The 144,179-nt window shown below is 44.0% G+C and overlaps 1 protein-coding gene and 1 long non-coding RNA gene across 2 annotated transcripts; both read right to left on the bottom strand.

Moving 5' to 3' along the window:
• Window positions 1–2,879: 2,879 nt before the first annotated feature.
• LOC116373597 (uncharacterized) lies at window positions 2,880–4,511 on the bottom strand. The gene is made up of 2 exons (XR_004209589.1): window positions 4,227–4,511; window positions 2,880–3,086 (listed from the first exon to the last, which is right to left on the bottom strand). It is a non-coding gene; the product is annotated as an uncharacterized LOC116373597 (long non-coding RNA).
• A 22,712-nt stretch (window positions 4,512–27,223) lies between these two features.
• Window positions 27,224–139,420, bottom strand: LOC109888892 (neural-cadherin-like). The gene is made up of 33 exons (XM_031821516.1): window positions 138,076–139,420; window positions 108,659–108,856; window positions 106,516–106,741; window positions 105,786–105,990; window positions 103,539–103,650; window positions 102,881–103,130; window positions 92,189–92,331; window positions 89,636–89,808; window positions 86,996–87,164; window positions 86,282–86,452; window positions 85,731–85,903; window positions 84,077–84,244; window positions 83,519–83,768; window positions 83,004–83,131; window positions 82,400–82,586; window positions 79,781–79,924; window positions 78,015–78,298; window positions 76,103–77,711; window positions 70,140–70,233; window positions 65,860–66,044; window positions 63,877–64,103; window positions 58,328–58,605; window positions 54,514–54,728; window positions 53,806–53,933; window positions 53,550–53,677; window positions 53,093–53,216; window positions 52,082–52,262; window positions 51,505–51,674; window positions 43,103–43,367; window positions 42,090–42,279; window positions 38,224–38,474; window positions 29,952–30,106; window positions 27,224–29,233 (listed from the first exon to the last, which is right to left on the bottom strand). The coding sequence occupies exons 1-33, from the start codon at window positions 139,124–139,126 to the stop codon at window positions 28,580–28,582; spliced, it is 8,886 nt and encodes a 2,961-aa protein (XP_031677376.1). The 5' UTR covers window positions 139,127–139,420; the 3' UTR covers window positions 27,224–28,579.
• Between the last annotated feature and the right edge of the window lie 4,759 nt (window positions 139,421–144,179).

Genomic DNA, 144,179 nt, shown 5'->3' with positions numbered 1-144,179 from the left:
ATGCCCCGTAAATAAGGTGACAAATAAAAGCCAGGGAATGCAGAAAATCACACATAAATAAGGGGAAGACAATGGGGGAGAAAAGCAAGAGAAAGAAAAGGATGAGGTTCAGAGACAGAAAGAGAAGGGGGTAGGAGGGCTGAGCAATGACTGGCTACTTTAGCAATTAAAATGTGGGGCAAAGACACAGCAGCTTGGTTTGACCGAGAGACTGCACCATTCATCATAGCAGCTGCCATAAAGCAGCACTAGATGGAATCTTTGATTTGAGCTTCACAGGAACATAAATCAAAATCCAAACCATGGCCTGTCAGGGGCATCGCCAGAATTACCCATTTGAGGGAGAGGGATGAGGGAGGGAGAGAGAGGGTTGGAGAGAGATATAGGGGGCGAGGTTGGAGAGTAAGTACATTCTCTCATTGTTTCACACTCTCTTATCCTCCCTCCTGCACACACACACACACCTTCGGTGTCCCTCTATACTTCCTATTTAAAGTTCAGATGCAACTGGGCTGTGGGGGTGCGCTCACACACACACACACACACACACACACACAACGACACAACCAAATCCTGGGATCATTGATCAAGAGGCTGGGTTCTGTCACTGGCCAGTGGTGTTCCTGACCTGCCTCGCCCTGCCACGTCTCCCCCCCCCCCAACCCACCCACCCCTCCCTCACACCATTGCCTGCATGCAAGGCAGAGTACAAGGAAGTGAGGTCACACCGTGTGTACAGCCATCCATCTAAATAGCATGACAACGACAGCTAATAAATCATTCATTCATTGTTTAATCTATTGTCTGGCTGGGCTAAAGTCGGGGGCCTGATATGAAGACAGATTTACCGCATGCAGGTGGGGGACAGCGAGGAAGAGGTTATAATGTTTCTACCCTGCCCGGGTTTCATTATTAATTAGTTATGTCTTCATTATACCTGGGTGCAATTAAAGTTGTTCATGATTTAAATAACATGGGAAGTCCTCGAATCAAGTCAGTGCCGTGCCTCTCGCAAAGTAATTTAAGACAATTGGTCGTAGCTTCTCAGAGAAGGCTCCAGTGTTTGAATCACAGAAACACACAAAGCAGACTAATCTGTGGCCTTGTAGTTTTAGTCTGACCACCACAGAGCAGTTTTTAAATTCACAACTGGTTCAACTAATTTAATTTATGCGTCTGGAATGGAAATACCCCATGTCATGCACCAGAGGTCATGTTGCAGCAAAGGTTTGGTTTTTAAAACGCAGTGAACATTAACAAAACCATGAATATTCAGCTTCTGAGCTTCATCCCTCAACGAACGTTACATTAGCTACCAGGCCTGATTTCCATGAATTACAGCAGGTCTAGCTCTAAAGGTAAAGTGTAATGGTAAAAGGTAACAACCCTGACATAACCCTATTACAGGGACAGTGTTCTCCCCCAGTGTCAAATCAATGAAAAGCCAGTGACCTGAAATATCTAAGGACAGGTTAATGGGGGCACAGTGGGATGTGCATATCATTAACACAGCCAGCCAGGGGGAGGTCAGGAAAGGGAAATACTGACGTGCATGGAACAACAACCGCAGCCTTGAACAGAGGCCAAAATGAACCACAACATGAAAAAGGAAATGAAATCACCTGAACATCTCATGTAATGTTCAGCCTTTGAAAAGAGGCCAAAATTATGCACATTTTGACAAAGGAAAATAAAACAACTAATTTTACCACCTTTGTGTTTTTTACATTTAGGCTACAGTATATGCAGTAGAAAACCACGAGGTTGGTACACAACATTATCTATAGTCTAGAGATCAGAAAACTCTCAGGTCAATAGAATGAGTCTGAGCACCAACAAGACAGATTATACTGTAGGGCAACCCAACCCGTTGTTTGTGTGGTAAGGCAGTGTGTGGCACTCCTGTCTGTGCCTGCGTGCAGAGCTGGTATTAGTCAGTGGGTGTAGGGCCTTGACAGCGAGATGGGGTGAGGGAGATGAATGGGAGGCAGGTTCACTTTATTACTGTCACTCTGCTCTCTCTCTCTCTCTCTCTCCCAGTCTGCCTCCACATCTCCAATACCACCCCAGGATTAATCAGCTGCTACAACTGCCCCCCTTCCCCTCTCTTTCCTGTTGTCAATCTGTTTTTCTCTCTCTATCTCTTCCTCTCATCCTAACATTGGTGTAGAGGAGGGCATGCGCAGGTACACGCCTTATACCCACTTATTTTTCAGTGGGCATAGCATATACTCACTTCTTAATCTTCACTGATGCATATCAAAGTAGTGTAGTGGATATATATGCAATTAATAAGGTTGATGAAACAGATCAGAATGTTTAGCTTAAATTGTTGATAAACAATTTCTTAACATTTTAGCCGCAGCATTTTAGCCGCAGTAGGCCTACCCGTGAATGTACCAAAATGCAATTAGCAGGAAAATCCAGCGCCGGGTCACTATAGAACATACCCAGCACTGGGTTATTTTGTCCCAGCACTGTTGGGTTAAGTGAATGAGCCAACACGTTGAGTTGCATGATCTACCCCAAAATGTGCTTATTTTGACCTAGCAGTGGGTTGCTTTTTACTATTTTGCTGGGTTATCTTTTCTACCTCCTCTCTATTACAGAATCTGTTAATTTTCTAAAGGTAAAAATATTTCAACCAATAACAATCAATGTTACAATGTTACTACACAGTATTTGAAATTCTTAAAATGACATATCATAACAAATTGTAGATAAAATACAAAATGTTTATTTTCAGATATTAATTACAGCTACAAAATAAAGTCATGCATATATAAACAACAAATAAAAAACACACAAATAAACAAACATTTTAAAATCACAGCAGCCCTACCAATTCAAGCTGAGGAACAGGGCTGAAGAAAACTCCCCAACCACTACCAGGTATACATTTTCAATATGAATTCATATAAAACAACAACAACAACAACGAAACAAAATGTTTTCTGCTCCAAAGCCTGACCATTCACGATGGTGAATGGCAGGGAGTAGAGGCAATTGTCCCAGAGAGTCAGAACGTTGGGGTCTATTGTTCTTTTGGTCGTCTGGTTGAGATATTCAGCCATATTGGTTCCAGCCTGGGAATTAAGAGAATATGATTATAAAATGTTGAACAATAATCAAGACACTCATCACACTCTTTCACACACACACAAATTGTGGCCTTTCCTATTGCTCAGAACATGCTATACTCCTATACAGTCTATTGCTGTGTGCAGGACGTTAACCTCCATTGAGTTAAGTCCAGCCACTTTGGGCGTGGTTTACAGCAGGGGTGGGAAGAGTACTGAAATTGCCAACTCAAGTAGCAGTCATGTTACTTCATTTACATTTTTATTCAGGTAGAAGTAAAATTACTGACTTTGAAAAATACTAAAAAAAGTACAAGTACTTTCTAACAAGTAATCTAATAGATTCACAACAACTACCTTATACACACAAGTGTAAAGGAATTAAGAAGAATATGTACATTTAAATATATGGATGAGCGATGGCCAAACGGCATAGGCAAGCTGCAGTAGATGGTATAGAGTACAGTATATACAGTGGGGCAAAAAAGTATTTAGTCAGCCACCAATTGTGCAAGTTCTCCCACTTAAAAACATGAGAGAGGCACTGACATAGTTAGCCAAACTTCATCAAACACCTAAAATGTTTTCTACCACACACAGCACAGGAAAATAGCTTGCTAGTTAGCTAGCCAGCTAAATTAGCAAATGTTAGCTCAGTAGCTAGATAGCTAGCTAATGGTCGAGCTAGCATGTATGGGGTTATTTGCTTAAGATTATCTAAAATTGTCAATGACTGACATAATATGTCATTATGATAGGTAGGTCATTTACTCCAAAATGAATCATTAGTAATGTTAGCTAGCTAGCCTTTTAATCATAATTTTTGGTCAGCCACAAACACCTTGCCCATTTGTCCATCTAAAAGTAGTTCCACTCAGTGCCAGCTGCACTGTCGGGTAGACTTGCTACACATCTGCAACAATCCTCATTCATGAGTTTGCAGATTACTTTGATCTTTTGGATTTGGCTGAGAATTAACCCACACACTGGGTTATATCTCAACAGTATGAGTCATAATACCAATAAAACCTAGCATTCAAACAAGAACTAATGTTAGCTACATTTAATCATGAATAAATTGTCAACATTTCTTTAAATTGATAATTCTGTGAACTGTCTTGTGCAAGTTTTAAATTGACACAATACCTGTTAGCAAATGTGTCAGCTAGAGATGATGTGCAGGAGTTTGCAAGGATTTGTAGTCTTGCATGATGACTACTTGATGCTAATTAGCATTTTCGAATCTGAGATTAAATAGAGCTGAATATATTGATTAAAGACACCTTGTCCGAGAGAGATTTACATGGTTATCAAAAATGCATGCCAGGGTAAGCCTACACGAAACACAGCCCTTATTTTACGTGTTTCGAAAATACCCCTTGGGAAAAATTAATAGTCGAAAAATGTTTGGAAACATTTCCGTTTCACCGCTAGGTTTTATGGGTATTATTGGAGCTCTATAACCCAACATCAATAACACAGCTTTCTACAACGGGTTGGTCAAAACAAGTATTGTTATTGGTTGAGATGGGTTTTAAGTCTTACTAAAAAACCTGTTTAGCACAGGTAAGCCTATGATGCAAAAATGTGAATCTTGTTTTCTGTTTCCAACAGTCTTGAAGGACTGCCGTTTAAGGTTGGCTATTTCATGAATCTCAAATATAAAATATATTTTGATTTGTTTAACACTTTTTTGGTTACTACATGATTTCATGTGTGTTGTTTCATAGTTTTGATGTCTTCACTATTATTTAACAATGTAGAAAATAGTAAAAAATAAAGAAAAACCCTTGAATGATCAGGTGTTCTAAAACTTTTGACCGGTATTGTATACAATAAAATGTAAATAGAAAAACAAGTAAAAGGACATGAAATGCAGCCAGTTTGCTGTCTTTCCAGCTTCAGTTTGAAGTTATTGTGTTAGCTAGTCTCGTCTAGTTGTCTAGCTCCTCTGAACAGTGTCCTGGCGAGAGAGCACATTTTCTATGCCAGGTGAAATCGTGCATTATTAGCTCATTGTTATGGATATATCCAAAACATATTAAACAAACACACGCGGCTACTTTGCTGTTATTCTAGCTGCACTGTTTGTAGCCGTAGTTGGCTAGCTAGCAAGCACGTTTCTTTGGTGAGATTTTGGCTATAGGCTACCTTGAATCAAGGTAAGACATGCCTCAGAATATGAAGTAAATGTCCATTGTTCAAACAATTAGGCTAAAGAACAGGCAAAATACAGTATAGCGATGCTAATGATAGGCCTAACCTTCTTCTGGTAGATGGAAAAGCATTCCCAAAAACAATGTTAACTAGCTACAAAGTACCCTATGCCTACCTGGCAGGATGATATCATCATTATTTGCATACATCCTGTGGCGATTTCTTTAGCAAACTCTATCTCATGTGCTACAGAAACACACTAATCAAACAACAGTGCTAGGTGCCTGCACACTTGAACTAAATGGCAACTACACAAAAAAATATCAACATTTCTCAGATCTCAAAAGTGGTTTCCTGATGTGGTTTAAACATTTATATGGACATAGAACATACAATTTTGTTGATTTATTTTACATTTTTTAAAGGAATAATTTAAAAAAACTATCTGAAACCTGTGAATTTCTGACTCAGTTGACACTCATTTATCTGTTTCAATAGTAGGCCTACTATTAGTCTACTTGCGCAGTACAACTTGGGTTGGCCTGACTTTGAATGCCCAATATGGGATTTATCATTTCAGGTCATTCAAAGTGTATGTCACTGTTTCTCATGGAATTTCTTACACAGGGTGACATTCACCGCTGACTCGTCTTTAGGGTAGGTGGGTGAGCAACAATAGGTAAAAAAGCTAACAAAACTGCAGTAATGCAGAATGCTTTTAAACACAACACCAACAGACCTGAACATTTTGGTAACACCATGCATTCTTAAAGCCTTTATAACAGCTATATAAGACATTATAACACCACGTTTTCAAGGCAGGTCTAAAGTAATCCCCTCATTTTGTACAAATTCAGGTGCTAGTTAGAGTGGACCAGACTCTAGAGTCTTGTCTAACAGCATAACAGCTTCTCTCCCCCGGCAGTGATAGCATCGGCTTGCTCTCCCCCTATAGCTATCAGCTAACCCGAAGCTCCCTTCTCCCATGGGTCCCTGTCAGACAGTTGTGCTTTTGTTATATGTTATATATAGAGTTAGCTAGCTCTCTGGGGTACCTGATTGAGCCTAGCTAGCGGGACGTGGCTAACGCTACCAAGACCCTGAGGCAGGCTGAGCCCGACTCCCATAGGCTGGAGGCGCTGCCTCTCCCTGGATCCTCGCGCCTAATGGGTCGGCTGGGACTTGGGGAAGGGGGCGGGGGATGGACAGAGACGGATTGCTGCTGACAAACAGCCACTGACAGCCAGTGAATACAGGGCAGCCTAGCAGAAAGGTCAGAGCAGGGAGGGATGAAGGACCGCTTGACTTTCAAAGTTTCACCCTTTATGGAGGGAGAAATGCTTGCACAGGAAAGAGACTGGTTATTCTTGTGGTTTAGTGAACACATGCAAATATCTTGTTAGGAAGTGCATTTTTCATCAACCTTCTACTCCTCAGTTAAATTGGTGAATTTAGAAATGTAAGCATCAACAATTTTTTTTAAATACGTTTATCATGTAAAATGAAAGCATCATAGTGTGTAAATGTGTTTATGTTGTCACAAAATATGTAAGATAATTCATTCAAGAACATGACACATTTTTATGGATTGTGTTTCGATCATCAAAACTTTACAAATGACAATAATGGCATTGATGGAATGGAACAGACAATCTAAATGTCTCATTACATTCTATACCTTTACAAAGAGAAACCAGCTTAGTAAACGTCTCCTCCCCCTTGGGGGCCCGTTACACAGTGTAGGTGATGTGTTATTGACTTCAGTGAAGAGTGGATAAGAGGAGAGCAGCAGTCTGGAGCAGCGCTGATCAAGTCAGATGTCACCAGCTAACACCAAAGCCACACTAATGGGTCCCAAGAGACAGTGTCTTTGGCCTCTCACTAGGAGGATGATCTCCCACTAGCATACTGCTGCTCCATGTGGAAGCTAGGGGGAGATACACATGCACACACACACACACACACACACACACACAAACAGACACAACCACTGTGCCATAAAACGCAAAGCTGCATCTTCACTCACTCTGCCATCCCAACACTTGGCATTGTCTGTCTCATGCCTATTTCCTTAGGCTATTCCTATACATTTCTGATCAGTGATGGTGGCTTATCTCTATGTTGTACTTGATTTTTAGCATCATCTTTAAGCAATAACTGCTGGTTTCAGACCTTTTCTTAGTCATTGTAAAAAGTCACTCTCTTGTTTGATATACTTATTTCATGGGGACTTACATCTTCAAGCAACTGTTTTGATTTCAGATGTCTTCTTAGTAGACTCTCTTCTTTGCATGTGATGACTTAGCGTGATCCTCATCGTCTCAGTCCAGCTCGGAGGTCGGCTCATCACCCTGGTTGTGAAACCAGAAGGGACACCTCCCAGCAGGTCTCCCGTCCTACCCACCGCTCCCAGAAGGCCATGCTCCAGCCATGTGTCCATCCCGTCCTCCGCTCCGCTCGCTGTCCTTCCTCCGCTCCGCTCGCTGACGAGCCGCGTGACCTTTTCCCCACGTCAGGTGTCGGGATCCATTAAGTCAGGGCAGCGGATGCTGTGTCACAATAGGAGCTCCCTCAGCCTCTACTGACTCGGTGAACCAGTGTTCATTTTGGAAGCTATTTCAGATATATTTTTTAGATTTAGTCTTAAAATATATTTGAGTCTTAGTCACATTTTAGTTGTCTTAAACTTAGTCATTATCAGTCTATGAATACTCTGGACAATTTTAGTTTAGTTTTAGTCAGTAAATGTTTTTAAACAATTCATATTACCTCTTACTTGTATCATGTGCACATTCAGATAGCCTTGTCCTACTATCTCCTTGTTTAAATCTTAGCTGGCAACATTGTAACCAATGCCAGCCATAATTAAGCATAGGCTATAGGATATAAAGCTACAGGTTAAACAATTTAGCTCTAATTTTCTCCCTATCATAACCTTTGGAGGGAATTTTCGTCTCTTTACTTGTATCATGTGCACATTCAGATAGCCTTGTCCTACTATCTCCTTGTTTAAATCTTAGCTGGCAACATTGTAACCAATGCCAGCCATAATTAAGCATAGGCTATAGGATATAAAGCTACAGGTTAAACAATTTAGCTCTAATTTTCTCCCTATCATAACCTTTGGAGGGAATTTTCGTCTCCTTACATTTTCATCAAGAAACAATAAAAGTAATTGGTAATAGTTAGAACTTTTTCAGGGTATCTCGTCTTGTTATCGTCATTAGTTTTCGTCAGGATAAATAGGTTGTTGATGAGTATTTTTTGTCATAGTTATTGTTGACAAAATTAACACTGCGGTGAACGTTCCCCAGCGTATGTTGTTAGTTCCCAACGAGTGTCCACTTTGGAGTGAAACAGGATCCGACGCAAGGTGACAGCTGTGACACAGCGGTGACAATGACTTGGAGGTCTGTCGGAGGTCGCAGCGAAGAGGGCGAGGAGGGCAGGGAAGGCATGGTGGTGTGGGCGCAGTTGGAGGTGTCCCAGGAAGATGGGCCACACACTGGTCATTACCCAGGCGGTGGTGGACAGCTGCCAAGAAGAATGCCGAGACGATGGCCGTGTGGTGACACCGTCAGACTGCAGGGAGGACAGTGTGGAGGTAGGGCCAGTCAACTCAGGTTAGAGACATTAATCCACACATCTTCACCGGACTGAGAGGAGAGGGGGAGAGGGAGGAGAGAGAGTGGGGAGAGAGACGGGGAGGGAGAGGAGAAAGGGGGGGATAGATAGATAAATGGGGGAAGCGGGAGAAGGTGAGAGAGAGAGAGAGAATAGAGGTGGGGAGAGAGCGAGAGAAAGAGAGAGAGGGGGGAGCGAGAGAGAGGTAGAAGAGGAGGAGGCTTGCCCATATAACCATATCCCATCACAGTGTCACAGACTCCCAGCACATACTGCAGTAGAGCTGTGCCAATGAGACCAGACACTGAGCCCAGACACTAAGCCCAGACACCTCCATGCTGCTGGGGGGGATGCATTATAATGATGATCTGAAAAAGACCAGGCTAATCGGCATTTACTGCAGTAAGGGAAGTAAGGGAGCCTTCTGGGTATACTGCAGTAAGGGAGCCTTCTGGGTATACTGCAGTAAGGGAGCCTTCTGGGTATACTGCAGTAAGAGGGTAAGGGAGCCTTCTGGGTATACTGCAGTAAGGGAGCCTTCTGGGTATACTGCAGTAAGGGAGTAAGGGAGCCTTCTGGGTATACTGCAGTAAGGTGGTAAGGGAGCGTTCTGGGTATACTGCAGTAAGGGAGTAAGGGAGCCTTCTGGGTATACTGCAGTAAGGGAGGCTTCTGGGTATACTACAGTAAGGGAGTAAGGGAGCCTTCTGGGTATACTGCAGTGGGAATATGTGAACGATATAATAAAACCACAGTGTGAAACTGACATGATTGAAATGAACCTCCCTGCTGTGGATCACAAAGATATTTGTATGCGAACGTTTGTGTGTGTGTACGTGTGTGTGCACGTCCATGTGTGTGAACGCGCATCTGTGTGGGCGTCCATTCATGTGTGTGTGTGTGTGTGTCTGTGTTTGTGTGAGTGTGTGCGTGTGCGTGTGAGAGTGTGGGCGTGTGTGTGTAACGCCTGGGCAGAGAGTGTAGCCTATCTCCGTCCACTGTGTCATAACCCCTTTCCTTCTCCCTCATTACTTCTCTCATGTTGGGTTGAGCATACAGCAAACAGCAACACACTGCGCTCACACATGGTTGCCTCATTTTGTTAGGGCTGAATGGGACACCATAGCAGGCTTCCAGTGGTCTACCCTGGGGCTACTCGTCCCCCACTGTCACTTCACTGTATGTACCAGCAGTGCAGGGGTCAGTCCACCCCACCCACTGACTCCCTTTGCCCACCGCCATGACGTTACAGTAGAAACACAGTAGAGATTTTTCATGAACTACCTTCTGTAGCAGTCCTTTCAGAGCGTACTACACTACAGTGTAGTGTGTGGTTGGGTAACAGCCATCTTGATGGCATGATGGCGTTAAAGATGACAAGGCTTCTTTTCAGTGTGCCATCATTTCTTTGTGGGCGTACACAGTACTATTTGTTTAGGGTTATGGCTTGACTAATACTTTTGTTAATGATTTATATCAATTTCAATTACCAACAAGCCAATGGTAATAGCATGTCATGCAGGGAAGGTCAGAGGGGGTATTTGTGATTGTGAACCAGCCCATCTACAGTATGACATCTACACACAGCCAAACAGTCAAACGATGACTACCAGCCCGGCAAACAACCACCACACCCTCAATCCATTTTTATTGGATTTGAGCTGCCGTGTTCTTTTTTTCCTGGCTTCCCCCTAGCACCACACACACAGGGCACTCCAAACAAAAAATCCATACTATCGACCGGCCAATGTCACCACAATTACTCTTCCCAAACAGCCATTGAGGACAAATTACATCTGCACTGCCTTTTCACCCGGTCACTCCGGCTTAGCAGAGCTCTCCCCCTCCACTCCTCTCTCCTATCTCCCTTGTCCCCAAGAGCAGACGAAGGATATCGAGCATCTGGAAAGATTCTGTATGGCGGAATGGTCTAAGATCCCTTCTGACGTGTTCTTCCATCTCATAAAACATTTGGGGAAAATGATCAGTGTCATTATCCTCACAAGGGGAGGGTGCTAAAGTATTGAAAACAATCATTTTGACTCCTATCTTTTTGAGTTTGTTTTACTTGTTCAACAAAATATCTTTCTCAGAGTAATTGTATTAGTATAAAATAATATCATTTCCAAATTGCTTTGAGCATACAGTATAGTTCAGTACTTGTATGATTTATTTCATACAGTCCGTTTTTTGCTCATCTTTATCAAGGATGCCAATAATTATGGACCTGACTGTACATGTAAACCTACTCACTTCCTTTCAACCAAATGAGAATGAAGCAGAAGGTGGAGGATTGGTCCACGGCTAGGCCTATGCTGGTAAGAGGTATAGGCTAATGAAGCTCAGAGGTGTGAGCGGAACCACTTCCCATGTTGACACAAACACAGCAGCACAACTAACACCAGAAGCCCTCTGGTACTCTGCATTGATTTTGCTGTCTGGATGCAGAGGCCCAATCATTTATTCACTATTGGCAGCCGGGCCTGCAGGAACCTGCTTTAATGCTCTTAGCTATAAAGTTTCTACTTAGTAATCTTGAGAGAAAGTTGTCCCCCTGCAGTAGCAGACAAGGTGATTGAATTTCTCGCTGTAACTGTGACCCAAGAGGACATTTTAAATGACTTCTAGTGCAGGTGGCATGTACCAGTAAATGTCTGAGTCTGAGTTTCAGACTGTCTGGGTCCCAATCTGATCCAGGATCATCAGTCACCGCCTACACTCTGCCCAGAACCCCTGTCTAAACCAATGAGAGACAGTGTTATACAATTTCTACCCAATAATCCCTTCACACACTGGCACATTTTCAGCTCTCAGTTGATTAATATGATAAACGTTTCACGTTGACTTCTCTCTCAGGCTCAGAAGCAGCCTGCCTATCCATAATACTCCTAAAGAAACCTAAAGTTAGCTCTCCAAATGTGCACAGCCAAAGCTAGTTTTGATCTATCATAAATAAACTCACCCTAAACACAGCACAGATTGATTCACCCATCTCCAGCTAGCTCTCTTTCTTGTTTTGACTATTCAGAGTGCTGATCTAGGACCAGATCCCCCTTGTCAATATCATCATATTCATTTCTGATGTGAAAGGAACAACTCATCCTAGATCAGCTCTCCTACTCTGAGACCCTTTATGAATACGGACCCAGATAATAAACCCATCAGAATTAGACTATAAAGTCCCCCCACATCAGCAGTGTGAGGCTGTGCCATGTGGTCATCAGTCACAGCGTTCGGTTTTACAGCATCATTATTCCCCCACTGACACTAATGAGCCACAGTTACAGTCAGAACCTACTGCAGGCCAATTACGCCCCATAAAATAATCACTGGGTTTTATGTTGTGTGTTTCAGGACTTGGAGGCTTGGACCCAGGTGGGAAGTGAGATATTGTCTATTGTGAGATACGGGATTGGAGATGTTGATTTAATGATTTAGGCTACTATACTGTACCACAGGAGCATAGATCTACAATAGTTTTAGTGTGCCAATATATACCATCTGCCTGTGTCAGATTTCTACTCTGCTCGCTGTGAGGGATTTGGTACTGGAGGGGAAGGGTGGAAAGGAGGGAGCACTAGGAGGAAAAAGAGTGATGGGGGATATAGAGGGGGCTAAAAAAACTCTGCATCCTTAGAGCAGACAGCTATGTCAGCACATTCCATTAAGACTTTGAGAAACCCAGGGAGGGAGGTACAGGGGCGATTTAGATCCTTTGATGTAGTGTGTGTGTGTGTGTGTGTGTTTGTCTGTGTGTGTGTTTGTCTGTGTGTGTGTGTGTGTGTGTGTGTGCATTCGTTCGTGCATCTGTGCTTGCTTGTGTTCATGCTTGTGTGCGTGTGATTGTTTGTGTGTGTGTGAGTGTGTGTGTCATTCACACTAATCACCTTAATTATTGCCTCTAATTACCTGTAAACAGCTAATGAATTCTTCAGGAATCTCATCATGTTGTGTGCACCCACATCATCATTCGTTTTGCATCCCTGCCATTAATTTGCTAATTTGCTCATAAACAAATACAATTAGCATAAAATGTTTGATTACAGGCTCAGGGGGGGGGGGGGGGGGGGTGTAGAAACCTTTTTCTCTCAATTTTTAAAAATGTAGCAATAACACATTAGGTGTGTGTGTATATATATATATATATATATATATATATATATATATATATATATATATATATATATATATATATATATATATATATATGCTTGTGTGTGTGTGTGTGTATATTCATGTAATTGTGTAAAAGCTACATCCAAGATGGTGCTGTTAAGCAGGACAATAGACTTGGTCTAGGGTGGATTCATGATGAATGTGTACGTTCCACCACAACAAAAGCATAATTACCCTATTCCATAATGAATATATTCATCATTAAAATCAGTGCCCTGCAGCAAAGTCTTTTTTTGTTGTTGCATATTCTGTCATCTCCCTTCTCCCCTCTCCCCTGTACCTCACATACATCTTTCTAGTTAGAGCTGAGCAGACAATAGGCCTCCACAGCACCGAACATACATCACTGTGCTTTAACACAGACACTAGCTACCAGGCTGGTGTTCAATCAGTCCTGCCACAGCAGTGTTTATACAGTACCTTTGTTTACTATACCATACTGCCTGGTCTTCTCTGAAACATATGTGTCTCTATGTGAATGTATCTTCAGGTGAGGGACTACTTGTATGTACTATTTCACAGAGCCCATTAGGGTGGAAAGTATGTTTTAGAACCCTTTTCGGGTTCAAGGTGGAGCTTATTTCACCCAACGAAGGACCCACAAAGAACCATTTTGGCGTTAAGATTTTACTTGAGGGTTTAGGCGTCAAATCGGATTCTAAACTTAGCCCTAACCTTAACTGGTAGTACTTTATAATAACTCTGTGTAATAAAGCATTCATGATGTACTAGTAAATAGTTTATCATGTATTAATCATTACTCTATAAGATGTTAACTATAGGTCCTTTTAAACCATGTACTAATCATTAGTTAAGTCTTTTAGCATGACCTTATCTAAAGTGTGGGCTATTTATACTTTAGAAATACTTCTATAAAATGTTTTGAGTGACCAGTGTAATTTCTCACAAAAAAAGATGGACATGTCATTGGTAGACATTCCAGCAGTACCTGATACTCCTTACGGTCTCAAATAGCCTAGGACATATCAATGGTAAAGGAATAAGCACACAACATAGCATGTTAAAGGAAATATATCAAACATTTTTTTCACAAAGACTGTGAGACAACTGTTGCAAGCACTTGAGAAAGAGTTGTAAATGTGAATGTTTTGCTAATGTTGTCAACGTTGCGAACGCAAAACAATCATTAAACAGGGAGATGTAGCCTACACACAGCTGGCCGGACCCGCCAGTTTTTCTCTTGTGGATTTTTTACTCCTTCATTAGTGATATGATTGAGGTAGAAATGTTACATGTATGATTTGCAGGTAGAAATTGTACAGACAATATATAGCCTTCAAATGCTCCCAGTGCTTCAGTCTTTTAACCACAGACTATTTTCACACATGGCTTTGTTTGGTTGCACCTTTACTGGGGCTTTAAAGGTACTAACTCTTTAAACATTTTTGGATAGTTCAGAGAAATAATGTATTCCGATATTTGTTTTCTTTCCTGAGCTGTCTAAGGACTGCTCTTATGCCGCATTCACATACTAGTCGGAACTAGGAATCTTGGAAATGTCCAACTTGCTAACTGGTTGAACACGGCACATGTATAACTACAATCAGCTAGGAAGTCTGAAATGTCAGAGTCCCGACTAGCATCTATCTCTATCTCAGCAATAGTGCCGGTGTTTGGCTTTCCGTCACTGATTATTTGGATTTATCAGGATTTGGTGAAGGTGGTGCTTAGTTAGCAAATGCTAGTTGGTACTCAGAAATGTACGACTTGCTAACTGGTTGTAGTTATACACATGCTACGTTCAACCAGTTAACTGTTTGTAATTATACACATGCTAAGTTCAACCAGTTAACTGGTTGTAGTTATACACATGCTACGTTCAACCAGTTAACTGTTTGTAATTATACACATGCTAAGTTCAACCAGTTAACTGGTTGTAGTTATACACATGCTACGTTCAACCAGTTAACTGTTTGTAATTATACACATGCTAAGTTCAACCAGTTAACTGGTTGTAGTTATACATATGCTACATTCAACCAGTTAACTGGTTGTAGTTATACACATGCTACATTCAACCAGTTAGCAAGTCAAACATTTCAGAGTTTTCAAGTTCCGACTAGCACATGAACATGGCATGAACTTCACAACCAGGAACTCACAATTTATAAAACATATGGACCTAGAACTTCATTTTGCAGCTGACCAAATTATGCAAGATTTTTGTTCTGGGTTTAACCGAGATTAGACTGGTCTAAGGAGTGACTGGAATCCACACTTTGGTTTTGGTAGAAAAGTAACGCTTATCTTTGCATTTTCAGACTAAAATTTTTATTTTAATCAGCATAGAGTGTGTCTTAACTTACAGATTACACTATTACAATAGTGTGACTGTTTTGGAATAAAAGGCTGAATATATTTTAACACCCTCTGTATTGTGTGCTTATTGTTTAACCACTGATATGTTCTAGGGGCCATTTTGAGACCCTCCACCCAAAAACAATCGTTTGATATTTGTTTAATTTGTCCATTGTTGTCAGCAATCCATTTTTCAAGATATGTAACTTTCAAAATACATACATCATCTCCATATGATGCATTTTGGACTATGTCAACAATGGACTAATAAAACAAATACCAAACGATTGTTTTTGGGTGGAGTTTTTCTTCAAGGAGAATAAGGTACTGTAGGCTACTGCTGGCATGTCTACCAATGGCAAGTCATATTTTTGTGAGAAATTACACAGGTGACAAAACATTTAGAAAGTATTTCTAGGGTATAAATAGTCCACACGTTAGATGAGGCCACGCAAAAATACTTAACTAATGATTAGTAAATGGTTTCTAGGTCCTATAATAAACATCTTATGAATGATCTTATTAATCATTATTAAATACTTAGAAGGTTGTTTATCAATGTATGAATAAATAGGTTACTGACGTTTACAAATGTGGGAGTAATGATTAATAAATAATGAATAAACTATTTACTAATCCATTATAAATTATTCATTGGGTGGAGTTATTATATAGTGCTATACCCTAACCTTAACCACACTGCTAACCTTAACCACACGGCTAACCTTATGCCTAACCCCAACCTTAACCACACTGCTAACCTTATGCCTAACCCTAACCTTAACCACACTGCTAACCTTAACCACACTGCTAACCTTATGCCTAACCCTAACCTTAACCACACTGCTAACCTCATGCACAACCCTAACCTTAACCACACTGCTAACCTTATGCCTAACCCTAATCTTAACCACACTGCTAACCTTATGCCTAACCCTAACCTTAACCACACTGCTAACCTTATGCCTAACCCTAACCTTAACCACACTGCTAACCTTATGCCTAACCCTAATCTTAACCACACTGCTAACCTTATGCCTAACCCTAACCTTAACCACACTGCTAAACTTATGCCTAACCATAACCTTAACCACACTGCTAACCTTATGCCTAACCCTAATCTTAACCACACTGCTAACCTTATGCCTAACCCTAACCCTAACCTTAACCACACTGCTAACCTTATGCCGTACCCCTAACCTTAACCACACTGCTAACCTTATGCCTAACCCTAACCTTAACCACACTGCTAACCTCATGCACAACCCTAACCTTAACCACACTGTTAACCTTATGCCTAACCCTAATCTTAACCACACTGCTAACCTTATGCCTAACCCTAACCCTAACCTTAACCACACTGCTAACCTTATGCACAACCCTAACCTTAACCACACTGCTAACCTTATGCCTAACCTTAACCTTAACCACACTGCTAACCTCATGCACAACCCTAACCTTAACCACACTGCCAACCTTATGCCTAATCCTAACCTTAAATTAAGGAAAATTAATTTTTACAATAGACAGTATACCCAAATCTGACTTTGCAGCTGAGCCCATCTAGTGGAAATCGCTTAGCTCTGCCTCCAGGACAAGATTCAGTGGGGTAAGTTGAGCCATTTTGTACGTTCAGCATCATTCGCTCAAGGGAAATATAGTATTCTTTCTAACAAAGTTATCTGCATATATTTCTGGATTTTGTTTACCCCTAGTAATAATCTGAATTCATGTAAACATTACAGTTTAGAAAATATTGCTTGTCCAAAAAGGAAGCCAACACAGCTACAAGGATGCACTTTCATGCTATGTTTAGGTAATCATATTGAAGCTCATAGACCCAAACTATAGATCAATCATGAAACATCTAACAAAATATGTTTTTTTGGGGCCTAACTTACCACTTTTTCCATGCGGTTTCTTCCTTCACAGACTCCATGACATGATGACCTATTGCTAAATATTTTGTCAAAATATTATTTTTGTGTATGGTTTCCTAGAAACAAGGGGTGGCTCAACTAACCCTTTGGCTCAACTTACCATTTGTGCTCAATTTACCCCACTTTCCCCTAGCCCCTTTTTTGATGATGAGTACACATTGTAGGTTTGATTGAACTGAGTCACTTTCATGAAAATTGTGTTTACAAACCTCCAGCCTCAGCCTCTCACTCCTTGTGGGTTTTTTTTATCACATAGACACACTGCAAGGGGCAGGTAATTACCACATGACAAACACAATGGATTGACAGAAGTCAATGACCTATCTCTGTAGATCTTTGTGTCCTGTATTGATTTGATAGGAGATTAGTATCTCTCTGTGTCCCTCCCTCCAACAGGTCATACTGCAGTCTGTGACCCTGCCAGCAATACAAATGGCAGCACACATCTCCTGTGGAACTCAAAATGTCACCTGTCAAACTGGACATGGTGTGTGGGCCGGGGATGGTTTAGGGATAACTAGACACACATATGACCTTAACGGTACAGGGCTATGTTTGAAACAATAGCTGTAACACATACCATGTTGACAGTGAGATCCATTTGATCTTGTGTTGAAAGAAGACCCGAGTAGCCTTTATTTTCAGGAGTAGAGGGTGAAGCGAATCCACAAAGATCAATTGAAGATAATATAATTAATATTTCAAGCTATTTTGGTATAATGCTATGGGGTGCCATTTGTAAAGTTAAACAATCATTTTTAGCATAAATGCAGAGGTGGCCTCTTGTAGACAGCTGAGGTGGGCAGACAGACAGACAGCCAGACTGGGAGATCCCTGTCACATATGTCTGTCTGTCTGTCTCTAAAACTGACGGCTGCTGACCCTCCCTCCACTGCTCTGGTCATGCCATCCCTGTCTGCAGCCGGCTGTCTCTGACAGTCGACAAGACGCCTGGGACATGGCAGGGCCAACCCACAGACACAGGTAGACACCAGGGTTTACTGTTGTCTGCAAGACAGAGAGAGAGGGTGGGGAGCGAGGGGCAGAGAGAGAGAGAGAGAGCTGAGTGTCTCAGCATTGCCAAAAGGAACATACTCAGTGAGAGTTCAGTGAGATGAGGAAGCAGAGACATTGATTAAACATTTACAATGAATCATTTTGAGCAATTTAAAATATTCATGAAACACAATAATACAGTTTGTCACATACATATTGTTGGGACTTCAGCTACGGGTGTGTTATTGTGGTTATTTCACTGTGTAACTCCCTCCTGATGTTGAGACAAAAGAGGCTGCAGGCAAGCTGGGCAGGGCTGCCTCTGCAGTAGTCTGGAGAGAGAATGCTACTGAGACATATGGGCCATGTCATTTATCTAAGTCACCTCTTGAAGGAATGAGACGGTCGCTCTGAGTGAACTGGCATGGATCCCTGTAGGGTCAGAGCCTTTGTTTAGCCCTGCACCTGGTGTAGCACTGGTTTGTTATGCGAGAGAGGAAACAATGTGCAGAGCAGACTCAGAAGGAAAAGGAAACAGGAGAGAGAGAGAGGTCAGGAAGCTTAAGAGAGATTAAGTAGAGGGGGTTTTCTCCCTCTCCTTTTAGGAACACACAGAACATAACTCTCTCCAGCACAAATTAGGATTGTGCTGTTTCCTCCCATTTCATTAGTTATGAATTAATTATGCTCTCTAATGCATGTGCGCCCACACACATGCACGTGCACAAACACGCTCAAAACTTCCCATTTAGAATTGTTAAAAAAATATGACTTTACTTCACAAGCTAGACACTAGAAACTATATGGAACAAAACATATAAATGCAACATGTAAAGTGTTGGTCCCATGTTTCATGAGCTGAAATAAAACATCCCCAAAATGTTTCATACTCACAAAAAAATGTATTTCTTTCAAATGTTCTGTACAAATTTGTTTGCATCCTGTCACGCCCTGGTCTTAGTATTCTGTGTTTTCTTTATTATTTTGGTCAGGCCAGGGTGTGACATGGGTTATTTATGTGGTGTGTTTTGTCTTGGGGTTTTTGTAGGTTATGAGATTGTGGTATAGTAGAGTTGTCTATGTAAGTCTATGGTTGCCTAGAGTGGTTCTCAATCAGAGGCAGGTGTTTATCGTTGTCTCTGATTGGGAACCATATTTAGGCAGCCATATTCTTTGAGTGTTTTGTGGGTGATTGTTCCTGTCTCTGTGTTTGTTTGCAGTAGATAGGACTGTTTTGGTTTTTCATGTTACGTTTTTTGTATTGTTCGTTATTATCTTTATTAAAGATGTATCGAAATAACCACGCTGCAGTTTGGTCCTCCTCTCCTTCATCGGAATAAAACCTTAACACATCCTTGTTAGTGAGCATTTCTCCTTGGCCCAGATAATCCATCCACGTGACAGGTGTGGCATATCAAGAAGCTGATTAATTAAACAGCATGATCATTATACAGGTGCACGTGATGGGGACAATAAAAGGCCACTCTAAAATGTGTAGTTTGTAGTCACACAACGCAATTCCACAGATGTCTCAAGTTTTGAGGGAGGGTGCAATTAGCATGCTGACTGCAGGAATGTCCACCAGAGCTGTTGCAAGATCATTTAATGTTTATTTCTCTACTATAAGCTGCCTCCAAAGTCGTTTTAAGAATTTGGCAGTACGTCCAACCGGCCTCAAAAACGCACACAACGCGGCGGGATCATCTGAGACCAGCCAACTATGAAACTGAGGAGTATTTAAGTCTGTAATAATGCCATTTTGTGGGGGAAAACTCATTCTGATTGGCTGGGCCTGGCTCCCAAGTGGCTGCGACGCTGCCCAGTCATGTGAAATCCATAGATTGCCTAATGAATTGATTTCAATTGACTGATTTCCATGTACTGTATGAACTTTAACTCAGTAAAATAGTCAAAATTGTTACTTTTGGCCTTATATATTTTTGTTCAATATACACGAAGGCAGGGTAAAGTGACCAGGCATCAGGATAGATAATAATTAGAGTAAAAATAAAGAACAGAGTAGCAGCAGCGTGTAGTGTATGTGAATATGTTTGGGTTTTGTGTGAGATTGTCAATGTAGTGTGTGTGTGTGTGTTTGTATATATAGTCTAGTGAGTGTACGTAGAGTCAGTGAAGATAGTTTGGGTACCATTAATTGACTATTTAGCGTCTGGCTATTTAGCAGTCTTATGGCTTGGGGGTAGAAGCTGTCTCGAAGCCTTTTGCTAGACAGTATCAGAGCGAACAGTCTATGGCTTGGGTGGCTGGAGTCTTTGGCAATTTTTCGGGCCTTCCTCTGACACGTCTGATATAGAGGTCTTGGATGGCAGGGAGCTCGACCCCAGTTATGTACTGGTCTGTCCGCATCACCTTGAGTAGCGCTTTGCGGTCAAGGGCGGTGCATTTGCCATACCAAGCGGTGATACAGCCAATCAAGATGCTGTCGATTGTGCAGCTGTAGAACTTTTTGAGGATCTGAGTGCCCATGCCAAATCTTTTCAGCCTTCTTAGGGGGAAGAGGCGCTGCAGTGCCCTCCTCACGACTGTGCCAGTGTGTGTGGACCATGTTAAGTCCTTAGTAAAGGAACTTGACCAATTCTACAACATCCCCATCGATGTGGACGGGGGCGTTCTTTCCCCTCTTTCTCATATAGTTCATGATCAGCTCATTGGTCTTACTGACGTTGAGGTAGAGGTTGTTGTCCTGGCACCACACTGGTAAGTCTCTGACCTCCTACTTGTAGGCTGAGTCATCGCCGTCAGTGATCAGGCCTACCACCGTGTCGTCAGCACACTTGATGATGGTGTAAAAGTCGTACATGGCCACGCAGTCGTGGGTGAACAGGGAGTACAGGAGGGGACTAAGCACACATTTTTGAGGGGCCCTAGTGTTGAGGGTTAGCGTGGCAGAGGTGTTGTCGCCTGACCTCAATCACCTGGGGCCGGCCCGTCAGGAAGTCCAGGGTTAAGTCTCAGGGTCCCTAGCTTGCTGATGATCTTGGAGGGGACTATAGTGTTGAACGCTGAGCTGTAGTCTATGAACAGAATTCTCACATAGTTATCTCCCCTCTTGTCCAGGTGGGTGAGGGCAGTGTAAATATTGAGATTGTGCCATCTGCAGATCTTTTGGGGCGGTATGTGAATTGGAGTGGGTCCAGGGTGTCTGGGATGATGGTGTTGTGTGTCATGACCAGACTTTCAAAGCACTACATAATTACAGATGTGAGTGCTACATAGCGTCATTTAGGCAGGTTACCTTGTTGACAAAATGTTTAAGTGATCATCAATCAAGAGCAATCGGATTAAGTAATAGTAAAATGTGTTTTAACGGAAAATAATATCATCAAAAGTTATTTGAGCATTGTATTGTGAAAGTCTATTACTTTTTATGAATGTGTATTGCAATGTATTTCTCGATGAAACACTTTTTTGTGAAAGTTTGGTGAAAAAGTGACTGTATGATTTTGTGTCAATTGAAAATGTGCTTAGCGTTTTTAAAATGGTCTGTTTTGAGTTTTGTACTGAGAGTTGTGAAAATGTACCACATACTTGTGAAAATTGCACCAAAGCGATAAAGAAAACAGTAAAAGCGTATTTGCTCGGTCAGCATAGTTTTTCTACAGTAATTCATCACGGGGGCTTTGAGCTATTGATGGCCCCAGCATCCGTTGGTAGGAACCTGTCAATGATTCACTCACTAAGCCCATCTGTCAGGCCCAACCGCCTGTCCTCTCCTCCTCTTCCTCCGTGACCGATGGCTGTGCTGCGTAACCACAAAATGGTACGTTACGTGAGACAACAGAATGTTTCACTTTCGACGCCAATGTGTTCTTACTGAACTGGACTACAGAATGTCTCACATTCGACATCGACAGACAGACATGGAGCTTATCGACAACACCACTCTGATAATGAATGAATCCGAAGTAATCAAGAAGCGTCGGAAAAAGATCAAATGCAAAACTCTTCTGAGAAATGAGGGGGATATCCAACGGTGGTTTACTACAGAGGTGAACGCTAACTCTGGATATTCACAGCTAGCCTGAGGAGATACTGTATAATGAATACAAGCTGCTTCTAGAATCAATCAGGTTTGTGGCATTAGACAATCCCAATAACATCGTTGGTACATGTTAGAGCTCAGCCACGCTGGTAAAGTTGGTAATCAGCCACGCTGGTAAAGTTGGTAATCAGCCACGCTGGTAAAGTTGGTAATCAGCCACGCTGGTAAAGTTCCAAGAGTGAAGAAAATTGAGGACATCTAGGGAAGCACAGAGCCGTTGTGTGACACTCAGATGTGGATTAGACTGCCATCTGTAGACGTATTGCCAGATATACACACAGAGATACAGTATGACATGACTGTAAAAATCCTGTATACACAGTAGATATGCAGCTCAGATCTACAGACTGTGAATCACCTTCATTGGTCCTCTTCCATACAAAGCAAATACCCTAAATTCTTATGAAATCTTCTTGATTCTTCTCCTATGAGAACAAAGGGATGTCAGTCAAGTGCAGCTGGGCCAGTGTACAGCACTGTGTCTCCACAACCCTAACTCTGTAAACAAGGGCACCCTCATAGACGTCATCCTGACCAACTGGCCCTCCAAATACACCTCCGCTGTCTTCAACCAGGATCTCAGCGATCACTGCCTCATTGCCTGTATCCGCTACGGAGCCGCAGTCAAACGACCACCCCTCATCACTGTCAAACGCTCCCTAAAACACTTCTGTGAGCAGGCCTTTCTAATCGACCTGGCCCGGGTATCCTGGAAGGACATTGACCTCATCCCGTCAGTTGAGGATGCCTGGTCATTCTTTAAAAGTAACTTCCTCACCATTTTAGATAAGCATGCTCCGTTCAAAAAATGCAGAACTAAGAACAGATACAGCCCTTGGTTCACCCCAGACCTGACTGCCCTCGACCAGCACAAAAACATCCTGTGGCGGACTGCAATAGCATCGAATAGTCCCCGTGATATGCAACTGTTCAGGGAAGTCCGGAACCAATACACGCAGTCAGTCAGGAAAGCTAAGGCCAGCTTCTTCAGGCAGAAGTTTGCTTCCTGTAGCTCCAACTCCAAAAAGTTCTGGGACACTGTGAAGTCCATGGAGAACAAGAGCACCTCCTCCCAGCTGCCCACTGCACTGAGGCTAGGTAACACGGTCACCACTGATAAATCCATGATTATCGAAAACTTCAATAAGCATTTCTCAACGGCTGGCCATGCCTTCCGCCTGGCTACTTCAACCTCGGCCAACAGCTCCGCCCCCCCCGCAGCTCCTCGCCCAAGCCTCTCCAGGTTCTCCTTTACCCAAATCCAGATAGCAGATGTTCTGAAAGAGCTGCAAAACCTGGACCCGTACAAATCAGCTGGGCTTGACAATCTGGACCCTCTATTTCTGAAACTATCTGCCACCATTGTCGCAACCCCTATTACCAGCCTGTTCAACCTCTCTTTCATCTCGTCTGAGATCCCCAAGGATTGCAAAGCTGCCGCAGTCATCCCCCTCTTCAAAGGGGGAGACACCCTGGACCCAAACTGTTACAGACCTATATCCATCCTGCCCTGCCTATCTAAGGTCTTCGAAAGCCAAGTCAACAAACAGGTCACTGACCATCTCGAATCCCACCGTACCTTCTCCGCTGTGCAATCTGGTTTCCGAGCCGGTCATGGGTGCACCTCAGCCACACTCAAGGTACTAAACGATATCATAACCGCCATCGATAAAAGACAGTACTGTGCAGCCGTCTTCATCGACCTTGCCAAGGCTTTCGACTCTGTCAATCACCATATTCTTATCGGCAGACTCAGTAGCCTCGGTTTTTCGGATGACTGCCTTGCCTGGTTCACCAATTACTTTGCAGACAGAGTTCAGTGTGTCAAATCGGAGGGCATGCTGTCCGGTCCTCTGGCAGTCTCTATGGGGGTGCCACAGGGTTCAATTCTCGGGCCGACTCTTTTCTCTGTGTATATCAATGATGTTGCTCTTGCTGCGGGCGATTCCCTGATCCACCTCTACGCAGACGACACCATTCTATATACTTTCGGCCCGTCTTTGGACACTGTGCTATCTAACCTCCAAACAAGCTTCAATGCCATACAACACTCCTTCCGTGGCCTCCAACTGCTCTTAAACGCTAGTAAAACCAAATGCATGCTTTTCAACCGGTCGCTGCCTGCACCTGCATGCCCGACTAGCATCACCACCCTGGATGGTTCCGACCTAGAATATGTGGACGTCTATAAGTACCTAGGTGTCTGGCTAGACTGCAAACTCTCCTTCCAGACTCATATCAAACATCTCCAATCGAAAATCAAATCAAGAGTCGGCTTTCTATTCCGCAACAAAGCCTCCTTCACTCACGCCGCCAAGCTTACCCTAGTAAAACTGACTATCCTACCGATCCTCGACTTCGGCGATGTCATCTACAAAATGGCTTCCAACACTCTACTCAGCAAACTGGATGCAGTCTATCACAGTGCCATCCGTTTTGTCACTAAAGCACCTTATACCACCCACCACTGCGACTTGTATGCTCTAGTCGGCTGGCCCTCGCTACATATTCGTCGCCAGACCCACTGGCTCCAGGTCATCTACAAGTCTATGCTAGGTAAAGCTCCGCCTTATCTCAGCTCACTGGTCACGATGGCAACACCCATCCGTAGCACGCGCTCCAGCAGGTGTATCTCACTGATCATCCCTAAAGCCAACACCTCATTTGGCCGCCTTTCGTTCCAGTACTCTGCTGCCTGTGACTGGAACGAATTGCAAAAATCGCTGAAGTTGGAGACTTTTATCTCCCTCACCAACTTCAAACATCAGCTATCTGAGCAGCTAACCGATCGCTGCAGCTGTACATAGTCTATTGGTAAATAGCCCACCCTTTTCACCTACCTCATCCCCATACTGTTTTTATTTATTTACTTTTCTGCTCTTCTGCACACCAATATCTCTACCTGTACATGACCATCTGATCATTTATCACTCCAGTGTTAATCTGCAAAATTTTTATTATTTGCCTACCTCCTCATGCCTTTTGCACACATTGTATATAGACCCCCCCTTTGTTTTCTACTGTGTTATTGACTTGTTAATTGTTTACTCCATGTGTAACTCTTTGTTGTATGCTCACACTGCTATGCTTTATCTTGGCCAGGTCGCAGTTGCAAAGCCTACCTGGTTAAATAAAGGTGAAATTAAAAAAAAATTTAAAAAAATGTGTTGACATCAGAGTGGCTTTCACTCACCCTCCCAGCATGTCCACCAACCCTTGTGTCTTGTCTGTGAGCCCCTCATATCAAACCTGACTGCTTGTGTTTTGTCTGACTGTCACTGTGTTGTCGTGTAGGCCTTGTCGCTGTGTCGCTCTGTCAGAAGACATGTCCCGCATTTGCAGCCGGCGTTAGCAGGCAGGAGGATGAGTGCATTTGTCAGTAGAGCTGACACACATCCCACGTTTTTGCACGACTGACACAGGGGGCCTTCGTAATGTCACATCCCTGGATCCATAGCCTGGGGATATATGTAAACATTTGCACACACAAACATGCGAACACACACACACACACACACACACACACACACACACACACACACACACACACACACACACACACACACACACACACACACACACACACACACACACACTGTGATGACACAGGAGTGAGTAGGGGGCACACAGTCTGTGGGAGTGTCTATTGACTGACTGGCTGGGGCTCTGGCTAGGTCACCCCTCATTCCCACAATCTCCAGCTGTCACATCAAGCAGCAGCCCTCCTCTCCCCTCCTCCACTTCCTCACTACCCACTTCCCCTCTCACACGTTTCTCTCTTCTCCCTGTCCATTTTTTACTGAGGTCTCATCATCTTGATAGTCTTGCTGTAGCACATCACCTGACCAAGATATTGCCCCTTTCTGATGGATCAGTTAAACTGTTTTAAGAGATATCCTGGCTTGCATCTAGAGGCCTACAGTCGGGAACGCCACGGATGTATGTTGACGTAAACCTTTGGAATGAAACCATTTGGATCTGGTACGATGGCTTTAAATATAAAAATATACTTTTGTCTAGACATGTCTTTCTGTACATACATAACTTCAACATTTGGGGAGACATATTTTGTTACTCTTACAGGCTTGCTCCTGATCCGGCTGTCTAGTTTATGGACTAGCACTGCCGTGTAGTGGTCAATTGGAGAACTGTATGTGTTGAAGAACAAATGATGAGGAAATGTCATTCTAAGAAGTTATCACTAGATGGGGGTATAGTAAGAGGCATATTCAAGACTGAGCTCAAGACAGAGATGCTGCTTTGTTAAAGAAATAGAGGTTACAATGTGTTACAGTAGCAAGGCTTATGTTGTAGCTACATAAGTCTTGGGGATGTTTGAACTTGAAGGCGCTATTTCTGTCTGAATTCTGCTTTTATAATTTGTCTGGCTCCAAGGCTTATGGGTCTATGCATGCTTCAAAGCAAGGCCATTCATTATGTGTGACATCACTGACATGGCTAAGCACTTGTTCCATGTCTAGATGGCAGATGAAAGGCCTCCTCTAAATCTTATGCATCCCTAAACAACCTGTTGTTTTAAGCAGGTTGGTACACTTATCAAGAGCAGCACAAAAGTAACAGAATTAGAGTTACTCCTGAGGGTGCAGTCAAATTGCTGTGGTCTGAGGGGCTTTGGTCCATTTTAGTAATTATATTTCTATGAAAGCAGCACTACTTCCTTCCCCTACGATGAGCCCCACTGCCACCGCCTTTAACTCAAGTCCTGCAGGGCAATTGAGGATTAAAGAGGTCAGTCCACCGGGAGCTGCTTACTTTTTAAGTGCATCTCAGAGGATTCCAAAGGGTCAACAAGGTTTGGGTACAGGACATGAATGATTAATTATGGAGCAGGAATGAACTCATCATTATCATTTTTTTAAATATTTTATTTATTTAACTAGGCAAGCCACTTAAGAACAAATTTGTATTTACAATGATGGCCTCGGAACAGTGGGTTAACTGCCTTGTTCAGGGGCAGAACGACAGATTTTTACTTTGTCAGCTCTGGGATTCGATCTAGCAACCTTTCGGTAACTGGCACAACGCTCTAACCACTAGGCTACCTGCCGCCCTATTATCATAATCATCATCATATTTTAATATACTGTAGCTTGTTGCTAGCCGCTAGAGTCACATGTTGGACATTGGATTCCTTTTCAAACCCTCTGAGTGATGGCACATTAAGTCCCACAACATTGAAGGTGACGTTGTGTGGTGGTTGTGTTTTCTGGGTTCTTACCTTATCCATGTTGTGTTGGATTCTAAGCTTCCTTTTATAGCAATGCTAGCATCTTTTTCAGCTGAATCTCCAACCCGGGTCAACAGCCAATGTTCATGGTTGAACAATTTGAGAGACAATAAGCAGGGGATTGAGGTAGTCAGAGTCAAGATATTGGGAAATACTGGTCCTGGTTCTCAACCCAAACACTTTCCAGTCTAGACAAGTGGGTTTTAATAGCATATAATATTTAGACAGTGTTATGATTCAGTAAATAAGAGGTGGAGCATAAAGAGTCTGTATTGAGGTACTTAACTTGCTGAGGAATACAGGCATGCATTTACCCAGCATAGCTTTTGATAAAGAAAATGGGATGGTGAAAAAAAAAAAATTTGATCAAAAAAAGAACTTCAAAGATAGTAATTGGCTTAGTTTATCACTAACATGAATTCACAAATCTTTTTTGATTTCTTTAAGGAAACAATCTCATAACTAAAATATTATCAAAGATATTTATTAGAATGAAATCAAAACAAACAAATATTTTTTTTTTCACAGAATTTATATTACGATAATGATCAACAAATACTTTTGCCTTCTTTTACATATGTTTTTGTGAGGCTTTCTGTTCAAAATGAATGCAGTTTTGGTGTTACCAAATGGTCAAAAGGTGCTTTCCATATGGAGTATATACAGGGCATTTGCCAAGAAAAAGGTTATACTTTTCCAGATTGGTTGTAAAATATATAATATCAAGTTAAAGCGTCACATCTTTCCCACAATCCACCCGTAGAATACTTTTCAAAGGGGTTACAAATCAGAAATGTACATTTCTTAAATATTTCTTCTCCTTTGGTTTTTCCCCCAACACCATCATTGGATTAATCGATATAAACATTTCACAACTTCCCATTTTTGAGATGCTGCCTTTGAACATCCTCTCCCCAATATCCTTGAACTCAGTATCCAAGTGTGAATTCCAATCTTCTGTATTCTGACTCCAGTCTCATCCGCTCTTCTCACAGTTGGGCTGCGCCCTGCACTCTCTATCCTTCACTTTGTCCTTCTGTCCCTCTGTGCTCTTGGCGGCAGCAGAGTCCACAGCACCGTCCACTCTGAGTTCACTGGCAACAGCTCGCAGGGCTTTGAGCCTGTCCAGCCGTGGGCTCTGGGATCTCTGACCTTTCAGGCTCTCTTGACCCCCATGAACCCGAACCTCCGACCCCTGACCTTCATCGCTGAGGGAGCTGAGCGAGCGCACGGCCAGCCTGCCACGCTGCGCCTTATTGGACAGGGGACGCAGTGAGGTCATGTAGCCGGGGTTGTCCGCCGTGGAGTGGTCTGTGTCCCTGATGACCTCACACAGGTAGCGGGCCAGGTCCTGACTGGAAAAGGACAGGGACTTGTGGGAACGCCGCATTGCAATGGGAGAGGTGAGGGTGGCTGACCCGGACGGAGGGTGGGCCAGGCGCAGGGCGATTGCTGTGCTGCCGTTTTTGGGTCCGTTTGGTCCTTTTGGTTTGGTCCCATTCTTCGTGTCTGGGGGCTTGGTCGTCTGAGGGTAGGATGAGGGTATGATGCATTGTGGGTAGCTGTACCAAAGTGACTGGGATGGACTGGGCCGCAGAGACCTCTGTAACTCCACCATGTTGAAGGCATTCTGGAGAGTGAGATAGGGAAAGAGACAGAGAGGGATAGACAAAGACAGAGAGAGAGAGGGTAAGAGAGATGAAGAAGATTAGAGAGAGTTGATTAGAGATGAGCTGCTTATAAAAACGAAGAGATTAATAGAAAAAGAAAACACTCAACAGCAGGACCTGAATTTATAATCATATTTGACTATGAAAAATGCCAGTCTGCTGTGCTTTTGACGGGAGAGGATTTTTTATTCTACCTAAGAAAAAAGCATGAGGCCTAAGTGGCAATGTTGGCAGCAACAGCCTCATTGATTGGCCTTGTAATTAATTATCTAATTGCAGTGGGGGAAAAAGTGCTATTAAAGCAAATAAAGGCATTATTAAGGAGTATTGGTCTCTGACATAATTTTCCAAATGATTCTACTAGGATGGTTCTTTTGGTGTTCATTTCCAAGCCTCTACCAACACCAGTCCACCAGGTTTGGTAGAGCTGCCAGGCGAACACTCACTATGTGAACTGTGACTGTGAATCTTCCCACGCCTTGCTTGGTTTAGATACCGTTTGCTATCTATGGTTTGTATGGTTTCTCCTGTGTCTGTGAGGTGTGATCCTAATTGCCCTAAGGGAATCGTTCAAGTTGTATTCCACTGTATTCTATATTGTAGTGGTCTTATAGGTTATGGAGAGATAATGGTAGTTGTGTTGAAGGACATACTGGGATTCAGAGTCTGTATCTGTACCTGGTCCTGCTCCCCTCCACCCTCCTCGTCATAGTTGAGCACGTTCTCTCGGATGTCCTCCCATTCTCCGTGGTGTGCGGATACGTGGTAGATGCCCTCCTTCAGGCCCTTGTGTCTCCTCCAGCAGGAGTAGAGGGACAGGCCCAGCATCAGCACTGGGCGGGGACAGAGAGCACGTTGGGAGGTGGGCAGCGGACCGGGGGAGAGGGGTAGAAGGTTTCACCCAATGTTCTATCAGTTAGAAATGTACATAAAAAATTGCAGTGTCCTAGACAGAGTGTGCAATGATATTACATGAAATGGATAGTGAGGCTTGGATTGGAGGGGAGAGAACCAGATAGCCACATTTTGTGCACCATGCAGCGCTATTAGTCAATCTGATTAGTCAAAATACCAATTAGTGGGAAGAGATTTGGGCTGCCTGTGTAAAAAGATCCGTTGTAGTCCACTTATAGGCCTCGAGCAAGGTGGAGAGAGATACATAGATAGATGGACAGACTGGGGGCAGTGGGATTCAATATCACGCCAACATGTATGTTATATGTGCTGCATGTGCCAGGCAGCAGCACAACCCACTAGACCAGCCCCAGGCTCTAGAAAATATTTCTGACACCAAAATGGCCACCATACAGTAAATTGGATACCCAATAGCACTAAACCGGTCTTGTTTTGTAAAAAAAAAAACAGTAAACACGTATGATCCTTGTGGATAGGCAGAGTAAATTACCACCGCATTGTTCTATGCAATAATCCAGTCAGTCTGTCCTTATCAAGACTAATGAGGACCCGGAGCTATAAGACAAAGCAACAGAGACTGAGACGCCACGGTCTCCTGTATTTTCTATCCTATATCAAAGACGACACCCCTTACACTTCTTTTTTTTTTAAACAACACTCTCTGCATGTCCAAGCCAAAGCCACTGTGGCCAGAGCTCCCAGGAATATCGAGGGAGTGTTGTAGGAACGTTGTAATGGCATTGTGTGAACGCTGCTAGAGCACTGACATCAATCACATCTATGTGTTGAATTATACAGTATACTGTGCTGACCTTTAAAATCCATTCATCTCCACCAATATTTCTTCTACTGTCTGCCATCTCCCTCTCGCCTCCTTTCTCCTTTCTTTATCTGTCTCATTCTCTCCATCTTTCGCTCATTCTTGTTAAGTCTCTTTGTGTTTCTTTCCTTCATTCTCCGTGTCTCTTTTGACTCCTGCACGGCTTTTATCTCTCACTCTAAAGGTGATGCATCAGAACTGGTACGTTTTCTATCGCCTTTTGGTTGGAAGCATCGGCTCATCCATTTAATAATTGAGGGGTGCATTGCAGCAGTTACATTGGACTTAAGTAATGGTTTACTGAACACATGTGACACTCGTCAAGGTCACTCAACTGAAAAGGTTTTCAAAATCAGCAAAAATACATTTCATATAATTGTGGTTTGAAAATTACTCACTGTCTGTGGCTGGAATTTGACTTTGAATTATTTGTCTCTACACAAGGCACCCATAAGTAGTTAAATATTTATATTCTATATGATTATATTTCTATCATCCAGGTCCATCATGAGGCACCAGAACGTTATCTGACTCTTCCTAACTTTGATTTAGCCTGGTTCCAGATCGGTTTGTGCTCTCTTGCAAATGGTAATTGTAGCATGACAATGGCCACAGGACCATAGGAGTTGGAAAGAGAGCACAAATAGATCTGTAACCAGCTAACATCGACTGCAACATGTGGAAAAGGTAGACCTCCAGCTATGCCTACTCAGTGTGTGCTGGAGGTAGGTTTATTGTCAGGTTCTATTGATCAGCTAACCTTGCTGCATGCCCTCCACTGTGCCGTACAGACCCAGAGAAACACGATGGAATCCAGATGAGCTGGGATCCCAGCAGTACTCAGAACTCCCCCCTCAGCCACAATATTACCACCTCCACAGTGCTTACCATTTTCTTTTTTATCCACACACACCTCCAATCACCTGAACCTCACATCAAACACACCTCTACGGGCCAATCAGTCAACACGCCCAGCAGTGGTGCTTTATCACACACTCAGAGTCAGATGAACACACACACACGCACGCACTCACACACACACACACACAAACGCACACAGAAGGACAAACACACACACACCACAGGCGGCCAGTGGCACCTTAATTGGGGAGGACGGCTCATAGTAATGGCTGTAACGGCATACATGGAATAGTACACGTGTTCGTTACCATTCACTCTATTCTCGACATTATTATGACCCCTCCTCCCCTCAGCACCATCCTGTGACACACACACGCTTGCGGATTCACAGATACAGACACGGACAGACAAGGAAAGACACATGACAGACAAGTGTCCACACAAACACATGCGTGCGCATGCAGACACACACAGACACACAGCTGACAGTGGCAGTGCTGGTGTTGTTATATCTGTAAACATTCAGACACACAGCTGACAGTGGCAGTGCTGGTATTGTTATATCTGTAAACATTCAGACACACAGCTGACAGTGGCAGTGCTGGTGTTGTTATATCTGTAAACATTCAGACACACAGCTGACAGTGGCAGTGCTGGTGTTGTTATATCTGTAAACATTCAGACACACAGCTGACAGTGGCAGTGCTGGTGTTGTTATATCTGTAAACATTCAGACACACACAGACACACAGCTGACAGTGGCAGTGCTGGTGTTGTTATATCTGTAAACATTCAGACACACAGCTGACAGTGGCAGTGCTAGTGTTGTTATATCTGTAAACATTCAGACACACAGCTGACAGTGGCAGTGCTGGTGTTGTTATATCTGTAAACATTCAGACACACACAGACACACAGCTGACAGTGGCAGTGCTGGTGTTGTTATATCTCTAAACATTCAGACACACACAGACACACAGCTGACAGTGGCAGTGCTGGTGTTGTTATATCTCTAAACATTCAGACACACACAGACACACAGCTGACAGTGCTGGTGTTGTTATATCTCTAAACATTCAGACACAGCTGACAGTGGCAGTGCTGGTGTTGTTATATCTCTAAACATGCAGACACACACAGACACACAGCTCCTATCCATCCTCCATGATGCTGCTTTGAGGTTCGCCACCAACCATGGGGTTCTTGGGATGTCCCTAGGATGGGTGCGTCACTTAAGTGGGTTGAGTCACTGATGTGATCTTCCTGTCTGGGTTGGCGCCCCCCCTTGGGTTGTGCCGTGGCGGAGAACTTTGTGGGCTATACTCGGCCTCGTCTCAGGATGGTAAGTTGGTGGTAGAAGATATCCCTCTAGTGGTGTGGGGGCTGTGCTTTGGCAAAGTGGGTGGGGTTATATCCTTCCTGTTTGGCCCTGTCCGGGGGTGTCCTCGGATGGAGCCACAGTGTCTCCTGACCCCTCCAATCTCCAGTATTTATGCTGCAGTAGTTTATGTGTCGGGGGGCTAGGGTCAGTTTGTTATATCTGGAGTACTTCCCCTGTCCTATCCGGTGTCCTGTGTGAATTTAAGTATGCTCTCTCAAATTCTCTCTTTCTCCCTTTCTTTCTTTCTCTCGGATGACCTGAGCCCTAGGACCATGCCTCAGGACTACCTGACATGATGACTCCTTGCTGTCCCTAGTCCACCTGGCTGTGCTGCTGCTCCAGTTTCAACTGTTCTGCCTGTGATTATTATTATTTGACCATGCTGACCATGCTTGACCATGTCATTTATGAACATTTGAACATCTTGGCCATGTTCTGTTACAATCTCCACCCGGCACAGCCAGAAGAGGACTGGCCACCCCACATAGCCTGGTTCCTCTCTAGGTTTCTTCCTAGGTTTTGGCCTTTCTAGGGAGTTATTCCTAGCCACCGTGCTTCTACATCTGCATTGCTTGCTGTTTGTGGTTTTAGGCTGGGTTTCTGTACAGCACTTTGAGATATCAGCTGATGTACGAAGGGCTATATAAATACATTTGATTTGATTTGAAATCAAATTAAATTGTATTTGACACATGTGCCAAATACAACAGTGAAATGCTTACTTACAAGCCCTTAACCAACAATGCAGTTTTAAGAAAATACCCCCAAAAGAAGTAAGAGATAGAACGACAAATAATTAAAGAGCAGCAGTAAAAAACAATAGTGGGGCTATATACAGGGGGTACCGGTACAGAGTCAATGTGTCATTGTGTGTTAGTTTGTTGGTGATGTGGACGCCAAGGAACTTGAAACTCTCAACCTGCTCCACTACAGCCCCGTCGATGAGAATGGGGGCGTGCTCGGTCCTCTTTTTCCTGTAGTCCACAATCATCTCCTTTGTCTTGCTCACATTGAGGGAGAGGTTGTTGTCCTGGCACCACATGGTCAGGTGTCTGACTTGCTCCCTATAGGCCGTCTCATCGTTGTTGGTGATCAGGCCTACCACTGTTGTGTCATCAGCAAACGTAATGATGGTGTTGGAGTCGTGCCTGGCTGTGCAGTCATGAGTGAACAGGGAGCACAGGAGGGGACTGAGCACGCACCCCTGAGGGGCCCCCGTGTTGGGGATCAGTGTGGCGGATGTGTTGTTACCTACCCTTACCACCTGGGGGCAGCCCATCAGCAAGTCCAGGATCCAGTTGCAGAGGGAGGTGTTTAGTTCCAGGGTCCTTAGTTTATTGATGTGCTTTGAGGGCACTATGGTGTTGAACGCTGAGTTGTAGTCAATGAACAGCATTCTCACATAAGTGTTATTTTTGTCCAGGTGGGAAAGGGCAGTGTGGAGTGCAATTGCATCATCTGTGGCTCTGTTGGTGCGGTATGCAAATTGGAGTGAGTCTAGATTTTCTGTGATAATGGTGTTGATGTGAGCCATGACCAGCCTTTCAAAGCATTTCATGGCTACAGACGTGAGCATTTCAAAATATTTATTGGCTACAGACAAAAGATTTAACTGCCTTTGAACGGGGTATGGTAGTAGCTGCCAGGTGCACTGGTTTGTGTCAAGAACTGCAATGCTGCTGGGTTTTTCACGCTCAATAGTTTCCTGTGTGTATCAAGAATGGTCCACCACCAAAAGGACATCCAGCCAACTTGACACAACTGTGGGAAGCATTGGAGTCAACATGGACCAGCATCCCTGTGGAACACTTCCGACACCTTGTAGAGTCCATGCCCTGCCAAATTAAGGCTGTTCTGAGGGCAAAAGGGGGTGCAACTCAATATTAGGAAGGCATTTTTTATATCTTGTACACTCAGTGTAGATGGAAAAATGTATGATGACATTGTTGATGCATGTCTGAAAGTAAAGGTTATTACACAACATATAACATGGAGGGAAAATATAAAAAGAGAAACAAAGGACAAGACAAAGACAGATGAGAGAAGGGAAATGCTGTGAGGTTTTATTAAGAAAAGTATGTTCTAGTTCAAAAATACAGTCACTTTAACAACTATTTACCTCCATTCTATATGGAAAGGAAATGTCCTCTTCATTGAATATCAAATCCAACGACACACAGTAAAAATGTCAATGTATTTGACAATAAAGCTTTTCAGTGCTGAATTTGAAACCCATTCAACAGACCTAATGAAGCATACTTAGATGGCACATTTTGCCTGTCTCTGGTTCTGTCAGTGGCACATGTTGAACTTGGCAATCAGCCAGTCTGTGAGGGGTTATGTAAATCTGAATTATGGATGATCACTTAAACTTTTATTGGAGTTTGAGGCAGAGGAGAAAAGACGGAGAGTTCCAGTTGAATTAAGCAGCAGGCCATCAGCCCGCCTCAGTGTGTTGTGGGGGATGTGTGTTGTCTGTGACTTTTTGTCCAGGCATTTGTTTGTCACTTGCGCGCACACACAGACAACTCTGTCATCTCCAACAAGCCTTGTCTGATGCTGACTCGCTCCCTCAGTTAGGACTTAAAGTAGGAGAACAACTTAAAACCTGAACAGTTATCAAATGACCTCTAACCACAGTATCCGGTTACAGCCCAGTCTAAGAACTGTAGCCTGAGTCATGCTAGAGGCAGAAGGTGTTGCTCGCTACTGAACTGTATTTCCCATCACAGAGATGTTTCAAGAAAAGTTCATGTAAACTCTTGGTGACCTCCCATTTCCATTTTGATAGTTTCAGGAATTCGCCTAATTCAAAAGGTCAAAAGTTCGAGTGCAGGTGATAAATTCCAGGAACTAGAGTAACTACTAGGTACATTAGATGACTGCAACATGCAGTTTCATTTACATATTCAACACATGAATGTCCGTGAGTGATGCCAAGGCCTCCGTTTGTTATCTTTGTAATTATCATATCAAATATTGAAGTATAGCACTTGATCTGTACCTCATGTGGCTGTTGCAATACACCAGCCACATGCCCCGGGGAGGTATTGTGCTGTTGAATCAGTTATAGAGGTAGCAGAGACTGTGTGTTGAATCGTCAGACCAATTTATAACCCTGTTTTTGACAGAGAGACTCATAAACTGTATACAAGTGGAGAGATGGCCCACTGCACTGGACACACCAACACACCTTACTATGTGTCAGCAGCAAACATGGACACATTTAGGTTAGATGAAAACGGTAGGAGAAAGTAAATGACAAAGAAATACAGAGGGAGATCAAATCAGACATAAACGGACGTAACAGGACTGGAATGACAAACAGACGAGATAAAAAGAGTAAGGGAAAGGAGGATGAAAAATAATAGTCTGAATTCACATCACGAACATCAAGAAAGACAAACTACAGGCGGCCATGACTGAGGGGTCCCCAAACTTTTTGAACTGTAACTCAGCGAAAGCTTTGGGTGTTTTATTGTGGCTCATAGAGTTATCAAAATCTATGTTTCTAGCCAGGACCCATGCAGCCCCATTGACTGAGGCAGTAACAGTAACATCAGTAACATCACTTTTGAATTACCCATAAATTCATGTTGCATTTTACTTTATGGGTTGGTTATGTAGGCTTGTTCTAACCCATTGCTTACTACTACATATAATAATATGATTAGGCTCTATCTTTACATTAAAAACCAGTCTGTCAGATTTCCAGTCATTACAATAAATGTAATACCTCTTGATCTTCAAGAAAAATAAATGGAAATATGGGAATATAGATTAGCCAAATTGTTTTACCTGAGAATAACCACAAAACGAAGGACTTATTACTGATTATGATTTTGTTGTCATGGAGGACTGATTGGGCTAATTGCTTTGAGTTGAAAAATAAATGTTGCTCTCGTGGAATGGCATGCTTTGAGCATTAACGAAAAGTACTGTTTGCATCTAAAAAAAAAAGTATGTTATTTGCTACATTTGTTATTGACCTATTGTTTACTTTTTTGTTGGTAACACTTTAAAATGTTGATCATTTTCAGCTGTTTAAGTCTATGGTGCATGAGGTTAGGCATATGGACACATATTTTTTAATCAGCATGAATTAGATTGAGCAATAAAAACACCACTGGTGGCCTTAAATCAAACTCCCTTTTGACAGTATGGAGTACAATACCATCAAGTTTAGAAGGGAGGAACTGCCTCAAACTTTTATTAAATAGGCTGGATCCGCACTATATAGCTGTTGCGAGAGCGCATTTTTCTCTAGCTGTCCACTGGTTGCAAAAACAATGATTGATAGGCAGCTTAAACCTCTTCAATTCAACCATTATTAGGTTAAAATCTCTGGCATAGCACACAACCCCGGGGCCCCCCAACCCCTCAGATAGCATATCAACATGTCATTAGCCATAAAATGCCGTTGTCCAGAGCAAATTATCGCAATTTCAAACTCTCCCTAAAAATCCCACAGGGATGCTGGCCCCTGTTGACTCCAATGCTTGCCACAGTTGTGTCATGTTGGCTGGATGTCCTTCGGGTAGTGGGTCATTCTTGATACACACGGGAAACTGTTGGGCGTGAAAAACCCAGCAGTGTTGCAGTTCTTGACACACTCAAACCAGTGCACCTGGCACCTACTACCATACCCTGTTCAAGGGCACTTCAATATTTTGTCTTGCCCATTCACCCTCTGAATGGCACACATACACAGTCCATGTCTCAATTGTCTCAAGACTTAAAAATCCTTCTTTAAACTGTCTCCTCCCCTTCATCTACACTGATTTAAGTGAATTTACCAGTTACCATCAATAAGGGATCATGTCATGGAAATGTTGTTTCTAATGGCTTGTACACTCAGTGAAGATTTGTGAACACCCACCCACAACCAAAACCAGATCAAACCAAATCAGAGAGTAAAGGTGAAAGATGGCATTTTAACCACAGGTAGTAGACAACGTAGTCAATATAGTTACCTAGGAAGGCCAGGACACAGATACTGATGGCAAACGCAGAGCTGAGGCTCAGAGTGTTGTTGTCGTTGTTGTGGTAGAGCGTCAGAGAGACCTCACAGTGGCGCCCACGGTAGCCCTCGGAGCAGTGACACGAGTACTTGGCAGGCGAGTGGGCCACACAGGTGCCGTGGCGACAGGGCCTGCTGACGCACAGCGTGTAGACACACACTTTGCTCGAGTCATTCTCCTTCGTCATGTGACCAGGGGGGCACCTGTGGGGATGCAAGTAAGGAAGAGGTTGTGGAGAGTGTGATTCATTCACCTGATCTGGATGGAAATAACTTTTTGTTATAAGGGATAGGAATAGCCGTCCTGGCACTGTGAAACTCTCAGCCAGGTCACCCGTGATACAAGTCAGTATTCAACGTTCAACTATGTCTGAGGACGTCGGGAGATGATGTGGAAACTGGCTACTAAGTACCCCGAGTGGACATCCCATGGTGATGAAAGGCCTCAGAGATGTTTCACATGCTCTGATCACAGCTAGGGATGACAGGAAACACTGGAGTCCAGGGGAGTTTAAAGACGCTGCAGCCTAGACACTCCCTGTCACTACGGTTAGCTCTATTTACTCAGGTTGGCACACCGCAAGGATTCTCAAAAGAGATGAGTCATTGCAGGGGGGGGGGGGAGTTTGCTAAGTGAGTTGTTAGGCCATGTGTCGATACAGATAGGATCTAAAGAAAAGCAGCCCTGTTCTTGAAGAAGTATTCTCCATCCAAATATTACCTTAACATTAGAATTATTCCACAAAACTGATGACGATATATTACCACCTACGGCTGCAAATAGGCTATTGAGGCAGCTTATTACTCGTACCCAATAATTATGTACGAAATCATAGATTGGGCACATCATTGCGCACATGTTGTCACACATCATGAAACACATTGAGGCAAAAAAAATCAGACATTTTTTATCCTTCACTTGTTTGTAACAATTGCAAATACATTGGAAACGTTTTCTTTGTAGTTAACTTCGTTCTGAGTTTATAGGCAACCACAGACAGGCAGATTATCAGTCAGACATCTTGATTCTCTGTTGAGCCAAGGTTTTCAGTGAATAAAGTGGTGTTAATAACGATGCGCTTTGGCTATATGGTCTTGAACGAAGGCTTTGGGAAACACCTTGGCTACCAAAGAGACATTGTTAGAAGGTTATGACGATGATCTTAATGCTGCGAAAGCTTTGGAAATTGTATTTGTCATATAATTCTGAATCAACAGGTGTAGACTAACAGTGAATTGTTTACTTAAGGGCCCTTCCCAACAATGCAGAGATTAAATACACAGAGTAATGATAACTTGGCTATATAGTATATTGACACCCTTACATGGACACCCTTTCAAATGAGTGGATTTGGCTATTTCAGCCGCACCCCATGCTGACAGGTGTATAAAATCGAGCACACAGCCACGCAATCTCCATTCATCAACATTGGCAGTAGAATGTCCTTACTGAAGAGCTCAGTGACTTTCAACGTGGCACCGTCATAGGATGCCAACTTTCCAACAAGTCAGTTTGTCAAATTTCTTCCTTGCTAGAGCTGCCCGTGTCTACTGTTATTTTGAAGTGGAAACATCTAGGATCAACAATGGCTCAGCCACGAAGTGGGAGGCCACACAAGCACACAGAACGTGACCGCCTAGGGCTGAAGTGTGTAGTGCATAGAAATAGTCTGTCTTCAGTTACAACACTCACTACGAGTTCCAAACTGCCTCTGAAAGCAACGTCAGCTATTCATTGGGAGCTTCATGAAATGGGTTTCCATGGCAGAGCAGCCGTACACAAGCCTGAGATCACCATGCGCAATGTCAAGCATCGGCTGGAGTGGTGTAAAGCTTGCTGCATTGTACTTAGGAGCAGTGGAAATACGTTATCTGGAGTGATGACTCATGCTTCACCATCTGGCAGTCCAACGGACTACCTGCCCGAATGCATAGTGCCCACTGTAAAGTTTGGTGGAAGAGGAATAATGGTCTGGGGCTGTTTTTCATGGTTTGGGCTAGGCCCTTTAGTTCTGGTGAAGGGAAATCTTAACACTACAGCATACAATGACATTCTAGACAATGCTGTGCTTCCAACTTTGTGGCAACAGTTTGGGGAAGGCCCCTTTCCTGTTTCAGCATGACAATGCTCCCGTGCACAAAGCAAGGTCCATACAAAAATTGTTTGTCGAGATCGGCAAAGAAGAACTTGACTGGCCTGCACAGAGTCCTGACCTCAACCCCATCAAACACCTTTGGGATGAATTAGAATGCCGACTGTGAGCCAGGCCTAATCGCCCAACATCAGTGCCTGACCTCAGTAATGCTCGTGACTGAATGAATGTCTCTGCAGCAATGTTCCAACATCTAGTGGAAAACCTTTCCAGAAGAGTGAAGGCTGTTATAGCAGCAAAAGGGGGACCAAGGCCATATTAATGCCCATGATTTTGGAATGAGAGGTTCATCAAAGAGGTGTCCACATACTTGGAGGGGACTATGGTTTTGAACGGTGAGCTCTAGTAAATGAACAGCATTCTCACGTAGGTCTTCCTTTTGTCCACATGGGGAAGGGCACTGTGGCATGTAATAGAGATTGCGTCACCTGTGGATCTCTTGGGGCAGTATGCGAATTGGAGTGTGTCCAGGGTATCTTGGATGATGCTGTTGATATGAGCCATGACCACTGATCAGCATTTCAAAGCATTTCATGGCTACAGACGTGAGTGCTATGGGACGATAGTCATTTAAACAGGTTACCTTGGGTGCAGGGACTATAGGGGTCTGCTTGAAACATGTAGTTATTACAGACTGGGTCAGGGAGCGGTTGAAAATGTCAGTGAAGACACTTGCGAGCTGGTCAGCGCCTGCTCTGAGTAGGCATCCCAGTAATCCGTCTGGCCCTGCCATTGTGAATGTTATGTTAACCTGTGTTCATGTCTTATTCACATCGGCTACAGAGAGCTTGATCAAAACAGTTGTCCAGAACATCTAGTGTTCTAGCCTCAAAGCAAGCATAGGAGCTATTTAGCTCTTCTGGTAGGCCAGCGTCACTGGACAAGTCACAGTTGGGTTTCCTGTTATAATCCATGATAGTTTGCAAGCCCTGCCACATCTGACGGGCATCAGAGCCGATGTAGTAGGATTCGATCTTGGTCCTTATTAATGAAGCCGGTGACTGATGTGGTAAACTCTTCAATGCCATCGGATGAATCCTATGAATCCCGGAACATATTCCAGTCTGGTCATCGGACCACTTCCATGTTGAGCGCGTCACTGGTATTTCCTGTTTTAAGTTTTTACTTGTAAGCAGGAATCAGGAGGATAGAGCTATGGTCAGATTTGCCAAATGGATGGTGAGGGAGAGTTTAATATGCGTCTCTGTGTGTGGAGTAAAGGTGATCTAGAGTTTTTTTTGCCTCTAGTGGCACAGGTGATATGCTGGTAGAAATGAGGTCAAGCGGATTTCAGTCTTGTCAGTTGTCCTGCAAATCGGCCTCTATAGCACCGTCTCTTTCTTATTTGAGTGTCAGGGATTTCAGCCTGGTTCAGGATAATCAATATGTCTTTCTCCTCCAACTCATTGAAGTAAAAGTCCTTGTCCAAATCGAGGTTATTGACAGCTGATGTCCAGAAGCTTTTTTCAGTCATAGGAAATGATGGTGGAAACATTATGTTTCAAAACAGATAAGATCAGAGCAAAAAAAGACACAAAATAGCAGAATTGGTCAGGGGCCCAAAAAACAGCCGCTATTCCCTTCAGCGCCATTACAACGCCATTATAGCTTATAGCCTAGGGCCCAGAGTTTTTCCTGACAAGATTTCCTGCAATCATTTATGTACCTGCACTCGTGTTTCCTCCAGAGGTCCACACATATGAAGGGGGGATAGCACTGGTGTTTCCTGCAGGCGTCTGAGGGGCAACCTGGGGAGACCCCCTGGGATGTGACCACCTGGAGGCCCTTGGACCCCACGGAGGGCTGCTTTGCCATGGGCATGGGCCTCCCGTTCAGCCTCAGGTCTCGCAGACACCCTGATGGAAAAACACAGAGAGGGAAAGAGAGATGAGACACAGCAATATAGTGACATTCAGAGACATACACACTAGGCCTGAGGCAAAACCTTTAAAGTAAGTTTCATGAAGCGATGGAAACACACACACACACCCCAGGGCTTAGCTGTCAGTGCAGCCCTTTGTTTCAGAGGATATTTACTTTGTTTGGTTGTCTCGCCATCCTCTGGGAAGGATGTGTAACACATCATTTATACAGACACCTCCCTGCTCCTGAATCATATATACAGACTCATCCCTGCTCCTGAATCATTTATACAGACACCTCCCTGCTCCTGAATCATTTATACAGACACCTCCCTGCTCCTGAATCATTTATACTGACACCTCCCTGCTCCTGAATCATTTATACAGACACCTCCCTGCTCCTGAATCATTTATACAGACACCTCCCTGCTCCTGAATCATTTATACAGACACCTCCCTGCTCCTGAATCATATATACAGACTCATCCCTGCTCCTGAATCAAGTCCTTCACACTTCATCTGCCTCCCAAATCCATAGCCGACCTCCTCAGAGTCTAGATCTAAAACCATTTGAGATAGGAAGGCGGTGGTAGCTAAGGAATCATTCACCTCAGTGATTTAGAAGTGTGAAACACAATGGTGCATCAGTCTTGTGTTGCCAATCACATACAGGTAATACATGATTTTATACCACTTTCGTCCAATCATTTATCTTCCCTCGTGATCCTCTGGCAGTAACAACTAGTGGGAAGTTAGGCGGATAATATTAGTGGTCAGTACCAGGGGGCAGTACCAGATGGCAGTACCAGCACTATACCTAGGAAGCTGTGGTTGTTTCCTGAAGGGAAAGAGTTTCCCAGCATCACCACTGTTTGATCGATGACTATCTCCTGACTCTGCCCAGGAGCGGCTGTGACCTCTTGCCTCCCGCCGCCACCATCCAATCGAAGGGTGAACTCTTTGCCATGTCGATCCAGCTCCACCTCGTGCCATTCTCCGTTGTCAAGGCGTTGGAAGGGCAGGGTGAGGTTGTAGAGTCTGTCACCCAGGTTGTAAAAGACAGCCAGTAGCCCCTGAAACACCTGAAATATACAGTGCATATCAATCAATTGAAATTAATCAAAACCGCTGTAAAAATCACAGATCGCACCATCAATTAAGACCATTGTATTTAATATTTAAACTTTACAAAACTGACACGGACATTACTTAAAACCTCTTTGGGCTGAGATCCCGCTAATGGGATCGATATGACAATAGCCAGTGAAAGTGCAGGGCGCCAAATTCAAAACAACAGAAATCCCATAATTAAAAATCCTCAAACATACAAGTATTTTACACCATTTTATAGATACACTTCTTGTTAATCCCACCACAGTGTCCGATTTCTAAAGGCTTTACGACGAAAGCAAACCAAACGATTATATTAGGTCAGAGCCATGTCGCAGAAAAACACAGCCATTTTTCCAGCCAAAGAGAGGAGTCACAAAAAGCAGAAATAAGGATAAATGAATCACTTACCTTTGATGATCTTCATCAGATGACACTCAAAGGACTTCATGTTACACAATACATGTATGTTTTGTTCGATAAAGTTCATATTTATATAAAAAAAATCTCAGTATACATTGGCGCGTTACGTTCAGTAGTTCCAAAACATCCAGGGATTTTGCAGAGAGCCACATCAATTTACAGAAATACTCATAATAAACATTGATTAAAGATACAACAATTATGCACGGAATTATAGATACACTTCTCCTTAATGCAACTGCTGTGTCAGATTTTAAAAACGTTTTACCGAAAAAGCACATCATGCTATAATCTGAGTACAGCGCTCAGAGGCCAAAATAACCCAAACAGATATCCGCCATGTTGTGTAGTCAACAGAAGTCAGAAATAGCATTATAAATATTCACTTACCTTTGATGATCTTCATCAGAATGCACTCCCAGGAATCACAGTTCCACAATAAATGTTTGTTTTGTTCAATAATGTCCATAATTTATGTCCAAATACCTCCTTTTTGTTCGTGCGTTTAGCCCAGTAATCCAAATCCATGACACGGAATCACTAGGTGCTTGCGTTACAGTCCGTAGAAACATGTCAAACGATGTATAGAATCAATCTTTAGGATGATTTTAAAATAAATCTTCAATAATGTTCCAACCGGAGAATTCCTTTGTCTTCAGAAATGCTCTCTGGCAGACCTCTGACTCATTCCCCTCTCATTCGCCCCCACTTCACAGTAGAAGCATCAAACAAGGTTCTAAAGATGGTTGACATCTAGTGGAAGCCTTAGGAAGTGCAATTTGACCCCATAGACACTGTTTATTCAATAGGGAATGAGTTGAAAAACTACAAACCTCAGATTTCCCACTTCCTGGTTGGATTTTTTCTCAGGTTTTTGCCTGCTATATGAGTTCTGTAATACTCACAGACATCATTCAAACAGTTTTACAAACGTCAGAGTGTTTTCCATCCAAATCTACTAATACTATGCATATACTGGGCCTGAGTAGCAGACAGCTTACTCTGGGCACCTACTCAATACTGCCCCCAGCAATAACAATCTATAAGGAGAATTTCACAGACAACAATTATCCACAGCAGCTAAGGCTGAACAAACATGCTGGGCTGGAGATGGGGCTGGGAGGGGCTGCTGCCTGCTATAACTGCAGCTTGTACTTGTGTGTCCATCCCTTAATTGGAAACCGTGGGGCTGAGATAATTAAATACTGTGTTTTAATGTATGCAGCATGACAGCCCAGATTGTTTGAACTATTGCTCCCTCAGCATGGTCATAAGAGGATAATGCCAACATTGTATTCCCCCCTGCCACACTACGAACCGATTAACTATCTATCAAGCCCCTTCCACCCCCCCCCCCCCTTGACAGCAGATATATAGGCATCTAATTGCTTGCAGTCCACACAGCCTAGGCAACCATATGACAATGAGCCCAATTAATCCCAACGTTATACAGAATCCGACCATAAAACCTCCAGCAATACATTTTCAGCATCGCTTAGAAGTACAAACACTTCACTACAAAGTAAAAACTGTCATTGTTTTCACAAGTAAACCTTTTTCTATTTTAATTTTAAAACACTTCATATAAGCATTGATTTCCACCTTTTCGCTAACACTCAACAGAATAATGGGTTGGAAAACACTTTCAAGGGTCTCATTTTGTGAACATAAAGATAACATGTTTTTGTCATTGAATATGGCTCCTTGACTCACCTATTACTGCTCATTGGACCCTATGATCACTAGGCTACCCAGCTGATGCCCCCTGGACTGTTTCAATAACAAGGTACCTCATTTTGTTTACCTGTTGGCCCCAGCCTCGAACTCAGGTCCTGTATGTACCTAACTGGCCCACTCTGCCCATTCATCGCCATTTACCCGTTGTTGTCTTAGCTCTCCTGATCAACACCTGTGACTGCTTTATGCCTCTCTCTAATGTCAATATGCTTTGCTTACTGCTGTCTTGGCTAGTTCTTATTGTTTTATTTCACTGTAGAGCCCTCAGTCCTGCTCAAAATACCTTAGGTAGCTCTTTTGTCCCACCTCACACACATGTGGAGACCTCACCTGGCTTAACTGGTGCCTCCAGAGACGAAACCTCTCTCATCGTCACTCAACACTTAGGTTTACCTCCACTGTACTCACATCCTACCATACCCTTGTCTGTACATTATGCCCTGAATCTATTCTACCACACCCAGATATCTGCTCCTTTTACTCTCTGTTCCCCAACGCACTAGACGACCAATTCTTATAGCCTTTAGCTGTACCCTTATCCTACTCCTCTGGTGATGTAGAGGTTAACCCAGGCCCTGTAGCACACTCTGCCAACCCTGATGTCCTAGCCGTGTCTGAACCCTGGCTTAGGAAGGCCACCAAAAATTCTGAAACTTCCATCCCCAACTAGAACATTTTATGCCAAGATAGAACTGCCAAAGGGGGCGGAGTTGCAATCTACTGCAGAGATAGTCTGCAGAGTTCTGTCATGCTATCCAGGTCTGTGCCCAAACAGTTTGAGCTTGTACTTTTAAAAATCCACCTTTCCAGAAATAAGTCTCTCACTGTTGCTGCTTTTTATAGCCCCCCCCCCCCCCTCAGCCCCCAGCTGTGCCCTGGACACCATATGTGAATTGATTGCCCCCCATTTATCTTCAGAGTTCATACTGTTAGGTGACCTGAAATGGGATATCCTTATCACCCCGGCATTCCTACAATCTAAGCTAGATGCTTAGGTACAAGGTACAACCAGATACAACCCTAAATCCGAAAACATGGGCACCCTCATAGATATCATCCTGACCAACCTGCCATCTAAATACACCTCTGCTGTCTACAACCAGGATCTCAGTGATCACTGTCTCATTGCCTGCATACATAATGGGTCCGTGGTCAAATGACCACCCATCATCACTGTCAAACGCTCCCTAAAACACTTCAGCGAGCAGGCCTTTCTAATCGACCTGGCCCGGGTATCCTGGAAGGATATTGACCTCATCCCGTCAGTAGAGGATGCCTGGTTACTCTTTAAAAGTGCTTTCCTCACCATCTTAATTAAATAAGCATGCCCCATTCCAAAAATTTAGAACTAAGAACAGATATAGCCCTTAAGTTTGGAGTGAACTGACTGCCCTTGACCAGCACAAAAACATCCTGTGGCATATTGCATTCGCATCGAATAGCCCCCGCGATATGCAACTTTTCAGGGAAGTTATGAACCAATATACACAGTCATTTAGGAAAGCAAAGGCTAGCTTTTTCAAACAGAAATTTGCATCCTGTAGCACAAATTCCAAAAAGTTATGGGACACTGTAAAGTCTATGGAGAATACTGTAAGAGCACCTCCTCCAGCTGCCCACTGCACTGAGGCTAAGAAACACTGTTAGCACCGATAAATCTACGATAATCGCGAATTTCAATAAGCATTTTTCTATGGCTGGCCATGCTTTCCACCTGGCTACCCCTACCCCAGCCAACAGCACTGGAACCCCGCCCCACAGCAACTTGTCCCAACCAGATACAACCCTAAATCCGAAAACATGGGCACCCTCCGCTGATTCTCCTTCACACAAATCCAGATAGCTGATGTTCTGGAAGAGCTGCAAAATCTGGACCCCTACAAATCAGCTGGGCTAGACAATCTGGACCCTCTCTTTCTAAAAGTATCCGCTGCAATTGTTGCAACCGCTATTACTAGCCTGTTCAACCTCTCTTTCGTATCGTCTGAGATACCTAAAGATGGGAAAGCTGCCGTGGTCATCCCATCTTCGACGGGGGAGACACTCTAGGCCCAAACTGTTACAGACCTATATCTTGGTTTCTCAAATGACTGCCTCGCCTGGTTCACTAACTACTTCTCAGAGTTCAGTGTGTCAAATTGGAGGGCCTGTTGTCCAGACCTCTGGCAGTCTCTATGGGGGTGCCACAGGGTTCAATTCTCGGGCCGACTCTTTTCTCTGAATACATCAATGTCACTCTTGCTGCTGGTGATTCTCTGATCCACCTCTATGCAGACGACATCATTCTGTATACTTCTGGCCCTTCTTTGGACACTGTATTAACAAAACTCCAGACGAGCTTCAATGGCATACAACACTCCTTCTGTGGCCTCCAACTGCTCTTAAATGCTAGTAAATGCATGCTCTTTAACCAATCGCCCGCACCCTCGTAAAACTGACTATCCTACCGAACCTTGACTTCGGTGATGTCATTTACAAAATAGCCTCCAACACTCTACTCAGCAAATTGGATGTAGTCTATCACAGTGCCATCCGTTTTGTCACCAAAGCCCCATATACTATGCACCACTGCGGCCTGTATGCTCTCGTTGGCTAGCCCTCGCTTCATATTCGTCGCCAAACACACTGGCTCCAGGTCATCTATAAGTCTTTGCTAGGTAAAGCCTCGCCTTATCTCAACTCACTGGTCACCATAGCAACACCCACCCATAGCACACGCTCCAGCAGGTATATTTCACTGGTCACCCCCAAAGCCAATTCCCTTTGGCCACCTCTCCTTCTAGTTCTCTGCTACCAATGACTGGAACGAATTGCAAATATCACTGAAGCTGGAGCCATATCTCCCTCACTAACTTTAAGCATCAGCTGTCAGAGCAGCTTACCTATCACTGCGCCTGAACACAGCCCATCTGTAAATAGCCCACTGTCATGACGTTGTCCTCTTTGGGTACAGCAAGCCCCATCCCCCTCTCACTGCCTCCTACAACTAGGCTACTGTGGTCAGAGAGGTTGTAAATTCCTGGAAGAGATTGTCTCCTCATGGCCACAGTATAGAGACAGAATGAAGTTTCATAGAGAACAAAGGAATTTCTTCCACCTCACAGAACTTGAGGTCCGAACAACATTTATGTTCCGGACAAGGTATAAAAGATCGGTGAAGAATTCAGCTACGAACTGGTCCGTTTGTTACAACTTGGTAAAACTCATCAGAAACGGTGTGGCCACATTACCATAACGCTGTTTATATAATAGCCTCAGATGTGAGGTTTACATCTAATTGTTGTATAAGATGAATGTGTGAGGATGATACTGTTTGTAAAATTGTGTAATGTGATTTTGAACTGTTTAATGAAGGAAACTCCAATTCCCTTTTGAGTTTAACTAAATCAGAGGACCGCCCATGAGCCCAGTTAGGGTCAGGCATCCTGGGACAGGCCGTTTTCTGCAACTCCAGAAATTCTCAACAGACCATGTTTTACTCCATTACGAGAGGAAAAAGGTTGCAGACCATTGCTGAATCTTTTAACCATACCACGTGGTTAAACTCTTAGACTATCGATACCGACAGAATAAGAACAAGTCTTTGACATTAATTACTAGTCTGCAGCTTGGAATTCGGTATCATTGAACGCGAAGAACAACAACTGCCGAAACATCCATTCTACAACAACATGAATGAATGTCACTCTGAACTACCCACGACAGAGAGAGAGAGGACGGAAACTCTCCAACATAAACTAACTTTTCAGCAGAGATCCCGACGACACACCTAGTGTAAATATATATATTGATTGCAGTTGTTCCTGAATGAGTGATCGTTCATGTGCAAAGGATTAGCATTTCAATTGTTATAATTATCAACTGTGCGTTGTCTTCTCAGTCGAGCCCCACTTCCCTTTTTTACAACAAGCCGCCATGCCGGTTTAGCCCACTAGGGCACATTCCCCTATCATTTCTTGTAGCCATTTTTACATTGTTTGTTTGTTTATGCATTTCTGTGAATTACTTAGTTAGTAAATAAATGATTTAAGACAATTGATGTATGGATGACTCATAGTGAAGACTGGGTTCGTGCAGATAACCAACAATTTACGACGTTTGGAATGAGACTAACGTGAGGTAAAGTAAATAATTAATTAATTTGAAGACTAATTGATCAGATATAAAATATCTGAAAAGTTATATTAGGAAATTATAACTTTGTAATCTGAATATTTTCCTTGGTGCCCCAACTTCCTAGTTAATTACAGTTACATGATTAATCAGTTTAATCGCGTAATACTAATTACAGAGAATCTTTGATAAAAACTAAAAGTCTTCATTTAATGATAGTAAAGACACGACACCACCCAACTACTTCATCCCCATACTGTTATTTATTTTTGCTCTTTTGCACCCCAGTATTTCTACTTGCACATCATCATCTGCACATCTATCACTCAAGTGTTAATGCTAAATTGTAATTATTTCGCCACTACGGCCTATTTATTGCCTTACCTCCCTAAACTTACGACACTTGCACACACTATATATAGATTTGTCTATTGTTTTATTGACTGTACGTTATCCCATGTGTAACTCTGTGTTTTTGTCGCACTGCTTTGCTTTATCTTGGCCAGGTCGCAGTTGCAAATGAGAACTTGTTCTGAACTGGCCTACCTGGTGAAATAAAGGTGAAAGAAAAAACAAGAGGTGAAAAAGGTTTCCGAGGCCTAACTCTCACTTTTATGCAGCAGCCCCCAGTAACCTTGTGGATGTCTTGTTATTCATTCACCATGCGCTCCCTCCTCCCTCTCCATCCCTTCCTACCCATCAGAGCAAACAAGAGAGGCTGAGGTTCTGAGAGACTTGTTGTCTGGATCCACACTCAAGTGTCTCTTGGGGGGGGTCTGAGACAGCTTCAGACAGAGTAGCTTGCTTTCGGACAAAAAACGAGCGTTTTATACAGCTCGCTGACTCAATTCTGAAAGATTGTTCACAGAGGTACCTTATATAACCTACTTACATTTGCTGCTGAGATCATACAGAGCCCCAATCCTTTCCTCAGTTTCTTTGTACTGGTATGTATGGGACTGGTGGGGAGAAAAGGCGAGAGGGGGGTTGCTACTTCACTGATTCAGACACTCAGATGGGGGCTATAGCAGTGAGACTGCATGCTGGTGCTCTCTCTGACACTTGCTCTGTCAACCTGGTTTGTCACGAGGAAGCTACAGTAGGATGAAAGTGGAAACAGCTGACCTGTGTGGGTAGGTGTTCTTGAGTGACAGATGCTAGCCGAGCAGTCTTCTGCCTGGTGCTGTGGACACACTGTCACTCAAAGAGGCCAAAGGCTCCTTTAACCCTAACATCATATTTCCACAGAAATGGTATTCACACTCAGAAATGGTGTTCTATTTTCCTGGTTAAGACAGACAGAGAAGAGCCTTGTGAAGTAGAAAACACTATAGGTAAGCTAGGTTGATTGTATATGCCACTTCATATTTTCCCGTTCAAATTGGGTACACAAGTCTAGCAATACGCTGAAAAAGTCCCCTATAAGAGCTTGAAGAAGAAAAGACAGAATTGGACCTTTCCACTTAAGAAAGCTCTTACATCCAACTAATAACAGCTACCCACTTCCCTAGACCCTAATACGGAAGGATGTGCTTAAAACTAGACAGACAATAAAATAATCCTGAATGCTGTGCTGCGATGTTCCATAGGCGCATCTCAAAACAACCCAAAGGCAATACAAGTACCCTCCGAACACACACACAGAACTCAGTCACTCAGAGGCCCACTCAGTACCCAATTCCTGTCTTCCAAGCCCGCCATTACTCACTCCATCATTGTCGAAAATGTCGAGCCATCATGACAGTCATTCAGGCAACGTAATAACAACGTTGAGGAGCAGGCTACAGCAGGAGCCAATTAAAGTGCCTCTCTGCAGGCAGAGTGTCGATGACTCACCTCCAGACGCAAGTATTCATTCTGCTCCTGGGAGAGGAGGCTGAGGAGGACACCGCTGGGGACGTGGGTTCGCACCTGGAGCTGCACGCTGGTGTGACGGGCCGGGAGAGACCAGCCCACCTGGTACTGGACATGGCTCCTCCTCCCATCGAAGGAGAACTCTGGGACTTCTGTCAGTCGAAGAGAGAAAAACATAGAGCTGCCATGAGGGCTTCAACTACAGTATATTATTCATGATGTATTATTTATACTGTACCGTCTACTGTGTGGACTCAGTAGCCAATTAAAGACAATTCACATATGTGACAGAAGCCAAACACAGTTATATTGTGTGAGCCATGCATTTAAAGCCTTAAGACAAATTTCCATTCCACAAGAGCAATAAAAAAAAAGTTGAATCTAGAATCTTATTACAGGTTAAACCTATAATTCAAAGCCAGTGCATTTTGATCTTGTTGGGGGGGAAAAATGACCTCCCATATTAGGATTCTACTATGAAATACAGTCCACTCTACACCCTTTGATACCCACAGACAACACTTGTCCTAACCCGACTGTATGTTCTCTAAGAACGTACCGTCTTCACAGTGGATCCCTGTGTAACCGGGCCCACACTGGCAGCGGAAGGAGTCCCACTGCCCGTTGCAGCGCCCCCTGGCGCCGCAGGCTGGTACACCCATGTTTACACAGCTCCCATCAGTCAGAGAGCAGCCTGGGGCACTGCTGGAGGACTCTGAGGGATAACCAAGGTCATAGAGCTGGAGCAGAGAGGGAAGAGAGGCAGGGGGGTGAAGGAATGAGGGAGCGAGAGAAGGAGGGTGAGTGGGAGAGAGAGAGAGAGAGAGGGAAGAGAGGCAGGGGGGTGAAGGAATGAGGGAGCGAGAGAAGGAGGGTGAGTGGGAGAGGGAAGAGAGGCAGGGGGGTGAAGGAATGAGGGAGCGAGAGAAGGAGGGTGAGTGGGAGAGAGAGAGAGAGGGAAGAGAGGCAGGGGGGTGAAGGAATGAGGGAGCGAAAGAAGGAGGGTGAGTGGGAGAGAGAGAGAGAGGGAGAAAGAGAGATGTGGGGGGAGAGAGAAGAGAGAGGAAGAAATAGAAAGAAAGTTAAAAAATGAGGGCAAGAGAGAAATGAATAAGGGAGAGAGAGAGAGAGAGAGAGAGAGATGGCATGAGGTTTTCAGTATAACCTCAATAATGTACAATACAACCCTTTCTTAAGCATAAAGTAAAGATGAGAGAAGGTCATAGGCATAAAGGAGAAAAATAACGAAGGAGAATACATCCCGCCAGTACATATCACCTGTCTGACATTAAGGTACTAAGAGAACCTGACTTCTTTTTAATGTATGTTGTTTTTTAAAACTGAGTTGTTGGTTAGAGGCTCGTAAGTAAGCATTTCACTGCAAGGTCTACACCTGTCGTATTCGGCGCATGTGATTAATACAATTAATACAAATTCACATTCCTCTTGAGCTCATGTCTTACTGAAATCTAGTGAGTCAACTAGACAGGTCAAGGAGTGAGAAAATGTAAGAAATAAAATTTGTTGTTGTTGGGGTGTTAGGGGAGAGCGCTAGACTTTTGTGTCTTACCATACTATCCACAACCAGGTTGCGCAGACATCCACTGAAGTGCTTGTGCTGCAGCTGGGGATACTCATAGGACATGTTTTCGTTGACACCACCCAGCTGCAACACCTGACTCCCATTCAGGTACCTGTGGAAAAGAGGAGACACGTCATTGTCAATGCCCGTCCATTCAAACCATTCATCTGTCTGTCCATTTGTTTGTTTCGTCCAACCATCCTTCCAGAATCACACCACTCACTCATGTCAACTCATCTGTATAGTACCTTATCTTAATTGTAACCAACACTGGATGATACAGTGGCTGCTACAAGAATTGGAGTATGCATGGTAGATGGATAGATGTTCGTAGATCTTCTAATGCCTTTCAGAGGAACTATTTTGGCCATCGGCAATGCCTTGACTGGCTGGCAGGTGTGATTGGTGTGATGTCATAGGGGTGGGATTCTGAGCAGGACAGTACCTGTCCCTATTGGGCGTGACTCCTCTGACTTCACAAGAAGAGCGGTCCTCGGTCATGGCCCAGCTGTCCACTCCCTCTGTCTCCATGACAATGGCACTGGAGCAGCGATCCAGGGTGAAACGCACTTCCTGAAAACCCAAGAGAAGAAGAGGAAGGTAACAATCTCTGCACACACACAAACATACACACACAGGTATGAACATGGAAGAATGTGTGTTTTCAGGATGCGAATACAGCCATTTAATGGTTCGCTTACTTTACTGTTGCTCCTAACATCTAGACGGTGCCAGCGTTTGTCGGACACAACCACATTTCCCGGCAACTGCAGGACCAGGGTTCCAGACCCATGGTTGATTTTCAGGCTAGGTGTTCCACCAATCAGCTCTGAGGAGAAGAAAGGTCATCAGTACCAGCATCACCATGACATGCCACCTACAGACTTAAAGGGTCAAAGTTCAACTGTGGTGTAGGATGCACTTCTGATGCTCTTGGAGGGATGTTGTTCAGTGTCAAATAGTCAATGCATACATATATACTTTACATGAAACTGTATATTTACTGTACATATGTAATGAACAGTTCATCCCAAAGGTACGGACCATTATCTAATTTTCATTAACAAGTGAAGTGAACCCATTAACAAGGTTACACTGTTTGAGTGTTTTGTCTCTGTCTGGGCTGTATGACTAAGCAACCTAATTAATCCGAATAACGCAGGATATATCCCACACATTCCATTTGTTATTCAAATCATGCACCTCGGTTGGACTGGAAGGTAGAGGCAGTATCCTTTCCTTTGTGTAACAGAGTTGGTTTGGTAAACCACGCTAGAGGGCTGATTAACTTTGCCTGAGACCTAAAGACTTGAGTTAGCTCCCAGTTAATGCCTAGGCTTTAGCTCAGAGGGCTTACGTGATCTCTATGACCTGGGTTCAAATCCTAAGTGGGTAACACATTACCCTACCTATGGCCATGTAGTCCTCTGGGTCTCTGGGAAGCAGGGTGGCCAGGGGCCCACTGTAGAGCAGCAGCCCATCCTCAGCCCCTGTGATGAACTCCAGGGAGAGATGGCTATCAAAGCACGGCCTTATGGGAGGAAACCAGGCATAGCCGTTGCCAAGGAAACTTCGCCTTGTCTGCTGGCACTCAGGACCCTCGTACTGCGGTGGGCACTGGCATCTGTGGTGGCATTGAAAGAAAGCACCCCAAAGAACATTAACAGTGATTTTTCCATATTGAAACATTATGACGGGGCTGGCTATATTGTCATATCTGTGTGTAAAGTGCTGTGCAATGTATCTTTATAAATGACAGGCGGGGCTTTCATCTACATACAATAGCTACTTGTGCATTAGGCATGAAACACATCAAGTACATACTAAATACTGCATTGAAAGCATTACATAGAAACACAAGTCCCTCAATCGTTCTATTCATTTTATTATCCTTATAACATTGTTTAGCCTGTGAGCCGAAACATAGAGGAGTTCTACAGCCCCTAAACCTAACTTACAACTGCTCAGCAGCACATCAGATCCCTTTGTTTGAGCATGATTAAGAACACGATTCCTACTTTTCTAGGCCCCCTACAGTATCACTGATTCTAAATCTCTCCTTGTTTCAGTCCCATTACTCTGCTGTGCAGATTCCATGGCATGGTGTAGTGTACGGACTCTCTCAGAAAAAAGGGTACGGTTAGGGTACAGTATTTTTCCCTGGGGTACACAAAGATCTAAATATACATAATGTACCTTCAGAGGTACACATTAGATCTCACATGATACTGTTCGGGTACCTTTTAGGGGACATCTAGTATAATGGTACATTTTTGTATCCAGTCATTGGAGGGGTGGCTAGTGTGGGCGTGGCTTTCAGTTATTATTTGGCACCTTGCAGGGTACCACTACAATGACAATAGTTTGCACCCCTTTAAGTACAGTGTATGTGTGTGCAAGAGTGTCTTGTGTGTGTGTGTGTGTGTGTGTGTGTGTGTGTGTGTGTGTGTGTGTGTGTGTGCACGCGTGCATGTGTGTGTGCATGTGTGTTAAGCAGGCAGAAGCACTCTGACTGATTTCTTTGTGATTACCTCTCCTTTCCCTTCATTTGCCTTGATTACAGCTTATAGTGCTTCTATGGACCATTGCTAACTGAATGAAGAACAAAATTAAGCAGAATGAATTGATCGTCTTCATGGCATGCCTCCACTTCTTCATGGAATGCCTCCACTTCTTCATGGAATGCCTCCACTTCTTCATGGAATGCCTCCACTTCTTCATGGAATGCCTCCACTTCTTCATGGAATGCCTCCACTTCTTCATGGAATGCCTCCACTTCTTCATGGAATGCCTCCATTTCTTCATGGAATGCCTCCACTTCTTCATGGAATGCCTCCAATGTCTCCACTTCTTCATGGAATGTCTCCACTTCTTCATGGAATGTCTCCACTTCTTCATGGAATGTCTCCACTTCTTCATGGAATGCCTCCACTTCTTCATGGAATGCCTCCACTTCTTCATGGAATGTCTCCACTTCTTCATGGAATGTCTCCACTTCTTCATGGAATGCCTCCACTTCTTCATGGAATGTCTCCACTTCTTCATGGAATGTCTCCACTTCTTCATGGAATGTCTCCACTTCTTCATGGAATGCCTCCACTTCTTCATGGAATGCCTCCACTTCTTCATGGAATGTCTCCACTTCTTCATGGAATGTCTCCACTTCTTCATGGAATGCCTCCACTTCTTCATGGAATGTCTCCACTTCTTCATGGAATGTCTCTACTTCTTCATGGAATGCCTCCACTTCTTCATGGAATGCCTCCACTTCTTCATGGAATGTCTCCACTTCTTCATGGCATGTCTCCACTTCTTCATGGCATGTCTCCACTTCTTCATGGAATGTCTCCACTTCTTCATGGAATGTCTCCACTTCTTCATGGAATGTCTCCACTTCTTCATGGAATGTTTCCACTTCTTCATGGAATGTCTCCACTTCTTCATGGCATGTCTCCACTTCTTCATGACATGTCTCCACTTCTTCATGGAATGCCTCCACTTCTTCATGACATGTCTCCACTTCTTCATGGAATGCCTCCACTTCTTCATGGCATGTCTCCACTTCTTCATGGAATGCCTCCACTTCTTCATGGCATGTCTCCACTTCTTCATGACATGTTTCCACTTCTTCATGGAATGCATCCACTAGTGCATCTGCATGTCTACGAGCCATAAATCTTAATCAAATAAATGACTTGATATTCAATACATGCAGTGAGAAAAACAACACTTTCGATCCAAACAGGGGAGAAGCAGAATATTCTCACATCCCTGGTGAAAAGTGATATGAGGCGAACTGAGCTTGGTAGAGAATGTCACAGCCATCTATTTCCATGCGGCGTCTCTGAGCATATGGCTCTGCTGTGCACTGTTAGGGTCTGTTTTCTCTTTTCTCTCCATCTCCAACTCTGTTTATTCTGCAGAGGGCCAACACATGTCAGGAATACTGATCCATTTGGAGAAAGACAGGGGGATGGTTCTAGGAAAGACTGTGTGTACACACAGACAGATACGGAAGAAAGAGTGCATGCACGTTTGTGCTTAAGCACACACACACACACACACGGACAAAAGAACACACTACAGACACGCACACACACACAAGCACATACCTTCCCAGACATTTTCCATGTGACTCCAGAGAGCAATGCCAATCCAATCCAGACTCCAGAGCATGTTTCTTCCTCTGTTTCTCCCTTTTGACTGACACTATCTGATAAGGCAATGTCTCAGACTGGCTATTAAGCTCTCTCTACATGGGATGGTGCCGAAATTGGATTTTTTACGCACATACTGAACACACCTTGGGTTATATAGCAGCATCAATATTCTGACAAGGGCTAGGACTTTCTCTCACAAGACTGCAGACTGCAGCTGATGTGGCAGATAAAAAACAGAGAACGCATGGCTGTGCACCAAATGGCACCCTAGGGCCCATAGGGCTCTGGTCAGAAGTAGTGCACTATATAAGGAAAAGGATGCCATTTGGGACACAGCCCATGAGTGTAACCCTCATGTTCTAAGGTTTTAAGGCCAACGTGTTATTCGGTATGCACGTCTGTCTGGCAAACTTCACTTTACATGTTCATGTAAATGGTATTAAGTGGGATTGTGAAAAGTTGTCAGCACTTACAAGAGAGGGGTGGGTAGTTATTGTTGTAATCTCACTGGCCTACATTTCTTAAATCCTACCATTAATCCTTATCATCAAATTAGCTCCATCCTGTTTCCTCTGTGATGCGCCCACATGGGGCAATTGTACTGGGTTTTATGGATTTCTGACTGCTGTATGTGCTTAGCGTTCAAGGCTCTAGCATTTAATTAGGAGGTAATTCATCATTGAACTGTACATCTTTTTAACCCTTAATTTATTGTCATTCTAGTCTGAAATACATTTTTTCCCAGGTAGCTCGAGTGTCATTTCTGATTCGGATCTCATTTTCTCCACATCACCATCTGTGTGTAGATTTCCTCTTGACTATTTCTATCACCTTGTCTCAGTCATCTCTTAGTTGTGTCCTATGAAAGTATATTTTTATCTTGCCTAATAAATTAAATACAATAAAGACAGGATACAATCATGTTCAGTAGAGTTAAATTGGAAGAAAATGGTCAGAATAGCCCTATATCTTGTTTTCAGCTATGATGTGCCTTAATAAACACAACCTAGTTCACATGGTCCTCAGGTGAGGTGTGTTGCTGTAGTCGTTGCTCTCTGCTCACCTGTACCCGCTGAGGGTGTCCATGCAGATGCCTCCATTGAAGCAGGGGTTTGTGGCATAGGAGGTACAGGCCTGGTGGACACGGTCTCTGGCGGTGCAGCCACACACGGCTGAGGAAGTCACTGTCACAGACACCAGGGCCTTGTTGCCAGCATCCACCAGGGTGGGCGTGTCACTGACGCTGAGGTATGTGGAGCAACCCCCACCCGCCCTGCAGTCTGTGTACACACACTCATCCACCTGTACCTGGTACACATTCACCCGCAGCAGAGACTGCAGCTAAGGAAAGAGAGTGAAAGAGAAAGGGAGAGAAGGAAGGAAGGAAGGAGTGTGATGAGGCAAGTTGATACTCCTTGCACATAGACATATTTACATTCAAATAACCAAGGGTGCAAAATGGCCAATTTATTTTCAATAAATGACTGAGGTCTGAGAAAGACAGACAGAGAAAAGAGGGAAGGAGATGAAATGAGTGAGGGATGGAGGGAAGAAGCGGATGCTAGGATACAGACTGGAGTACCTTCCGGGATTCATTCGATGGCATTGAGAAGTTTATTTAACTAGGCAATTCAGTTAAGAACAAATTCTTATTTACAATAATGGCCTACTCCGGCCAAACCCGGACAACGCTGGGCCAATTATACGCCGCATAATTATAATTATCAGCCGGTGACTGCTTTGATAAAGGTTAAATAAAAAAAATTAAAAAATAAAAATGTATAAGTGCATTGACAACGTCATCCCCACAGTGACCGTACGTACATATCCCAAACAGAAGCAACATCCACACTGAGCTAAAGGCTTGAGCTGACGCTTTCAAGGAGTTTCAAGGAGTGTGACACTAATCTGGACGCTTATAAGAAATCCCACTACGCCCTCCGACGAACCATCAAGCAGCCAAAGCGTCAATACAGGACTAAAATCAAATCCTACAACACCGGCTCTGATGCTCATCGGATGTGGCAGGGCTTGCAAACTATCACAAATTACAACGTGAAACCCAGGTGCGAGCTGCCCAGCGACGCAAGTCTACAAGACGAGCTAAATGCCTTCTATGCTCACTTCGAGGCTAGCAACACTGAACCATTTGTGAGAGCACCAGCTGTTCTGGACAACTGTGAGATCATGCGCTCTATAGCCCCTGCAAGACCTTTAAACAGGTTAACATTCACAAGGCCGCACGCCCAGAAGCATTACCAGAACACGTACTCAGAATGCTGACCAGCTGTCTAGTGTCTTCACTGACATTTTCAACCTCTCCTTGACCCATTCTGTAATACCTACATGTTTCAAGTAGACCACCATAGTCCCTGTGCCCAAGAACGCCAAGCTAGCACTCATGTCTGTAGCCATGAAATTATTTGAAAGGCTTGTCATGGCTCACATCAACACCATCATCCCAGACACCCCGGACCCACTCCAATTCGTCCACCACCCCAACAGAACCACAGAAGATGCAATCTCTGCTGCAGTCCACACTGCCCTTTCCCACCTGGACAAAAGGAACACCAAAGTGAGTATGCTGTTCATTGAGTACAGCTCAGAATTCAACACCATAGTGCCCTTTCATGCTCATCACTAAGCTCAGGACCGCCACGCTGACCCTCATCACCCTTCAGTGGTGCGTGCTTAGTCCCCTCCTGTATTCCCTGTTCACCCACGACTGTGTGGCCGCTCATGACACCAACACCATCACAAAGTTTGTCGACAACACAACGGTGATAGGCCTGATTACCAATGACGAGACAGCCTATAGGGAGGGGGTCAGTGACCTGGCAGTGTGATTCCAGGACAACAACCTCTCGCTCAATTTCAGCAAGGCAAAGGAGCTGATCGTGGACTACAGGAAACAGAAGGCCGAGCACAGCCTCATTCACATCGACAGGGCTGTAGTGGAAGAGCTTCAAATTCCTCTGTGTCCAAATCAGTAAGGAATTATCATGGTCTAAACACGCCAACACAGTCGTGAAGAGGGCACGACAACGCCTCTTCCCCCTCAGGAGGCGTTATAGATCTGCACCATTGAGAGCATTTTGACTGGCTGCATCCCCGCTTGGTATGACAACTGCTTGGCAGCCAACTCCCTTTTTATTTACACTTTTATTTTACACCGGCTCAATGCACACTCACTGGACTCTACCCACACATACTACACTGACACTCCAACACACACACACACACACACACACACACACACACACACACACACACACACACACACACACACACACACACACACACACACATATATATACTGTAGATGTCACGTACGTCGTATAAATCGGACCAAGGCGCTGCGTGGTATACGTACATTCTTTATTATATTATAAGAATGAACACTGAACAAACGAACCAAAATAACAAACTGTGACGCTATAAAAATGAGTGCTGACATGCAACTACACAAGAACCCACAAACACCAGATGGAAATGGCTACCTAAATATGATCCCCAATCAGAGACAACGATAAACAGCTGCCTATGATTGGGAACCATATCAGGCCACCATAAACATACAAATACCTAGACCTATAAAACCCTAGACATACAAAAACCCTAGACAATACAAAACCCATAGACAATATAAAACCCCTAGACAATACAAAAACTAGCGTATCCACCCTAGTCACACCCTGACCTAACCAAAATATAAAGAAAACAGAGATATCTCAGGTCAGGGCGTGACAGTAGATTACCTAAGACTACACACGCTCACACACATATTGACACCACACACACATACACACACTTACACATGGAGACACTTTCACACTCTTCATATACAGTGCTGCTACTCGGTTTATTTATTTATCCTGATTGCCTAGTCACCCCTACCTACATGCACATATTACCTAACTACCTCGTACCTCTTCACATTGACTCAATATGGGCACTCCTAGTATATAGTCTCGTTATTTTTTTCATTGTGTTACTGTTTCCTTTTGTGATTCTTGGCAAATTTGTATTATTTTTTAACATTTAACATTTTGCCTGGATATAGTGCCTGGATTAGGATCTGCGCCACTTCCTCTGTGAGGTAGGGTCGCACTCCACGGATGTTGTAGAGGAGTGGTATTCAAAGTCGTGGAACTGCAGTTGGATTGCAAAATGTAAAAAATCTAATATATAAATCAGAGTACAGATTATTGCATGGGACAATATATAAACGTTTTATTTATTTGTAACCTTTATTTAGCTAGATAAGTCCGTTAAGAACAAATTCTTATTTACAATGACGGCCTACCGGGGAACAGTGGGTTAACTGCCTCATTCTGGGGCAGAACGACAGATTTTTACCTTGTCGCCCCGGGGATTCGATCCAGCAACCTTTCAATGTAAAAATCAAAAGTTACAGATTTTAAGGTTGTGACATTAGGTTTGGGGTGTGGTAGGGTCGCAAGAAATTCTTTGTGAAAAACCTTAGAAGTTCTGTCGCAAAAAAAGTTGGGTCCCCGCTGAAAACGTTTGAATACCATTGTTGTAGAGCATGAACCTGCAGGAGCGAGTCACTGCTTTGATGTTTGCAGAGAACAACCGGGTGTTCCCAGGGTCACACCAAGGTTCTTTGTACTTTTGGATGGGTACACTGTGATGGAGATGGCTTGGAGCGGCCAGAACTTCCCCGGGGAGGAAGGGCAGCTCTGTCCTGTCAAGGTTGAGCTTGAGTTGCTAGGCCCGAGATATCTGCTAAGCACGCAGAGATGCGTGTCACGACCTGAGTGTCAGAAGGGGGTTGAGTGTCATCGGCATAGCATTGATAGGAGAGACCGTTTGTGGATATGACGGAGCCTAGTGACCTGATGCATAGAAAGATGAGGAGATGGCCTAGAACCGAGCCCTGGGGGACACCAGTAGCGAGAGTGTTGTGAAGACACAGATCCTCTCCACGTCGCCTGGTACAATAAGAGCGATCTTATTGTACCCTAACCCAATGCAATCCAAGAGTGTGCAGAGCCTGAGATGCCCAGCCCTGAGAGGTTGGAGAGGAGGATCTGATGGCTCACAGTGTCAAAAGCAGTGGATAAATCTAGGAGGATGAGAACAGAGGAGAGAGAGTCAGCTATGGCAGTGCAGAGAGCCTCCGTGACACAGAGAAGAGAAGTCTCAGTTGAGTGACCCGTCTTGAATCCTGACTACTTAGGGTCAAGAATATAGTTTTGAGAGAGATAGTGAGGGGGTTGGTCAGAGACAGCACACTCAAGTGTTTTGGAAAGAAAATAAAGAAGGGGTACTGGTCTGTAGTTTTCAAGTGTTGGTTTCTTGAGGAGGGGATTCCGGCCCGTTTGAAGTCAGAGGGGACACAAACAGTGGTCAGGGATTAGTTGATGAGAGAAGTGAGGAATGGGAGAAGGTCTCCAGAGAAGGCTGGACCTCCACTAGTTGCAGGATTTCATCTGGATTCAGAGGGGAGAGAGAGGTCAAGGAGTAGGGTAGTTCTGTTTGAGTGGGACCAGTGGACTTAATAGGCTGAGTGAATGAGGAGCGGATGTCGTCAACCTTCTTTTCAAAGTAGTTGACAAAGTCGTCGGCAGAGAGGGAGGAGGAGAGGGGTGATTAAGGAGGGAAGAGAAGGTGGGTTAGAAGCAGAAGTTTAAGATTTAGAGTGATTGAAAGTGGCTTTAGCAGCGTATACAGAAGAAGAGGGCCGGCAGGGTAGCCTAGTGGTTAGAGTGTTGGACTAGTAACCGGAAGGTTGCGAGTTCAAACCCCCGAGCTGACAAGGTACAAATCTGTCGTTCTGCCCCTGAACAGGCAGTTAACCCACTGTTCCTAGGCCGTCATTGAAAATAAGAATTTGTTCTTAACTGATCTTGCCTAGTTAAATAAAGGTCAAATTTAAAAAAAAGAGAAGGTAGAGAGGAGAGAGTAAAAGGATGATAGGTCATCCAGATGTTTAGATTTCCTCCATTTTCGCTTAGCTGCCTGCAGCCCTGTTCTGTATGTTCGCAATGAGTCACTCATCCACGTAGCAGGAGGGGAGGGCCAAGCTGGCTGGGAGGAAAGGGGACAGTGTGAGTCATAGTATGCAGAAAGCGAGGAGTGTATGGTCGAAGAGGCAGAATCAGGAGACAGATTTAGTATAAGGGAGAGATGATCGGAGAGAGTAGTGAGAGAGAGAGAAGATTGCGACGACGCATGACCATCTGGGTAGGGGCTGAGTGGCTAGGGTTGGAGAGATCGACAGAAAAGGAAACAAGGTAGTGATCAGACACCTGGATGGGGGGGTTGCAGTGACTGCATTGTTGGGAAAGGGTTCGTAAGTTAGCATTTCTCGGTAAATCTACACCTGTTGTATTCGGCACACGTGACAAATAACATTTCATTTGCTTTGATTTAAAAGATAGAGGGAAGTAGTTGGGGAGAGATAGAGAGAGAATGAGGAAACAGGTATGAACACACAAGGGGGAGAGTTGGTGTAAACAACATGAATGAAAAGGATTTGAATGCACACTGCACCTCTTTATCTCAAGAACGCCAAGCTCTGCTATGCACCTAGAGATGTATGAGCTAAGATCCCTATCTTCAAGAAGGGCAAACTTTGAGGCGTACCTTCTTCTTATGCACCGCAAGGAATCCATGTAGTTTCTCTGGGCGAAGGTAGCTGTCGCTGTGCACAGAGAAGCGCACGTCCAGCGTCTTCAGTCCTACGTCTGTCAGGCTGAATACGTTGATGGCGCCTAAGCTGACGGACAGGTGTTCAGACAGGAAGCCCCTGAACATATCCTGTCGACTCGTCTTGTCCACCTGGGACTCAATAAAATCCCTGGCAGTGATGCCTGCAGAAGGGAGAAATAAAAAACAAACACACACACAGAAAGAGAGAGGCACACATACACACGTTCACTGAACGTTCACTACTCACTGACAGGCAGAGTGGATCAAAGTGTTCTCAGTCTTGGTTCTATTATCAAATGTCATCTCCAAAACTCCTCTCGATGGACATACGCTGGCTACACGTCAGTTCACTCACCCATGAGGTGAAACTATTTTACTTACTGTTATTTCATTATTTCCAGCGAGACCTGACTCTTTGTTTCTGGTATAAACCATTTGACGGCCTCACTATTAAATAGATTTAGAGGTCAAAGCATTAGCTATGCGTCTCTTCTAATAATATCGGAGAGGGTGGAAAAAGTCATCTTTAATCTATACAAAGTGAAAATGATTCCCTAGTATGCCTAATAGCCTTGTAGTCTATTCATACAATGGATTTTCAAATGTCAAGGACTAACCTGGCAGTTTGAAATTGACCTTAACAATTGGGATATGCCCAGAGAGAGCCACAAGACCAAGACATTAAACTGCATTTGTTTTTGTGAAAAAGGCACCACATGTTTGACACACACTGCTACTTGAAGTGATAGGGACTATTGGTTGTATAGATGTGTGGTAAAGTACATGCCTTACAGCTTGTAAGGGAGACCGTGAGACCCACATTCAACGTCAAATGCCTTGATCTTTAGGAAAAGCTTAAAAAGCAACCTGGATCCATTGGGTTTGCTAGCTCACAGTGGAGCCTCAGGAGGATCAATTCCAGATCCTGAGACTTTATCACTCATTTCTTCTTCTTTCTCCTGTTTAAGTTCACTGAGCAGACGCTGATTCCACCTTAATTCATTTGACAACCTCATCCACTTAATGTCTGAGTTTATTCAGTCATAATAACTTGGCAGTTATTGTCTTTCTCAAAGCAAACACATTTCTTGAAAGCTACACTCTATATCTCTCCAACAAAGGAATGAAAGAAAAGGAGAACAAAAAGCAGATGCTTGGTGTGGGTGGAAAGACAAGTGACAGAGAGCGAGGGAAAGGAAAACAAATGGACAAAGTAATTCACGTTGACAGGTTCAGACTCCAGAGCTGGTATCAACATAAACTTTGTTAGATCATCTTCTCCTATAGAGCAATCCTGCTGTGGAGTAACAGCAGCGGCAGTAGCATCAATGTAGTTGCTGAACTGTGATTGGGTCATGACTTGACTAGGGCCTGAAGCTTTCATTTATCCCGTGACCTGACGGGAGAAACTTTTGGCCCAAACTTTCTCCTGTCAAGTCACGTACTGTAGTCTGTCTGAAAACCTCACTAGCTGCCAAATTATTACTTCTTCTGTTCTTGTTTCCTGAATTCCTCTCCAAGCTCATTGGATGAGGAGGTCCAGAGAGAGACCTTGAGTCCTATCCTCCAATGCGCTTTGAGAGGAATTGAGGAAACAATAAGGATAGAGGAAACAAGGATTTGACAGCTAGTATTCTTTTCAGACACAGCCTTTATCATGAGGGCCCTGTGTTTTTGCTAATCAAGTCACATGACCTGGATTTGAATCATTATTTTAAGCCTTTCCCAGAAATTAGAATTAGACCAAAAATGAATGAAATTGTCTGAGGATGGTGCTATGACGCAAATGAAAAGGGGACAGTTTGATGAAAAAGCTTTAAATGAAGGTTAAACCGTGACATGATAAACCAAAACACAAGGCCCTATCATAGACTGTAGATTAGATTAGAACGACACTGTCACGCTGCTGTAGCCTACCTGTGAGACGCAGGGAGGCTGACAATTGGATTGCCTGATCCTCCAGCTCCCGCACGTGAACTGTGACCCCCGAGACCACGTCCGGCCACACCCCATCCGACACGCCCACTCTGAGATAGTAGCTGCCCGCTAGGGTATTCTGTCTGATGGCCAGGTGACCTGTACTCTTGTCTAAGGTGAAATACCTGTTGGTAGGGCAGGAACGTTGTGGAAAACTTGAATGACTGGGTAGTATTCATTACGGCATGCAATGGAAAATATAAAAAAATATATATAAATAAGGAAATAAGTGTCTATTATTGGACAAGGCAAAGTAGTTCCTCCTTATTCAAATCAAATCAAATCAAATGTTATTTGTCACATACACATGGTTAGCAGATGTTAATACGAGTGTAGCGAAATGCTTGTGCTTCTAGTTCCGACAATGCAGTAATAACGAACAAGTATTCTAACTAACAATTCCAAAAAACTACTGTCTTATACACAGTGTAAGGGGATAAAGAATATGTACATAAGGATATATGAATGAGTGATGGTACAGAGCAGCATAGGCAAGATACAGTAGATGATATCGAGTACAGTATATACATATGAGATGAGTATGTAAACAAAGTGGCATAGTTAAAGTGGCTAGTGATACATGTATTACATAAGGATGCAGTCGATGATATAGAGTACAGTATATACGTATGCATATGAGATGAATAATGTAGGGTAAGTAACATTATATAAGGTAGCATTGTTTAAAGTGGCTAGTGATATATTTACATCATTTCCCATCAATTCCCATTATTAAAGTGGCTGGAGTTGAGCCAGTGTCATTGACAGTGTGTTGGCAGCAGCCACTCAATGTTAGTGGTGGCTGTTTAACAGTCCGATGGCCTTGAGATAGAAGCTGTTTTTCAGTCTCTCGGTCCCAGCTTTGATGCACCTGTACTGACCTCGCCTTCTGGATGACGTCGGGGTGAACAGGCAGTGGCTCGGGTGGTTGATGTCCTTGATGATCTTTATGGCCTTCCTGTAGCACCGGGTGGTGTAGGTGTCCTGGAGGGCAGGTAGTTTGCCCCCGGTGATGCGTTGTGCAGACCTCACTACCCTCTGGAGAGCCTTACGGTTGAGGGCGGTGCAGTTGCCGTACCAGGCGGTGATACAGCCCGCCAGGATGCTCTCGATTGTGCATCTGTAGAAGTTTGTGAGTGCTTTTGGTGACAAGCCGAATTTCTTCAGCCTCCTGAGGTTGAAGAGGCCTTCTTCACGATGCTGTCTGTGTGAGTGGACCAATTCAGTTTGTCTGTGATGTGTATGCCGAGGAACTTAAAACTTGCTACCCTCTCCACCACTGTTCCATCGATGTGGATGGGGGGGGGGTGTTCCCTCTGCTGTTTCCTGAAGTCCACAATCATCTCCTTAGTTTTGTTGACGTTGAGTGTGAGGTTATTTTCCTGACACCACACTCCGAGGGCCCTCACCTCCTCCCTGTAGGCCGTCTCGTCGTTGTTGGTAATCAAGCCTACCACTGTTGTGTCGTCCGCAAACTTGATGATTGAGTTGGAGGCGTGCGTGGCCACGCAGTCGTGGGTGAACAGGGAGTACAGGAGAGGGCTCAGAACGCACCCTTGTGGGGCCCCAGTGTTGAGGATCAGCGGGGAGGAGATGTTGTTTCCTATCCTCACCACCTGGGGGCGGCCCGTCAGGAAGTCCAGTACCCAGTTGCACAGGGCGGGGTCGAGACCCAGGGTCTCGAGCTTGATGACGAGCTTGGAGGGTACTATGGTGTTGAATGCCGAGCTGTAGTCGATGAACAGCATTCTCACATAGGTATTCCTCTTGTCCAGATGGGTTAGGGCAGTGTGCAGTGTGGTTGAGATTGCATCGTCTGTGGACCTATTTGGGCGGTAAGCAAATTGGAGTGGGTCTAGGGTGTCAGGTAGGGTGGAGGTGACATGGTCCTTGACTAGTCTCTCAAAGCACTTCATGATGACGGATGTGAGTGCTACGGGGCGGTAGTCGTTTAGCTCAGTTACCTTAGCTTTCTTGGGAACAGGAACAATGGTGGCCCTCTTGAAGCATGTGGGAACAGCAGACTGGTATAGGGATTGATTGAATATGTCCGTAAACACACCGGCCAGCTGGTCTGCGCATGCTCTGAGGGCGCGGCTGGGGATGCCCTCTGGGCCTGCAGCATTGCGAGGGTTAACACGTTTAAATGTCTTACTCACCTCGGCTGCAGTGAAGGAGAGACCGCATGTTTTCGTTGCAGGCCGTGTCAGTGGCACTGTATTGTCCTCAAAGCGGGCAAAAAAGTTATTTAGTCTGCCTGGGAGCAAGACATCCTGGTCCGTGACTGGGCTGGATTTCTTCCTGTAGTCCGTGATTGACTGTAGACCCTGCCACATGCCTCTTGTGTCTGAGCCGTTGAATTGAGATTCTACTTTGTCTCTGTACTGGCGCTTAGCTTGTTTGATAGCCTTGCGGAGGGAATAGCTGCACTGTTTGTATTCGGTCATGTTACCAGACACCTTGCCCTGATTAAAAGCAGTGGTTCGCGCTTTCAGTTTCACACGAATGCTGCCATCAATCCACGGTTTCTGGTTAGGGAATGTTTTAATCGTTGCTATGGGAACGACATCTTCAACGCACGTTCTAATGAACTCGCACACCGAATCAGCGTATTCGTCAATATTGTTATCTGACGCAATACGAAACATCTCCCAGTCCACGTGATGGAAGCAGTCTTGGAGTGTGGAGTCAGCTTGGTCGGACCAGCGTTGGACAGACCTCAGCGTGGGAGCCTCTTGTTTTAGTTTCTGTCTGTAGGCAGGGATCAACAAAATGGAGTCGTGGTCAGCTTTTCCGAAAGGGGGGCGGGGCAGGGCCTTATATGCGTTGCGGAAGTTAGAGTAACAATGATCCAAGGTCTTTCCACCCCTGGTTGCGCAATCGATATGCTGATAAAATTTAGGGAGTCTTGTTTTCAGATTAGCCTTGTTAAAATCCCCAGCTACAATGAATGCAGCCTCCGGATAAATCGTTTCCAGTTTGCAGAGAGTTAAATAAAGTTCGTTCAGAGCCATCGATGTGTCTGCTTGGGGGGGGATATATACGGCTGTGATTATAATCGAAGAGAATTCTCTTGGTAGATAATGCGGTCTACATTTGATTGTGAGGAATTCTAAATCAGGTGAACAGAAGGATTTGAGTTCCTGTATGTTTCTTTCATTACACCATGTCACGTTGGCCATAAGGCATACGCCCCCGCCCCTCTTCTTACCAGAAAGATGTTTGTTTCTGTCGGCGCGATGCGTGGAGAAACCCGTTGGCTGCACCGCTTCGGATAGCGTCTCTCCGGTGAGCCATGTTTCCGTGAAGCAGAGAACGTTACAGTCTCTGATGTCCCTCTGGAATGCTACCCTTGCTCGGATTTCATCAACCTTGTTGTCAAGAGACTGGACATTGGCAAGAAGAATGCTAGGGAGTGGTGCACGGTGTGCCCGTCTCCGGAGTCTGACCAGAAGACCGCCTCGTTTCCCTCTCTTTCGGAGTCGTTTTTTTGGGTCGCTGCATAGGATCCACTCCGTAGTCCTGTTTGTAAGGCAGAACACAGGATCCGCGTCGCGAAAAACATATTCTTGGTCGTACTGATGGTGAGTTGACGCTGATCTTATATTCAGTAGTTCTTCTCGACTGTATGTAATGAAACCTAAGATGACCTGGGGTACCAGTGTAAGAAATAACACGTAAAAAAACAAAAAACTGCATAGTTTCCTAGGAACGCGAAGCGAGGCGGCCATCTCTGTCGGCGCCGGAAGGACAAATCAAGTCCATATGAATGAAACAGGAATGTGTAAAATATGCAATTGGGATTTTTCTTTTACTCCCTAACTGTGATGGATGCTAAATTGTAAACAATCACGGAGAAAACATTCTTGATCTTTTTCCCCCCACCAGTTGACAGGATACAAATGCATCCTCCGATTGCTCTGAATATGATTGCCATGTTCAGCATAGTAGCAATCACTGTTGATTATATTTCTTCATCATTTCAACACATAGGGAACGTTCTTTAGGGGTTGAGGCCATCAGATCAGATGTTCATGTTGAATAAGCACTCGCTGACCAAGTATGAATTGGTGTTGATTTTATATGATATCCTCCAATCCCTTCCATCTCTAGTTGTATATATTATAACTGTTTAACTGATTAACTGTCCTGTACATAGTGATCTCCTGTAACATGTTGTCAACGGTGTCTTCTTACTTATAGACAAACATAACACCTACTTCATTCCTCTTGCATCTAAGGTGTAGGTCTTGTTGTCCCAATCATCAGGATCAGGGGCATAGACCTTGCCCAGTGAAGTAGTCTGCATCTTTCCTGTACAACGCACACAAAGACATTGATTTTTGTCTGAAAACAAACCCAACGTGATAGAGGCCCCAGGTTGCTTATCTTTAGCCCTTTTCTTATTTGCTGTTCTGTGATTCTGCTGTTTCTGTTCTTCCTATTCTGTTCATGAGTGTGAAGTCCCACTGTCTGGGTTGAATAGACTCCCAGTACTTGAGCTGCGAGGAGCACTGAGGGCTTAAGGAAGTCAGGGCTATCTCAGTATGGATTATGTTATTATCGAGTCCCAGCGCCAGGGTACTGCAGCTGGGTAAACAATGGGAGCCTGTATGAATGTATGTGTCATGTTGCTGCAGTGTTTCATACAATTACTGAAAACTAAACTGAAACAGCCAGGTCCATGATCAGAATGTTAATTGGCCTAACAATCCCCCCTGAGGAACACCACAGATCGTAATGTTCAGGTCAACATTAGGGCCAGATACAATTAGTAGAGTGGAGAGCGTGTGGGGGGTAGAATGTTGTTAAACCAGAAAGAAGGATTTGCAATCAAGAATCATGAAATGCTGAAAAGAAATTGTAATATTAGCCGCAGGTGTTTCAATTACGCATTCAGACAACAGAATAGATACGCAGAAAGAACCTTTCTTACCTTACTCAACTCTTAGTCCGTATCCTCCCTGCTGTGCTACTTGGGTAAAATCCTGGACCCATATTCACAAAGCATCTCTAAATTGGAGTGCTAACATATGATAGATTTGACCTTTTAAATCATAATGAATAAAAGGGGGAATAAAAATTTGACCCTAAATAAGCACTCCTTCTCTCAGACTCCTTCTCTCAGACTCCTTCTCTCAGACTCCTACTCCCAGACTCCTTCTCTCAGACACTCTTTCTCCCAGACTCCTTCTCTCAGACTCCTTCTCTCAGACTCCTACTCTCAGACACTCCTTCTCTCAGACTCCTACTCTCAGACACTCCTTCTCTCAGACTCCTACTCTCAGACACTCCTTCTCTCAGACTCCTTCTCTCAGACTCCTTCTCTCAGACACTCCTTCTCTCAGACTCCTTCTCTCAGACTCCTACTCTCAGACACTCCTTCTCTCAGACTCCTTCTCTCAGACTCCTACTCTCAGACTCCTTCTCTCAGACTCCTACTCTCAGACTCCTTCTCTCAGACTCCTACTCTCAGACACTCCTTCTCTCAGACTCCTACTCTCAGACTCCTACTCTCAGACACTCCTTCTCTCAGACTCCTACTCTCAGACACTCCTTCTCTCAGACTCCTACTCTCAGACACTCCTTCTCTCAGACTCCTACTCTCAGACACTCCTTCTCTCAGACTCCTACTCTCAGACACTCCTTCTCTCAGACTCCTACTCTCAGACACTCCTTCTCTCAGACTCCTTCTCTCAGACACTCCTTCTCTCAGACTCCTACTCTCAGACACTCCTTCTCTCAGACTCATACTCTCAGACACTCCTTCTCTCAGACTCCTACTCTCAGACACTCCTTCTCTCAGACTCCTTCTCTCAGACACTCCTTAACTCAGACTCCTTCTCTCAGACACTCCTTCTCTCAGACTCCTTCTCTCAGATACTCCTTCTCTCAGACTCCTACTCTCAGACACTCCTACTCTCAAACTCCTACTCTCAGACTCCTACTCTCAGACACTCCTACTCTCAGACACTCCTTCTCTCAGACTCCTACTCTCAGACTCCTACTCTCAGACTCCTACTCTCAGACACTCCTACTCTCAGACACTCCTTCTCTCAGACTCCTACTCTCAGACACTCCTTCTCTCAGACTCCTACTCTCAGACACTACTTCTCTCAGACTCCTTCTCTCAGACACTCCTTAACTCAGACTCCTACTCTCAGACACTCCTTCTCTCAGACTCCTACTATCAGACACTCCTACTCTCAGACACTCCTTCTCTCAGACTCCTACTCTCAGACACTCCTTCTCTCAGACTCCTACTCTCAGACACTCCTTCTCTCAGACTCCTACTCTCAGACACTCCTTCTCTCAGACTCCTACTCTCAGACACTCCTACTCTCAGACTCCTACTCTCAGACACTCCTTCTCTCAGACTCTTTCTCTCAGACTCCTACTTCCAGTCACTCCTTTTCTCAGACACTCCTTCTCTCAGACTCCGACTCTCAGACACTCCTTCTCTCAGACTCCTACTCTCAGACACTCCTTCTCTCAGACTCCTACTCTCAGACACTCCTACTCTCAGACTCCTACTCTCAGACACTCCTTCTCTCAGACTCCTACTCTCAGACACTCCTTCTCTCAGACTCCTACTCTCAGACACTCCTTCTCTCAGACTCCTACTCCCAGACACTCCTTCTCTCAGACTCCTACTCTCAGACACTCCTTCTCTCAGACTCCTACTCTCAGACACTCCTTCTCTCAGACTCCTACTCTCAGACACTCCTTCTCTCAGACTCCTACTCTCAGACACTCCTTCTCTCAGACTTCTACTCTCAGACACTCCTTCTCTCAGACTCCTACTCTCAGACACTCCTACTCTCAGACTCCTTCTCTCAGACACTCCTTCTCTCAGACTCCTACTATCAGACTCCTACTCTCAGACACTCCTTCTCTCAGACTCCTACTCTCAGACACTCCTTCTCTCAGACTCCTACTCTCAGACACTCCTTCTCTCAGACTCCTACTCCCAGACACTCCTTCTCTCAGACTCCTACTCTCAGACACTCCTTCTCTCAGACTCCTACTCTCAGACACTCCTTCTTTCAGACTCCTTCTCTCAGACACTCCTTCTCTCAGACTCCTATTCTCAGACACTCCTTCTCTCAGACTCCTACTCTCAGACACTCCTTCTCTCAGACTCCTACTCTCAGACACTCCTTCTCTCAGACTCCTTCTCTCAGACTCCTTCTCTCAGACACTCCTTCTCTCAGACTCCTACTCTCAGATACTCCTTCTCTCAGACTCCTACTCTCAGACACTCCTACTCTCAAACTCCTACTCTCAGACTCCTACTCTCAGACACTCCTACTCTCAGACACTCCTTATCTCAGACTCCTACTCTCAGACACTCCTTCTCTCAGACTCCTACTCTCAGACACTCCTTCTCTCAGACTCTTACTCTCAGACTCCTACTCTCAGACTCCTACTCTCAGACACTCCTACTCTCAGACACTCCTTCTCTCAGACTCCTACTCTCAGACACTCCTTCTCTCAGACTCCTACTCTCAGACACTCCTTCTCTCAGACTCCTTCTCTCAGACACTCCTTCTCTCAGACTCCTTCTCTCAGACACTCCTTCTCTCAGACTCCTACTCTCAGACACTCCTTCTCTCAGACTCCTACTCTCAGACACTCCTACTCTCAAACTCCTACTCTCAGACTCCTACTCTCAGACACTCCTTCTCTCAGACTCCTACTCTCAGACTCCTACTCTCAGACACTCCTACTCTCAGACACTCCTTCTCTCAGACTCCTACTCTCAGACACTCCTTCTCTCAGACTCCTACTCTCAGACACTCCTTCTCTCAGACTCCTTCTCTCAGACACTCCTTAACTCAGACTCCTTCTCTCAGACACTCCTTCTCTCAGACTTCTACTCTCAGACTTCTACTCTCAGACACTCCTTCTCTCAGACTCCTACTCTCAGACACTCCTTCTCTCAGACTCCTACTCTCAGACACTCCTTCTCTCAGACTCCTACTATCAGACACTCCTACTCTCAGACACTCCTTCTCTCAGACTCCTACTCTCAGACACTCCTTCTCTCAGACTCCTACTCTCAGACACTCCTTCTCTCAGACCCCTACTCTCAGACACTCCTTCTCTCAGACTCCTACTCTCAGACACTCCTTCTCTCAGACTTCTACTCTCAGACACTCCTTCTCTCAGACTCCTACTCTCAGACACTCCTACTCTCAGACTCCTACTCTCAGACACTCCTTCTCTCAGACTCCTTCTCTCAGACTCCTACTTCCAGTCACTCCTTATCTCAGACACTCCTTCTCTCAGACTCCGACTCTCAGACACTCCTTCTCTCAGACTCCTACTCTCAGACACTCCTTCTCTCAGACTCCTACTCTCAGACACTCCTACTCTTAGACTCCTACTCTCAGACACTCCTTCTCTCAGACTCCTACTCTCAGACACTCCTTCTCTCAGACTCCTACTCTCAGACACTCCTTCTCTCAGACTCCTACTCTCAGACACTCCTTCTCTCAGACTCCTACTCTCAGACACTCCTTCTCTCAGACTCCTACTCTCAGACACTCCTTCTCTCAGACTCCTTCTCTCAGACACTCCTTCTCTCAGACTCCTACTCTCAGACACTCCTTCTCTCAGACTCCTACTCTCAGACACTCCTTCTCTCAGATTCCTACTCTCAGACACTCCTTCTCTCAGACTCCTTCTCTCAGACACTCCTTAACTCAGACTCCTTCTCTCAGACACTCCTTCTCTCAGACTCCTACTCTCAGATACTCCTTCTCTCAGACTCCTACTCTCAGACACTCCTACTCTCAAACTCCTACTCTCAGACTCCTACTCTCAGACACTCCTACTCTCAGACACTCCTTCTCTCAGACTCCTACTCTCAGACTCCTACTCTCAGACACTCCTACTCTCAGACACTCCTTCTCTCAGACTCCTACTCTCAGACACTCCTTCTCTCAGACTCCTACTCTCAGACACTCCTTCTCTCAGACTCCTTCTCTCAGACACTCCTTAACTCAGACTCCTTCTCTCAGACACTCCTTCTCTCAGACTTCTACTATCAGACACTCCTACTCTCAGACACTCCTTCTCTCAGACTCCTACTCTCAGACACTCCTTCTCTCAGACTCCTACTCTCAGACACTCCTTCTCTCAGACTCCTACTCTCAGACACTCCTTCTCTCAGACACTCCTTCTCTCAGACTTCTACTCTCAGACACTCCTACTCTCAGACACTCCTTCTCTCAGACTCCTACTCTCAGACACTCCTTCTCTCAGACTTCTACTCTCAGACACTCCTTCTCAGACTCCTACTCTCAGACACTCCTTCTCTCAGACTCCTACTCTCAGACACTCCTTCTCTCAGACTCCTACTCTCAGACACTCCTACTCTCAAAATCCTTCTCAGACACTCCTTCTCTCAGACACTCCTACTCCCAGACACTCCTAATCTCAGACACTCCTACTGTCAGACTCCTACTCTCAGACACTCCTACTCTCAGACACTCCTACTCTCAGACATTCCTTCTCTCAGACACTCCTACTCTCAGACACTCCTACTCTCAGACACTCCTACTCTCAGACACTCCCAGACACTCCTACTCTCAGACACTCCTTCTCTCAGACACTCCAACTCTCAGACACTCCTACTCTCAGACCCTCCAACTCTCAGACACTCCTACACCTAGACACCCCTTCTCTCAGACACTCCTAGACACTTCTCTCAGACACTCTTACTCTCAGACACTCCTAGACACTCCTACTCTCAGACACTCCTAGGCGCTCCTACTCCTAGACACTTCTACTCTCAGACACTCCTTCTCTCAGACACTCCTAGACACTTCTCTCAGACACCCATAATCTCAGACACTCATAGACACTCCTACTCCCAGACACTCCTGGACACTCCTACTCCTGGACACTCCTACTCTCAGACACTCCTTCTCTCAGACATCTTCTCTCAGACACTCCTACTCTCAGACACTCCTTCTCTCAGACACTCCTAGACACTCCTACTCTCAGACAATCCTAGACACTCCTACTTTCAGACACTCCTAATCCTAGACACTGCTACTCCCAGACACTCCTCTCAAACATTCTTACTCTCAGACTCTCCTACTCTTAGGCACTTCATGAATACCAAAAGTTGACTGAAAGTTGTCTGACACTTGTCTTAAAGTGAGGAACTCACCCCTCCGGCTGTGGACGTAAATCTCCTTCTCTCCCTCCTGGTGGGCATTGTCGTTTTGGTCGCCCACAGTGACGGTGAGTGTGTTGGTGACCGTCATTGGCGGACGACCACTGTCCGTCATGACTACGGGCAGGAAGAACTCCCTCTGCCGCTCGCGGTCGAAGCGGTGCAGTGCCGTGAGCGTTGCCGTGCCATCGCCATGGTCTTGCAGGTGGAAGTCAGGGGCGTAGAGGCGAGGGAGAGAGAGGGAGAAGGGAGGCCCGTTCTCAAGGGAGTCCCTGTCGATAACGTGGAGCAGGGTGGAGGTCTGGTTGAGCCACACCACCTGTGGAGCAGGGCTGTTCTCCCAGAGGACAGGGTTATAGGTCACCTCCAGCTCTGGCCCATTGTCATTTACATCCAGCAAGCTCAGCTGGACCGTGGTGCTACCCGTCAAGGCTGGACTACCCCGGTCTGTCGCTAGGACAACCAGCTGGTACTCTGCCACAATTTCTCTGTCCAGCAGGCAGGTCACGGTCATGATGCCGTTTCCGTCCACTGTGAAATGGCCGTACAGGTCTGACTCTGGGGAGATGCTATAGATTATTTCCCCATTCAGGTCAGAGTCTAAGTCGCTGGCCGTCACCTGGGTGATACTGGTTCCCACTGCAACATCTTCTGGCAGAGGGGCGAGGGGGTAGGAGGTGGGGGCGAACACTGGGACGTGGTCATTCTCGTCCACCACCTGGATGATGCAGTGGATGAGGCTGGAGAAGTCGGAGTCCTCCACACGAATGGTGAGGTTGAATTGTTGCTCGCCGGGCCTCTCGTAATCCAGCCTCTTTCTCAGCCTCAGAGTTCCAGACTGCTCTGCTTTGTGGCTCACCATGTAGAACCTCTCCCCCTGGTCCCCTGCCACCACACTGAAGCCCAGCAGGCCGTGAGGCCCAGAGTCTGGGTCCACAGCATCCAGCTTCAGCACGGTTGAGTCTGGAGGGCTGCTCTCAGACACACGAGCCCCGCACCACTTGTCTTTGAACCGGGGGGTATGGTCATTCAGGTCCGTGATGATGATAGTGGCAGTAGCCGTGCCCATCATACCCTCTCCATCCTTGGCTTCAACCACCAGCTGGTGCCGCTCTGCCACCTCCCTGTCCAACCCACCGGTTGCAACTGAGATGGTGCCTGTACTGGCGTCAACGGTGAAGAAGTTGGCGGCTCCTGCGTCATGCACGTTCTCGATGATACGGTAGGAGAGGATGGCGTTCTGACCCACCGCCGTGTCATCAAGGTCCGTCGCCGTCATCTCCATGACGAAGGTACCTGGGGGTGAGTTCTCGGCCACGTTGCCATGACATCCGTCGGGCACGCAGACGAAGGAAGGCGCATTGTCATTGATGTCCCACACGTTGATGATGACATCAGTGAAGCCGGTGAGCCCCTCCCCTTCCTCGTCTGTAGCCAGGACCACAAAGCGCCACACTGCCCGCTCCTCGCGGTCCAGTGTCTTCTGGGCGTACATTTTCCCTGTGATCTCGTCGATCACAAACTTAGACTCCGATCCCTGACCATGAAGAGAGTAGCGCACGGCGACTTGGTCTGCATCCTTGTCTGGGTCTATGGCTGTCACCTGGAAAGACACACAAAACTCATCAACATCGGTGTGTGTGTGTGTGCCTCTCTTTATAAGCATAAAGCCCATCAATCTATCTTCTCAGCCATTGGTTATGAAGTAGAAAGTAGACTAGTTATGTACATGCATGACATACAGAAGCATGGATTTGATGTTTATGCTTGATAAAGATTATTCTGGGTACCTGACTGTTTGTGCATTCAAAATGAACCCCTGGCTTGTCAAACAACAAAACTATGTCTTGACTCAAGCAGAAACAGACTGGCACCCAGGTTAGAGAAAGAACTCTGAGACACACACCTGAAGCACAAAGACCGGCGAGCCATCCAGCTCCTCGGTCACTGAGCCGTAGTACTCATTCATAGAGAATACTGGAGCCTCGTCGTTCTTGTTGACCACATTGACCACCACAGCGGCGTAGTCCTCCCACTTCCCATCCGATGCCAGCACCAGCAGCTTGTACCTCTTCTGCAGCTCGTAGTCAAGAGGCTGGGCGATGAAGATGGTTCCCACTTCAGGCTCCATGTCAAACACCCCTCCGGTGTTGCCCGATGTGATCTGGTAACGTAGCTTGGCGTTGGCACCTGTGGTGGGACCAGGGACCAAGAAATTGACATTCTGGAAGGTGGAGTTCTGGATGCTGTTCTTAGAGTTAGGGCAAGTCTGAAATTGCACCCTATTCCCTGCATAGTGCTCTAAAGTGTACTATATAGAACATAGGGTGCCATTTTGGACAAAAGTACGTAAGTAGCTTTGGCAAGAGCCTATCTCCTGTTTCTGTAGCGTGGGGCAGCTTGACGTACTGTACAAGTACACCCCCTGGACAGGATGCTGGTCTAATGCAGGTCCTTTTTGGACATACCTCATTGTTAGCTAGCATTATGTGCCAGACTGTTCCTGCATTCAACAAGTTGATGTTATTGTTACCTTGTTAACAAGACAATGACATGTTGGGTAGAGCAGAAACAAACTTTGCTGTATGTAAACAGGTGGTAGGACTCCATTCCTGTGTAAGGTACACCTGCCAAATTGAACTCCTGCCTATGTCACCTTGAGGGTTTGAGAAATGGACCAATGAGGAAGTAGATATCTGAACTTCTCTGCTGTGTCTCCATGGACACCATCCAGTGGGTTTACGTTACCCAGATAAATTAATCCCCTGTATGTTTCATGGCTCCCCTTTCAATCAGTCTGTTGTGTTAAAGCCCAATGTAAATGCTAGTCTAATCTCTGCTATTAACACAAATCAGTAGACAAAGCGCTCCCTCTGGGCTCTCCAATAAGCTTATACTGCAGTCGAGCCCATGTGTGGATTTTTTAAACAAGACAGATTGGGCTTAGGCTCCCGGGCAGAACGGCTAACTTTCAATGTTGGGGCCTGGTGCTTTCTGGTCATTCATCATGGCTTGGTTGAGGCTAGTGCTACATATACTACAAGCTAAGCCGCACCGACCCCGCTTGCGATAAATGCTTGATTAACAAGCCAAAACATGGCCGATAAAGGGATATTACGCCGAGTGAATCAGGGATGAGCTGGTTTATGAGCTGGTTTATCACACCAAATCCCACCCTCCTACTGTGTAGGAGTGTGTCTGTCTTTTTAGAACATGTGGTGTGGCATTACTTGACGATTAAATGGCTGCGTCCTGATGTAGCACAGGGTGGCTCAGCTCGTCTCAGCATGATTTAATCAGAACTGAATCCAGATTTTTTAACATTTGTAACCCTTCACTGCTCTCACTGTCTCACTGAGTCCGGGGTTTGGGAAAATGTCATTATTTCATTGACAGTCAGTCACCCCTGACCAAAGTGTAGTGTCACACCAAGGACAGTTTTGGCCAGGCACAAAATGTGAAAAACAGACTTTCCCCCTCAGGTTTCAAAAGTCCCCATGAAATGTTAAACCTGTGCCAGGTTACCTTCCTCACTGCCCCAGTGCCATAACCTGCACTCCCTAGAAAATAGAAATGTTATCAATGTGTAACACTGCCATGACTGCCAATGTGTCATCCCTGGTTTTATCCTCTCTCTTTCTTCCCCTGTCATCTCATCCTTCCTTCCCATACCTTCATCTTCGTCATTAGCTCCGACGGTGACAACAGCCAGGCCGACATCTGCATCCTCGTCAATGCCGACTTCATAGAGACGCTGAGCAAAGACGGGTTTGTTATCGTTCACGTCGCTGATGAAAACCCGCACATATGCTGTGTCTGCAAGAAGAACGACAAGAGGAAGGAGATTAAACGCCATGGAGCTACAACTCGGTATGTCATCCTCCGCTCTCTCTCTCTCCTATCATCCTAACACTTCTCTTTCCCATCCAATCCCTTTTTACATCAGAGGATGTCGGCAGTCACAGTGTGAGCCAACTACACTTTTGAAGGGGAGAGAAGCACTTAACCCAATGTAATGTGCCTCACTTGACAAGGGAATCAGAAATAGTGTTATTCTCGATTAGGTGTTTGAAATGACAGAAATTATTCAACCATGGTTTTAGCCGGGTTACATTTTGGCAGAAAACAACAGTGATTAGGTAGACCTTCTCAGGAACAGACTTTTCTAAAAGAAAACAGATGAAGAACCTATCCACCTCTCCTCTGGGATGATAAAATATTTATGACTCGACAAGTGTTTACGTCTCTGTCTGTCTGGGTCCATTTTCAGACCTTTATTTTTCTGAACTCAAACATGATTATCTTTCTCTAAAAAGGTTGCTGACATTTTTGTCGTAAGTGGTATGTTTAGAAGGTCATGTAACATGGCCATGTATACAAATGTGCTTCTATTTCCACCACATCTCTCTGCTTTTCTCTGCACGCTCTCCCTTCCTCCCTCCCTCTCCCTCTCTCCCTGGCCCTATCCCCATCTACCCCCCCTCTCTTTCTTTTTCCTCCCTCTCCCAACAGACAGGTAGTATTTGCTAAGGAGATGAGCCCTTCTGCTGGTGCAGATATGTGGCAGAAGACAACGCCAACACAGCGCTAAGGCTCATTGGAAATGCTAAGCAGCCCCCTCACATCCCCCGGAGAGGAGGCTTTGCTGTTCCAAACCATCACCCTTACCTCTAATACCTTCTCCACAAACATTTGTTAAAAAAACCTCATTCGTAACGCAAAGCTTCCTATTACATCACCTGCGATACCGAAACAGAGTTAATTCTGCCATCACGAAGGACCAAGCCAAAAACAAAATTCAGATTTCTGAACAGCAAACTGCGAAATTAGATGTTTTTGTAAAATGATGTACCACAACCCTCAGAGAGTTTCTCTACAGGGAAGAGACAAGAGGCTGTCTGGTTACGCTGTTAGAATGAATGAAATGAAAGATTCTCTTTTCATATGCCCTCGCAGGAGGCAAATGAATAGAATGCTATAGGCATTTATTGTCTATGTAAAACAATGTGCACAGTGCATGAATTCCTTTTGTACTTTGTTTCAGCTGAGCACATTGGGTTTAACAGTCCTAGCTATACACATTACAGTACTTAATGTTTTATTTTTGGGCTGCGGATCCAACTTTTCTGACCTATTTTTCTCTGGACTAAAGATCCCGACGCTTCTAAGCATGTGTTTTTGCTCTAATTTACGCACAGTCTCTGTTCTACTTGTAAAAATTAAAAACAGGCTACTTGTCACGCCCTGACCTTACAGATCCGTGTTATTCTCTATGTTTGGTTAGGTCAGGGTGGGATTTGGGTGGACATTCTATGTTCTCTATTTATTTGTGTTTGGCCGAGTGTGGTTCCCAATCAGAGGCAGCTGTCTTTCATGGTCTCTGATTGGGGATCATGTAGTTTGCACGACGAAGCTTTTCGTTCGTTGTATTGTTTATTGTTTTTTCTTGGTGGAACATTTAAATAAAATCATGTACGCCTACCACGCAGCACCTTGGTCTCCTTCCGACGACAAACGTTACACTACTCTGGCGATTGGGGCTCGTTTAATCAAGTTAGATCAAAGCTGAATCAATGTCTGCACAATCACATAATGATAGTATTCTACATAACAGAACTGAATATAATAGCATAGTATAACATTACTGTATGACAAAAACCCCTCTCATGTGGCCAAAATTCAACAGGCAAAATACACAGGTAGGCCATTAGGTAAAATACACAGGAAGGCTACGCTTCTTTGTTAACACCATCTGTTCTAAAATCCGTTCACTGCACATCCTTTAGAACAATGCTGTAGGCTACTTCTAAACAACACAGTGTAAACTCAAGATCTAAATACATATCCTCATAAAACTGAGATCAAATGGTTGGTATGCAGATGCTGCATGGACGTTTCACCGGGAAATCTTGAATAATAATCATTCAAGATTGACAGTGAGAAATGTGAAGGGAAGGAGAGCACACAGATTTGTGCGGAAAATAGAGGTAAAGAAACACATGCGTAGAACGTGATATGCGCAAAAGCTTCAGGTCCGAGAAAAGTCGGCTCCGCAGCCACTGCCTTTTGTGTTTTTACAGGACTGCAGTAGTCAAATCAGGGTCATATTTATAAGATACCAAACATCACTGCAAACATAGAAAAAACCTCACTGCAAATCAGGAAAAACATTACTGCAAATTGGAAAAAACTTCACTGCAAATTGGAAAAAACATCACTGCAAATCGGAAAAAACATCACTGCAAACCTTTTTGCTATGTTATGCCCTAATATATACAACCCAGCCCTCACCAAAGTTGGGCTGTTTGTTCCTCCCGGGCCGTGCTGACTCCATGCCGTCTTCAGACTGCACCTCCAGTAGGTAGGATCCCTGTGCCTCGCGGTCAAAAACCGCCTCTGTATAGATGGAGCCTAGCTCTGGATCCACACGAAACAGACGGTGGTCCCCACTACTGTCACTCAGGAGGGAGTAGGTGATCTATAGGACAGGGACAGAGTACAGTTAATTACGGTATCCATATTAGGAGATTTTGACTTCTGTACGGCATCCATATTAGGAAGTCAACACATTACATAAATTGGACAACTTCCTAATATGGAATCCGTAAAGGATCATTCTATCACATCCATGTGGTCACTGTAACAGATGGAATCACCAATGATAAACGGTGAGGGGGAGTAATTGTTCTATGTATGAGTCACATGACTGTTCATAGAGACTCGAGTCACTGCAACACTATCATTATACCTTCACAGTTGTACGGTCAAAGCCCCACAGGCAGAATAACACATAATCCCAACCCGCTTGACCACCACAACTATGTGATGCTAAGTTATGGATGGGTCAATGGATATTTTGTTGTGTTATGGTAGATGTTGTGGATGTGCCACTAACCTGTCCGTTGAGACCCAGGTCCTTATCGTGAGCAGACACCTGGAGGACCATGGTCCCCACCTTGGCTCCCTCAGTCACTGATGCCTCATAGATGGAGGAGGTGAAGAAGGGAACATTGTCGTTCACGTCTGAGGGCCAACATATGAGAAATCATTATTTGAAAATATATTTCTGCACCTATAATCAAAACTGTCATGAGACTATTTCAAGTTAAAAAAGGGTTCCGTATGGAGTTTTCTCACTGACTTTGGGCAACTGGATGTATAAAATTACAGCTTTCAAAGAATATACGATATATAAAGCTGAGAAGAAGAAAAAGATGAGTCATGAATCAATGTCTATTGAAGACAATAGTGAATGCTTACAGTTCACCCAGGGGCGGCTCTAACTTCCTCTTAAGTCAAATGTTCACTAAGTCTCCCACTGACATCCATGCAAAAAATGTGACATAAGTGGAAGTTAGGATTTGCCCCCTTGTGATGGGGTGTTTGCAGGGTGTCTGAGCTGAGACCTACCTGTGACGTTGACATAGATGGTGGTGAATGCAGCCAGTGGTACTGCCGCCACGTTCTGAGCCCGCACCCTCAGGGAGAAACTGGGTGTGGTCTCATAGTCCAGCGGCTCTGACACCAGGATGGAGGCAGAGCCGTCCTCGCGGTTGGGCGACAGGTAGAACCGCACAGGCATGTTAGTCTCCGGGACCACGCCCTCCTCCAGGTTGTAAGTCACCCTGGGGTCGCCTAGCAACGAGGTTGCTTTGATCGTCTGATGTAAACGGAGAGTAAACAATATTTTTGCGAGGGAATTACGACAAAAACATTCAATGGGATTTTCTGTATAATATTACATTTATTCAGTTGTTGAGTAAATTAAATGATAAATTACAGCAGGTTGGTCAAGTCAATTACTGCTCCTTGACTAAATCTGAGCCTGCAACTGCAATATTTTCCAAATGCTTGAGTAACGTGTGTGCAGCCAGCAAACTGAATGGTCAAAACAAAGACACCCCGAAAGTGCATAATGGGATAGACTTCCCATGCCACCCAGGCTGGTACCCGGACTGTTCCACGCACCACGATGGAAGTGTCCCTGGCTGTGTTCTCTGGGATGACCACGCTGTAGCTGTCCTTTTCCCACTGCGGGGGCTGGTTCTTCACATTGGTAATGGTGACAGACAGCTCCACAGATGTGCTGCGATTCCCCCCATCCGTAGCAACTACTTCCCGTGTGATGTAGGACCTCTGCCATCAAAACAATAGCGAGGGAATAAGATCTGGTTACTGCTAACCCTAACCGTAAGCCTTAATCCCGTAAGCCTTAACCCCCCACCCCCCATTACCTTAACCAGTTTAAATGTCAACCTCAATGGGGTAGGGACATCCCAGGGATAGTCCCGGATAGCAAGGACCAATACGATTCTGTCTAATATGGTTCATTTAAGCCTGATATATTTCAGTAAGTTAATGGCACGGTATTTTACACAGCTCTATCACCCTGCACTGATGATATCTACTGGGATTGAGCAAGAGGCTGGTTGAATGGCTGGTTAACCAACCTGTGATATGGGGTCGTTGACTGGCTGGTTGACTGGCTGGTTGACTGACTGGTTGACTGACCTGTGATACGGGCAGGCTGACTGTCTGGTTAAATGACCTGTGAAATGGGCTGGTTGACTGGCTGGTTGACTGACTTATTGACTGACATGTGAGATGGGCTGATTGACTGACTGGTATGGTAGAATTTACTAGATTGTGTTATAATGCTGTTCTTGCATCAAATGGTTGTTTTATGCAACAGAATAAGGGGTTGTTAGAATGCTCATCTGTGTGTGTTCTACTGAGGATGGGCTTCTGGAAGATTTACGATGTCTTTGGATGATACTGCATTCCAGAGCATGAGTTAATGTTTCTGTTCTTTAAGGTACCAGGGAGAGATGACTCCAGGGACAGACCCTGGTCTCTACACAATGACATACTGTCTGCTGTGAATTCTAAGTATTTTTCATACAAATCTTAACCTTGTGACCCATTCCATACATCTGTTGTTTGTCAAGTAGACTGAAAGAGGATGGACTTTGCTATAAAATGCTGTGGCTCAAACCAGCTGGTTGAGTTCTCAGTGATCACCTCCAGGGGGGATTATCGACCAGCTTGTTGAGTTCTCAGTGATCACCTCCAGGGGTGATTACCGACCAGCTGGTTGAGTTCTCAGTGATCACCTCCAGGGGTGATTACGGACCAGCTGGTTGAGTTCTCAGTGATCACCTCCAGCTGGTTGAGTTCTCAGTGATCACCTCCAGGGGTGATTACGGACCAGCTGGTTGAGTTCTCAGTGATCACCTCCAGGGGTGATTACGGACCAGCTGGTTGAGTTCTCAGTGATCACCTCCAGCTGGTTGAGTTCTCAGTGATCACCTCCAGGGGTGATTACGGACCAGCTGGTTGAGTTCTCAGTGATCACCTCCAGGGGTGATTACCGACCAGCTGGTTGAGTTCTCAGTGATCACCTCCAGGGGTGATTACGGACCAGCTGGTTGAGTTCTCAGTGATCACCTCCAGGGGTGATTACCGACCAGCTGGTTGAGTTCTCAGTGATCACCTCCAGAGGTGATTACCGACCAGCTCCATTACTGCACTAATTAAATAATAAAGTTTGATGATTTTGAAGAAATCTAAAAGCCTCTCCTTTTGATTGCAATAATTCCACCACACTGGTTATGTGACAGACCTGTGATATGGGCTGGTTGACGTACACCCAGCCGGTAACAGGGTTGACCCTCAGGTACTCAGGCTGCTCCTGGGACATGGAGTAGGTGACGACGGCGTTGGTGCCAAAGTCATCATCGTGCGCCGCCACACGCAGGAAACTGGTGCCGATCATGGTGTCCTCTCTCAGAAAGTCTGTGAGAGACAATATAGACCAAACAATATGCTCCTCACTCTGGGCGCAAGGTCACGGTCTGTCACAACTTTGGCGAACAGTATAGACTGAATCAACAGACCACAAATCAATTGTTTAAATGCTTATGTATGTTTATGTATGCTTACATCTTTACGTATGGCAATACATGTAAAGACAATGGATTACAATGACAACTTTTACCAGATAATTAAGTAAAGAGTTACTATGTATAACGCATAGTACATAAAACCTTTTCTAAGAGCTTTGGTTAATAGTCTATATCATGATAACGAATGGTCAGTCTGCCATCAATCATATGTATTAGTATTATATTATACTTTTATCATATGTATTATTATGTATAACACGACACTCACACTCGTAGCGCAGGTTCTCAAACTTGGGGCTGTTGTCATTGTGGTCCTGGATGAGGACGTTGAGTTGACAGATCCCTATGAGAGGCTCGTCAGCCCAGTCTGTAGCCGTCACTGTGATGGAGTACTCTCTCTGACGTTCCCGGTCGAACCGCCGTGCCGTCACGATCACACCTGACACAGAGGTCAGATGCCTAAGGTCATCACTAGGGCCCCTGAGTTTTTCATGAGGTAACTATGTGACCATGAAATTGAGGAAATGCTCTGGGCCCTAGTTTTGTTCTATAATTTTGTTTCCTGAGTTTTTTCCTGAGTGGTCGGGAAAAACTCAAGAACTTAGTCACACCTCGTTAATAGGATAGCTGTATTTGTCATGACATTATTGATTATTGTTATATTTATCATGGATCCATTTATGATTAAAACCGTACATTGTTATACTGCAAAACGTGATCGATAGGTCGATAAATAGAAGTTAAGTATGAGGTGTAATACTTAATTTCAATTGTACAGGTATGTAAAGGGCATTTATTTGACAATACCATTAAAAATATATATTATTAAGAGTATCAAGACTGCATGGGAATTGTTAAACCTGTTACGCATTTACCCCTGGTCTTAAATCCTTATTGTTTCCATGCTACACATCCTGCTTGGTTATGGCTAATTCAACAAGTACCACCAGAGCTAACTGGGATCCTTGCCCTCTGTACCTACCTGTGTCAGGATGGACTCTGAAGGCAGGCATGGCTCTGTCTCTGTGCATCAGGCCATACTTGACCTTCCCATTGGCCCCCTCGTCTGCATCCACCGCGTGCACCTGCAGCACGAAGGTCCCTGTGGGCTGGTTCTCCAACACAGACGCCTGCTCCCTGTACTTCTGGCACTGAGGGAGGGAAAATAAGGTGTGGGAGAGAGAGACAGAAAGATAACGAAAAAAATAAATGGCAGATGGGATGGGTTCAGACTGAATCCAGAAATTAGGTTAGAAAATACTCATTGTACTATGTAGACATTTGCACAGTACACGTGATAGGATTGAAAATAGAGCAATGCCATTCCTTTCTTTGAAGGTCCACCACCGCATCAAACCACAACTCAACATTGCCCCACCCACCCTGTCTTTCCCTGGTATCATGTCTACCTTATCCTTGATGAGTCTGCCCCAGAGACAGAGTCTCCAGTGACTCACTAGAGCTCTGTTAAATTAATACACATATAAGTAAAATACTGTTAGTAGAGAGAGAGAGAGAGATCACAATATGCCCAACAGGAAACTTTACATATTAGCAATATGAATATCAAAGTACTAAGAACATACTATATATGCAAAAGTATGTGGACCCTTCAAATTAGTGGATTTGACTATTGCAGCCACACCTGTTGGTGAAACGTGTATAAAATTGAGCACACCGCCATGCAATCTCCATAGACAAACATTGACTGTAGAATGGCCTTAATGAAGAGCTCAGAGATTTTCAGCACCTAGGATGCCACCTTTCCAACAAGTCAGTTCGTCAAATTTCTGCCCTGCTAGAGCTGCCATGGTCAACTGTAAGTGCTGTTATTGTGAAGTGGAAACATCTAGGCCAAACAAGATCACAGAAGGGGACCACTGAGTGCTGAAACGCATAGTGTGTAACAGGCTGACTACACCGCTAGTCAGCCTGTGACAGGCGTACACGAGCGTTGCAAAATAAATGTGGAAATCAATATTATTCAATTATTGCACCCACACTGCTCTCACGGGCCAACGAACGCCTGCGTTGTCAAGGGCTGAAATAGAAGTCAGTTCTCTTTGTGATGCAGATCGCGCTGCAAGTCCTGCCTCTCCCATCTCCTCATTGGTTTGTAGAAGCAGGTACCCTCGTGCCATCTCCTCATTGGTTATACCCACGTGGGTGACTGAATGACGAACGAGGTCAGTGGCGGTAATGCACCTCATTTATGAAAGTTGCCAATTGCAATATAAAGTCAACAGAAGAAAAAAGCCTCGGAGGAGAGATGACTAGAAACGATTCGGTTGACCTTCTTACGTGTGGATTAATTGTCAGAGTAGAGGACCTTGTGCATTTCAGGTAAAATAACAACTCAATGTTTATATCCTAGGATAAATTAGCTAGCAACAGCAAGCTAGCTAAATGGGACAAATTAGCTAGCAAGTGCAAGCAAGCTGGCTAAATTGCCATAAATGTTTAATGCTTTTCAACCTGTCCCCAAATTAATGTAATTGGTTCAGTTTGTTTTGATATTTTAATCTGCGTGTTATGATCGCGCTTGGTGTGCGGGGACAAAATACATTTATGCACGATGGTGCACGCGCGCACCCGGTTTGGGTTCCGTGAAAAGCTCACCACCATTGGACTGGAGTGAAGAAACACGCAGATGGACGAATCTGGGTTTGGTGGATGCCAGGAGAATGCCACCTGCCCCAATGCATAGTGCCAACTGTAAAGCTTGGTGGAGGAGGTACAATGGTCTGGGGCTGTTTTTCATGGTTCAGGCTAGGTCCCTTAGTTCCAGTGAAGTGAAATCTTAAAGCTACAGGATACAATGTCATTCTAGAAGATTCATGACAATGCCCCTGTGCCAAAGCGAGGTCCATACAGAAATGGTTTGTCGAGGTCAGTGTGGAAGAACTTGACTGGCCTGCACAGAGCCTTGACCTCAACCCCATCTAACACCTTTGGGATGAATTGGAACACTGACTGTGAGCCAGGCCTAACATCAGTGCCTGACCATACTAATGCTCTTGTGGCTGAATGGAAGCAAGTCCCTGCAGCAATGTTCCAGCATCTAGGGGAAAGCCTTCCTAGAAGAGTGGAGGCTGTTATAGCAGCAAAGGGGGGACCAACTCCATATTAATGCCCATGATTTTGTAATGAGATGTACGACGAGCAGGTGTCCACATACTTTTGGTCATCTAGTGTATCACCTCGACACCTTCCAGCCATCCACTGTACCTCATGACTTTACGAACTTTATGAAGACCTTTCAGACCAAGTATACATCATTCCTAATTAAGGAGGACGTTAGTTAGCCAGGCATAGTATATCATGATGATACGTCACTTTTTTCATAAATTAATTAAAATGCCTGTCTTCAAATAGCATGTGCACTAATCAGAGCTCTGGGGGAAACATAAGGGGGATACTGTAGAGAGACAGGGGAAGTAGGAGAGAGAGAAAAAGAGAGAGAGAGAGAGAGTTGGAAGGTCAGACAGACAGACAGACAGACAGCGCAAGACATTGACAGAGAAGACTACATAGAAGACAATTGTAACACTACTTTCCTGTATACAGTCCAATGTACTACTGTGTGTATAAAGGGACATCATCCACAATACTTTTCCCTCACCTTCTCGAAGATGGGTTTGTTGTTATTGACGTCATCAACACCCACAATGACCCGGGCAGTTGCAGAGAGTGGGTGTGGCCCCCCGGAGGCGTTGTCGTCCGTAGCCGTCACGTTGAGGACATACTCCAGGCCCTGGAGCTTGGGAGGGGGGGTGGAGCGCAGCCGGATCAACCCTAAAAAGATGAGACGAGAGGACCATTACAACCTTAGCAAGGGACCACTACCTACGATTGAAGACATTAAAACGTTACTTTTTCAAAATGCCTTTGCCGCAGCCAGTTACATTGTTAATGTGACTTCTTACCATGTCGCAGGGTGACGCCAAGCACCAAGTTCGTTAGCAATTATCTAACTATAACCCATGTAATTAAATACGTCTCTTAAATATTCCCCTGGTGGTGCAGTTACATTTTTTATTGCAGTTTAGTACAGATTCATTTTTTTATGTCCCCAACTGTACTTTCACCCAGCTCAGCTGAGAAGAGGTCCCCATTCCCATGTGAAGGTGACAAGGGCTAAAGGTTAACCAGGCTACATACATGCACGTTAGATGTCCTTGTTTTCTCCTTGTCTTGCCTTTGCATAACAAGGAGGAAAAAAGGATCAACGAAAGGAGAACAGCATCTGAGTCAACTGTTCTCTCTGTAAATACCGACATCAATGGGTTCAGGATGAGCTTCTTGTGATCTGGGGGAAAGTAATTGATGTGAGAGAGAGAGAGAGCACAGGGAGTTTTTCCTCTTGTTGTATCACTCATCTCTCACTGCTCCTCCTGATTAAAAACAACAGGCAGGGTTCTGAGTTCTTTCACTCGTCTACTTCTTGCTCACTAATTGTCTGTGGTAGAGGAGGTCTCCACAGTCTAGACACAAAATTATTAACTATAATATACTGTACTTAGCCGGTCTCATGTTGTTTTAGCCATACTGTACAGCAGCCATAGTCAATAGGCGGACCGCGGGCCAGATCCGGACCCAGAATGGGTTCAAACTGTTTTTTCTTCCATTTTTCATTTTTAGGAATTTGGTCGGGATTCGACTCCTGGTATCATATGAACACACATAAGACATGGAAAATATGCAGAATAGCAGGAAATTAGCTTTAAATGGCTAAATGCTCCCTTCTCTCTATGGCATAATGTTTTGAATTGCAGGAAATTAGCTTTAAAACTGAAAATATTTCTCTCTGCTGGGTTGAGTTGCGAGGTGAGGGTTTGTTACTATGCTGACGAATTACAATATCCATCTAGATCTTTGTCACCTACAGTAGGTCATTTTGTGACAGAACCTGCTGTACAGTATATATGTTTTTTTTATTATTATAATTTCTTTGGCAAGTGACTAATTTCCATTAAAAAACGTTCTGTTCTCATATTAACCTACAGTAGCCTGCTCTTTACCCAGGGCTATGCCCCTAAGCAAGATTTGGTTGAGGGCCCCCCACCTCACGGCAAAACATTTTAGTGACCCCCCCCCTCGACAGTGGAGAGAAACATTCAAGATTAGAGTTAATTTCCTGCAATTTTATACATTGCCATTGGGCATAGAGATAATGTTGCCGTTTTCTGCAATTCTACACATTTTACTATGGGGCAGACAGAACATTTTTAAATTTTATAGCAAATGGCATGCAATTCTACTCATTTAGACACGGGGCAGAGAGAAAATATTTGCATTTTTACAGCTATTGTCCTGCATTTCTACTCATTTTGCCATGTGGCGGAGAGACATTTTTGCAGTTTTCAAGCTAATTTCCTGCAATTCTACCCATTTTGCCATGACTTATGCCATGTTCATATGATATTTCAATTAGAAGGACTAACAAAATCAATGGTTTAGATGGTTTAGATAGCTGGCTAGACTAACTACCAATCATAAAATGGTTGACATGGCTTATTGAGTGACTTTCAGTGACTGACATAACAAGAGAAAAACTGCTGAAGGACAGTCGAAATTGCACCTGGTGTATTCTACTATTCTTACTCTCTATAGTAAGTTGAGACCCCAACTGCATTCTTAAAATGTAAAAAAAAAATAATAAAAAAATTAAAAACGTTTCCCTAGCGACCGCTTATGTCTCTTATCCCTGGGGCAGGCTCGGCGTTTGCCTTATCTTTAAGATGCAAGGGAGGACGGATGAGAAGGGAAAATAGACTCAAGATGGAGGCTGGGAGTGTAGAAGCTGTAGATTGTGAGCTATGATAGAAAAACTAATGTGAAATTGAATTGAAAGGGTTGGTTGACAAATGTCACCCTGTCAGACAAATGTCCTGCTGGTTACGGATCAGAGGGTAAAAAAAAAAAAAAGATAAATTGCACAGCCACAAAATACAGAGTACACAGGCCAGAACTATTTTCTATATGAGAGAATAAACTATGTTAGGGGAACAAAAGAAAAGCCCTGGATATACAGTAATGTAGTTCTTTGTATTTATGACTTCAATAAACAAACAGTCTGCGGTTCTTTTGAAATTGTTGCTTTTTCATAAACCTTTGGTGTCAATTAGTATTGACATATCATAAAAGAAGTACAAAGCATTCCACAAATGGTCACCTTTCTGGCTGTCAATGACAAAGTTGCCCCCTTCGTTGCCAGCTGTAAATGAGTACACTATTCCATCACCGTCTGGGTCCTTAGCCAGTACCGTGGCAACTAGTGTGTTGGGGCCAGCGTCCTCGGAGACAAAAGTCCGATAGCTGGGAGGAATAGGAGAAATTCATTATGTGTACACAGACATTAACACAGACACACACGTATATAAAGAGGTTTGTGTGTAGACACACACACACACACACACACACACTGTGTGTGACTGTATCAATCACATAGTCCAAGCAGCAGCAGACTGATTATGGTTATGAGCCTGGCTTTGCCTGCCACTTTGATTTAGCTACTCTGAGCCGGCCTGGTCAAAGACAAATGCTCATGTCTGCTGGGATGTTGAGCTCATTGAACAAATGGGCCTTCACATAGCCAGCCCACTCTGTGCCATTTGATCAAGTGCCTTTTAAAATGTCAACAGTGATTTGCTTGCTGTGTGGTGCTGGGCACTGGGATACTCAGCCAGGAACAAGAGAGTAATAGACTGGTCGAGTGGGATGATGGGGTAGAGAGGCTTGTTCAATTTGATGGGAGAGGATTGAAAGATGGAGAGAGAAGGGAAGAGAGAAAGACGGGGGGCGGTGTTGGTGGGCAAGACATGCAGGAGGAGGAGTGGGAAATGACACGGTCAATGATATGTGGAAGAAAGACTGGGATAGAGAGACAGAAAGAGAGAGAGCGAGAGAGAGAGAGAGAGAGAGAGGGAGAGAGAGAGGGAGAGAGAGAGGGAGAGAGATAAATGATAGACTCGTCAGCAGAATACGGCTGTGTACGTGTGGTTTACAGAAGAACGCTGATGGGTGATTCATCTCCGCCAGCTGTGACAGTCACCGTAGCAACATGAGTGGCCTGTAATCTGTCACCCGGCTCAAAAGGTTCTTCACACGCCTCCAGACGGGACCACTCAGGCATCTCTCCACTGAGTATCACTCATGCTATCCTCAATGTATCTCTTCCTCTCGCACACTGATCTAAGTAACTGAGACGAGGCCACACAGAACGTATCTTGTCTGTCTGCCTGTCTGTATGTCTGCATGCATATCCGTCTGTTCCCTGAGGTGACACCTGGAACTAACAGGGCCTCTTAGATGTGCTGGCATTCTATCGAAGGTCTCTGTCACATAACTGGCAGTAAAAGGCCTGAGTCACTCAGAGGAATGAACGCATATACAGGAATTTTCGATATACAGTGCATTCGGAAAGTATTCAGACCCCTTGACTTTTTCCACATTTTGTTACGTTACAGCCTTACTCTAAAATTGATTAAATCGTTTTTCTCCCTCATCAATCTACACACAGGGCAGCTCAGAACAGCTGAAGATGGATTTTAAAGAATTGAGTTGGTCTCTACTTGACACCAACAAACACCCCATAATATCTGGCCCTTTGCCCTCCCTAAATCATGGCATTGAACGTTTCAGCAGACCTTTAGCCCTCCATAACTGGCTATGTGACTATTGCAGCTCGGTGGATGTAACATTTATTGACAATGTTGATACCTTCTGGAAACAAAGCTTGTTTTATAAGGAGGATGGTATCCACCCAAATCATTTGGGTTCCTGGATCCTTTCACAGCATTATAAGGCTGCGTTGAGACAATTACTTATCAATGACTCAAACCCAGCTCAAGGAATCCCTACCATTGTGTCGCTGAGTCATAATAATACTTTTGCAAATGTACATTATCCCAGGGGTGTTGGAAGACACAATGTAAGTAACCTAATTTATGTCCCTCTAACTACCCTGAATGCCTCTACAGATCCTACAGCTATTGTATGCAGTAATCATGTGCCTATGAACCAGAGTTATACTGTTAGCACTGAGGTGGTGTGCCCTAGCAGGAAGAAACAAGGTTCATGAAATCAATAATTTGCTAGTAACAGATGACATTCATACTCTGACAATGTCTGAAACTCACTTAGATAATACCTTTGATGATACAGTGGTAGCAATACGTGGTTATAACATCTACTGAAAAGACAGAAATGCCAAAGGTGGAGATGTGGCTGTTTATATTCAGAAACATATTCCTGTAAAGCTTAGAGAGGATCTCATGTTAAATACTGTTGAAATAATATGGCTACAGGTTCATTATGCCTCACCTGCCCATTCTGGTGGAAAGGTGCTATAGACCACCAAGTGCTAACAGTCCGTATCTGGATAGCATGTGTGAAATGCTTGATAATGTATGATTTAAATATTACTGGCTTTCATCAGGCTGCCCACTCAAGAGAAAGCTTCAAACTGTATCTAGTGCCTGCAACCTGGTTCAGGTTATCAAAGTTCCAAAGGCTGGGCCTATAGTGTAAAAGAGGTCATACAAGATGTTTTGTAGCAGTTCCTATGTTGTTGATGTAAATAATATTTGTTGGTCCGTGGTGTGTAATGAGGAGCAACTAGACGCTGCACTTGACACATTCCTGAAATTGCTTATCCCAGTTAATAATAAATACACCCACTGCGGGCTCCCAAGTGGCGCAGCGATTTAAGGCACTGAATCACAGTGCTAGAGGCGTCACTACAAACCCTGGTTCAATCCCGGGCTGTATCACAACCAGCCATGATCAGGAGTACCATAGGGCGGCGCACAATTGGCCCAGCGTTGTCCTGGTTATGGTTTGGCTGGTGTAGGTTGTCATTGTAAATAAGATTTTTTCTTAACTGATATGTCTAGTCAAATAAATTAAGACAATGACTGTAAAAACTGTTAAATCCCTGTGGATTGATGAGGAATTGAAAAATGGTATGGTTGAGAGGGATGAGGCAAAATAAATGGCAAATAGGTCTATTGTCTCTAAAACTGATTGGCAAACCCACTGCAAATTGACAAATAATGTCACTTAACTGAATAAAAAGAAGAAACTACGCTATGAAACAAAGATAAAGGACAAAGAATGATAGTAAAAAGCTTTAGAGCACCTTAAATGAAATTCCGCTCCATCATTCATTGAATCAGATTTCAGCAAAGTCATCACAAAACCTAATGATATTGCCAACTACTTTAGTGATTTTTTCATTGGCAAGATTAGCAAACTTAGGCATGACATGCCAGCAACAAACACTGACACTACACATACAAGTATATCTGACCAAATTATGAAAGACAAGCACTGTAATTTTGAATTCCATAAAGTAAGTGAGGAACAGGTGAAAAAACTGTTGTTGTCTATCAACAATGACAAGCCACTGGGGTCTGATAACTTGGATGGAAAATTACTGAGGATAATAGCAGACAATATTGCAACTACTATTTGCCATATCTTCAATTTAAGCCTACGAGAAAGTGTATGCACTCAGCCCTGAAGGGAAGCAAAAGTCCTTCCCCTGCCTAGGATAGTAAAGCCCCCTTTACTGGCTCAAATAGCCGACCAATCAGCCTGTTACGAACAGACAACAGACTTTCAGCACGCTTATAGGGAAGGACATTCAACAAGCACAGCACTTACAGAAATTACTGATGATTGGCTGAGAGAAATTGATGATAAAAAGATTGTGGGGGCTGTTTTGTTAGACTTCAGTGTGGGTTTTGACATTATCGAACATAGTCTGTTGCTGGGAAGACGTAGGTGTTGTGGCTTTCCATCCTCTGCTATATTGTGGATAAAGAGTTACCTGTCTAACAGAACACAGAGAGTGTTCTTTAATGGAAGCCTTTACAACAAAATCCAGGTAGAATCAGGAATTCTCCAGGGCAGCTGTCTAGGCCCCTTACTTTTTTCAATCTTTACTAACGACATGCCACTGTCTTTGTATGCGGATGGCACAGTATGTATGCAGATGACTCAACATTATACACGCCAGCTACCACAGTGACTGAAATGACTGCTACACTTAACAAAGAGCTGCAGTTAGTTTCAGAATGGGTGGAAAGGAATAAATTCATCCTAAATATTTCAAAAACTAAAGTTTTTTTTGTATTTGGGACAAATCATTCACTAAACCCGAAACCTCAACAAAATGTAATGAATAATGTGGTAATTGAACATGTTGAGGAGAATAAACTGCTTGGAGTAACCGTGGATTTTAAACTCATACAACAGTTTAAACAACAGTAGCTAGGATGGGGAGAAGTCTGTCCATAAAAAAGCGCTACTCTGCATTCTTAACACAATATCATCAAGGCAGGTCCTACAGTGTCACGACTTCCACCGAAGCTGTTCCCTCTCCTTGTTTGGGCGGCGTTCGGCGGTCGACGCCACCAGCTTTCTAGCCGCCACCGATCCATGTTTCATTTTTCCTTTTGTTTTGTCTGTTTACACACCTGGTTCCCATCTCATAATTATGTTCTTTAATTAACCCTCTGGTTTCCCTTTCTGTCTTTCGTGTATTCCGGTGTGTTGGATTTTGAGTCCTGTTTTGTCCTTGTTTGGAACGGGATTTTGTTACATTTTTGGATTGAGTAAATCAGTGTTTGTTACTCTTACCTGTGTCCTGTGCCTGACTCCTTCGCTATCTTCTAGATAGACTCTGACATACAGGCCATAGTTTTGTCGCACTACTGTTCAATCAGGGCAGCACAGCTGACCCTTGGATGTACCCAGAGTGCTAACATTAATAATATGCATGTCAATCTCTCCTGGCTCAAAGTGGAGGAAAGATTGACTTCATCACTACTTATATTTGTGAGAGGTATTATTGACATGTTGAATGCACCTTGGCAGCAGCTAATGGGGATCCATAACAAATACAAATACATATACACAATACCCCATAATGAGAAAGAAATTACTAATAATAAAATGACAAAACTAAAATAGAACATTTAAGTATTCAGAACCTTTACTCAGTACTCTGTTGAAGCACCTTTGGCAGTGATTACAGCCTCGAGTCTTCTTGGGTGTGACACTACAAATTTGGCACAACTGTATTTGGGGAGTTTCTCCCATCCTTCTCTGCATATCCTCTCAAGCTCTGTCAGGTTGGATGGGGAGCGTCGCTGCACAGCTATTTTCAGGTCCAGAGATGTTCAATCGGGTTCTGGCTGGCTCTGGCTGGGCCACTCAAGAGCATTTGGAGACTTGTCCCGAGGCCATTGCTGCGTAGTCTTGGCTGTGTGCTTAGGGTCGTTGTCCTGTTGGAAGGTAAACCTTCGCCCCAGTCTGAGGTCCTAAGTGCTCTGGAACTGGTTTTCATCAAGGATTTCTCTGTACTTTGCTCAATTAATCTTTCTCTCGATCCTGACCAGTCTCCCAGTTCCTGCCTCTGAAAAACATCCCCACAGCATAATTCTGCTACCAACATGCTTCACCGTAGGGATGGTGCCAGGTTTCCTCCAGACGTGACGCTTGGCATTCAGGCCAAAGAGTTCAATCTTGGTTTCATCAGACCAGACCAGAGAATTTTGTTTCTCATGGTCTGAGAGTCCTTTAGGTGCCTTGGCAAACTCCAAGCGGGTTGTTATGTGCCTTTTACTGAGGAGTGGATTCCGTCTGGCCACTCTACCATAAAGGCCTGATCAGTGGAGTGCTGCAGAGATGCTTGTCCTTCTGGAAGATTCTCCCATCTCCACAGAGGAACTATGGAACTCTGTCAGAGTGACCCCGATTAATTAGTTTGGCCGGGTGGCCAGCACTAGGAGTCTTGGTGGTTCCAAACGTATTCCATTTAAGAATGATGGAGCCCATTGTGTTCTTAGGGACTTTCAATGCTGCAGACATTTTTTGGTACGTTTCCCTAGATCTTTGCTTCGACACAATCCTGTCTCAGAGCTCTATCGACAATTACTTCGACCTCATGGCTTGGTTTTTGCTCTGACATCAAATCAAATTGTATTTGTCACATGCACCGATTACAACAGGTAGACCCAACATTGTGTCATCAGCAAACTTAATGATGTCGTTGGAGTTGTGCTTAGCCACACAGTTTTGGGTGAACAGTGGGTAGAGGAGGGTACAAAGCACGCACCCCTGGGGGTCCCCCGTGTTGAGGATCAGCTTGGCAGATGTGTCGTTGCCTGCCCTTACCACCTGGGAGTGGCCTGTCAGGAAGTCCCGGATCCAGTTGCAGAGGGAAGTGTTTAGTCCCAGGGTTCTTAGCTTAGTTGTGAGCTTTGTGGGCACCATGGTGTTGAATGCTGAGCTGTAGCCATGGACAGCATTATCACATAGGTGTTCCTTTTGTCCAGGTGGGAAAGGGCAGTGTGGAGTGTGATTGACATAGCGTCATCTGTGGAGCTGTTGGGGCGGTATTCGAATTGGAGTGGGTCCAGGGTTGGTGATGTGAACACTGACCAGCCTTTCAAAGCAGTTCTTAGCTATCGACGCTAGTGCTACGGGGTGGGGACTATGGTGCTATCGATGCTAGTTCTAAGTCATTTAGGCAGGGACTATGGTGGTCTGCTTGAAACATGTAGGTATTACAGACTCGGTCAGGGAGAGGGTAAAAATGTCAGTGAAGACACTTGCCAGTTGGTCCGCGCATGCTCTGAGTACACATCCTGTTTAAAGGACTTGCTCACATCGGCTAATTAGAGCGTGATCACAGTTGTCCGGAACAGCTGGTGCTCTCATGCATGCTTCAGTGTTGCATGCATTGAAGCGAGCATAAAAAGTAATTTAGTCCGTCTGGTAGGCTTGCGTCACTGGGTTTCCCTTTGTAGTCTGTATTAGTTTGCAAGCCCTGCCACATTTGACGAGAGTCTTAGTCCTGTATTGACGGTTTGGCTGTTTGATGGTTCATCTGAGGTCATAGCGGGATTCCTTATAAGTGTCCGGATTAGTGTCCCGCTACTTGAAAGTGGCCGCTCTAGCCTTTAGCTCGGTGCGGATGTTGCATCTAATTCATTGTTTCGGGTTGGGATATGTACGTACGGTCAGTATGGGGACAACGTCGTCGATGCACTTATTGATGAAGCCTGTGACTGATGTGGTATACTACTCAATCCCATTGGATTAAATCCGGAACATATTCAAATCTGTGCCATCAAAACAGTCCTGTAGTGTAGCATCCGTGTCATCTGACCACTTCAGTATTGAGCGAGTAACTGGTGCTTCCTGCTTTAGTTTCTGCTTGTACGCAGGAATCAGGAGGACAGAAATATGGTCAGACTTACCAAATGGAGGGCAAGGGAGAGCTTTGTACGGGTCTCTGTGTGTGGAGTAAAGGTGGTCTAGCGTTTTTTCCCCTCTGGTTTCACATGTGACATGCTGGTAGAAATTAGGTAAAAACATTTAAGTTTGCCTGCATCAAAGTCCCTGGCCACTATGAGCGCCACTTCTGAATGACCATTTTCTTGTTTTCTTATGGCTTTATACAACTCGTTGAGTGCGGTCTTAGTGCCAACATCGGTATGTGGTGGTAAATAGACAGCTAAAAAAATGTATAGATGAAAACTCTCTTGGTAGATAGTGTGGTCTACAGTTTATCATGAGGTACTCTATCTCAGGTGAGCAATACCTCGAGGCTACATTAATATTAGACATCACGCACCAGCTGTTATTTACAAATAGACACACACCCCCACCCTCGTCTTACCGGACGGACGCAGCTGTTTTGTCCTGCCGATGCGCAGAAAACCTTGGTGAAACATAAGATATTACAGTTTTTAACGTCCTGTTGGTAGGATAGTCTCAAACGGAGCTCACCCAGCTTATTCTTTAGTGATTGCACATTGGCCAATAGAACGGATGTTAGAGGTGGGTTATCCACTGGCTGATAAATTGTTACCAGACTCATTAAAGAAAAATCTTCATCCAGTTCAAGGTGAGTAATCACAGCTCTGATATCCAGAAGCTCTTTACGGTCACAAGAGACGGTAGCATCACCATTATGTACCAAATAAGTTACAAACAATGCAAAAAAACACAAAATCGCACAATTGGTTAGGAGCCTGTAAAATGGCACCCCCTCCGGCGCCATTCTTCTTAATGACATGCACTGTCAACTGTGGGACTTTATAGAGACAGGTGTGTGCCTTTCCGAATTATGTCTAATCAATTGAATTTACCACAGGTGGATCAAGTTGTAGAAACATCTTAAGGATGAACAATGGAAACAGGTCTAAATACTTATGTAAATAATAAAATAAGGCTGTAACGTAACAAAATGTGGAAAAGGAGAAGGGGTCTGAATACTTTCCCGAATGCACTGTAATTATGTGCGGTATATTAGTGACACATCTAGTCAAGTGTATCAATTGATCTTTTACTACTGTCATTGCTACTACTACCAATAGCACTTCACCATGCAGCTGAAATGGGGGGGGGGGGGGGTGTGAGAGGGATTTTAGCCTCATCATAATCCTACTAAACTAGACTGCTGATGGAGGGGAGAGGGGTTGTAGCTCAATAGTATAGTACATACTGGACTAGAGGGTAGGGGATCCTGAGTGGCGCAGTGGTCTAACGCACTGTGCTAGAGGCGTCACTACAGACCTGGGTTCGATCCCGGGCTGTATCACAACTGGCTGTGATCAGGTGTCCCTTGGGCTGCGCACATTTGGCCCAGCGTCGTCCGGGTTAGGGAAGGGGTTTGCCTTCATTGTAAATTTAATTAACTTGCCTAGTTAAATACAATTTAAATATATATATATATATATATAATAAAAAGACTACTGATGTTTGTTGTAGCCCAGTTATAGCTAATTTCTTGTCAGCAATAGGGGAGTGGTTGCTTCCTACAAGAGCACAAAACGTGTGCATTTCTAGCCATTTCTAGCCAATGTTATGGGAATAATAAGGAATATTATTTTGTAAAGTGGTTTCTTGCATCAAACAACACAACTTTTTCAGTCACCTCCTTGTCTGAAGGACAAGTGGTTAAACAGGTTAATGTGAATCCCTACATGTTTTTTTCAAAAGTATAATGGAATGTAGGCCTACATTGAACAACACACATTGGCGTCTACTGTAGGCTGAATGATAGAACAGCTATCTCCATGTTAAAATATTATGGGATGCATTTTCTCAAATTATTTTTATGATAGGCCTACATTGCGATCAAATAGCCACAGTAGCCTACTTGGCCTCGGTTATAACTGTAACTTAAAGCAGGTACAGCCTCAGTGTTCACAGTAAACGCATGCCAGAAGTTGCACAGGAGGGGGTTGTAGTTCAATAGTATAGTAGATACTAGACTACTGATGGAGGGGGTTGTAGTTCAATAGTATAGTAGATACTAGACTACTGATGGAGGGGGTTGTAGTTCAATAGTATAGTAGATACTAGACTACTGATGGAAGGGGTTGTAGTTCAATAGTATAGTAGATACTAGACTACTGATGGAGGGGGTTGTAGTTCAATAGTATAGTAGATACTAGACTACTGATGGAAGGGGTTGTAGTTCAATAGTATAGTAGATACTAGACTACTGATGGAGGGGGTTGTAGTTCAATAGTATAGTAGATACTAGACTACTGATGGAAGGGGTTGTAGTTCAATAGTATAGTAGATACTAGACTTGTTTTACCTACTGATGGAGGGGGTTGTAGTTCAATAGTATAGTAGATACTAGACTACTGATGGAAGGGGTTGTAGTTCAATAGTATAGTAGATACTAGACTACTGATGGAGGGGGTTGTAGTTCAATAGTATAGTAGATACTAGACTACTGATGGAAGGGGTTGTAGTTCAATAGTATAGTAGATACTAGACTACTGATGGAGGGGGTTGTAGTTCAATAGTATAGTAGATACTAGACTACTGATGGAAGGGGTTGTAGTTCAATAGTATAGTAGATACTAGACTACTGATGGAGGGGGTTGTAGTTCAATAGTATAGTAGATACTAGACTACTGATGGAAGGGGTTGTAGTTCAATAGTATAGTAGATACTAGACTACTGATGGAGGGGGTTGTAGTTCAATAGTATAGTAGATACTAGACTACTGATGGAGGGGGTTGTAGTTCAATAGTATAGTAGATAATAGACTACTGATGGAAGGGGTTGTAGTTCAATAGTATAGTAGATACTAGACTACTGATGGAGGGGGTTGTAGTTCAATAGTATAGTAGATACTAGACTACTGATGGAGGGGGTTGTAGTTCAATAGTATAGTAGATACTAGACTACTGATGGAAGGGGTTGTAGTTCAATAGTATAGTAGATACTAGACTACTGATGGAGGGGGTTGTAGTTCAATAGTATAGTAGATACTAGACTACTGATGGAGGGGGTTGTAGGTCAATAGTATACCGGTAGTATGTATTAGGTTACTGATGGAGGGGGTTGTACTTCAATTGTATACCGGTAGTATGTACTAGGCTACTGATGGAGGGGGGTTGTACGCTACTGACGGAGGGGGATGTAGTTCAATAGTATAGTAGATACTATGCTACTGACGGAGGGGGATGTAGTTCAATAGTATAGTAGATACCATGCTATTGACGGAAAGGGATGTAGTTCAATAGTATAGTAGATACTATGCTACTGACGAGGGGGATGTAGTTCAATAGTGTAGTAGATACCATGCTACTGACGGAGGGGGATGTAGTTCAATAGTGTAGTAGATACTATGCTACTGACGGAGGGGGATGTAGTTCAATAGTGTAGTAGATACTATGCTACTGACGGAGGGGGATGTAGTTCAATAGTGTAGTAGATACCATGCTACTGACGGAGGGGGATGTAGTTCAATAGTGTAGTAGATACTAGAATGCTGATGTTGTGTGAGGGTGGGGTTATAGCCTACATCAGTAGATCCACTCACACAGTCTGGGAGAATTCGGGGGCCTGGTCGTTGACATTGGCCATGCGGAGGCGGATGGTGGCGGTACCAGAGTGAGGCTCCTCCCCATTATCAACTGCCATCACCACAAACTCATACAGGTGGTTGGGCCTCTCGTAGTCCAGACGGCCCACAGGGAAGATGGTGCCGTGGGCTGAAATGCTGAAGTCTGGGCTTAGAGTGTAGTAAGTGAGTTCTGCATTCAACCCTGAGTCACAGTCACTGGCTAACACTGTGGGAGAGATACAGGATATGAACACATAGGTCATATTCATTAGGCACCAAAAATAAAATAAAACTAGCTGAAGCTAGATTCCGTTTTCCGTTGCAAAGCATTTTGCTATGGTGTGCCCTAATGAATACGACCCTGGTCTCTAACAATAAGTCTAATGAATCTGTTTGCATGTGTCAGGATGGGGAGCTTTTTCTGTTGGTATTACAGACAAGTGACAAGTCCTAGAGCTACATATCAGCACCTATTCATTACTGTAACAACAGTTCCAGGAACTCAACAGCAACGCAATTAATTGTGACTCATCGTGACCCTATATAATCAATCTAAATGAGAGTTAAGAGGTAACAGAATGCCCCCCCACACACACACACACACTAGGAAGACAAAGCTGCATTCTCATCTCACCCTGCAGGAGAGAGGTTGCTGTGGTTACTGTCTCAGGGACCCCATCAACACTGTAAATGGACTGGAGAAATTCTGGGACACAGTCGTTCTCGTCCGTTATCACCACCTGGACCTGCTCAGGGGAGAGGGGAGAGAGAAGAGGGGGATGAGAAGGGAAAGAAAACAGTGAAAGTTGGAAAGGAGAGAGACAAGGGTGGAAAGGAGAGAGAGAGAAGAAGGAGAGGAGATGGGGGGGGAAGAGAGAAGTGGGGAAGAGGGGACATAACCCAAATCATTCTACATCTAGGAGACAGAAGTGGGACTGCTGAAAATGTGTTTTTGCCCGCGCTGCAGATGGCTATATCGGTCCACTAATACAGGACTAGTAAAGGCCCAGTGCACTACTTTTGTGAAAATAGATAGCTATATTTTTGTAAAATCTTATTTTTTTCATTTTTGTATTTTTGTTAATTTTATTTCATTTTTTCATTTTTTTCAGGGTGTGCTGCAGCACCTTCAGCACCCTTACTTCCTGTGCCCATACTTGGAAGTTAACTCAACAGGAATGCTATTGGTCAACAAATATTTTGAATCCAAGCAGGTCAGATGCTTATAAAAGTGTCTTAGCTTCATTGTTTTTTTCTTTATCTTTTTTTGTTGATACACTCTCTCTCTCTTTCTTTCTCTCTCTACCTCAGGGACTCTTGGGGCATGGACTTTCAGGCTATGATTTCTCTCTCTACCTCAGGGACTCTTGGGGCATGGACTTTCAGGCTATGATTTCTCTCTCTACCTCAGGGACTCTTGGGGCATGGACTTTCAGGCTATGATTTCTCTCTCTCTCTCCTCTCTGATCATGCCTAGAATAATAATAATGCCTTGCAATGCTTGTTAATTATTTTGTACCTTGAGCATTATGCCTTGTATGTGAATCCATTCATTAAGTATTTCAATATACTTGTATTTAGAATTCTATTCTCATACATTTCTTGAGAGTCAGTTACTGTAACTCAACTATAGTATCTTGCATATTGTTAAATAAACTTTATGGAGTCAGATTCTCAATTTAACAGACTTTGTTAACATATTAATTGCATAGTCTTATTATGGGTCGCATGTGAGGTATACAGTATATTACAGTTTGAACACATATCAAATATTATCCTGAGACTGGTATTTCATCAGGATCATTATAAGATGATAATAAATCCTTCTAAGGTTTTTTTTCAAACTCACGACGTCTTACAATGCATTATAACTGCATGGCTTTAAGTAAAGGGTTGCTGAAATGTCATACTGGTAGGAGAAAAACTTGCACTAAATTGCACTGTAGTTTCTAAAAGTTGCCACCTCAACATTTCCTTTATCTTCCAGCTCATGAGTTCTGCTTTTAAAATAGAAATGTTCCCGGCCTGTCTTTTTGGCTGAGCAAGGCCCTTAGCCCTGCATCTGAAACGCACTCTCCCTCCCTCTCTCTCTCTTCCTCTCTCTCTCTCCCTCTCTCTCTCCCTCTCTCTCTTCCCCCCCCCCCCCCCCTCTCTCTCTCTCTCTCTCTCTCTCTCTCTCTCTCTCTCTCTCTCTCTCTCTCTCTCTCTCTCTCTCTTCCTCTCTCTTCCTCTCTCTTCCTCTCTCTCCCTCTCTCTCTCCCTCTCTCTCCCCCCCCCCCCTCTCTCTCTCTCTCTCTCCCTGTGTCACCGTCAGAGTGTAAAGTGTGAAGTGACAGCTAAGTAATAGCACTGAAATAGCAGGAATATGTTTCCCTCAAGCCAACACTACACCCAGCAGACTCAGTCAGTCCTAAAGGTCTGTTTTCTAACTGAAACGTGGAGTGTGAAATAAATGTGTGGCATGATAATTGGATGACAAAATCATTAACTAAATAATTTAGAGGGTTGAAATAAATTCTGGCAAGCAGACTGACTTCCAGACAGAATTCTATAGGGAGATGGCTGTCTGATTTAGTCAACCTCATGGTTGTTCTAGCTTTGCTAGACACATCTTTGACATGCCAGTCTTTACTATACATAAAACACTGAGACATAGATAAGAAAGAAGTGTTGGAGAAATTGGAGATTTGCCCAGACCGACCATAGTCTCAGAATGCCATCCTTCCAAGTCTTGTTCCTTACTGGAACCAATGTGAGGGAGTCTGAAAATCTAAGCTAGACCAACCCCGACACACAGAAACACAAACATCACAAACATAGTCACACACAAACACACATACACGTTCCTCCTCTGATGCCACACACACACTCCATCACGAACCTCTATGGCGCTGCTGAGGCCCCCTGGCCCCTCGCTGGCCCTGACCATAAGGAGGTAACGTCTTTGGTCATTCTCATAGTCTAGCGTGCGGGTCAGGCTGATCTCCCCTGTCTCCTGCTGCATTCTGAACAGGCTGCTGGGGTTGATCAGCAGGCTGTAGCTGATTGGCTGCTTCTGGAAGGAGATGGCGAACATCACCAGGAAGCTAGAGGAGACAGAAATATGTCATTAACAGTATGCTAATAGTTTACTATGCTACAGTTCAACAACAACAAAAAAGTGTACTCCAGTTCTGGACCAACATAAGTTCTGCTGCTGCGTGACTGAGGCTGTTCCCGATGTTGCTGTTTTCTCAGATGTCTGAACGTGTGATATTCAAATTAAATCCCTAATTCCCATACAGAGTAGAAATGGAATGTCTATGAGCGTGTGTGTGTGTGTGTGTGTGTGTGTGTGTGTGTGTGTGTGTGTGTGTGTGTGTGTGTGTGTGTGTGTGTGTGTGTGTGTGTGTGTGTGTGTGTGTGTGTGTGTGTGTGTGTTCTGACTTGCGTTAACATGTTGAGTGTGTGTCCATCCCGATTGCCACATATCTGTTTGTACTCTTGCCAACTCCATGTTTGGCTTGACAATGAGTAACAAGGAGTTTGCGTGATAGCACGAACAGATCTGGGGCCAGGCTGGTGTACATCCATGTGGTGTGCGTCTACAACTATACATTCCCAGTACTCACGGCTGTCCCTCTGGGGTGTTCTCTGGTATGGAAATGGCGTAGGATGCCTTGGTGAACTGTGGTGTTCTGGGTCCTGCTATGACTGACACCATGGCCGGAGCACTGCGACTGCCCAGCCTGTCAAAGGCCACCACACTCAGCAGATACTCCCTGTCTATCTGCAGGGGGAGACCTGTGGTCAAGATGTGACCACTCTTCTTGTCCACCGCAAAGCAGCCATTACCACCTGTAAGTTACAATCAGTCAATACATATATTCATTTATTAATCAATTACTCAATCAGATGTATTTGTAAAGCCACTTTTACATCCCAATGTGCATTTAGAATAACCTGTACAGTACAATAGTACATTATTAGTAGAGTAGAGTATAGCTTTATTGTTATAGAAGCCTCTACACCACAGTTTAGCTACAGTAGAGTACAGTACAGAACAGTCAAGCAAGGGAGACAGATGGATAGACTGAACATACTGGGGATAATCTACCCATTTTATATGCATTCATATATACAGAAGTACACATGTACAGTTGAGTATAACAGAGTACAGAACAGGACAGTCAAGCAAGGGAGACAGATCCGTTTCGTCACTAAAGCACCTTATACCACCCACCACTGCGACTTGTATGCTCTAGTCGGCTGGCCCTCGCTACATATTCGTCGCCAGACCCACTGGCTCCAGGTCATCTACAAGTCCATGCTAGGTAAAGCTCCGCCTTATCTCAGCTCACTGGTCACGATGGCAACACCCATCCGTAGCACGCGCTCCAGCAGGTGTATCTCACTGATCATCCCTAAAGCCAACACCTCATTTGGCCGCCTTTCGTTCCAGTACTCTGCTGCCTGTGACTGGAACGAATTGCAAAAATCGCTGAAGTTGGAGACTTTTATCTCCCTCACCAACTTCAAACATCAGCTATCTGAGCGGCTAACCGATCGCTGCAGCTGTACATAGTCTATTGGTAAATAGCCCACCCTTTCTCACCTACCTCATCCCCATACTGTTTTTATTTATTTACTTTTCTGCTCTTTTGCACACCAATATCTCTACCTGTACATGACCATCTGATCATTCATCACTCCAGTGTTAATCTGCAAAATTGTAATTATTTGCCTACCTCCTCATGCCTTTTGCACACATTGTATATAGACTCCCCCTTTGGTTTCTACTGTGTTATTGACTTGTTAATTGTTTACTCCATGTGTAACTCTTTGTTGTCTGCTCACACTGCTATGCTTTATCTTGGCCAGGTCGCAGTTGCAAATGAGAACTTGTTCTCAACTAGCCTACCTGGTTAAATAAAGGTGAAATAAAAAAATAAAAAAAGATGGAGAGACTGAACATATACCGAGGATCTTAAAAAAAAAAAAACGTTTAATTAATACACAGTAGCAACATTCTTGTCTTGTCTCGTTGCTCTGTAAAGTGTGTTGTGTCATGGATGTGAAAGGCACATTAGACTTGACTTGATTTTACATGACTAGATGAATAGACTGAAGATAATATTTCCATCCAAATGTATTCACAGTAGCAACATCCTGGTCCTAGTCTTGTCCGACAACTGTAAACCCTGGCACGTACAGTACGGTACAGTAAGTCTACCAACACCCCACTCTATAGAATGAGGTCAAATGGAAGTTAGCAGACCTCGCTGGTGCCCAAGACCCGGGCTATCATCCTCTTTGGATGTAGTTAAACCTATGGGATCATTGAAGGATTAAATAGAAAAAATCATGTTTAAAAAATCTGATTAAATTTTTTTTTAGCAGGTGGTTGTTGATTTCCATTTAGCTTGTACCACTTGGGGATCATGTGATGTCGGTGCTTAGTTACCATTCATCTTCAACATCTGTTTGAGGAGAATGAGGAACAAGAAGGGGGTCAATCCACTCAAAAAGTGGTACTAGTGGGTTTGAATACTGCTGGACCAGGGTTTTATCTGCGTCAGCGGTAGTGCACTGAGTTAATGCAGGTCATAGAAGAGTCGCAGACGGATTGTGATCCTATGGAACAAGATTAGTCCACCCCCCAATCCCTTATATATCAACAAACCAGACCCCCCCCCCCCTCAGCAGGGCTCCACAGATGTAGCAGATCTTTTGGCTGGCCCGCTGTGTGCGTACGTGCGCGCATCTCTTTCTTACCATCAGCCAGGAAGTACTCCACCTCGCCGCTACTGCCCTCATCCCTGTCGAGAGCATGGAGCGGGTACACCAGCTCCCCAGGGGGGGCCTCGGGCGACACCACTGCCAGGTAGGGGTAAGGCTCCATGGCCCACTCGGGGACGTTGTCGTTGACATCTGTCACCCTCAGCTTCACCTTGGTCAGGTACCAGTCAGGCCCTGGGAAGAAGTTAGATAGTGGGTCAATAGAAGAGACTAGACAATAGACATTGAATACTGCCTGTTTCTATGACACAAGGCCACATTTCTGTAATACCCAAACCAAACAAAGATTCTATGATGTTAGAAAAAGACCAATCACATTAATGAACAATGATGGAAAGCTACTTGCATCCATCTTTGCAGAAAGACTTAAAAAAGGTCTTGATCAAAAAGTTGATGATACCCAGTTTGGTTTTTATGAAGGGCAGACATAAAGTGGGGCAAAAAGTATTTAGTCAGCCACCAATTGTGCATGTTCTCCCACTTAAGAAGATGAAAGAGGCCTGTAAAATCCAGAAAATCACATTGTAGGATTTTTAAAGAATTTATTTGCAAATTATGATGGAAAATAAGTATTTGGTCACCTACAAACAAGCAAGATTTCTGGCTCTCAAAGACCTGTAACTTCTTCTTTAAGAGGCTCCTCTGTCCTCCACTCGTTACATGTAATAATGGCACCTGTTTGAACTTGTTATCAGTATAAAAGACACCTGTCCATAACCTCAAACAGTCACACTCCAAACTCCACTATGGCCAAGACCAAAGAGCTGTCAAAGGACACCAGAAACAAAATTGTAGACCTGCACCAGGCTGGGAAGACTGAATCTGCAATAGGTAAGCAGCTTGGTTTGAAGAAATCAACTGTGGGAGCAATTATTAGGAAATGGAAGACATACAAGACCACTGATAATCTCCCTCGATCTGGGGCTCCATGCAAGATCTCACCCCGTGGGGTCAAAATGATCACAAGAACGGTGAGCAAATATCCCAGAAAGACCAGTAACAAAGCCTACCATCAGTAACACACTACGCCGCTGTCACGCCTTGGTCTTAGTATTTTGTGTTTTCTTTAATTATTTGTTCAGGCCAGGGTGTGACATGGGGTTATTGTATTGTCTTATTGGGGTTTTTGTAGGCATTGGGATTGTGGTTGATTAGGGGTGTGTCTAGTATAGGCTTGGCTGCCTGAGGCGGTTCTCAATCGGAGTCAGGTGATTCTCGTTGTCTCGGATTGGGAACCGTATTTAGGTAGCCTGAGTTTCACTTTGTATTTGGTGGGTGATTGTTCCTGTCTCTGTGTAGTTTCACCAGATAGGCTGTAATTAGGTTTCACGTTCCGTTTGTTGTTTTTGTATTTATCAGTTATTTCATGTATCGTCATTAGTTTTCATTAAAGATCATGATTAACCACCACGCTGCATTTCGGTCCGACTCTCCTTCAACAAACGAAGAACGCCGTTACGTGACTCAAATCCTGCAGTGCCAGACGTGTCCCCCTGCTTAAGCCAGTACATGTCCAGGCCCGTCTGAAGTTCGCTAGAGAGCATTTGGATGATCCAGAAGAAGATTGGGAGAATGTCATATGGTCAGAAGAAACCAAAATATAACTTTTTGGTAAAAACTCAACTTGTCGTGTTTGGAGGACAAAGAATGCTGAGTTGCATCCAAATAACACCATACCTACTGTGAAGCATGGTGGTGGAAACATCATGCTTTGGGGCTGTTTTTCTGCAAAGGGACCAGGACGACTGATCCGTGTAAAGGAAATAATGAATGGGGCCATGTATCGTGAGATTTTGAGTGAAAACCTCCTTCCATCAGCAAGGGCATTGAAGATGAAACATGGCTGGGTCTTTCAGCATGACAATGATCCCAAACACACCACCCGGGCAACGAAGGAGTGGCTTCGTAAGAAGCATTTCAAGGTCCTGGAGTGGCCTAGCCAGTCTCCAGATCTCAACCCCATAGAAAATCTTTGGAGGGAGTTGAAAGTCCGTGTTGCCCAGCAACAGCCCCAAAACATCACTGCTCTAGAGGAGATCTGCATGGGCCAAAATACCAGCAACAGTGTGTGAAAACCTTGTGAAGACTTACAGAAAACGTTTGACCTCTGTCATTGCCAACAAAGGGTATATAACAAAGTATTGAGATAAACTTTTGTTATTGACCAAATACTTATTTTCCACCATAATCTGCTAATAAATTCATTAAAAATCCTACAATGTGATTTTCAGGATTTTTTTTCTCATTTTGTCTGTCATAGTTGAAGTGAACCTATGATGAAAATTACAGGCCTCTCATCTTTTTAAGTGGGATAACTTTTTTGCCCCACTGTATATGTAATAATTTTCGACTAGTATTGGACTTGATAGACTACAATGAGCACATTATGGAAGATAGCTTTATTTTATTTGTAGACTTTTACATTTGATAAAGTTGAATATTATTTCCTTTTTGAGACTCTTTGATTTTTTGGTTTTGTTCAATATTTTCAAAGTGTAATTAAGACACTACAATAATAGTAACAGCTCTGTTAAATTATCCCACGGAACTTACAAGGATTTGACATTAGACATGGGATTAAACAAGGATGCACAATTTCTCCTTTCTTATTTTTATTGGTCACAAGTTATGGCACTTCATATAAATAAGGATAGTTTTAGGGGTATTCAGATACAAGACAAAGAGATAAAATGTTCACAATTGGCTGACGACACCACCATTTTTTTGAAAGATCATAATGAAGTCAAGAAAGCTATTGAGTGTATTAATGCCTTCTGACATGTATCGGGTTTATCTCTGAATATTAGGAAATGTGAAATATTTGCGTTGAAAAGATGTGACTTAAACTCATTATGTAATATCCCTGTAAAAGATGTGATCACATATCTTGGTATTAAAGTTGGCAAAGATCAGAAAGAAAGGGCCAACTTAAATTTCTCTCCTATTGTAGAGAAAATTGGAAAGAGATTTTACTCCTGGTTATTAAGAGATATTTCTTTATCTGGACGAGTACTTTTATCAAATCTGAAGGTCTGTCCAGATGAGTTTATACCTCCCTTGCCTTGGATGTTCCTCTGTCAGTAACTAAAATGGTTGATACTAAATTATTTAACTTCATACGTAGGAATAAACCTCATTATTTTAGAAAAGCGGTAATATGTAGCACCCAAGGTGAGGGAGGGTAGAATGCTCTGAATTTTAAAACCTCTAATATAATATTTAAGATTAAATGGATACAAAACTATTTAAGAAATAAGGATTGCATTTGGAATATCATCCCTAATTTAATATTCCAGCAAATTGGTGGTCTAGAATTCTTACTCAAATGCAACTTTGATGTGGGTAAAATCCCTATGTACAACCTCATGTACAACACAATTTTCCCCTCATAGGTATACAATCTGGAATAATAAAGACATAAAATACCAAAACAAGTCTTTGTTTCTCCAGAACTGGTTTGACAACAACATGATTTGGTTTAAACAATTATTGAATAATGATGGACAACTATATGATTATCCAGAATTTATGAGAACACACAATGTTACATTCACTCCCGAGGAGTATCAAATAGTTGTTAGAGCTGTCCCTAAAGGTGCTGTTAGAGCTGTCCCTAAAGGTGCTGTTAGAGCTGTCCCTAAAGGTGCTGTTAGAGCTGTCCCTAAAGGTGCTGTTAGAGCTGTCCCTAAAGGTGCTGTTAGAGCTGTCCCTAAAGGTGCTGTTAGAGCTGTCCCTAAAGGTGCTGTTAGAGTTGTCCCTAAAGGTGCTGTTAGAGCTGTCCCTAAAGGTGCTGTTAGAGCTGTCCCTAAAGGTGCTGTTAGAGCTGTCCCTAAAGGTGCTGTTAGAGCTGTCCCTAAAGGTGCTGTTAGAGCTGTCCCTAAAGGTGCTGTTAGAGCTGTCCCTAAAGGTGCTGTTAGAGCTGTCCCTAAAGGTGCTGTTAGAGCTGTCCCTAAAGGTGCTGTTAGAGCTGTCCCTAAAGGTGCTGTTAGAGCTGTCCCTAAAGGTGCTTTCTTCTTTTATGAGAATATAACAATACTCCAAGTGCAACTGTTGAGGATTTTGTAGCCTCAATACAACTAGAAGGAATTGACATTTTAAACTATAAGTGTAATAACATGTATATAAGGAAACTATGTCAATATGTTACTATTCCCTCTGCTAAAATGTACTGTAATGCAGCTCTAGGACAAGTGAACTGGAACTAAGTTTCGTTGTTGTCTGGTAAATATTGTATATCAAATAAGGTGAAAGAAGTATCATACAAACTCATTTATAGAATCTACCCTGTAAAGACCTTTATTATACACAGATTTAAAATAGCTATTGATAACAAATGTGTATTTTGTGATTGTGACCTATTTATTTTGGGACTGTTCTTATGTCAGAAGATTTTGGTGTGAGTTAGAAGATTTATTTTAAAAGAAACAACTATTAATGTTCATTTGAAAGACACTGATATTATGTTTTATTTTGAACCAAATGATATGGACCCTGATTTAACTTTCATTGTTAATTTGTTTATCTTTCATGGAAGATTCTTTGTCCATAAAAGGAGGTGGGTGTCACGTTCTGACCTTAGTTCTGTTATTATATCTTTGTTTTAGTATGGTCTATGTTGGTTTTTGACATCGGCCTAGTATGGTTCTCAATCAGAGGCAGCTGTCAATTGTTGTCCCTGATTGAGAATCATACTTAGGCAGCCTGTTTTCCCACTATGGGTTGTGGGTAGTTATTTTCTGTTCTGTGTTTTGTTGCACCGTTCAGGACTGTTCATTTGTCGTGTATTGTTTTTGTTTCAGTATTCATTCTTTATTAAATTACAATGAATACTTACCACACTGCACCTTGGTCCTCTCTTTCTCCCGACGACAGCCGTTACAGTGGGCAGAGAACAAACCCCTCTTCACATTATTTAAGATAGAATTTAAATATTATTTTGAAATGATCAGTATGTACTCTTGTTTGTCTATTTCTTTTTTTGTATTTGTTGTGTTCATAATTTAAAAAAACATTTAAAAAAAAGAAAGGGAATACTGTACTTCCTACTTTACTTCCTTTACTCAAAACGGTCACTAATCCACCCATCATAGAGAAATTGACGGGGATTCCCATTCCAATCATTTTAAATCTCACCAAAATGAGTGCAGTCTGATTAGGGTTAAATAACAACAATATCACTCATACCATTCTCTAAGGGATTCTTGCCCTACATGACTGAAGGCTTTTATGGGATTGCAAGATGTCACAATCCCACCAGGGTGAGGAGGCTTTTTACCACCCCAGGAGAGATGCCAGCCCAGCAGACTTCCAGACACCCTGCCTCCCCTGGGAGAGTAGCCCAGCCAGGCGACAGATGATATTCCCTGGCCCAGCAAAGCCTCTGTGATCACTCAGGAGCATGGAGATAACGCCACATAACCAAATGCGCATTGTCACCTGCCCACTGCTACTGCCATGCTCCTGCCACACTGTAGTGAATAAGAAGATTCCTGCAATCCAATTATCACCTGCTCTCTCACCGCAGCAGGGAGGAATACGGAGTGAGTGAGTGAGAGAGCGAGAAAGAGAGAGACAGACAGACAGACAGACAGACAGACAGCGAGAGACCGCGAGAGAGAGAGACAGAGAGACAGGCAGAGAGAGTGACAGAGAGAGAGACAGAGAGCGAGAGAGAGAGAGAGAGAGAGAGAGAAGCATGATGCAGATGTGAAGGGGTCTGAAGAAGCTCATTGTTCAGAGCTGAAACTGAGACTAGACAGACCAGCACATTCAAACAATGGGTACGCTGAATATAGAATCAAGGATGCTATGCCATTGTCAGGAAATTGAACTGTTTGAAGGCTCAGCACTTTTTACAGATATTGAGATATAAGACTAGGATATTGACATATTGACGGTCTCCTCAGTTGTTCTTTGTTTCACCTTAGCGAGGTTAGATAGCTATATTCCCACCCAAGTTTCCTTGACGTCAAAGGAGACAGAGGATTTGGCTAAAACCTATTAACGGCACTCCTACAGTATGTCTGACTTCGGGCTATAAACGTGCCTCCTGCTCTTTGACAATCTAAACAACTGACGCATTAAGTAAACAGGAAGTAGCTACTGTCTCTCACCATCACTGGTGAAAGTGACAATTAACCATAGTAGTTACACAGAGAGTACAAAACATTAAGAACACCTGCTCTTTCCATGACAGGCTGACCAGGTGAATCCAGGTGAAAGCTGTCATCCCTTATTGATGCCACTTGTTAAATCCACTTCAATCAGTGTAGATGAAGGGGGGGAGACAGGTTAGGTGCTAAGCGTACCGGTTTGTGTCAAGAACTACAGTTTCCTGTGTGTATCAAGAATGGTCTACCACCCAATGGACATCCAGCCAATTTGACACATCTGTGAGTCAACATGGGCCAGCATCCATGCGGAACGCTTTCGACACCCTGTAGAGTCCATGTCCCGACGAATTGAGGCTGTTCCCGAGAGCAAAACGGGGGAATGCAACTCAATATTAGGAAGGTGTTTTATACACTCAGTGCATATGTCACCTAAACTGACATATTAGTTATATGTCCCTTGTAGTGACATATTAGTTATGTCACTATAATGACATTCTTTTTACTGTATGATCAATTTATATTCTATGATGTCAAATTACAGTGCACCAAAAATAACCAATATTTCTCATATTGTAATACACCTTGACATATGAGAGTCAATACGGTTTTATCTGTGGGGTTGCACAAATCAAATAAATGCTGAAAATGTTTTAAAAAACCAATTTCCCATTTCTTTACCAGGCTTAGGTTTAGCTGGCCTGTGTTCTGTGAGAAGCAAAATGCTCTGCACCCTGAGTAGCTAGCTGAGGAGTGTTCTCTACTGAAACACAATAGCTCTAACCTGTGTGACAGCTCATAAACGGATTGTTAGAGGTATAATAGAACAGAGGCAGAGGCTAGAGGAGAGAATTCATCTGGCTTTGCTAGCCTCACTTTGAAGTCTGTTTGTGGGGAAAAGTTCTCGTGGAACAGGCGATAGCTCATTTGGATAACTGGGACAGTGTCATGGGGGCAGAGAAACTCATCAACGTTCAGATTTCAAGTTTGATTTGGCACATGCACAAGAACAGTGACATGATTAACTTGCAAGCCCTACCAAACAGTGCAGTATTCAATATCAAAATAGTATAACTAATAGACATTTTAAAGTATCTGTGGAAATGTCGACAGAGACAGTTTGCGCCAGCTACAGCTCTGTAAAAAAAATATATTAAAAAATGAATGTATTTTGAGTGATGATGACAGATATGTATTTGTTATAGAAGGTCTAAGAGGCACTCTATCAAGGACAAATCACTTAAGATTTAGTTCAATAGTGTTCTTTTGTGACAAGCGAGGGGAGAAAAGGCCGTGCTCTTGCAGGTTTGTGCCTTTCCCTGGCATGTCTCTTAGCTAATGGCGGTGATGATTTTGCAAGGCCAGTTTAATTAGTTTGTTATGGATTGACTAATCAGAGCCAAGGCACATGATTACAGACCATCAGGACTAGAATGGTAATGAAGAGCTTGTCAAAGCCGACGTGTGTGTGAGAGGCTCCTGTGATCTATGGAGCTACAAAAGGAGCATTGATAAACACACCCAGGCTGAAACTGGTCTGACAGTGTCACACCTGACTGACACCAAGTGCTTTGATCAAATGACTGTGAGAGGAATCAATTAAGCCTCCTCTGAATTTAAAAAGCCCATACAAAATATTTACTGTAGGTCAATTTGATGAATACGGTATGTTTAAGCAATAAGTCCCGAGGGGGTGTGGTATATGGCCAATATACCACAGCTAAGGCCCGTATCTAGGCACTCCGCGTTGCGTCGTGCTTAAGAACAGCCCTTAGCCATGGTATATTGACCATATACCACACCCCCTCGGGTCTTATTGCTTAAGTATCTAATATCTAATTTAGCATCTGCTAAATGGCTGTAATGAAATGTAATGTGATAAATTGGATAGAAGGAGTCATTGTGTGCTGTTCCCTCCCCTGTATCCCTGCAGGGATGTTGTTGTCACTTTCTGCTGGTAATCCTCTCCTTGGGTAGTAGCTATATAGCATAAAGGCTTGCTGGTATAAAACGTTTTCTCAAGTACTTTTCTCATAGACCGCCCACGGTACGAGAGCATGGGGGGGGATAATGAGTGTGTGTGTGTGTGTGTGTGTGTGTGTATGTGTGTGTGTGTGTGTGTGTGTGTGTGTGTGTGTGTGTGTGTGTGTGTGTGTGTGTGTGTGTGTGTGTGTGTGTGTGTGTGTGTGTGTGTGTGTGTGTGTGTGTGCGTGCGTGCGTGTATCTTGATGTGTGTGTGTTCATTTGTGCATATTATGTGCAATGCACGGCAGAGAAGCGTAAGAGAACAGGGCAGTACAAGGGGAACAGTACAGCCGAAGCAGTCGATGGCACTACAGTGGCTACACATAACAAAATACTGCATGACAAAGCCTTCACGCACCAGGGATCTGTGCATAGTACACAATGCAGAACAGTAAATGAGAGAACTGTATTGAGATATAACATCTAATTCATTTAAAAAGCTTTACATAATATGGATCCCACGCGGAATTGCCTGCTGCTTCTTCGAGCCCATTGTGGGAAAATAAGACATGCAACAAGTAAACTGAGTTTACAAAGCATTAGGAACACCTTCTCTTTCCATGACACTGACCAGGTGGATTCAGGTGAACGCTATGATCTCTTATTGATGTCACCTGTTAAATCCACTTCAAATCCGTGTAGATGAAGGGGAGGATTAATTTTTTAAATCCTTGAGACAATTGAGACAAAGATTGTGTGTGTATGCCATTCAGAAAGTGCCTTTGAACGGGGTATAGTAGCAGGTAGGAGCCAGGCGCACCAGTTTGAGTGTGTCAAGAACTGCAATGCTGCTTAACAGTTTCCCGTGTGTATCAAGAATGATCCATCACCCAAAGGATATCCAGCCAGCTTGACACAACTGTGGGAAGCATTGGCGTTAACATGGGCCAGCATCCCTGTGGAACGCTATCGACACCTTGTAGAGTCGAATTGAGGCTGTTCTGAGGGCAAAAAGGGGTGGCATACGCAATAATAGGAAGGTGTTCCTAATGTTTTGTACACTCGGTCTATTTCAATTGGGTACCAAATTAATATAAATACCCGATGGCACAACATACCTTTGAGACGTGCTTTTTAGCAGTCCATGGGTCTAAAATGGATTTCAGCGCAGCAGGGAGGTATGCAGACATTAACCAAATGTTTTCAGTGTTAATAAAGGCCCCTAATCCCGCCACTGTGAGCCTAAAGCAAGGTGAGTCCGGACCGGTCAGCATAGGATCAACACACTGAAAGCTGAGACGACTGAAATCTATTAACTGGAAGATCCATCCTCTGCACACTCTGTACTGTAGAGGCTCAAGGCTTCTGAGATTCGGGGACACACAGAGATCCACAGACACATACACACTCACTAACCGTAATCAATTGCACCCATGCACACACACAAACAAACACACATGTACGTATGCACACAGACACATACACACACACCAATTAAATGCAAAGTACTGCTGACTAGGTGGCAGGGAAGTTAATCTAAATACCTTCACGCTTGTGCTCCCAAGTGGTGCAGCGGTCTAAGACACTGCATCTCATTGCAAGAGGTGTCACTGTAGAACCTGGTTCAAATCAAGGCTGCATTCCATCTGGCTGTGATTGGGAGTCCCATCGGGCAGCACACAATTGGCCCAGCATCGTCTGGGTTTCGTCGGGGTAGGCCGTCATTGTAAATAAGAATTTGTTCTTAACTGACTTGCCTAATTAAATATGGAATATATCACTACACTATCTTCTATGAATCTAATGTAAAGTCATAAATATTCTTTAGGCTTATCCTTCTCTCTTTATGTAGGCTGTCTTTACTGTAGTATGTTGAGAGGAGAATGGACACTAGCAGTAAGGCGATAGTAGTACTCCTCAGGCTCTCTCATCCCTCCAGCTGTTAACACCACACTGGGCCTGAGGTGGATTGGGAACAATGGCGAGTTCGTAGAAGCACTATTCAACTCTAAGAAAAGACTCTGAAAACCACTTCCCAACTTCACAACAGAGAGCCAGCAGAGGATTGCGGCTATAAGGAGTCATCTCTCTCTCTCGCTCTAGCTACCCTGCACTCCTCTCGCTCTCTCTCTCCCTCTCTCGCTCTCTCTCTCTAGTTTCTCTCCACTTCTCTCGCTCTAGCTTCTCTGCACTCCTCTCTCTCTCTCTCTCCCTCTTTCTCTCTCTCTCTCTCTAGTTTCTCTCCACTTATCTTGCTCTCTCTCTCTCTCTCTAGTTTCTCTCCACCCATCTCTCTCTCTCTCTCTCTCTAGTTTCTCTCCACTTCTCTCGCTCTCTCTTGCTCTCTCCCTCTCTCTTGCTCTCTCTCTCTTTCTCTCTCTCCATATTTCCTGCTAGCTATTCCCCTTTCTAACCAGAACCAGGGGTATTGTTCATATACCCATTCATCTCTATCTGTTGCTGTCAGTTGGTGTTAGAGGCTTTCAGAAGGATCTCGCTCTCTGTGCTGTGGCAGTGCTGCTGTGGTGAAGGGAGGAAGGGGTAATTTCTGTGTTATGATGGTGGTGGTAGCTACAGAAAGATAGTGATGAGTATGGGGCCAATTTGGAGGCTCCACTCTCAGCAGTGTCCTCGGGCCTAGAATGGGATCATATTGGAGAGTAATGGGGTTGCTCGAAAAGCAGATGTGGCCTATCTGGAACTCTCTGGAACTCTCTCACCTCTGAGTCACTGAGGCAGGCTATGCCTCTACCAAACCAACACAACACAACAGGCTCTAGCTAGCATGTTCTGCCTTAATCTCGGAAACACAGAACCAAAATATTATGTAAATGCATCAGCTAGTCACAGATTTCAATGAAATGACATAGATGTTGAATTGACATCTGTGGCCAGTGGGTAGTTCTGCTTCTACCTAACCAACACAACAGCTGCTAGCTAGCATGCTCTACCAAACTAAGAAAATGGATTGCTAGCTAATATCTACACCTTTGGACTGTGCCAGGTAGAGAGAAAAGAGCTGTTTAGTCCAACAAGGCCTAAGTAGCTAACTATTAGCCCGTAGCTAACTTGAGCTACGCACCTAACTCAATATTTCCGTAGACATCTCCCACTGACATCAGTGCAAGACTTCTGTTACTCAGAGGTTGTAATTCCGCACACTTATCTCAAGTTAGGATTTGGGACCTGAGCATCTTCATGGTGACTATCAGATAGATACATCACTTAGAGTCTATCCTGATTCTGTTTGTGCTATTATGCCAACTCCTTGTCATGCCAAACAATGGAGTTGTCATTGGCAAGAGCACCAACAGATCTGAGACCAGGTTACCTCGAATCCTATTAAACTAAGTCAAGTGATGACTATGAGGCCAAACTGTTTAAAGACCCATCTTCTCACTCCTCACCAGAGGGGGCTGCTGAGGGGAGAACGGCCCATAATAATGTTTGGAACGGAGCAAATTGGAATGGAATCAAACACCAGGTTTGATACCATTCCACTCCAGCCATTACCACGAGCCTGTCCTCCCCAATTAAGGTGTCACCAACCTCCTGTGCTCCTTAATGGTGTGTGAAATTATTTCTGCTTTACTCATTATATGACTTGGAAGGCATGATAGCTACACATTTATGGGGGCTGCTAGCGGATTAATTCAATTTCCCATTCACACACGCTCATTATCAAGCCCACTGTAACCCTGCTGAGGAAGACAGTGAGGCTGAGCAACACTCTGTGCCTCAAATGGCACCCTGTTCCCTATATAGTATAATTATTTTGACCAGAGCTCCAAAAGTAGTGCACTACATAGGGAATAGGCTGCCATTTTGGACACACACTATAACTATCTTTGACTTAATAATATACGCTGAGCATGCAAAACATTAAGGACACCTTTGTCGTGTCTAAGTGATATGGTATGCTATTCCATAAAATAATTTATCCGTAATTAATATTACCTGATTGAGCTAATCATGTAAATGTAAATAACTAGAGAGTCGGGGCACCACAAAATAATATTTATAGAGCTATCTTCCGAATAAACTCTTAAAGACCTAGTAATATTTTACATCAATAGCAGTCAACATTAATCATCACTTTAATTCAGTCTCATCTGAAAGTTGTACATTCTTGGTTATCGTCAGGAACCCTGGCTAACAAGTTGAATCAGCAATACAAAATTGGGTTTAATTATTTATTTACTAAATACCTAACTAATCACACAGAATTACACATACACATAATTAATCATAACTTGATTACAAATTATGTCATAAAGGAAAACGTCCCTAGCGGGCGGAACAGATATGACAGCTTGTTACACAAAAGAAAATGGGCTGGGTTTGAGTGAAAGAGTGGGAAGAATGGGGGACACAGGGAGAAGCTGTGCTATCGTAAATACAGTATCTTATGCATTCTAAATTACCGCCCATTTGGAAAAGGAAAATGCAATAAATATTTACCCTGAGCTTCCGTAGGTTGGTGGTAGATGGAAGGCCATGTTGCCAAACCGAGTCCTTGCTAACTCAACGGCTAGGAGGTATCACTTCTGTAGTGAATAAGAGTTCAAAGTTCATACCATTCGCAACCAAAGCTCATGCTGATGTTGGCTTCGTTCTGTAGTTATTATCTGAACCATTCTGACATCGGACCGTCGTCCTCACATCCTCGGAACAGGAGGTTATATTGTCGTCAAGGCTTTATATAGGAAGGGAGAAAAGGAGTGTGTTTCATAGTTTACAAACTATGTCTCTTCAGTGGACGGGCCACTGACTCGGGCCTAATTCACTCATGAAAACCCTAATCTCACATTTCAGAAGCTAAAATCACATTTCATCCCATCACGAATAATTTCATATTCAAACATTTGAATTGAACAACAATTCCATGTGAATCCGATAACTCTGATGTGTAGACTTTCCACTGTAGAGTTTATGTCATCTTATCATTGATGAGAATGTCTCAGATGACAACCGAACTGACATAATATTCATTAAGTACCACCGCATACTGTATGTTCAATTGGTCGGATTACCAGAATATAGTTAATTTCTCCCCACCTTCTGATGTTCCCAGAATCTCTATGTTAACCAAGGTGTTTGCAAATGTAACATCAGTAGGGTAGACAGAGGAAATCTGGGGGAAGAGGTATTTATGACTGTCATAAACCCACCCCCAACAACCTCAATTCGTCGGGGCATGGACTCTACAAGTTGTCGAAAGTGTTCCACAGGGATTCTGGCGCATGTTGACTCCAATGCTTCCTACAGATGTGTCAAGTTGGCTGGATGTCCTTTGGGTGGTGGACCATTCTTGATACATACAGGATACTGTTGAGCATGAAAAACCCAACAGCGTTGCAGTTCTCTACACAAACCGGTGCACCTGGCTAGGGATGGTAAGGTGAGCATATTACTGCCACACCGGCAGTCATGAGTCATAACCGCAGGCAAATTCCTTGTGACTGTTTAGTCACTGTAACTAGGCTTCTCTAGGCTCTGATGCTGCTGATGGTCATTGGTAGCCTACCAAACTTGCTAACTGTCTGGTACTCAGCACTCTATTGTCTGACATCAATGCAAATGTAATGGAAAATCTAATCAAACACTTCATGAGAGCCCATGAGCTCATGTTGCGCAACATTTCTATAGGCTATTCAATTGTGTGAGAAACAAGAGTTTTGATGGCCTTTATTAAAAATAGAAGGATCAGCTTTCTATAGGCAAGGTCTACTTCAGTATATTTATTTCTCAACTTTCCTAATATTAAGCATTTTTTAAACACATCATGTAGCCTAGCCCATGGGCCTATATGTTTTGATAAGGTTTGTATCACAACTAAAGTGGCCATATAACTTCTTAAAATTAAGCACATGAATCCGCTTTACAAGGGGCGTAGAGCCTAACTGGTATACATACATAAGCAGCTCATGAGTTTCAAGTTTGGGGAAGATAATTTTCACCATAAAAATGCACCTTTTATAATAAAAGCATTACATGCATAATCACATTTGAGGTCACTTTTGAGCATGGTGTTTTCCTGCAAATGTATTGCATTTTGGAACATTCACGCGTATAGCGTTGTGTGCGCATTGCTGAGCTTATAATGTGAAGAAATAGCCTAATAGTTTAGCAACATTTTAAACTAAACGTTCTGATCTGTTGAATCAGCCTCATTGCTTTAAAAAAAATGTTGATGTGAGTGGTTATCTTAATATGGGATCTGTCGCATCCCACAACTGTCCTAGACTATATTTGGAATATTTCTTTCTCGCACAGAAGGACAAGTTGACCAATAGAATAGGTCAACTTTTGTACTATGGAGGGTAGTAGATTGACATAGACTAGTGCTTTTACTGTTCGTTAGGCCTACTCATCTAGTTGGCTGACGAAAAGTACATGTGGACAGTTCTTCCAGTTTCTTCAATATGTGCCTTGGAATTGGATAAGTGGGACGAGCACAGTTACGTCCCCAAGATGCCCGTGAGAAGAACACGACCACGTGACAGGCATTTGCTAATAATAATTGAGATATCTGAGAGAACCATGTGAGTGAGAGGTGCTTCAGAACACGCAGCCCTGAGAAAGAAATTATAATTATTATATTCAGTAAAACGGTCACTGGCTGCAAAAGGCATGTATTTTAGGGTGCATTACAGCCACACTAGGGGGGATTCCGACAGGAAATTCGAGGCATTATCAATTGCTTGTCAAATTGTGAATGACAGACTGATGAAGTGTGTGCAGTTCGTGCGAGAAACGAAGCAGAGCTCATCCGTTTCATGAAGTGTTTTCAAATCATCATTAGAGTCGCATCATGCAGCCATAAAAAGACATTTGAAAATAACAGTAGCAAGGCTATATACAGACACCGGTTAGTCAGGGTTATTGAGGTAATATGTACATGTAGGTATGGTTAAAGTGACTATGCATATATGATGAACAGAGAGTAGCAGTAGCGTAAAAAGAGGGGTTGGCGGATGGTGGGACACAATGCAGACAGCCTGGTTAGCCAATGTGCGGGAGCACTAGTTGGTCGGCCCAATTGAGGTAGTATGTACATGAATGTATAGTTAACTTCTCTAGGGTAGGGGGCAGCATTTGGAATTTTGGATGAAAAGCATGCCCAAATTAAACTGCATTCTACTCAGGCCCAGAAGATAGGATATGCATATAATTAGTAGATTTGGACAGAAAACACTCTAAAGTTTCCGGAACTGTTAAAATAATGTCTGTGGGTATAACAGAACTGATTTGTCAGGCTAAAACCTTTGACAGGCGAAAACCTACTTCAATTCGGGAAGTAGGATCTTTTTTTTGTAGTTTTCTATTCAATGCCATTACAGTAGCCATTGCCTTAGGACTCAAATTGCATTTCCTATGCCTTCCACTAGATGTCAACAGAACATTTTCAGGCTTGTATTCTGATAAATGAGGGAGTAAGAGCAGTCTGAATGAGTGGACCCTGCCGTGTAACAGAGCTTTTTCATGTGCGCGACCGAGAGAGTGCCTTTCTTGTTGACCTTCTATATTGACGACGTTATTGTCCGGTTGAAATACTATCGATTATTTAGGCTAAAAACAATGAAGATCATCAAAGTTAAGTGATTCATTTTATCTTTATTTCTGACTTGTGTAACTTCTATTTGGCTGGTTACTGTTTGTAATGATCTGTCTGCTGGGCTATGTTCTCAAATAATTGTAAGGTTTGCCTTCGCCGTAAAGCATTTTTGAAATCTGACACCTTGGTTGGATTCACAAGAAGTTCATCTTTAAACCTATGTAAAATAGTTGTATCTTTTCTGAATTTTATCAAGAGTATTTCTGTATTTGAATTTGGCGCTCTGCAATCTCACTGGATGTTGGCCAGGTGGGACGCCACATACCCTAGAGAGGTTAAAGTGACTATGCATATATTATAAACAGAGAGTAGCAGCAGCGTAAAAGAGGGCTTGTGGGGGGCACACAATGCAAATAGTCCGGGTAACCATTTGGTTACCTGTTCAGGAGTCTTATGGCTTGGGGGTAAAAACTGTTGAGAAGCCTTTTTGTCCTAGACTTGGTACTCCGGTACCGCATGCGGTAGTAGAGAGAACAGTCTATGACTGGGGTGGCTGGGGACTTTGTCCATTTTTAGGGCCTTCCTCTGACACCGCCTGGTGCCGTACCAGTTGCCGTACCAGGCAGTGATGCAACCGGTCAGGATGCTCTCGATGTTGAAGCTGTAGAACCTTTTGAGGATCTCAGGACCCATTCCAAATCTTTTTCGTTTCCTGAGGGGGAATAGGCTTTGTTGTGCCCTCTTCACGACTGTCTTGGTGTGTTGGACCATGATAGTTTGTTGTTGATGTGGACACCAAGGAACTTGAAGCTCTCAACCTGCTCCACTACAGCCCCGTCGATGAGAATGGGGGCGTGCTCGGTCCTCCTTTTCCTGTAGTCCACAATCATCTCCTTAGTCTTGGTTACGTTGAGGGATAGGTTGTTATTCTGGCACCACCCGGCCAGTTCTCTGACCTCCTCCCTATAGGCTGTCTCGTCGTTATCGGTGATCAGGCCTACCACTGTTGTGCCGTCTGCAAACTTAATGATGGTGTTAGGGTCGTGCCTGGCCATGCAGTCGTGAGTGAACAGGGAGTACAGGAGGGGACTGAGCACCTCTGGGGAGCTCCAGTGTTGAGGATCAGTGTGGCAGATGTGTTGCTACCTAACCTCACCACCTGGGGGTGGCCCGTCAGGAAGTCCAGGATCCAGTTGCAGAGGGAGGTGTTTAGTCTCAGGTTCCTTAGCTTAGTGATGAGCTTTGAGGGTACTATGGTGTTGAACACTGAGGTGTAGTCAATTAATTGCATTCTCACACAGGTGTTCCTTTTGTCCAGGTGGGAAAGGGCAGTGTGGAGTGCAGTAGAGATTGCATAATCTGTGGATCTGTTGGGGTGGTATGAAATTTGGAGTGGGTCTAGGATTTCTGGGATAATGGTGTTGATGTGAGCCATTACCAGCCTTTCAAAGCACTTCATGGCTACGGACGTGAGTGCTACGGGTCTGTAGTCATTTAGGCAGGTTGCCTTTGTGTTCTTGGGCACAGGGACAATGGTGGTCTGCTTGAAACATGTTGGTATTACAGACTCAATCAGGGACATGAAAATGTCAGTGAAGACACCTACCAGTTGGTCAGCACATGTCCGGAGCATACGTCCTGGTAATCCGTCTGGCCCCGCAGCCTTGTGTATGTTTACCTGTTTAAAGGTCTTACTCATGTCGGCTACGGAGAGCGTGATCACACAGTCGTCCGGAACAGCTGATGCTCTCATGCATGCCTCAGTGTTGCTTGCCTCGAAGCGAGCATAGAAGTGATTTAGCTCGTCTGGTAGGCTCGTGTCACTGGGCACCTCGGTTGTGCTGCCCTTTGTAGTCTGTAATAGTTTGCCATCCCTGCCACATCCGACAAGTCTGAGCCGGTGTAGTGTGTTTCAATCTTAGCCCTGTATTGACGCTTTGCCTGTTTGATGGTTCGTCGCAGGGCATAGTGGGATTTCTTGTAAGCTTCCGGGTTAGAGTCCCGCACCTTGAAATCGGCAACTCTACCCTTTAGCTCAGTGCAAATGTTGCCTGTAATCCATGGCTTCTGGTTGGGGTATGTTCGTACAGTCACTGTGGGGACGACGTCCTCAATGCACTTATTGATAAAGCCAGTGACTGATGTGGTGTATTCCTCAATGTCATCGGAAGAATCCCGGAACACGTTCCAGTCTGTGATAGCAAAACAGTCCTGTAGTTTAGCATCTGCTTCATCTGACCACTTTTATAGACCGAGTCACTGGTGCTTCCTGCTTTAATTTTTGCTTGTAAGCAGGAATCAGGAGGATAGAGTTGTGGTCGGATTTACCAAATGGAGGTCGAGGGAGAGCTTTGTACTCGTCTCTTTGTGTGGAGTACTGGTGATCTAGATTTTTTTTACCTTTGGTTGCACATTTAACATGTTGATAGAGATTTGGCAGAACTGATTTAAGTTTCCCTGCATTAAAGTCTCCGGCCACTAGGAGCGCCGCCTCTGGGTGAGTGGTTTCCTGTTTGCTTATTTCCTTATACAGCTGGCTGATCTTAGTGCCAGCATCTGTTTGTGGTGGTAAATAAACAGCCACGAAAAGTATAGCTGAGAACTCTCTAGGCAAGTAGTGTAGCCTGCAATTTATCACAATATACTCTACTTCTGGCAAGCTAAATCTAGAGACTTCCTTAGATTTCGTGCACAAGCTGTTGTTTACAAATATGCACAGACCGCCCCCCCTCGTCTTACCCGAGTGTGCTGTTCTATCTTGCCGGTGCAGCGTATATCCCACTAGCTGAATATCCATGTCGTCATTCAGCTATGATTCCGTGAAACATAGAATATTACTGGTTTTGATGTCCCATTGGTAGGATATTCGTGATCGTACCTCGTCTAATTTATTGTCCAATGATTGCACGTTGGCGAGTAATATTGACGGTAACGGCAGCTTTCCTACTCGCCTTCTCTGGGTCCTGACAAGGCATCCGGCTCTTCGTCCTCTGTACCTGCATCACTTCCTCCTGCAATTAACTGGGATGTCGGCCCTGCCGGGTGTTTGGAGAATATCATGTGAGTCTTGCTTGTTGTTGAAAAAAATCTTTGTCTAATCCGAGTGAGTGATCACTGTCCTGATATCCAGAAGCTCTTTTCTGCCGTAAGATACGTTATAGAAACATTATGTACAAAATAAGTTACAAATAACGCAAAAAAAACCCACATAATCGCACAATTGGTTGGGCGCCCGTAAAACTGCTGCCATTTCTTCCAGCGCCATTTCTACAACTTGATTGGAGTCCACCTGTGGTAAATTCAATTGATTGGACATGATTTGGAAAGGCACACACCTGTCTATGTAAGGTCCCACAGTTGACAGTGCATGTCAGCGCAAAAACTAAGCCATGAGGTCAAAGGAACTGTCCATAAAGCTCTGAGACAGACAGGGTACCAAAACATTTCTGCAGCACTGAAGGTCCCCAAGAACACAGTGGCCTCCATCATTCTTAAATGGAAGACGTTTGGAACCACCAAGACTCTGGCCGCCCGTCCAAACTGAGCAATTGGGGGAGAAGGGCCTTGGTCAGTGACCAAGAACACAATGGTCACTCTGACAGAGCTCTAGAGTTCCTCTGTGGAGATGGAAGAACCTTCCAGAAGGACAACCATCTCTGCAGCACTCCACCAATTAGACCTTTATAGTTGAGTGGCCAGACCGAAGCCACTCCTCAGTAAAAGGCACATGACAGCCTGCTTGGAATTTGACAAAAGGAACCTTAAGACTCTCAAACCATGAGAAACAAGCTTCTCTGGTCTGATGAAACCAAGATTGAACTCTTTGTGTCACATCTGGAAGAAACCTGGCACCATCCCTACGGTGAAGCATGGTAGTGGCAGCATCATGCTTTTGGGATGTTTTTCAGCGGCAGGGACTGGGAGACTAGTCAGGATCGAGTAAAAGATTAACAAAGCAAAGTACAGAGAGATCCTTGATGAAAACCTGCTCCAGAGTACTCAGGACCTCCGACTGGGGTGAAGGTTCACCTTCCAACAGGACAACAAACCTAAGCACACAGCCAAGACTGGAGAGACCTGAAAATAGCTGTGCATGAATGCTCCCCATCCAACCTGACAGAGCTTGTGAGGATCTGCAGAGAAGAAACTCCCCAAATACAGGTGTGCCAAGCTTGTAGCGTCATACCCAAGAAGACTCAGTGCTGTAATCACTGCCAAAGGTGCTTCAACAAAGTTCTGAGTAAAGGGTCTGAATACTTATGTAAATGTGATATTTTTTATTTATTTTTTAATATTTTTTTTAAAATATAAATTTGCACATTTTATAAAACCCTTTTTTTTTTTATTATTTGTCATTATGGAGTATTGTGTGTAGATTAATGAGTGAAAAAAATATTTAATACATTATAGAACAAGGCTGTAATGTAACAACATTTGGGAAAAGTCAAGGGGTCTGAATACTTTCCATATAGGAGGACCTGTTTCTATGTTAACCACTCAACACAAAATAGCTGCATGTGCGCACCTCCTTGGAAAACGCTTGGGGAAAATATCATTTCTATTTTATTCAGCTGTGTTCAATTGTATTCTTCATGATATAAAATAATGCCACGGAATTCTAAGCAAATCGTGTCTGCTAAATGAACTAGTGTAGCCCACAGCCAGATGGCATAGCCAGATCAGGACCTAACATAAGGACAACTCAGAGGATGCTATTCTGTTCTTCTGAAATAGACTACATTCTCTTCATATCATGTTTCTTTAGACCTGTCTAAAATAAATAATGGATTTATTGTGAAGGTGTAGGCTATATTACATGGATTTATTAGACTTTTTAAATTGTAGATATTCCAAAGGTCTGCATCAGTGGCTTGTAAGGTTTGTGTGGAAGCCAGGAGATGCTAAATGAGTTTGTTAATTAACGGTCAATCACCGTGAGACCGGCAGTTATTTCCTTGACAATCACCGGCTGACAAAATGTCATGACCGTTACAGCCCTACACCTGGCACTTACCACCATACCTGTTCAAAGGCACTTCAATATTTTGCCTTGCCCATTCACCCTCTGAATGTCACACATACACAATCCATGTCTCAATTGTCTCATGGATTAATAATCCTTCTTTAACTTGTCTCCTCCCCTTCACCTACACTGATTGAAGTGGATTTAACAAGTGACATCAATAAGGGATTATAGCTTTCACCTGGATTCACCTGGTCAGTCTGTCATGGAAAGAGCAGGTGTTCTTAATGTTTTGTACACTCAATGTAGTGCACCACTACTGGAGCTCAATCAGAGCTCCATAGCTCTTGCTCCTCTATCCCTCTCTCCATTTCCCAGCATGGTGGTGATTGATGGGGGTGTCTAGGAAGCCCAGTCGCCTCCCCAGCCCAGAGTGTACAGGGCCAGGCAGGAGCCACTGAAGAGCCATGCAGGCTTAATGGGAAAACAGTAAGAGTATGGCCCGAGACAGTGTTAATCTATCACCAACACCTGAATCTGGGTTGACGTTGTTGACTGTGCCACGGTAGGAGAGATTCTAAGGACCAATCATTATTGGGCCTGCTGTTGTTGTACTGCATATAAGGAAGAATGTTGAGTCCAACACTTCATAGTATATAATGACATGGCACAATTGAATTGATTGGTATGCAAGAGTATACACAGAACTAGAATGTGTCGGAGCTGCGGAATAATGCTGTTGTCCTCTCATCCCTTTCAATGCCTCACATAGCTCAAACACACACACTATCTATACTCCCCTCCCACACACACACACATTAAGACAGCAGCATGTGTAGAAGTGTTATTAATGGTTAAAGGAGAGGATAAACCTCCCCATTTTCTGAGTGTAATCCAGTGAACAGCCTGTGCTGTGGAACATCATCGCCTCTCACACATCCAAATCTGTATTAGCAGGAAGCCAGCGAGATTAATTCAGATCAATGCTCATCACACAGTGGGAGAGCGAGGGGGAAGTATTAACAACCAACTTTTAACACCCCTGATCACTAACTTGTATGATTACATTAGTGTGACATAAAAAATAAAAATAAATCTGATTCTCTTATTTACATGGTAAATATTAATATTGTGATTCCCCAAATCTATGATTATCATGTATCTGATAGTACAATATTGATGCAATAACAGGGGTGTGTAATGGACTAAAATGTAAATGCATCTCGTATTTACTTTTTAATATCGACACGTATTATTATTTTATTAAGGACCATAAAATGTTTACCAACTAAATTAAGGATTTGACTGATGCAGTCAATGCTCCGCTCCAGAGAAACCCATCATAAGCAACTTAACATGCATTCATGCAATTAATGATTCAGATCGGTTGATTAAAATGCAATCGCTCTAGCTTCCTGGGGCACAAAGGACACAATAATTAAACGCTACACATCTTGTGAAATAGTCACAATGCGAAACAATTTCAACCTCTCAACAATGTTGACATAGAGAAAAAAGTACATTTAAATGGCTTCTCATGGTTTCTATCCTGAGCTTAGTTGTACTGTGTGTGTGTGTGTGTGTGTGTGTGTGTGTGTGTGTGTGTGTGTGTGTGTGTGTGTGTGTGTGTGTGTGTGTGTGTGTGTGTGTGTGTGTGTGTGTGTGTGTGTGTGTGTGTGTGTGTGTGTGTGTGTGTGTGTGTATGTGTGTGTGTGTGTGTGTGTGTGTGTGTGTGACCTCTAGCATTACTAATGACTCAAGCATCATCACTATCCCATTCTCCTTCTCAGTGCACCAGACTGTGTCCTTATTAGTCCACAGCATTAAGCCGGACCCCCACACTGACAATAGGGAGAGGACCACATCCATTAGTTCCATAGAGACGTTCACATGCGATGAGAACATTGCAGAGACACACGGTTAAACTGGGAACAAAGCACACTGAGGAGGTAGTCGGACCACAGACACGGAAACCATAACAGAAGCATATAATATGTGCTCCAACTGCAGGGACGATACAACAAACGGAATGCTAAGCAGTCAGCCGCAGACACAGATAGTCTTTCAAACAGCTGCCTTGCTTGTGGGTAGGCTACATCACCATGGTCTCTCCCCTTCCCTCTTGTTCTCTCTGTGCAAACACGCGCACACACTGGTGTAGCGGTGCCAGGAAAATAACCTGTTCCTCAGCGTAAAAAAACTAAGGAGCTGATGGTGGACTACAGGAGACAGAAGTGTGACGTGGTGAGGTTGGACCCAGGTAAAGAGAAGAGACCAGACGAGGAATCAGTGGTTAAGGAGAAACATAATAGTTTACTGAGAAACGGTAGCCGCAGGATCACAGTACAGTTGTAAGAAAGACAAAAACAAACACTAAGTCTCGACAACTCACTCAGGAAACGACCGCACACAGTAAACAACTTAAGCTTCTGCAAAGAAAAACTGAAACACACCTCTTTTAAAGGGGAAATCACAATGAGTAGTGGAAAACACCTCTTTTAAAGGGGAAATCACAATGAGTAGTGGAAAACACCTCTTTTAAAGGGGAAATCACAATGAGTAGTGTAAAACACCTATTTTAAAGGGGAAATCACAATGAGTAGTGGAAAACACCTCTTTTAAAGGGGAAATCACAATGAGTAGTGGAAAACACCTCTTTTAAAGGGGAAATCACAATGAGTAATAGAACACACCTGAGTGTCATTATTATCTCTAGGATGGTCTCTTCTGCCCTCCGGTGTCAAGTGGAACCATGGCGAGAAGAGGGAGCATGCCCCCATCCACATTGACAGGGCCGCAGTGGAGAGGGTCAAAAGCTTCAAGTTCCTTGGCGTGCACATCAAATCACCGTTTATTGGTCATGTACACAGTTTAGTAAAACGCAGGTGCAGCAAAATGCTAAAGTATATTTCTTCAATAGTGCAGCGATATCTAGCAATAGCAGACCTGAAATTGTGAGGACCTGAGATGGTCCCACCACACCGACACCATTATGAAGAAGGCGCAACAGAGTCTCTACAACCTCAGGCGGCTGAAGAAATTCAGCATGGTTCCTAAAACCCTAACAAACTCCTACAGCTGCACCATTGAGAGCATTCTGTCAGGCTGGATCACTACCTGGTACGACAACTGCACTGCCCCCAACCGAACGGATCTCCAGAGGCTGGTGCGGTCAGCCCAGAGCACGCTGCCTGCCGTCCAGCACATTTACAGCACCGTATACCACAGGTATGACAAAACATTTATTTTTACTGCTCTAATTACGTTGGTTACCAGTTTATAAAAGCAATAAGGCACCTCAGGGGTTTGTAGATTATTTGGCCATGTACCACCTCGTGCCTTATTGCCTATGAATATATCCATATATTACATTTGTAGTTGTTCTGACATTTTTTACGTCTTGTCCATAGTTTTTTATGATTTGATTATTCGTGTGACATTTTATTGCACTGGGATGAGCTGATAACACAGGCATTTTACTGCACCCACTATAACATCTGCTAAACTATGTACGTGACCAACAAACGTTGATGTTCTACTCTCTGATAATATCAATGCCTACACCCTTTGATGGACATGGTTTTAACAACCTCTCATTCAAACTGAGACAAGTTCCCAGTACCTTCATTGTGCTGCCAATAGCTTCTAGTGATGCTTTGTTTTGATAACCAGCCAGACTTTGAGCCAGCTTCAAATATCTCCCTTCAATCTTCAATCAAACTGCCATTTCATCTTTTGACAGAAGTCCCATACAACACAACACAACACAGCACGTTACCCAATTATTGCAATTATATATTTTTTAGCCCTTACTGAAATTCCCATAAAAACTTTTCACGCAGAAACTCTGTCAGCCATTTCTCCGCAGCAACGTCTTTGTCCCACAAACACTAAAACTTCCGGAGTTGTTTCTATACCCTGTGTCGTGTTTTTTTTAATCAGCTCTTCTCAGGGGCTGAAGGTTGAGCCACAGCCATTGTTATCCTCAGTTAATTGGGTCAGTTGATGGTGCAAAAGGTAGAACAATGCAGCACAATACACTGTAGATACAGTGCCTTCAGAAAGTATTCACACCCCCTGTCTTCTTCTTCTTCTTTCACAAATGTATGAAAAATAAAGCCCGAACATAATCTTGATTACGTAAGTATTACATCCCCTGACTCAATATGTCTTAGAAGCACCTTTGGCAGCGATTACAGCTGTGAGTTTTTCTGGGTAAGTCTCTAAGAGCTTTGTACACCTGGATTGTACAATATTTGCGCATGATAATTTTTTCATTCTTCAAGCGCTGTCAAGTTGGTTGATAATCAATGCTAGACAGCCATTTTCAAGTCTTGCCATTGATATTAAAGCCAATTTAAGTCAAAACTGTAACTAGGACACTCGGAACATTCAATGTCTTCTTGGTAAGCAACTCCAGTTTATATTCGGCCTTGTGTTTAAAGTTATTGTCCTGCTGAAAGGTGAATTTGTCTACCAGTGTCTGTTGGAAAGCCGACTGAACTAGGTTTTCCACCAGAATTTTGCCTGTGCTTAGATCCATTCCGTTTATTTTTTATCCTTAAAATCACCCTCGTCCTTTATATTAATAACATTCCACCCATGAGGCCACTAGTCATTTGACTGCAGGAAAGGGCTACAGCGATGTTCGGGATTGGAACATAATAGAAGAATGCTTGCTTAATCAATAGCAGCAAATCGATTCTAGCCTACAGGGGAAACGCCACCAGGGAGTATGTTACGGTGACGCTACAGGGGAAACGCCAACAGGGAGTATGTTACAGTGACGCTACAGGGGAAATGCCAACAGGGAGTATGTTACCGTGACGCTACAGGGGAAACGCCACCAGGGAGTATGTTACGGTGATGCTACAGGGGAAATGCCAACAGGGAGTATGTTACAGTGACGCTACAGGGGAAACGCCAACAGGGAGTATGTTACCGTGAAGCTATAGGGGAAACGCCAACAGGGAGTATGTTACGGTGACGCTATAGGGGAAACGCCAACAGGGAGTACGTTACCGTGACGCTATAGGGGAAACGCCACCAGGGAGTATGTTACGGTGACGCTACAGGGGAAACGCCAACAGGGAGTATGTTACAGTGACGCTACAGGGGAAACGCCAACAGGGAGTATGTTACCGTGACGCTACAGGGGAAACGCCAACAGGGAGTATGTTACAGTGACGCTACAGGGGAAACGCCAACAGGGAGTATGTTACGGTGACGCTACAGGGGAAACGCCAACAGGGAGTATGTTACAGTGACGCTACAGGGGAAACGCCAACAGGGAGTATGTTACCGTGACGCTACAGGGGAAACGCCAACAGGGAGTATGTTACAGTGACGCTACAGGGGAAACGCCAACAGGGAGTACGTTACCGTGACGCTATAGGGGAAACGCCAACAGGGAGTATGTTACCGTGACGCTACAGGGGAAACGCCAACAGGGAGTATGTTACGGTGACGCTACAGGGGAAACGGCAACAGGGAGTATGTTACCGTGACGCTACAGGGGAAACGCCAACAGGGAGTATGTTACGGTGACGCTACAGGGGAAACGCCACCAGGGAGTATGTTACAGTGACGCTACAGGGGAAACGCCAACAGGGAGTATGTTACCGTGATGCTACAGGGGAAACGCCAAGAGGGAGTATGTTACCGTGACGCTGAGGCGAAACTGATCCCAGTAAACAAAGATATTTCTGGAATGACAGATAGAGGTTGTGGCTCTACAATGTCTTTCTCATGAATAGTTCACCTCTATCACCTCAATCTGTCAACTGCATTCCAAAATAACAGAAGTATAGTATAGCATTAGACAAATCGAACAATAGACAGGATCTTATGAATGCATTGACAATGTACTTCAAACAGAAAGGAGCTATGAATGTGAAAACTAGGGCCCACCACAGAGAGGTGAACATAAACACAAACACACACGGGCGTGTGCGCACACACGCACTCACACGGCGCACGCACACGCACACGCAAACACACACCAGCCACAGCTGGAGTTTCTTTACAAATTGAATAAATGCAGATGGCATGGCATTCTGAAATTGTTTTCCATATTAAATATACAGCCCCAGATTCACAAATTACACATGAAATAAGATCAGGTCTCATTCCAATTCATTTCACATCACAGGGGGAATATGCTAATGTTTAGTTGGGGGAGAGGCAGTGAGAAAATGGGAAATTGGATTAAATACAGCCTGAGGCAACTAGGGAAGAGGATGACTAGAACTAGAGAACTCGCATTTTCTGACAAACAGGCTGAGCTCAGGTGCCGTACGAATCAAGCATCAAGGAGTGCTGATCTAGGATCAGGTCCCTCGCTGTCCATGTCATTTTATTAATTGTGATCTAGAAGGAATTACTGATCCTAAATCAGCACTCCTAATCTGAAACGCTTGATAAATTGGAGCCCGTGTGATTGCTATGAGCTAAAACACAGCTCCACGTCTTCATTCCAAACCACTACCACCATGCCCACAGATGTAAAAAAAGGCAGGGGAATCACTCCAGTCCAATTTGCTCAATATTTCTCAAATCTCCTGCCCCTTCCAATACGACAAACAGATTTCACAGGAAAAAGTCCTAGTCAAAGAGAATCAGCTAATACATTCTGTTCTGTGAAACTAAGCTACTAATGCCGATGGCCTTTGTGGAAACCAAATCTTTAGACAGGACTAATGGAGAGTTCCCTTAGCCTCTATCCAACATGACACCTTTCCAGTGTCTATCATGATGACCTAATTCACTGGCTTCTCCTGCAGTCTCCCTCTGCTGATTCCACAGCTGCTAGTGTAGAGGTGACAGAGAGAGAGAGACTACAGTACCATGGACAGCTCACTCTCTCCTGGATCTCATAGGGCTGCCTGGGGTGTAGACAAGAGGCCACTGGGCCACATGCTCACTTTAGCCACACCGGTCACCTAATATCCCTATGGGCCTCCATGCCATAATTACTTGTTTCACCACACAGCCATATTGGAAAAAGTAAACCAAAGCAAACCACATGCAGTAGAGAATACTAAAGTTGAAGGACTGTTGGTGCAAAACACACATCAAATGTGTTTAAACACAAAAAGAGGTATGTTTGATGGGTAGTCTGCTTTTGAAAGGATTTTAGAAAAAGACCAGCCCACAAAAGAAGCTGAAAGAATTGTCTGGCAAGCTAGTCATAAGAAATTGCTAATTTTTAATCAGGCAGAGACAAGTTGGCAAATGAATAGTCCTCGCCTCACAACATCAATATATAGGAGGATTCATATGTTCATAAGAAAGAAAGAATTGTGAATTGATTTTCTCAGAAAACATCGGGTTGCATGAACATTATTCATTCCCAAGAAAGAATTGTGATTTTCGTACAAATTTGCATCCGTCCTATACATACATACAGACACTTACACATCAATGAACACATGCTGTGCATCGAACAACAATAGGCTATTCTAACAAAATCCCTACAAGTTTTTCACATGAACATCATTGAACACTGGGCACACTGGAAAACTGGCACTACAACCAAAATACATTATTATTGGCCCCTGTCCCAACACTGGAAGCAATAAAAGCTCTCACACGCTGCTGTGCATCACAATCAAACACTGGCACTATAAAACCAAAGCAAATCATTGGCCACGGTGCCAAGTTCCAACATCATCTCTGTAAGGGCCCCAACTCTAGGGGCCCTAACACTAGGGGCCACACAACAACTGTCAACACAATTACACTGCAGGGTTTCACATAATTTCTCTCTCCCTCCAAGAATGCCAGAGGTTGTTTCCTGAGTGCGGCATGCAGTGCCTCTCCAAATCCCTGGGAGGGAGTGAGCGAATGAGAGGGGGATTAAAGGTCTAATGCCAGCAGATGAGAAAGAGAGAGTGAGAGAGATGCATGGAGAGATGGGGAGAGAAAGAGAGAGAGAGCGAGAGAGATGGATGGAGAGAATGGGAGAGAAAGAGAGAAAGAGAGAGTGAGAGAGATGGGTGGGAGAGATGGGGAGAGAACGAGAGAAAGATAGATTGAGAGAGATGGATGGAGAGATGGGGAGAGAAAGAGAGAAAGAGAGAGCGAGAGAGATGGATGGAGAGATGGGGAGAGAAAGAGAGAGCGAGAGAGTGAGAGAGATGGATGGATGGATAGATGGAGAGAGAGAGAAAGAGAGAGAGGGGGAGCGAGAGAGAGACAGAGACATCACACTGGATCTCCAATCCAAAAGGATTAATGTTGAAAACAACTTCACAGCCGAGTCTACGTAGAGTATGTCTATGGAGGCCATAACTCTCTGCTGACTGGAGTCTATTTAAGAAATCAATGAATAAGTCAGTTATACCCAGCAGTTATTTAGCCATAATTAAAATAGCTGTTAAAAGTTCATATAGCTGTTAGAGTTACACATAAACATGAGGTTCATAATATCAATGTATGAACATGTAATAATGACAAATAATCTGTGTACATTCCTCACACTGAAGCAGGTAATGTGATACCTTGTCACGTGTTCCTGTTGAATGTATTGTAGCTAGTCTGCTCTAAACGCTTTTTTTCTGACCAGTGTCAGTGTCCTAATGTATATTATGCTCTCTTGGGGCATTACTGAGGGATGGTGACTGCAGGGAGACTTGTAATTCAGCTATCCAGATGGTCGTAAAATCCTGCGCTATTAAGTACCATATAATGCATGCGTAATAGCCGTTTTTCCATTACATTATGGAATTACCACTCTGCACATATCGCACAGGAGACATGCACCCAGTTAAGTGCAGATTTAGTACATAGTACATACCTCGTTCATCTTGTATTTTGACAGTGATTTCGATGAACGGTTCAGTCTCCCTGTCCAGGCGCATGGCTATCACGATATCTCCACTCTCCTTTCCCACGTTGATTGGGGTAATATCTGTCTTCGGATAAACCAGCTCAAAGGAGGCTGCCTGAAACCTGGCTGGGCTCAGGCTCATAACGACAGAACCGATGCTTGCATCTTCGGAGACATTGAGGAAGACCATGCTACCAGAGTCCAACAATGCCCTATGCATCCGCCCTGCCCTACCCAGGCTGCCCAACTCCCCTGTCTGGCCTGGGCGCAGTGGGCACCACTGTCGTGGGGTAACCGTGATCTCAACACCCTTACTGATTCTGCAGGGCCAACCATGGTCTTTAGCAAAAACATAGAACTTGATTGCAGATGGGAGGCCCAGTAGGGAGTCCATCAGCAAAACTTCGCCAGTTTTTGGTACCACATAGAAACTGCCGTTTTTGGGAACAGGGAAGTACGTCAACTCTGCGTTCTTTCCACTGTCCGCATCAAGCGCTTCCATCGTGTAAACCACAGACCGGAGTGGAGTCGCGTCATTCAAAGTTAATTTCAAGTCTGCATTGCGAAAAGTGGGTTCGTGGTCGTTGGTGTCCAAAACATCCACTTTCACCGACGCAACCTGAAAGGCAACATGGCCCGCTGAAACGCATGTTTGGCAACACAAACTTACACTCAGTAGGTATTCGAAGCGCTCTTCCCTGTCCAAAATCCTGGAAGTTTTAAGCAATATATTTCCCTGTTTATGGTGGGCAAAGACGTGGAAATCCTCGCTGCCATTCCCATAGAGTTTCAAGTGCATTCCCGATTCTGGACACCATTTTTGCGCGTTGATGCGCTTCACAGGAATGCTTAGTCCATTCACTTTTGATGCCTTCGGTGAGTTCTCAAATACATGCCCATGAAAGAAAGACAGTCTATCATCCTTTTTATATCCAAAAACAAACAGACAGTAAGTCAATAAAATATACAAAATCATGGTGGTAACAAGTTGTACCACCGAATGGTTCAGGAGTTTCATGTGTGACAGCAAATCAATGAAAGGCAAAAATAAAATGCCCCCGTCTGGTAAAATCAAAAAGCTGTCACATATTTGTCCGATGTCTCCTCCGTGAATTGACCTGGGTCTACTGAACTTTCACCTTAGTATCCGGTGAGATCTCCCGACTGTCTGTCGCTGTTCCATGCAGCACTACGTGCAATCCACCGCTGCAGGCAGTTACTGGTTGCTCGCTACCAGCAGCTTTCAGTCCTGGCGTGCTGGACAGCGCCAAGCGCGGGGGCGTGGCGCATAGGGACGGAATTCTCGGAGAACCCAACCCCATGTGACCGCCTGGTAGCGGCTTGCATCCTGGGATCTAGCCCGTTCCACTGCGGTTAAGAAGTCTGTGACCAAATAAACTACTTGTGCAAACATGAACCATTGAGCACTCTCAGTTATTGATCTCCACTCTTTAGCCCGAAGACTTAGCGGGAGTCAAATACAGACGGTGAAGCAGTTCTCTCCTGGCACAGTCAATTCCAACTCAGATTTTCAATGTATTGTGGAAAGCTAGGAACATGACACATGGTAGAGACAATATGAATGGGCAACATAGTGGCAAATTAGGAGTCAAGGTTAGGCTGCTGTAAATGAGAACTCAAAACAAAAATACTTGTATTGTGAGATGTAGCCTTTTAATAGAGTGAGAAAAGGGCTTTGCAAACTGGGCAGTAGCTCTGTGCTGCCTGTGTTCTGTGTTCAGCAGAGTGTTAACAGTCAACACTATCACTGGTCCATGCCTACCCAGCCACCAGAACACCCCCAACATTGTTATCTTCAAGTGCACCCCAAATTTCTCACAGTAATTTCATGGCTCATGACAATTTGACAACAGCTAAATATGTGGGTACGGACTTAAAATGTGATGTTGCCAAATTGTTTATAGTGTCACACATTAGATAAGAGGGTAACAACATGATGGAACCTGGATGTTTGGTTTCATCCAGAACTCTCCTGTAACCTCTGAGGTGAGACAGACACTTGCGGTACATCTAAATTTTTCACACTTCCCCCAAAACTTGCACACTCCCTGTCGTGGATTTATAAACATTGAATTGGTGTAAGGAGGGAGTTTCGCCCATTGTTAAATCCATGACGGCAGTGTGCAACACGCTTGGGAAGAAGGGGGTCAAGGGCTCCTTCCTGGCCAGTACAGAAAGAGGATGCTTCTCTATCCTAATGAGATCTAAGAGGTTACAACTGTGTTAGTTACATCAATTATTAATGAATATGAGTGCATGTTGTTTGTGTATTAACCTCACTTGATGTGAGAGAGAGAGCACAAATACCATGTATACATTCCATATTCATAATGATGTCATAAACAAATGACACCATTTTTATATATCATATTACATTATGAATGCACTACTGCAACTATCAGTGTAAGAGATGACACGAGCAAGCACAAACTGGCACACCTAAGGGAGCGCGGTGTACTTAGTGTGTGTGAATGTGGCCGAGATTCTGCCTGCAGGGATGAAAAACCAACAGGTTGAACACACACACACACACACACACACACACACACACACACACACACTACAAAAAAAACACGAGGAATACAAAATCTGTGAGAAACCTTTTTTTTCATCCCTCCTACAGCAGAAATAGGGGATGCCTATTCAGTTGCACAACTGAACTGAATGCATTAAACCAAAATGTGCCTTCCACAAATAACCCAACCCCTCTGAATCAGAGAAGTGGGGGGTCTGCCTTAATCATCATCATAGAAGTTGGCGGTTAACTCCCTTGCTTAAGGGCAGCACAGCAGATTTCTCCACCTTGCCAGCTCAGGGAAGGCTACCTGCTGCAAGGGTACCATGGGAAAAAAATACTACTTCTAGCTTCATGCTTACATTTGGCCTGATTCAGACTTAGGAAGTGTATGCCTTTCCTATGCGTTTTGAATGAAGCACTTTTCAGTATTTGGTATTCAGACCTAACTTACACCGGTGAGCAACGAGTTCTTTGAGAGTTGTTCCCTTATGTGTACTGAAAAGGGTGAGTTCCAGACACACCAGGTAAGGCCCCTCCCTTGCATGCTGCCTGCCTGAACTGGGACAACTTGAGATCCCTGTTTTTCTACAATCAGAAGACTACAATGGCCAAAAGGCTGTTGACAATCACTGCCGTTGTTTAACATAGCAGTGACCCTTTCTCCTGTAGTCTCAAAATGATTCAACATTATGTTTCATGTAATAAGGTTTATTTTCTACTTCAAATGGGGCACATGTAACAGAAAAGAAGACTGGTCTCAGCACCAGTGTAACACACGTGATTGTACTTCGTAACACTCTTGTGTTGTGTTTTTAAAGAAAGGACTGTACAGACAGCGATCCCAGCTGATTGGTGATTATTCTGACGATAGACACATGGAAGCACATTAGATATGCAGGACAACGGTATGTTGATGGCTGTAGATTCGGGATTCTTCGCTTGCATGTCAATATCAGACTGGGTACAATGACAAAAATATACTGAACAAAAATATAAACGCAACATACAACAATTTCAGAGATTATACAGAGTTACAGTTCATATAAGGGAATCAGTCAATATAAATATATTCATTAGGCCCTGCTCTATGGATTTCACATGACTGGGCAGGGATGTAAAACAGAAAGGAAAAGGCCACACATTGCTGCTCATGCTCCCAGGTGATTTTAATGATACAATGTTTCGACCTTTAGGTCTTCATCAGGCATTAAGGCCAAGAGGAGACAGTGTGTTCAGCCTGTGGATCCAGAAAGATTCCCTTTGAAGAAGTTTCCTCTCAATGTCCCCTCCCCTGCGTGACATCTTGACCATTTCTATTCCAATGTATCTCAGAGAACTAATAGGATGTCCAGCTTGTACAAAATGAACAGCAACCAGATTGCTTTTCTCCCCTGTCCGTATGTTGCGGTGCTCACTGATCAGGGGGGGGGGGGGGGGGGGGGTAAATGAGTTGCACTTGTACGTGAAGCTGTTTTGAGCACATTGGCCTGGCCACTGGAACCTAATTACCCTCCGGAACCTTGTCCAAGAAAGTTTTTCGCTGGTGGGTAATCAGATTTAACCACAAAGTCTCTCACATTTGGTGAACATAACATGGGGGATATTTAAAATGGGTTTCAATTGTGGGACAGTATCAATAACGTACCAGTGCTTCCTGATAATGTCCTGAAATCAAATCAAATCAAATTATATTTGTCACATACACGTGTTTAGCAGATTTTATTGCAGGTGTAGAGAAATGCTTGTGTTTCTAGCTTTAACAGTGCAGTAATATTTAACAGTCATATCTAACAAATTCACAACAATACACTCACATCAAAAGTAAAGGAATGGAATTAAGAAATGCCTTCCCCAATGGTGAGTATTGGGTGAAGCATGATGGGACATGTTCTGCCTTTTCTTTAACTTTTGGTTGAAGGCTTTCCAACTGTGTCAGTCCTTCAAAACAATCATTGGCATGCAGGGATGCAGCTATGGGTGGGCCTTGGAGGGCATAGGCCCACCCACTGGGGAGCCAGTCCCAGCTAATCAGAATGAGTTTTTCCCCACCAAAGGGCATTATGGTTACACCTGGCCTGCAGTTGTGAGGCCGGTTGGGCATACTACCAAATTCTCTAAAATGGCATTGGAGGCGACTTATGGTAGGGAAATGATAATTCAATTCTCTGGCAACAGCTATAGTGGTCATTCCTACAGTCAGCATGCTAAAGTGGCCTTTTATTGTACCCAGCACAAGGTGCACCTGTGTAATAATCATGCTGTTTAATAAGCTTCTTGATATGCCACACATGTCAGGTGGATGGATTATCGTGGCAAATGAGAAATGCTCACTAACAGGGATGTAAACATATTTGTGTCCAACATTTGAGAGAAATAAACATTTTGTGCATATGGGACATTTCTGGTATTTTTTATTTTAGCTCATGAAACATGGGACCAACACTTTACATGTTGCGTTAATATTTTGTTCAGTGTAGTACAATATACAGTAAATGTAAGTACCTGATGATAGACACAAGGAAGCACACTAGATGTGCATTACAAGAGTATGTTGATGGTTGTAGATTTGTGATTTGTCTGTTAGAATAGAAATAACTGTAAATTAGCAGGGAGTTAATGCAACCATTACAATAACAGCATGCTGGCTAACTCGCTCATCCCAGGAAGCCCCAAATATCTAACAGGTACAATACTGTATATACATCAGGATATGTACAGTATTCAATCATATGAAATGTCATTCAAATAAGTTGACTCACCCACATAAGTATACCTGGATCAGTGGAGGCTGGTGGGAGGAGCTATAGGAGGATGGGCTCATTGTAATGGCTAGAATGGAATCAATGGAACGGTATCAAACACACCACAGATATGGAAACCACATGTTTGACTCCTTCAGATTCTCCATTACAGCCATTACAATGAGCCCATCCTCTTCCAGCTCCTCCCACCAGCCTCTACTGACCTGGATGCACACGTATCATGCTTAGGCTAATGGCTAGGCTAATGTGGTCCTTTGTAGCTCAGTTGGTAGAGCACGGCGTGTGTAATGTCAGGGTATTGGGTTTGCTTCCAGGGACTACCCATAGGCAAAATGTATGCATGCATGACTGTTAGTCGTTTTGGATAAAAGCATCCGCTAAATGGCATTCATTATTATTATTCTACAGATGGCGACAATTAGCATAACTCTCCATTTTGGCCCCTTTCCCACCAAACATTCCCTTGTTCATAGAGCAGGTTTCCTGCATGAGCTAGGCGGTGGAGACCAACTACAGCCAGAGAGGAAGAGGTAAAGAAATCGGCCCAACTCGGTGGAAAAATCTGGCGCCAGGCTCCAGGTTTGAACTGCCATGCTTGTTCTGCGATCCATTATGATTCCATGATGATTCCATGAAGTGAGCTACATGTCCCAAATTATGGAACAACTTGTAGTGCGTTAAATATGATGCATTATTGCTAGGAACCCACAGGATCAACCACACCGACATGACAGAGGAAAAGGAAAACCAATGATGTAATGGTATGATGC

The sequence above is a fragment of the Oncorhynchus kisutch genome, linkage group LG4 (assembly GCF_002021735.2).
Source record: "Oncorhynchus kisutch isolate 150728-3 linkage group LG4, Okis_V2, whole genome shotgun sequence".
In the NCBI taxonomy this organism is placed as follows: domain Eukaryota; kingdom Metazoa; phylum Chordata; class Actinopteri; order Salmoniformes; family Salmonidae; genus Oncorhynchus; species Oncorhynchus kisutch.
Note: the sequence above shows the minus strand (reverse complement) of the source record. Positions and strands in the feature narration are given on the sequence as shown.

Bases quoted from the DNA above. Each gene is read 5' to 3' on its own strand.
- LOC109888892 (XM_031821516.1), bottom strand. From the start codon at position 139,126: ATGAAACTCCTGAACCATTCGGTGGTACAACTTGTTACCACCATGATT. The intron at 79,925-82,399 runs GTGAGGGCTGGG...TTCTTCTTGCAG, and splicing joins GAACAAACAGCCCAACTTTG to ACACAGCATATGTGCGGGTT. The intron at 43,368-51,504 runs GTGAGTCATCGA...TGTATATTTCAG, and splicing joins ATGAATACTTGCGTCTGGAG to GTGTTTCAGGGGCTACTGGC.